The sequence below is a fragment of the Mercenaria mercenaria genome, chromosome 17, assembly GCF_021730395.1.
Source record: "Mercenaria mercenaria strain notata chromosome 17, MADL_Memer_1, whole genome shotgun sequence".
Classification (NCBI taxonomy): domain Eukaryota; kingdom Metazoa; phylum Mollusca; class Bivalvia; order Venerida; family Veneridae; genus Mercenaria; species Mercenaria mercenaria.
Genome location: NC_069377.1, coordinates 52,453,762 through 52,597,940, shown reverse-complemented (window position 1 = coordinate 52,597,940; position 144,179 = coordinate 52,453,762). Strand labels below are relative to the sequence as shown.

The window sequence follows — 144,179 nt, the reverse complement described above, 5'->3', positions numbered from 1 at the left end:
AAAGAATGGGTCACAACTATGGCCTCTAGAGTGTTCACAAGCTTTTCCTGTGATCTAGCCTAGTGACCTAGTTTTTTTACCCCACATGACCCAGTTTCGAACTTGACCTAGAGATCATCAAGACGAACATTCTGAACAAGTTTCATAAAGACTGAGTCATAACTGTAGACTCTAGAGTGTTCACAAGCTTTTCCTTTGATTTGACCAGGTGACCTAGTTTTTGATCCCACATGATCCAGTTTCAAAGCTGACCTAGAAATCACCAAGAAAAACATTCTCACAGTTTCATAAAGACTGGGTCATAACTGTGGCCTCTAGAATGTTCACAAGCTTTTCCTTTGATCTGACCTACTGACCTAGTTTTTGACCCCACATGATCCAGTTTCGAAGTTGACCTAGAAATCACCAAGAAAAACATTCTGACAGTTTCATAAAGACTGGGTCATAACTGTGGCCTCTAGAATGTTCTCAAGCTTTTCTTTTGATCTGACCTACTGACCTAGTTTTTGACCCAACATGACCCAGTTTCGAATTTGGCTTAGACATTATCAAGACAAACATTCTGACCAAGTTTCATTAAGATTGGGTCATAACTGTGGCCTCTAGAGTGTTCACAAGCTTTTCCTGAGATCTGGCTTAGTGCCCTAGTTTTTGACCCCACATGACCCAGTTCCAAACTTGATCTTGAGATCAACAAGACAAACATTCTGATCAAGTTTCATAAAGATTGGGTCATAACTCTAGTGTTCACAAGCTTTTCCTCTGATCTGACCTAATGACCTAGTTTTTGAACCCACATGACCCAGTTTCAAACATGACCTAGAAATCATCAAGACTAACATTCTGTCCAAGTTTCATTCAGATTGGGTAACAACTGTGGCCTCTAGAGTGTTCACAAGGCAAATGTTGACGGATGCCGGAGAATGGACACCGGACAATGACCGGTCACAATAACTCACCTTGAGCACTTTGTCCTCTGGTGAGCTAATAAAAAAGCAATTTAAGTTTGTTTCATAATTATGTAAGATCAAAATATCTTTCACTTGTGAAACCAGTTCTTACCCTATGCAACTCATGAAAAATATTGCTTCTGGTGTTCACCTGGTAAAACACATTTCAATCTTACTCAGAAACAAACATAACTGAGCCACACCATGAGAAAACCAACATTTGCGACCAGCATGGATCCAGACCAGCGGTTCGCTAACGTTTCCTCTTATTGCAATAGGCTTTGAAAGCGAACAGCATGGATCCTGACCAGACTGCGCAGATGCGCAGCCTTGTCTGGATCCATGCTGGTCGCAAATGCACTATGTTGGTTTTATTGTGCGGCTCATTATTATACCTTCCACATATTGTAACTGTAAGAGCATTGATAACATAACTGCAGAGTAATTCCAAATTAAACTATTGCTAACTTTAAAATTGTCTCAACTTCAGCATTATTTTTCATTTTTCTACTCCATCAACACAACAATAAAATTGATGTAAATTTCACTCTTAATTCTGGTGAACAATAAATACAACAACAACATAAATTGCATATTTACATACTGGAATATGCACCATACACTTCATATCCTTTGGACACCTGTAGCGTATGTACAAGTGTTAAACAATTTTGGCTTTTTCACGCTTCTGAAGAAAAAATTACTATTGCCCAGTTAACATTTGCAGTAATTGCATGGACAAGGCTTGACGTTACAAGCTTTGCACTCTGATTATATTACTGCAACTAATATAATGTCTTTCTGATCTGAGAACAAAACTGAGCTGCACCATGAGAAAACCAACACAATACACTTGTGACCAGCATGGATCCAGACCAGCCTGCCCATCTGCGCAGTCTGGTCAGGATCCATGCTGTTCGCTGACGGTTTCTCTAATTGCATTAGGCTTTGAAAGTGGACAGCATGGATCCTGACCAGACTGCATGGATGCACAAGCTGGTCTGGATCCATGCTGATCGCAAACGCACTATGTTGGTTTTTTCATGGTGTGGCTCAAGTGGAAATGGCTAAGGAATAAATTTTCCCTGTTAAAAAGAGGCGTTCTGCCACAGTTGGAATATTGAAACTTTTTAAAAAGTTTTGAAATTCCCGAATGGAAATCAACTCTTGACTGATGAAGTCTACAAATATATATATGTATATAAAGCAAAGTGTCTCACTAATGACGTTTAGAAAGTGCAACAATGAAATAAATGGACAAAGAAATTACTCTTTTGTAATTGTTTTTTTTCAGCACTTGCACAATGCCTCCATAGAAGCATGTGATGTATGGTGACATTTACACTATATGCAAGTATTAATTACTTCCTTTCTGGTATTTACAAGAAATCACGGGAATTAATTACTAGATAATATCATCCTGACTCATCCAACACTCCTTGTAAATTCAGCTTATTTTGAAAGCCAATGTCCAGAGGATATAAAGTAAAGTAAAGAAAACATACTGCCAGTTTTAAATAAAGAGTTTTCTGTAAAACACGAGTGACCCCCATAATGGCCTGTCAGAAGTAAATAAGTGTGGAATTTTCAGTATAAAGTATGCCGTTACATTGACTTTTGACTTATTGACCCTTAAAACAACAACAGTCCTTTACAAAATGCTAAGATGTCTGCAGAACCAAGCATTCCTTTTCTTTAAGTTTCACTTTGACCTTTTGACCTACTGACTACCAACACAGTATAGTGCTCTACAGACCACAGGACTATCAGTCATAGGCCAGTTTTCCCTAGTTATTGATCAGAAACTGTAAACGACTGTCCTGACTCTCAAAATAATACCGCTTATCAACTGACCATAGACAATAACCTTTTGATGTAACTGATTGGAAATCATTTAAAGCCTAGGTCCGTGTGACCTACCTGATCTCTGATCAACTGACCCTTAAAACAACAAGTGTCACCTTATGACCCTAGGCAATCATCTTATTGATCAAAGCTTTCTCTAGGTTTTTAGTGGAATTGATGGACAGAAAATCAACTTTAGCAAAACATCAAACACCTCTATTTTGTCTGTAACACTGAATGAAAAGTTCAACAAGAGCTGTCTGTTGACAGCACACTTAACTATTCAAAGAAATGATGGAAGTATGGGGTCAAAAGGTTCAAAGTTTCAAAACCACATGTCTATTTTTTAAATAGTTTTGACAAAATGTTGACTTGTACAAAAATTGAACCAATTTCCAAGTCCCAAAAGGGCCATAATTCAGCCAAAATAGTTGATAGAGTTATGTACTCTTGCCTACAGATGGAAATCATGATGATAAGCAAGTGTTCAAAGTTTCAAAGCCACATACCAAATAGTTTTTACAAAACATGGACTTGTACGAAATCTGACACAATTTCCAAGTCCAAAAAGGGCCATAATTCAGCCAAAATACTTGACATAGTTATGTACAGGTAGAGACTGTTATAATAAATAAGTGTTCCAAGTTTAAAGTAAATATCTTTGGTCGTATACAAGATATTACCATTCCATAAAAGCCTTAACCAATGCCAAAGCCGACACTGTGGTGAGTAGTATAGCTCTCCATATTCTATGAATAAGCGAGCTAAAAACCTTATTGACCCTTGACATCTAAGTGTGACCTTAATCTTTGACATAAAGGTGTCTAGGTGTTGCGCATGATAAATAATCTTTTTATGGGGAACATCTGTGCCAAGTATTATTAAAATCCCTCTTATGATTGCTGAGTTACCGATACTGCAGGTAGACGGACAGAAAAACACAATCCTATAGTCCCCGAAACTGGTTTTCAATCACTAGGGGACTAATAAAACTAAGAACATATCATACTTTTTCTGTTATCCGACTCTATTTTAAAACAATACTGAAATATTAAAAAATATCGCTGTTAAGTAATTAAACATTAAATGCATGTAGATTATGCAACAAGCTAGTATTCAGAGACAGTTTAAACTTTGTTCCATGGCATGTCACATCTAATCATTCTTAATTTTTCTGTATTTTCTTTCAAATCATAGATTTTTGAGTGAGTTTTTCACTTCATTTTCTTATTGTCCATATTAGCCAAAATAAATCCCCATGAAAGTGTTATTGCTGTAATAATATCATGTCACTTAATATCCAAAGAAATAAGCCCATTAAAAACTAGAGCTATCACTAAAGGTGATGAATGTACCCCCAGCATGCACTGACACAGTACATTGCAATTTGACGCACACAAGATTGCATAATTATGTGGACTGTATGTATATAGACTGTATGTATACAGTATAGTAACAAAAAACAAAGTCCCATAACTATGCAGAATATTTATCTAAAAGAATGTAGCATGCACCATGCACAACTAGGGTTGGTACTGATCACTTGTGTGAAGTTTCATTAAATTGTGTGCAAGGGTTTGGTAGATTAGGCACGCACAAGATTGCATATGCAGACTGTATGTACATAGTATGTTAACAAGAAACAAAGTCCCATAACTCTGCAATTTTTGTCGCTGAAAGAACCTAACATGCCCCATGCACAACTACTATTGTTACTGATCACTTGTGTGAAGTTTCATTAAATTGTGTCAAGGGGATGAGGAGAGATGGTGCGCACAAGATTGTGTCTATGTATATAGTATAGTAACAAAAAAACAAAGTCCCATAACTCTGCAAATTTTTTTTCTGAAAGAACCTAACATGCCCCATGCACAACTACTGTTGTTACTGATCACTTGTGTGAAGTTTCATTAAATTGTGTCAAGGGGATGAGGAGAGATGGTGCGCACAAGATTGTGTCTATGTATATAGTAAAAGTAACAAAAAAACAAAGTCCCATAACTCTGCAAAAAAATTTTTTAAAAGAACCTAACATGCCCCATGCACAACTACTGTTGGTACTGATCACTTGTGTGAAGTTTCATTAAATTGTGTCAAGGGGATGAGGAGAGATGGTGCCAAAAGATTGTGTCTATGTATATAGTATAGTAACAAAAAAAAAAGTCCCATAACTCTGCAAATTTTTTTTCTAAAAGAACCTAACATGCCCCATGCACAACTACTGTTGGTATTGATCACTTGTGTGAAGTTTCATTAAATTCTGTCAAGGGGATAAGGAGACATGGTGCGCACAAGATTGCGTCTACGGACAGACGGACAGACGGACAACCTGAAACCAGTATACCCCCCCTTACAACTTTGTTGTCGGGGGGGTACAAAAACAAGAGGACCATGATGGTCCTGAATCGCTCACCTCTTCCCACATGACCCAGTTTTGAGTATGACGTGGTTTTTTCTATTTTTTGACATAGTGACCTAGTTTTTGAGCTCATGTGACCCAGTTTTGAACTTGACCTAGATATTATCAAGATAAAAATTCTGACCAATTTTCATGAAGATCCATTGAAAAATATGGTCTCTAGAGAGGTCACAAGGTTTTTCTATTATCTGACCTATTGACCTAGTTTTTGAAGGTACGTGACCCTGTTTTGAACTTTACCTAGATATCATCAAGGTGAACATTCTCACTAATTTTCACGAAGATCTCATGAAAAATATGGCCTCTAGAGAGGTCACAAGGTTTTCTATTTTTATAACTACTGGCCTACTTTTTGACCGCATGTGACCCAGTTTCGAAACTGACCTAGATATCATCAAGGTGAACATGCAGATCAATTTTCATGAAGATCCATTGAAAAATATGGCCTCTAGAGAGGTCAAAAGATTTTAGTAATTTTAGACCTACTGACCTAGTTTTTGACCGCAGTTGACCTAGTTTCAAACTTGACCTAGATATCATCAAGATGAACATTCAGACCAACTTTCATACAGATTCCATGAAAAGTATGGCCTCTAGAGAGGTCACAAGGTTTTTTTATTATATTGACCTACTGACCTAGTTTTTTTATGGCACGTGACCCAGTTCAAACTTGACCTAGATATTCATCAAGTGAACATTCTGATCAATTTTCATGAAGATCCATTCAAGGGTATGGCCTCTAGAGAGGTCACAACGTTTTTTTCATAATTTCACCTACTGACCTACTTTTGAAGGCACGTGACCCACTTTCGAACTTGACCTAGATATCATCAAGATGAACATTCTGCCCAAATTTTTATGGAGATCCATTCACAAGTATGGCCTCTAGAGAGGTCAAAAGGGTTTTCTATTTTTAGACCTATTGACCTTGTTTTTGACCGCACATGACCCTGTTTCGAACTTGACCTAGATATCATCAAGATGAACATTCAGACCAACTTTCATACAGATCCCATGAAAAATATGGCCTTTAGAGAGGTCAAAAGGGTTTTTCTATTATCTGACCTACTGACCTAGTTTTTGATGGCACGTGACTCATTTCCGAACTTGACCTAGATATCATCAAGATGAACACCAACTTTCATACAGATCCCATGAAAAATATGGCCTCTAGTGAGGTCACAAGGTTTTTCTATTATTTGACCTACTGACCTAGTTTTTAAGGGCACGTGATCCACTTTCAAACTTGACCTATATATCATCAAGATGAACATTCTGACCAATTTTCATGAAGATCTCATGAAATATATGGCCTCTTAGAGAGGTCACAAGGTTTTTCTATTTTCAGAACTACTGACCTAGTTTTTGACCGCACGTGACCCAGTTTCGAACTTGACCTAGATATCATCAAGATGAACATTCAGACCAACTTTCATACAGATCCCATGAAAAATATGGCCTTTAGAGAGGTCACAAGGTTTTTCTATTATTTGACCTACTGACCTAGTTTTTGATGGCACGTGACCCAGTTTCGAACTTGACCTAGATATCATCAAGGTGAACGTTCTGACCAATTTCATGAAGATCTTATGAAATATATGGCCTCTAGAGAGGTCACAAGGTTTTTCTATTTTTAGACCTACTGACCTAGTTTTTGAAGGCAGGTGACCCAATTTCGAACTTGACCTAGATATCATCAAGGTGAACATTCTGACCAATTTTCATGAAGATCTTGTGAAATATATGGCCTCTAGAGAGGTCACAAGGTTTTTCTATTTTTAGACCTACTGACCTAGTTTTTGATGGCATGTGACCCAGTTTTGAACTTGACCTAGATATCATCAAGATGAACATTCTGACCAACTTTCATAAAGATCCGATAAAAAATGTGACCTCTAGAGTGGTCACAAGCAAAAGTTTACGGACGCACGCACTGACGACGGACAACGGACGCTGCGTGATCACAAAAGCTCACCTTGTCACTATGTGACAGGTGAGCTAAAAATAGTGAACAGGCTGATAGGAAAGTTTTTTTCGTTTGTTTTGGGTTTAATGCCGATTTTCAACAGTATTTCAGTTATGTAACAGGGGGAAGTTAACGGAACCAGTGTTCCTGGATTCTGCACTAATACAAACCTGTTCTCCACAAGTAACTGCCAACTTCCCCACATGAATCAGAGGCGGAGGACGAATGATTTCAGATACAATGTCTTTTATCAAATCGTCACGGAGAACATATGCTCTGCCCGGGGATGGAACTCACGACCCCCCGATCCATAGATTTGCACTCCCCCAATGAGCTAAGCGCAGGCTGCAATAGGAAAGTACAATATCTTTTTTTATGATTATGAGTCCAAATACATCCCAAATTGTGCAGGACAATGTAATATTATCCCTTTATATTAAGCATATTTTTCCCAGTAAAAAAGAAAAGCAATGCAGATGGAAACAATTTCATCTATATAAACATATCCTAAAAATTGCTTCAAACATTTACTCATGTTGAATTTCCTGCCGATACTTTTGTCTGTCATTTAATTAACATGGAGATTTGAAATTCAAATTTCCTGCCTTTACTTTTGTCTGTCATTTAATCAACATGGAGATTTGAAATTCAACATGCAACAAGTTCTATCTGATAAAGAACTATACTCTATGGTTGCAAAATACAAATATGAATCATTCAATGGAAGAATACAGGTTTAGAATAAACAGACATGTATGTCTGAAAAGTTGGCCCATATAGTGCGAATGTTATACCATATAAATAAATTCAAATTTTAACAAGAGCTGTAAATCACATATGCACACGTTGATGGCCTATTACTTTGAACATATTTATTCCACAATAAATGTACATATAGTTATATAAACATTTATTACATCTGTATGGATAGGATTAGAAGGAAAGACAATGACTGATGGCCTATTAGAAGCATGTTTGCAATTTCGATTGGTGTGTCCTTGATTTTTGACAAAATAACTTTTTGACCTTTGGCCTAGTGACCATCCAAACAATAGGGGTCAACTACTGACCACAAGCAATCATTGACTGTAGGCCAAAGCATTCTTCAATTATTAAGTGGAAACCGTTCTTGATCTAGCGGTCACTGTGGCCTTGACCTTTGACCTCCTGAGCCGAAAACAATAAGGGTTATCCACTGACCACAGACTATCATCCTATGAAGTTTGACCACTAATGGGAAAAACATTTTTAAGGTATTGAACTGAACCTGTTTTTCGATCTCAATTTCACTATGACCTTGACCTTTGACCAATTGACTATCAAAACAATTGGAGCCATCTATTAACCACAAGAAATCATCCCAAGTATGAAGTTTGATGACTGCTGGTCAAAGCATTCTTTTGTATCGAGCTAAAACTGCATTCAGTCTCAAGGTCACTGTGACCCTGTACATTGACTTAATGACCCCTAAAAAAAGGGGTCATCTATTGACCAAAGTCAATCTTTCCAAGAAGTTTGACAATTGGGAGACAAAGCATTCTCTACTTATTGATCAGAAACCAAATGGTCTATCAACCAGCTAACAGACAAAAGTTAGGGACACTGTGAAAAATAATATACCCCCTCTTCTTCAAAGGGCGGCATAAATAAAGTAAACTTTTAGTCTAGTGAATATATCTGATTTTACAATATAATAATTTCTCAACAGTTACTTTTAACAAGACATTTGTTTAAACAGCTATAGGTTCTACTGCAACTAATTTTCAACAATACCTGGATAAAATAAAGGCTAATTATCAGTATTTCAGCCACCTTACATATTAACTGAAATTAAAAAAAAAAAATGAAGAAAAAAGTTCCTCTAGGAAAATTTACAGCTTGTTATGTACTGACAAACCATGTATTTACAACTTCATCAGACAAAACATAGACAAAAAATAAACTAAGACACATTTCATATGTACAAACATGCACTAGAAACTACATTCCATGCAAGTTTATATATACAGAAGTGTAGTATTATACAATATTTGTCAAATAAAAAGCCTAAAAATCATCCATTTTCAGATCATAATGAAATAATACATGTAAGGTTTTTTGAAAGAGTACACAACTGTATGAAATGTTGTGATTTAAAGACTGACATTCTTTCGTACACAAATGGAAATTTAAAATTTATAAATGTTCATGCCAGAGTAAAAAATATTAAACTAGAGTTTGACACTACCAGTTAGACCTTGCTTGTGGTGAAATTTCAAGAAAAGATAGTTTGACTTTTCATACTTCTATAGGTATAGGAAAACATAATTTCGGACAATACATCAAGTGATGTCAACACTAAGAACATTGCAATTTTCACACAAAATAGCTAAAAATATTCAATATGGTAAACAAAATCCTGATGTCCTAGACGTGTATATATACACGAAGGGAACAACTCCCATCAAATTTTCAACGGACACTTATTAACATTTCCTTGAAATTCTGACATATGCAAGCACATATATATCTTGAAATCTCAATCTTCTGTCAAAAAAGATCTTTTTGTCTATCAAAAACTGAAAAAAAAATGCCAAGAATTTCACTAGAATGAAATTTTATGCTTTTCAATGGCTACTTAATGGAGACAACATGAATTCCTTTTTTTTGTTGGAAGTTTGAAAAAAAAACAAATACTGACGGATTTAAACAGAATAAAATAAAGTAGTACCCTAATGAGAAAGATTTTAACAGTATATCATTATGCAAACTGAATTTTTGAAACCTGTATATATCCATGCTAAGAGTACACTAGAACACCTCTAAACCAAGTTACATAGGACCAAAACATAAATTTAATTTTGAAGGTTTCTTGCTTGTTACATCATTATACAGACCAAGGCAATGTTTAATTTGGAGCATTTCCCCTAGTATAGAAAGGTTCCACTGAATAAGGTAAAGAAAATATAGTGAGATTCTTTGTAGTATGTAAATCATTCTGAAAGAAATACAACACTTTTCCTTTTGACTAGATACTCCACTAAAGCACTAATTTAAAACACACAAATATGAAACAATATCTGCAAGACTAAGGAAAACATTATGTGCTTCAGGCTAGTGTATCAACATACCTATTATGTAATTCAAATGCTTTAAGCAAGAAAACCAATTCACACTCAAAATACTTTCAGGGTCAATAGTATTTCTATTATTTAATGGCTGCCATTTATCAAACAGGTGTTTCTGTATTTTGCAAAGTACTAAACTGTTCCCCCGCAGGTGTTTCACTGACAATACAGAAATATAAATCAGGCAGGCCACCTGATGTGTTTGTACAAATTTTAATTGTATAAATTTCTTTTTTTTTTAACAATGTTTTCTATTCAATAAGCAAATGTACCATTTATATAAAAGCATTTTCTATTATGTGTTAACAATCTTTTCAACATTTTATATCTTTATTTAAAATTTTCACACAGCCTTCTGCTCCAATAACTAAACTAATCGGATGGAGATATACTACGAACCTAGCTTCCATTTCTCAATTGTTTCCCAGTAATGCAATTATATATATATTTTGACTATCTAACCTGAAGCTCGCATGTTCCCTCAGTCATAAAGATTGGACAATTGTAAAAAGTGGCTTTAAACAAACAGATATGTTCATAAAACATGAAGTTTACAACAGACATCACAATAACAAATAGCAATGTAATACATGTAGTAAATAATGAATGTACAATGTGTACAAATAGTAAATAATGATAGACTAATAACAAAATATGCAATAATAAATGCAACACTTCACAGTGTCTAAAAACAATAAAGATTTAAAACTTGATCGGGGCAAAGCACAAAAATCACTAACATTTTGTCCAATTTCAACAAGATTTCATTCTATATTCAGAAATACAACAGTACATATACTCAGAACTTCTGAAATTTTCATCTACAAGCATTTAAATAACATGACTGGATTAAGCCGCATCTGAATTCAAAACAGGTTGTATATAAATGAGAGACATGTTCTACTGGCTAAAAATTCTTGGATCTATTCACAAAGGACCTACTAAATGAACCAACAAAGTCCATTCTGGTACATCTAAAATTTGTTCAGAAAAATCAGGCTCCTCACCACTTATACCAGACAGAAGGCTTTCCTGTAAACCTGGTCAGTTATCTACATACATATCTGCGACTTAAATTAGCTTTCAACAAAGTAAAATTCCTATGATAGTTTAAGAAGTCATATGGATACAATATGGTCGTATGGCGATTTATTCAACTTCTGATGGTGACAGATGGTCCCAGATGCCCCTCCAGGCATTCTTTCAGGCAAGGGCAAGCACCTGGATAGAGTCACAGACCTTAAGCAATCAAGCTGGGTGGTTTCCTAACAATGTCACATGAAGAACTTTACACCCAAAGCAAAGTCTACAACCGAGATCAGTGATAGGCAAGTGATTCAGTCAGTGACATTATCCATTCAACTGTGGATGCCACCCACTAAACACTAGAAAAAAAAGCAAATTCGAAAGAAACTACAAACCAGCTTCATGATTGTTGCACAATGGTTTCAAAATTTAATATTTTTTACTTTTAGCAGCAAAGTTTGCCTGTGCAGTTGCAGTGGACTTATGTAAGTCATCAAAGCTAAAATTCAAGACAAAGACTGTTTTGTAAAATATTATAATACTGAGACTTTAGTTTAATAATGATCACTGTAAAATCAACATAAAACTTCACCAGAGGCTAAAGTCCTGAGTTTTCAACTTTATCTTAAGCTCTTTAACCTTATTACATGTTATTTTTTAAAATATGTAGAACTGTAAACAGATTCTACAACACAAAATCCGTAAAATTTAGATTTTCTACCAATATTATCATACTTAATATAAAATTGTAATGTCAAAACCCATTCACAGATCATGTATTTTGTAAAACATGGCAGATTTCATTTGAATATCTTGCACATTACTTTTTGTAGGTTTCTTTAAAGGAAATAACTTTAATAAGAAGATATCTTTAATGTATGTAATTACTGAAGAAACAAGTATATTAATTAAGTCAGACAATGCAACGATGTCTAATATACCACTTCTCTATTAATTTTCCAGCTATGTAAAAAGAGTCCTGCTGTTCAATGTTAAACCTGCGATAGTATTTAATAAAATATACCTGCTTTTAGTGCTTTGAATTATGAGGATTGACAAAGTAGTACATACAGTTTATAAGGTGCTTGGGTTCATCCATTAACAAATTCATTAAGGCTCTGGAGCACCCTAACACCTTATAAAAGAATATGAATGGGTCTTTTATCGGGCAAAAAAAAAAAAAAAAAAACAAGAACAGAAATACTATTTAAGATTATAACAACGTTATCATATTATATGTAAGCTAAGCAAACAATATGATATAAAATCTATTGCGATCAGGATAAAAAATATTCACTGAAATACATATGTGTTATCAACTTACACCTTTTTTACTATATACAACACAGAGCTGCCTTAAACAAAGTCTGTATCTGTAAGCTTATTCACCTGAACACTGTGGTTACTTTTAATGAACTCCTTCAATTCTTCAACATTACTACACTCCTTTAACATTTCCTCCCCTAGAACAGTGTCTTCAACTGTTACCTTGTGGCCTGGCAGTTCAAGCTGCATAGTTCCTTCATCTCCAAGCTCTTGTCGGATACAAACGGACCCTTTTATAAACATTTTGGACCTTTTACCTAGTTTTGGAGATGAGGTTTTCTCAATTGTGTCCCCTTTAACAGTCTGCTTTGAGATTTTATTCAAGCTTTCATTACAAAGAGAATTTCCACCTGATTCAGACACAGCTGGACTATCATCTTGCCATGGAGACATAAGAGATCTAGGTTCACTTATTAGTAATTTTTCAATAGGTTGAAAAAAGTTATTTTTCATAGGTGATGCAAAATCACTCATTCTAGAATTTGTTGACAAGTGTTTTCTCGGTGAGTCCTCGTTTGAACACAAGGAGCTGTTATCAAACTCTATCTCGATACTATTACAACCGTCAGATCTTATCAGCGCATTCATTTGATGATCATCTATACTTATTACTTCACATTCAAAATCAGAGGACAGTGTGCTTGTACTAGCACGACTTCGGACATCGTCCCTCCTTGGACTGTACCATGGTGGCATTTTCCATGGTTCCCATAAAGGTGACCTTAAATTCTGCGGTAAGACATTTTCATTTTTTCCTTGAGGCTTTGAACTGTGAGGAGGAAAGATGTCTGGCCTTCCAAATGTTTTATTCAGATAAAATTCACTCCATGCCCGTAAATGATCCATTCTTGGTGATAGATCACAAAGACTTGACCTTGACCTTTGATGAATGACATCAGAAAATGCCGGATGAATATCACTGCTCATTCTCCCTGAATTTCTCCTCTCTCGAATATTTTCCTCCACGCCTGATTTAGGACTACACAAATCTGACACTTTCGAGTTTGGGCTGCCCATTTCTGACACTTTTGACTTAGGAATATTTTCATTAATTTTATACCCTGCCTGTAACACCTTCACATCGTCAGTGCTGGGTGAAACAGGAGGGCGTGAGCCGTTTTTTGGACACCCGTGCTGAGAATTGTAATATTGTTGAGAAAAAGAGTTTCCCATGCCATATCCATGGCCTTGACCTGGATATTGAGGAAATGTCGCTGATGATGACATTCCTAACCTAGAAAAAGGCAATGATCCAAATCCATCCCTGTATCTGTCCGGAGGATACGAATATCCAGGTGGAAATGAGTTCAGAAAATTAGAACGGAACGGATTCATTTCAGCAGCACCTGGTATAAATGAATGCCCACTTGGTTGATAATGTCCAGGCACTGAATATGGCAATCCAGGATGATACATGCATGATGAGTCATTTGGTCCACGCGCCAATGAATCCATGTGATTTGATGTATTAAAGTTCATATGAGGTACCCTTGATGGGTCTCCAAATAAACCTGTATCCCTAGGTGGCATGTGTGGATGAGGATGAACTGGGGGATAATGAGGGTGTGGATGATGTGGAGTCAATTGGAACTGGTCAGGGGGCCTGAATTCATTTACTGTTCTTTCACCAATACCAGGCACACTGGGTAGTGTAGGAATAGTGGGAATATTAGTAAGAGAGCCACTTGACATTGATGGTGGTGAAAATACCGGAGGAACATGGGACCCCATATGAGGCATGGATGGGATATGAGGGGTAATACTAGAACAAGATGAAACGGGTGTAGGAATGCCAGGTATTGCTGCCATTGGACTATTTACAGGTTGAGGTGCAACAGGGGAAGTTGCATCCTGCATTTTCTGAACAGGTGGAGAAATGGCATTATTCGGAACATGAGGGCTAGCACTCATCTGCATATTCATAGAAGAACCAGCAGTATGATTTGGTAATGAAGGTGTTCTGTTATCCATCATAGGATTGGGCGGAGAGACATATCCATTATTTTGCTGTGCGGTCACTGTGGACTGCTGAGGTAGTTGTGCTGGGAAGAACGGGTGGTTTTCCGGACGCGGTTCTGGCATATGGATTCCAGTGTCTGGGAAAGGCATGCCTGGATGAGTCTGGGCATTTGGTGGCGATCTGACTCCTGGAGGAGATTGAACCATATCCCTTGGCGGCGATACTCGACCCTGTGGACTCTGATGAGGACGACTGTATGGTTTTGGTTTTGACCTCAAATATACACATTTCCGATAAATGCATGTCTGCTTGAGCACATCTTTGCGGATACAAAAATGACATTTCATACAGTTCTCTTTAACCTGACACGGACCACACTGACCACATCTTTTTCGACGCTTACATCTTGATCGATCATCCATGCCATAGCTATCATGAGAACCAGCCATGTGGTTTTCATCAAGCTCAATGACAAAGTCCTCATCTTCTGTGTGAACCTTCTGCGGGAATGACATCCCTGGAGGGGGCCCACCATCACTCATCTTTCCTGAAATGTATAAAACAAGTTTTCAAAAAACTGCATTAAGGCACTTATAGCATACATCTTCATATATGAAGCCCAATTTGGCCTAACTTGCTCACCTGAGGAGGATCTTGACCTTTTCAACTTCCTTCTGGCAAAGTTTCATGAACATTCATTAAGCAGTTCCTTAAACTTACTGTGCTAAAATATATTGCTCGTCCTGCAATTCTCAATGGAAAAACAATATTTATAGACAGTGTATTTTAAACTCTGTTGAAAATGGTACATACAGATCTATTGACAGTCTAGCTAATGCCATCCATCATTATGCAGCACAAAACAGAAGGCAACAGAAACATTATATCATCTTTCTTGTTTTATAATTCAGCTATATGGCTTCTGTATAGCTCCATTTTGGGTCAAAAATCACACATATCCTTCAGGACAAGTACTACTGCAAGTTTTACTTGCCCTGAGCTATTTTATACTTATATTTATGAGTGGATTTGTCAAGCCTTATTATAACCTGATGCTTAGAAAACACCTATAGCAAATACTAAGCATCCAGTTAACTTACCAGATTGCTAGAATGTACGCTAGAACTCCGGTTCCTTAACAACTAGACTTCCCATAAAATGGCATCTGTTAACATAGAGAAGTCAGACTAACATTTAATTTAACAATGTCCAAAATCTATACAACAAAGGAAGTGTCTATCGGGAGAACAGTCATGCCAATTATTTTTCTATTCACACAACAGTTGTGTTCATCAGTATCCTTATCTGCATAACGGATGTTTCGGCAGTGTTTCTATATTTGGCGTGTTCAAAGTCTATACCGGTATAAGCATCATGTTGGTAGTTGTAGATATTCTACCAACTGACATTCATAGATATTAAAACATAACCGCTACAAATGATAACAGTACAGACCTTTTTTTTTTTTCATTAAATTAATTCACTAATTGCAGAATTAATAAATCTTATACCTGCATATTTTCATAAGTAAACCATTATACCTTAAAAGTCATTAAATTAATTCATTAACTGCAGAATTAATAAAGCTTATACCTGCATATTTTCATACGTACCGCTAAATCATTATACAGTACAGACTGTCTACAGTGACCAACCTTCGGAGAACTTCAAAAGGTCATTGTATACAGGGAGTCTCTATACACAATCCGACTAGGAGAGGTCTTGGTTTAAGGCAAATAGCACATGTAGCATTTTATTAAGGACCTTTAAACACTCTGTTAAACCATGGAATATTTTAAATGACCTTTCAGTCTGCTTTACTTTATTTTCATTGATAAGACCAGTGGTCTAGTGGTAACATGCTTCACTGCCAATCCAGCAGTCAGGGGTTCGAATCCCGGTCCAGGAACTGGACATTTCTGAGATGCTCTTGAGTGTCTCCCACCTGACTAAGAGGCCTGTACTGGTTCTTCCCAGGAAAGATGGCTTCGCGTGTATTGGTGCTATACACCGGGCACGTTAAAGAACCAGACTGTCTTTTCGCAAAGAGCTAGGCTAAGTTAGCTGGACAAGCCTGTATCTCTCTATATTCTCTCTGTCTGTTCTTGGGGCTTTATCTCACTTTGTCCCTCTGGTCAGATCCCTCTGTGTCTGTACTAGTAGAGGATGAATTGCACGCCCTGCGTGGCTGCGTTTGCTATATGTAAAGCGCCTTTGAAAGTGTTTAACATGAAAAGGCCGCTATATAAATCTGGTACAATAATAATAAGACGGTGAAGCAGTTATTAAGATCGAGGACCACACTCCGTGATTTGTACTGGAGAAGTTTTCCTCTTCGAGAGAGTGGGTCAAAAAGTTGTTATAAAGGTTCGAAGTCAAAGGTTCGGGGCAAAGAAACCATTGTTGTACACATCGGACAAGGAGTCGCTTAAAACAAGCCATCTTTAATGTGAAATGCATCGGGGAAATAAAAAGGTTGTTGTAGACAGAAAGTCGCTGAAGGCAAGAGGTCGCTAAAGCAGTCTTTACTGTACCTTAAAAGTCCTGTTTCTTCCTTTTTATAATACCTTTTTAATTCAATAAATCAATAAATCATACAGGAATTATTTATCATAATAATAACAGGCATTGTAATCACATGCTGTCTTCTTAAAGGTTGTTAACTTACCAAAAGGTGGTCAAATGATCGGTACTATAATGGGGATCTGATAAGCTGGAAAAAACTTCAGAACAGCTAAACTAAACTTTACACATGTATTTTTAGTTGTATGGACAACAAAATAATTGGCCAAGGCTATCGCTACAATGGTCATGCTGAATAATTTTCTTTATCCACATGACTGTCCTGCTGATTATTTCCTTATCCGCTTGTCAGTCGTGCTGATGATTTTCGTTATTCACATGACCATCATGCCTGGACAGTCAAGCCGATTATTTTTGTTATCTGATTAAACATACTGTATACATATATGTAAAATTTAGTTAAGCTGTTCTGAACTTTCTTCCTGCTTACCAGATCCCCATAGTACCAGTTATTTGACAATTTTTAGCATGCACCTTTTGGTAAGTTAAAAACCTGCAACAGTATGTGATTACGATGCCTTTATGATTATTATGTTGAATAACTTATGTACAATTTATCACATTAAAAAAATAATATGAAAAGTAAGAAAGAGGACATTTAAGGTATAATAAGTAACTTATTAAGGTATGCAGGCATTCTTTTTGATTTATAATTTGTTTTGCAACTGATGAATTAATTAATCTATTAAAAAATATAACAAGTGCTCGTAGAACACGAAATGCCCCCCTTGATACATTCAGTAACTGCACAAGAAACAGAACCTATTTGCTCATTGTAAACAAAAGTTCCACTGTTCTGGTTCAATGTGACCTTGACCTTTGACCTATTGACCTCAAATTCAACAGGGGTCATCTGCTGGTTATAATCAACCTCCCTAAGGCTATTAAATTTCGTGATCCTAGGCCCAAGCATTCTGAAGTTATCGTCTGGAAAGTGTTTAACTGTTCCGGGTCAATGTGACCTTGACCTTTGGCCTACTGACCTCAAAATCTATAGGGGTCATCTACTGGTCATGAAAATCCTCATATCAAGTTTCATGATCCTAGGCCATAGTGTTCTCAAGCAATCGTCCGGAAATGTTTTAACTGTTCCGGGTCACTGTAATCTTGACTTTTGACCTATTGACCTCAAAATCAATAGGGGTCATCTGTTGGTCATGATTAACCTCTCAATCAACTTTCATGATCCTTGGCCCAAACATTCTTCAGTTATCGTCCTGAAACCGTTTAATTGTTCCTGGCCAATGTGACCTTGAACTTTGATTTAATGACCTCAAATTCAATAGGGATCATCTGCTGGTTATGACCAACCTCCCAATCAATTTTCCTGCTCCTAGGCACAAGCGTTCTTGAGTTATCGTCCAGAAACCGTTTTACTGTTCCTGGTCACTGTGACCTTTACCTTTGACCTACTGATCTCAAAATCAATAGGGGTCATTTGTTGGAGATGACCAACCTCCTTATCAACTTTCACAGGGTTCTCGGAAATGCCGAAATCGGCGTCTCTGTACACATAATTGTTCCCTGTATACACGTGTTTAATAAAGCTTGAGAGTCCCCGGATGCGTGTTTCTACAGTGAGACACAAGCTTTAAAATCATAATTTAATTGATTACTAGCACCTACGAATACACAAGGTTTGACTCGAGAGCAATATATGTGGGCGGAGTTACTTGCTTATCATCGGTAGAAACACGCATCCGGGGACTCTCAAGCTTCATTAAACACGCGTATACCAGGACCAATTATGCACAAAGAGCTATAAAAATAAATAGATTGGCAACTTGAAAGGCATATAGAGCAAATCTCGCCAACCTCCCGTGACAAAAAATCGAGATCTCGTTTAACGGAAGTGGCGCTTTCTCCACGCGCCATTTTGTATGCGAAAGCAATTATTCATCGGTAAAATAATTATCACTGTATGACCACGCTTCTTTCGATGGCAAAAAAAACATGTGTACTTCGTGTCTTAAGACCATTTCAAATTTAACTAATTTTGTTTTAGAAGCTAACATGTATTTTAAATGTAGTTTTAAAGGTACAAATTGTAACTCCATGCTCGCCGATGTTTGTTTTTAGTAAGATAACGCCGAATCATGCTCTGACACGAGCTCACGCGAGATTACAGCTAGCTGCTATTCTGTGTATTTTATACTTCTTTGTTATGCATAAAGGGACGCCGATTTCGGCGTTTCCGAAAACCCTGAATATATCAGTTGAATGACTCTAAACAGTACAATGTAATAAAAACTGCCTTTCGAATAGCCACCTGCGGGCTATTTTACTATTGATATGGGAGAGTCGTACGAATAGCCTCAGACCTGCAAGAATACACACTTCCGAAACAAATTGGCCTGACCGCTGTAACTTAGCCTTCAGCAGTTCAAAATGTATTAATTTCAATTCTTTCACCTATAAAAGTGAAAATTGATTTTATCTTCATATGCAGGACGTCAATTTGAATACGACAACTGTAGATTCGTTAGCTCTTTTCAGTAAAATTTCACACTTTCAGAAATATTGCAGAACAATATTTTCACAAAAAAAACGTAAATTTGTTTCGTACTTAGGCTATTTTATAGTTCCACTGCATCCTTTTTGAGTTCATGGAACAAGCTGGATTATATATCTTCAAGAATTTCAGACGAAGCAACGGGAAATCGGTCAAAAGTTAAAAATTATTTCAGATATGAAAATTTAGCCGCCATGCTTGTTTACAGATTCGCCTCACTTTCCTATTCATAAATATATCTAAGATTTTTTTTCGGAAAGTTGAAAAATGAATCAATACTTGTTCCTAGTATTATATCGCTCTCAATAATAGGCTAAATTTTATTCTTCTGGATATTTTTTATCACACTCTATTGATCTCAGTCAAGTTTATCTTTAATAAAGTTTATGGATTATAATTTACGTTATTCAAAACGAGTCTGTGACCTTTTGAACTGGAATGTGTCAACAAAATGGCGAACAACAACAGTGTCGAAGAGTACCTAGTTTATTTGAAAGAAAATGCGAACGAACTAAGACAGCTCGGCAAAAAATGGGGCATGACAGAAGAAGAGATAAATAGTTGTGTGACTGAAGCCCTGTCAATGACGGAGAACAAAGAAGAGTTGAAGAAATCGCCGAAAAATAAAGCCAGGAAATGCTGGTCCTACTTCCTGTTTGCTTTGAAGTTCCAGCTGGCTTTCTGTTTGCTGGTATTTGTACTGATTGCAGGAATCTATATCACAGCATCATATCATGAACCCACACAGCGGGCTGTCATCAAAGTTATCATGCCCTACAGCTATGAGATAATGAGGCTTGTAAGACTTGCTGCAGTGCCATTACATGGAATGTTCAATATCTCGAGTATGTTGTTCATGAATCATGCCCCAATATTCTCAGAATTTCAGGACACACCTGTTAGATCAAATTATAGTCCATCTAGTTGTAAGCGAGTGGAGATAATTTGATAATTTTTGCACAGGTCAATATCTCCTCCATATTACAAGTTAAATACAACATAGGAAGGATCTTTTCTGTGGTGAACCTTCCGCGATGATTCTACATGGCGATTTTTTATCACATTTTAACTATTGAAAAACAAAAATATTAGTGAAATTTTAAGATACCTCGAAAGAATATCCATTTCTAGCTCGACTATATGAAGTATAAGGAGAGCTATCCAGTATCCTGCTCGACCCGGCGTCGGCGTCTTTCCGCGTCCCCACCTTGGCTAAAGTTTTTTTAACACTTTCTCTTTTTTCTTCTTATCTCTGTAATTACTTGATGGATTTGATTTAAACCTAAAATAGTTATTCCTCATCATCACCCACATCATCTGACATAAGGGCCATAACTCTGGCACCAATATTTCATGATTTATCCCCCCTTTTCTCTTAGATTTTCAGGTTAAAGTTTTGATGCACTTTCACTCTATCTCTGTTATTATTGAATGGATTTGATTCAAACTTAAAATAATTGTTCAACATCATCACCCACATCATATGACACAGGGTGCGTAACTCTGGCTCAAATTTTTCATGAATTATTCCCCCTTTTTACTTAGAATTTCAGGTTAGTTTTGATGCACTTTCACTAGATGTCTTTGTTATTACCGAATGGATTTGATTCAAACTTTAAATAATTGTTCAACATCATCACTCACATCATATGACACAAGGTGCATAACTCTGGGGGTCACACATTAAACCGGAATCCACCTAAAAACCAGAATACACCGGAATACACTTTCTATAACCGGAATACACCTGTTTTTTTTTAATTAAAGGTATTTTTGAAGGTTTTTTGATATAATTCAATCATATATATCATAAATAATCAACATACCAAAGAAAAATACAATACGTTCATGCAAAACGATTTTATAGGAGATTGAAATTCGACGACCGCGCGGGAAATTACCATATTAAACCGTAATACACCTGTATTTCTTCTACAAATGCTATTTTTGAAGTGGTTTATGATTGAATTCAAAAATATATATCATAAATAATTAATTTTCAAAATGAAATTAAAATACTTTTGCGCATTACGTTTTGTACATGATTGAAAATCGACAAAGGTACTGGATATTTTCGTACTCGTAAATGAATTTCCATGCCCTAAAATTCTCTAATGTACACCCGTATTTCTTAAATAAATCGTATTTTTAGGGTTTATGATAGAAATCAATCATATCTAAAATAAATAATTAATTTACAAAAGGAAATTAAAATGCGCATAACGTTTTATAGGAGGTTGCAAATTTGTTGAGCGCACGGGAAATTTGCGCACTCGTGGATGAACCACAATCGCCATAATTTTGTTAGATTTTACTTAGGTAGGTAAATTTCTTTCAAGTTTCGATTTTTTGGTTCAAATTATTTCAAAATAGTCTTTTTATGCTATAATATAATATTCCTTTATGAAATATAGTGTAACCATATCAGCTCCTTCAATTTGTTATTAAAAGCGAATGTGCATAAACTGACAGGTAAATGTGTCAAACGATAATAGCGGATATCCTACCTCTATGACCTATTTGCCCTCAAGGAATTTAGATTATTGTTTAAGAAGAATATCTTAAAAGTAAAGTGTCGTGTCAAAAATATACATGTACAAAGATGCATTTAAAACCGCAACGACATCATATTGCTTCATTTAAAACCACATTTCTATTACGTTCACGAGGTCACGTAACCTATTATGCCACACTAACAGAAATCTGTTTCTGTTTGCCAAAAAATCGTTTTACTCCATTTATTTAAATTGCTGTCGCTTTTTCATTATTTAAGATTTTTTTTATTCTGTTCTTTGTACTTTCTGGTCAAAAGTCTGAATTTTATGGCCATAGTACGTATCATTTATTTACTTTTAGAAAGAAATAAGTAATTAAGATCGCGCTGTTTGAAGTTTTACAAATAATCATGTGAAAATTCGACCGTTTTTATAGAATTTTCCCTACATTACTGTCGATATCTTATTAAAATCGTTATAGAATTCAAATTGTATTACTTCTTAAGCGGTGCTGAAAACTTGAAGCGATAATATTGAAAAATAAATGCACTACGCGCGTTTTTTGTACGTGTTGATTAACAAAAGTAACGTCGAGCGATGTAAATTAGATATTAGAGAGTTTGAGATTTCAACCTTCGCCTTCCCCTTCAACGTCTCTTGCGAAGTTAACGTATGAAGATGAAGTTCGATTAAAATTCCTTGAGATTTCAAACATTAGAATGAACCTTACTTCTTTTAATCTGTCCATTCAATTTATCCGTAATTATGATCGTTTTTTTCGTGCATTTTGATACCAATTGTCCGAAAGGGCAGGAATTTTACAAGGGGTTTTAAAAATGAAAAAATGAAAATTAAATAAAAAAACATTTCAATTAATATAATCATCGCATGGATATTAGAGCGATTACCAAATAAAAAAAACAAAAAAAAACAAAAACAAAAAAACGATAAAACAATGTGAACAATGTAAAAACTCGTTAGTGTTGCTCCAAACATTTAGGTTTTATATAAAATTATGTCAGTGTAGTCAGTATACAATGCACGATTGTAAATCGTACATGAGAGGAAATAAAAATGATTATTACATACCTAAAATTATTTTCCACTGGGTTTCAGAGGACCACGATCGTGCAATATTTTTCGATATCATGACGTAAAACGCTTTCATTTCGGTCTAATCCCAATCCGTGACTCTAGTTACCTCCCCTGACGGTCCGTCCATTGCGGATCTCGTTTCTTTAGATTTTTGTTGCTATTGTGTGTTTGATTAATTTGTAATTTATGCAATATTTTGTTTATTTTTACAATTTGATTAATCTGACCTATTAGATACTGGCACGTAGTAATTTATCAGACTGAAATGAAATGGAAGTTATAATTACGTCATGAGTTGGACTAATATATGACATGGAATGTTTTCTTAACGTTGTAATGGAAAGAATCGCGTGACGTCCATGGCGTCCACGCGCACGTTGCGACAACAAGTTGACGTCATTTTCGCGGAAAATATTAAAGCGCGTCAGTTTGATTTGTTTATTGCGTTTTCGGAGATTTTTTTCCGTATTTTTTCCTGTCTTTCGTGACAGAACGATAATTTAGATATAAATTAATCATTTGATAGTGGATATTGTATGTGGATATTGTGCTGTCTGAGAGTTTGGCATTATACACAGTCATACAGAGTGTCATTATCACGTTGATTATCACTCATTCTTTCGCAGACAATATTGCGCTCCTAAAGTCGCGCAGTGTTACTGCTGCAGAACTCGTGCATATATCCACATACAAAGTTAATAACCTATAATGATCATATCAACGTGATAATGACACTCTGTATGACTGTGTAATGCCAAACTCTCAGACAGCACAATATGATTTTAATATACTATTTTATAAGTAAAACATCTGCGGATCCAGGAATTTCAGTGGGGGGGGGGGGGTAGGGTCACACCGAGTTTCAAGACCGACTTTCTTTGTAAAATGTAAAAATCAAAGGGGGAATTAACCCACAATGTCCCTCTGCCAGGCTCTGGTTCCATGCATTTAAAGAATGGAGTTATCCCATACGGCTAACAGGAAAAGTCTCTCATCATGATATCATAGGTCTGAAATTGTCTGATACTTCAGAAGAATTTTCCACCTTACTAGTACCATTTAATGTTTATAATTAAAACGCAATTGTCGTATTAAGTGTCCGACAGAAACAGATTGATTTTATTTGGATGTGAAAATAAAATGTTCCACCAAATGATATTCGCGCGTAATTATTTATTTTTCAAGTAAAATGACTGTCATGCCATGTGCCTCCATCCAGATTTCAGTCTTTGATGCCGAGTATGTGGACAGAGTAGATGTAAAAAGAATGAAGTTTCGACTTTCGTGATATCACATCTTCGGACGTTCAAAACTTCACTTCATACGACAAAAAGACCCATCTGGTATAATCGATACCGCCTGGGGACACAAATATGCCGTAGAAGTTAAAGTTTGAACAAAATCTCAAAGTTTCTCAAAATCAGTTGATAACTTCATACTTCCAGGTTCAATTCAATGTATTTAGTTAAAATCATTAGCCATACAAAACTTTATTATTCTTATATCTATTGATAGTGTTCCGCATCTAATTTAGTCTAATTATATATATGGATAATCAAATTACTTAATAAGCAGAAATCCTGAAACTAAGCTTTTTATTTCGCATAGTAATAAAGAGAAGTCTTAGGCTTACGTGATATTACATGGAAAACTTCAGTAGCAACGTGTGATATAGATAAAATACACGCATATCGGTGACGTTTTACCCAAAATATATATGAGAGACGTTGAAGGGGAAGGCGAAGTTTGAAATCTCAAACTCTCTATTACGATAGGTCACACGTGCTCGTGGAATGGAAAATTACCGGCATGATGTTTTGTATCTTTACGACTCCCGGGTAAATGTTTAAATCTACAATACATCGCTGTTTTAGCAAAACATTGAATTAGTATTGATACGTTAAAGTACATGAAAAATAAAAAAATATACTGAATGTACCTGTTTTTCTTCAATTTTTCAATTTGCAATTATAACGACAAGTATGAAATTAAATAAAAGCTTATCATATTTAACTGCACATACCTTGTCAGACATTTTTTGTCACATGTCGCATGTGTGTGCTTACAAATATACTGATTAATTGATATAATCAATAGGTGTGATAATCCAATCAAACTCTATCAGGACTAATCAGAGGCACGTGTTTGTTACGCTGCATATAATAATATTATTATTCAAATGATATTAACTGTGCTTTGGAAATAAGCGCAGTAAACTTTTTTATATTTATATATTAAACATAATATAATTCTTTTGAAAACTGATTTTTCGTAATTTATTTTCTTCTTAAATTATTAAATTAAACATGAAGAAATAATTCAATTAGTTCCAATAATAAACGTACGGCCGGTTCTTTCCGATCAGCGCGGTTTATGCACTGACATTTGTTTTGTGTATAATTCATTTAAAAATTGAATATTGATATTTTTTCTTAATTAATTTTCTTTTTTATTTGTTAAACGAAATATGAAGAAACAATTAAATAAGTTTCAATAATAAACATGTGACATGCCCTTTCCGATCATGTTAAGCCCTTTCCGATCCGCGCGGTTTATGTCGGGACCCGTATTTTGTTTATGATTCATTTAAAATCGAATATTGATATGTTTTCATCTTAAATTATTTTCTTATTATTTGAAGAAACAATTAAATAAATTTTAATAATCAACATTCCGGTATCTAGTCATAGCGACGTAAGCGTAAAAAATTTCCGTAAGATCGTAAAGTTATAATCTCGTATACAGAATTAACTTTTAATAAACTTCTCTCAAATATTCATTCATATTTTATCTGATTGAACATGGTTCTACAACTTACAAAAAATGATAAAAGTGTTTATTTAAGAGAATACTATTTATTTTTTAAAAAAGGACGAGTGCATTTATGTTATGGAAACTTACCGTGCGCTCGCTAAATTCAAATCTCGTATAAAATCGTTTTGCGTTAAAGTATTTTATTTTCCTTTTGTAAACTTATCATTTATATTATACACGAATGATTTCTGCAATAAACCCTACAAAAATACCATTTATTTATAAAATACAGGTGTATTTCGGTTATGGAAATTTCCCGCGCGGTCGCCGAACTTCATTCTCGTATAAAATCATTTTGCGTAAACGTATTTTATTTTCCTTTCGTATGTTAATTATTTATGATATATATGATTGAATTATATCAAAAACCCTTCAAAAATACCTTTAACTTAAAAAATACAGGTGTATTCCGGTTATGGAAAGTGTATTCCGGTGTATTCCGGTTTTTAGGTGGATTCCGGTTTAATGTGTGACCGTAACTCTGGCACCAATTTTTCATGAATAATTCCCTCTTTTACTTAGAATTATGTCTCCCACCACACAGTGGTGTGGGAGACATATTCATTTACTCCTGTCTGTCAGTCATCCGATCTTCACCAAACTTGAACAAAATATATATGCCAATAAGTCCTCAGCCAAGTTCCATAACTAGCCAAATCAGCCCAGGCACTTCGGAATTATGGCCCTTGAATTACCGAAAAACGCTCAGATTTTAGGTGCATTCCTGAATGTACATGCAATCTGAGTAGTATAGGAGTCCTTTTGGCTTGATGAATGTGCATGCGCTCTAGTAGGGCAAGTTCGATAATGAGCCAAATCAGTCCAGGCACTTCGGAGTTATGGCCCTTGAATTACCGAAAATCGGCCTTTTTACTTTTGTCGGTGCTCTAAGTCGAACATTTCTCATCCAGTCATCACCAAACTTGAACAAAATGTGTTTGACCATAAGTCCTCGGCCAAGTTTGGTAACTAGCCAAATCGGCCCAGGCACTTTGGAATTATTGCCATTGAATTACCGAAAATTGGCCTTTTTACTCTCATTCGCGCTCTAAGTCCAACATTTCTCATCCGATCTTCACCAAACTTGAACCAAATGTTTTTGACCATAACTCCTTGGCCAGGTTCATCAACTAGCCAAATCACCTGAGGCACTCCAGAATTATGGCCCTTGAATTACCCATAATCGGCCTTTTTACTCTTCAAAGGTATATTTGTAGTGAGTAAACAGTATATATTAAGTCTGACTTGCTATTTAGATGATTAGGCAGTTGTGGGAGACATGCGCAAAAGCAACTAGTTTAAGGTTAATTTTGATGCATTTTCAATATATCTCAGTTATTACGAAATGCATTTGATTCAGACTTGAAGTTTGTTGTTCCACATCATCACCCACATCATATGACACAAGGTGCATAACTCTTGCACCAATATTTTATGAATTATGCCCCCTTTTTGCTCAGAATTATACTTATATAGTGTTTTGATACACTTTTAATTTAGTTTATCTTTACCTCTCTGATTACTTAATATTTTTGACTCAGACTCAAGCTATTGTGCAATATCTTCATCCATCATTGGAGTCATTAAACACTCCAGTGACAGCTCCAGTTTCCTCAGATGTGCCCAGTTTCACTATCCAGCATAATGCCTGATCATGTTTTTACCTAAATCTGTTTTCACCACGGAAAAGGTCTTTACTGGTTTTGACATAAAGAGAGGAAATCTGTTCTATCACAAAAATATCTCAGAATCAGTTCTGACATCAAATTATTTGGACTAGATCAAATTAGTATGTCTGCACATCATTATGTATGCACGGGATTATGTTCAATGTTTTTCTGATTCAAACAGTCAGGGGTTCCATTTGACCCGGGAGATTTTCAAAAGACGCTCATAATACTTTGTAGATGCATTAAAAGTAATCGTGTACAGTACATACATCTTAACAGGAATACTACTGTTTGCAGATCAAATTGCCCTATCGCATTTTTTTTAATCAATACAATTTTACCTTTACATCACAAAAGCAGCAATGCTGAAGCTATTTTTGGACATGACGGGCCTGTCTGTAAATAACTGAAATGGTGTTTAAACGATGGACATAAACCCTTCAAATATATAGTAGATAAATTCACATACACAATCAGACTGAAGATTGCCCTGCACCCCACCACCCCAGTCTGGGTCATGCGGGGTCAAAAACTAGGTCACCCGGTGAAATCAAAGGAAAACTTGTTAACACTCTAGAGGCCACAGTTGTGACACAATCTTTATGAAACTTGGTCAGAATGTTTGTCTTGATGATCTCTAGGTCAAATTTGAAACTGGGTCATGTGGGGCCAAAAACAAAGTCAGTAGGCCAGATCAACTCTGGTGAGCGATATAATTTTTGGACAGGATTACTATGGGCCCTCGCGTCTTGTTAGGTTGACATTTCAAAGATAGAGTCAGAGCATGTGCTTTGTGTGAGGTCAAGATAAAGAAAAAAAAGATGCATTCAGCACAAGGTGAATATATAATTTATTGGAGAAAAAAGCTAGCGGATTGGGTGGGGTTAACCTGTCAGGATTACTCCAAAAATAGCTTCAGCTTCGCCGCTTTTGTGATGTTAACGTGCAACTCTATTGATTTCAAAAAAGGTGAAGGGGCAATTTAATCTGCAAACAGTAGTAAAGGCAGTTTTGCTTGGCCTCGTGCAAACTTCAACAGAGAAGTTTTCTGTATATACAGATAAGACAAAGTTGTTTTAAGTATAAATTAAACTATTAATATTACTATAAATAAACATTGAGATATAAAAAAATTATTCATATTATTTAACAAATAATCAAGGCCTTTGAGAGGTTTATCGTCTAATTTACCACGGTTCAAAGTTCAGGTGCGTAGGAATTGAACCACGAGGGCGTTAGTCATATCCATAAGCATCCAAAATGAAAAGATAAATAAAATAAATAAATAAATTTTGATGAACTGTGTTGTGGATGTTTACTACACTTGGTCAAAGACAAGGACTTAGGGTCTCAGTCCTCCTTAGTTGAACGCCTTAGACCCATTTGGGCCACTTGTTGCACTTTTTCTGTGTCAAAGAGAAAAAATCACATGTAATCATAAAATTCTGTCTTTAATTTTCAGGCTTGTACAACTCTGAATGCCTGATAGAAAATCCTTACTTCATTCAAGAAACACCCGACTGTAACATATGTCGAAGTTTCAAGCAGGCGAAAGGTCTCAATGCCTCTACATTCAATGCCACCAAGTTTACAGCATATGCCAATACATTGAAACCTGTCAAGCTCATGGTAAGATATATTCTAACTTTGTAGCTGAGCTAGTCTAAACATCCAATCAGAAACCAGAGAATTTCAAATTTGCAAGTATGTTCTCTGAGATAATTTGATGAAAGACATTGTGTCTGAAATCCTTCGTCCTCCACCTCTGATTCATGTGGGGAAGTTGGCAGTTACTTGCAGAGAACAGGTTTGTACTGGTAGAGAATCCAGGAACACTGGCTAGGTTAACTGTCTGCCATTACATACTTAAAATACTGTTGAAAAAGGGGGCAGTGGTCTAGTGGTTAAGGTGTCTGCCGCTCAACCCCGGGGTTGTGGGTTCGAGCCCCTGCGGGGTATGACCATGACCTCATATGACACCAGTACTGGTTATTCAAGGAAGCAGACTCGAGAGTGGTTCAAATAAGCTTTAAGCTTTCATCACAATCGAGCTTAAATAAATTAGTATAAACTAAAATAAATTAGTATTAACTAAATACTGTTGAATAATGGTGTTAAACCCTAAACAAACAAACAAATCAAATTTGTGACTGTTTTATTGGTTTATTATGCCAGGTGACACAATACCAGTTAAAGGGTATTGTACTAATGACAATTTGATCTGTTACATTTTCTTAGTTCATTAAGGAAGAACAGAGATTTTCAAAATCGGCTTAGAAATGAAAAATTTATGTAAGATATTGAATATTTGATTAAAAAATGCAGCCATTTTATTGCTATGGTAACACTTACTACCTTCTAATGAATTAAAGTTATTACTTTCACTTTGTTGCAAAACTTAATTTCTATAAATTATCTGTAATGAATAATTGTAGTAATCTTTGTGCCGCCCAGCCATGAAAAAAAGGGGAAAAATCAAATGGGAAGTGTGTAATAGCAAGTCTTGTTAATACTTGTTCTTACTTCTTAACAAAAAAATGGGCCATAATGACTCACAGAAACTGTAGACTTTATTTATTTTGCACTTCATAGTTCATGATTTGAGGCAGTTAATATTTATGTGACTCTGCTATAGACCCAAAAAGGTACAAAAAGAGCTTCAGAATAGATAAACCTGATAGTAACATAAAAAATTGTTGTCGTAGGTTTTGATTTATATTGCTTTCTATAGCAGATATTTGGCATATATCATTGGTACTTGGTGGAACTATGCAATAGTACTATTTACAGATGGAGCTAACAATAATTCAATGCATTGTATAAATTTTCAGAAATGGACTTTTCCACAGTTGTGAAAAAAAATTGTATCATTTAATATAAGCTGTCTCATTTGTGTTCAATAAAAACACAATTTAATGTTAATGGTTTTCTCTGAACAGAAAACAATAGAGAGGAACATAACATACAGCGATATAAGGAAAATGTATCTGGAAACCCAAGACAGACTTGTGGCCGAACCACACCAGTTTACATCGACTGTACCAAGCATACAGTCTCTATCCCAGTTGTTTGATGAAGATCACGGAGAAGAGATTGATGCACATGAAAACCAGCACATTGATTGGTAATCCCTTTTTATTAGCTCAGGTGAGTTTTTCTGATCGCTCGATGTCCGTCGTCTGTCGTCTGTCGTCCGTCGTCTGTCAACATTTAGCTTGTGTATGCGATAGAGGCTGTATTTTTCAATTAATCTTCATGAATATTGGTCAGAATGATAACCTTGATGAAATCTAGGCCGAGTTCGAAATTGGGTCATCTCGGGTCAAAAACTAGGTCACTAGGTCAAATCAAAGAAAAACCTTGTGTATGCGATAGAGGCTGTATTTTTCATTTAATCTTCATGAATATTGGTCAGAATGATAACTTTGATGAAATCTAGGCCGAGTTCGAAAATGGGTCATCTCGGGTCAAAAACTAGGTCACTAGGTCAAATCAAAGAAAAACCTTGTGTATGCGATAGAGGTGGTGTTTTTAGCTAACCTGTCACAAAGTAACAAGGTGAGCTTTTGTGATCGCGCGGTGTCCGTCGTCCGTGCGTGCGTGCGTCAGTCCGTAAACTTTTGCTTGTGACCGCTCTAGAGGTCACATTTTTCATGGGATCTTTATGAAAGTTGGTCAGAATGTTCACCTTGATGATATCTAGGTCAAGTTGGAAACTGGGTCACGTGCCATCAAAAACTAGGTCAGTAGGTCTAAAAATAGAAAAACCTTGTGACCTCTCTAGAGGCCATATATTTCACAAGATCTTCATGAAAATTGGTCAGAACGTTCACCTTGATGATATCTAGGTCAAGTTCGAAACTGGGTCACGTGCCGTCAAAAACTAGGTCAGTAGGTTAAATAATAGAAAAACCTTGTGACCTTTCTAAAGGCCATATTTTTCATGGGATCTATATGAAAATTGGTCTGAATGTTCACCTTGATGATATCTAGGTCAAGTTCGAAACTGGGTCACGTGCGGTCAAAAACTAGGTCAGTAGGTCTAAAAATAGAAAAACCTTGTGACCTCTCTAGAGGCCATATATTTCATGAGATCTTCATGAAAATTGGTCAGAATGTTCACCTTGATGATATCTAGGTCAAGTTCGAAAGTGGGTCACGTGCCTTCAAAAACTAGGTCAGTAGGTCAAATAATAGAAAACCCTTGTGACCTCTCTAGAGGCCATATTTTTCATGGGATCTGTATGAATGTTGGTCTGAATGTTCATCTTGATGATATCTAGGTCAAGTTCGAAAGTGGGTCACTGCCGTCAAAAACTAGGTCAGTAGGTCAAATAATAGAAAAACCTTGTGACCTCTCTAAAGGCCATATTTTTCATGGGATCTGTATGAAAGTTGGTCTGAATGTTCATCTTGATGATATCTAGGTCAAGTTCGAAACTGGGTCACGTGCCGTCAAAAACTAGGTCAGTAGGTCTAAAAATAGAAAAACCTTGTGACCTCTCTAGAGGCCATATATTTCATGAGATCTTCATGAAAATTGGTCAGAATGTTCACCTTGATGATATCTAGGTCAGGTTCGAAAGTGGTCACGTGCCATCAAAAACTAGGTCAGTAGGTCAAATAATAGAAAAACCTTGTGACCTCTCTAAAGGCCATATTTTTCATGGGATCTGTATGAAAGTTGGTCTGAATGTTCATCTTGATGATATCTAGGTCAAGTTCGAAAGTGGGTCACGTGCCGTCAAAAACTAGGTCAGTAGGTCAAATAATAGAAAAACCTTGTGACCTCTCTAAAGGCCATATTTTTCATGGGATCTATATGAAAGTTGGTCTGAATGTTCATCTTGATGATATCTAGGTCAAGTTCGAAACAGGGTCATGTGCGATCAAAAACTAGGTCAGTAGGTCTAAAAATAGAAAAACCTTGTGACCTCTCTAGAGGCCATACTTGTGAATGGATCTCCATAAAAATTGGTCAGAATGTTCATCTTGATGATATCTAGATCAAGTTCGAAAGTGGGTCACGTGCCATCAAAAAGAAGGTCAGTAGGTCAAATAATGAAAAAACGTTGTGACCTCTCTAGAGGCCATATTTTTCTTGGGATCTGTATGAAAGTTGGTCTGAATGTTTATCTTGATGATATATAGGTCAAGTTTGAAACTGGGTCAACTGCAATCAAAAACTAGGTCAGTAGGTCTTGAAATAGAAAAACCTTGTGACCTCTCTAGAGGCCATACCCTTGAATGGATCTTCATGAAAATTGGTCAGAATGTTTACCTTGATGATATCTAGGTCAAGTTTGAAACTGGGACACATGCCATAAAAAAACTAGGTCAGTAGGTCAAATAATAAAAAAACCTTGTGACCTCTCTAGAGGCCATACTTTTCATGGGATCTGTATGAAAGTTGGTCTGAATGTTCATCTTGATGATATCTAGGTCAGGTTTGAAACTGGGTCAACTGCGGTCAAAAACTAGGTCAGTAGGTCTAAAATTAGAAAAATCTTTTGACCTCTCTAGAGGCCATATTTTTCAATGGATCTTCATGAAAATTGATCTGAATGTTCACCTTGATGATATCTAGGTCAAGTTTCGAAACTGGGTCACGTGCGGTCAAAAACTAGGCCAGTAGGTATAAAAATAGAAAAACCTTGTGACCTCTCTAGAGGCCATATTTTTCATGAGATCTTCATGAAAATTAGTGAGAATGTTCACTTTGATGATATCTAGGTAAAGTTCAAAACAGGGTCACATATCTTTGAAAACTAGGTCAATAGGTCAAATAATAGAAAAACCTTGTGACCTCTCTAGAGACCATATTTTTCAATGGATCTTCAGGAAAATTGGTCAGAATGTTTATCTTGATAATATCTAGGTCAGGTTCAAAACTAGGTCACATGAGCTCAAAAACTAGGTCACTATGTCAAATAATAGAAAAAACGACGTCATACTCAAAACTGGGTCATGTGGGAAGAGGTGAGCGATTCAGGACCATCATGGTCCTCTTGTTCAATTAATCTTCATGAGTATTGGTCTGAATGATAACCTTGATGAAATCTAAGCCTAGTTCGAAAATGGGTCATCTCGGGTCAAAAACTAGGTCACTAGGTCAAATCAAAGAAAAACCTTGTGTATGCGATAGAGGCTGTATTTTTCAATTTTTCTTCATGAATATTGGTCAGAATGATAACCTTGATGAAATCTAGGCCGAGTTCAAAAATGGGTCATCTCGGGTCAAAAACTAGGTCACTAGGTCAAATCAAAGAAAAACCTTGTGTATGCGATAGAGGCTGTATTTTTCAATTGATCTTCATGAATTTTGGTCAAAATGATTGCCTTGATGAAATCTAGGCCGAGTTCGAAAATGGGTCATCTCGGGTCAAAAACTAGGTCACTAGGTCAAATCAAAGAAAAACCTTGTGTATGCGATAGAGGCGGTATTTTTCAATTGATTTTCATGAATTTTGGTCAGAATGATTACCTTGATGAAATCTAGGCCGAGTTCAAAAATGGGTCATCTGGGGTCAAAAACTAGGTCACTAGGTCATATCACGTAAAAACCTTGTGTATGCGATAGAGGCTGTATTTTTCAATTGATCTTCATGAATTTTGGTCAGAATGATTGCCTTGATGAAATTTAGACCAAGTTCGAAAATGGGTCATCTGGGGTCAAAAACTAGGTCACTAGGTCAAATCGAAGAAAAAACTTGTGTATGCAATAGAGGCTGTATTTTTCAACTGATCTTCATGAATTTTAGCCAGAATGATTACCTTGATAAAATCTAGGATGATTTCGAAAATGGGTCATCTGGGGTCAAAAACTAGGTCACTAGGTCAAATCGAAGAAAAACATTGTGTATGCAATAGAGGATGTATTTTTCAATTGATCTTCATGAAATTTGGTCAGAGTGATTGCCTTGATGAAAACTAGGTCGATTTTGAATATGGGTTATCTGAGGTCAAAAACTAGGTCACTAGGTCAAATTAAAGAAAAATCTTGTGTATGCGATAGAGACTGTTTTTTTCAGTTGATATTTATGAAATTTGGTCAGGTTGATTGCCTTAATGAAATCTAGGTCGAATTTGAATATGGGTCATCTGAGGTCAAAAACTAGGTCACTTGGTCAAATCAAAGAAAAAACTTCTGTATGTGATAGAGGCTGTATTTTTCAGTTGATCTTCATGAATTTTGGTCAGAATGATTGCCTTGATAAAATCTAGGTCGAGTTTGAACATGGGTCATCTAGGGTCAAAAACTAGGTCATATCTAAGAAAATGCTTGTTTTATCGCAAGAGACCAATTTTTTGGTCCAATCTTAATAAAAATTGGTCAGAATATTTGTTTCCATGAAATCACTAGGTCAAACATGTTTTACACTGTTATGGAGTGTTTCTTAGGTGAGCGACCTAGGGCCATCTTGACTCTCTTGTCATGTTTTTAGCTCACCTGTCACGAAGTGACAAGGTGAGCTTTTGTGATCGCGTGGCGTCCGTCGTCCGTCCGTCCGTCAGTAAACTTTTGCTTGTGACTACTCTAGAGGTCACATATTTCATGGGATCTTTATGAAAGTTGGTCAGAATGTTCATCTTGATGATATCTAGGTCAAGTTCGAAACTGGGTCAGGTGCGGTCAAAAACTAGGTCAGTAGATCTAAAAACAGAAAAACCTTGTGACCTCTCTAGAGGCCATATTTTTCATGAGATCTTCATGAAAATTGGTCAGAATGTTCACCTGATGATATCTAGGTCAAGTTCGAAACTGGGTCACGTGGGGTCAAAAACTAGGTCAGTAGGTCTAAAAATAGAAAAACCTTGTGACCTCTCTAGAGGTCATATTTTTCATGAGATCTTCATGAATATTGGTCAGAATGTTCACCTTGATGATACCTAGGTCAAGTTCGAAACTGGCTCACGTAGGGTCAAAAACTAGGTCAGTAAGTCTAAAAATAGAAAAACCTTGTGACCTCTCTGGAGGCCATATTTCTCAATGGATCTTCATGAAAAATGGTCAGAATGTTCACCTTGATGATATCTAGGTCAAATTTGAAACTGGGTCACGTACGGTCAAAAACTAGGTCAGTAGGTCTGAAAATAGAAAAACTTTGTGACCTCTCTAGAGGCCATATTTTTCATGGGATCTTTATGAAAATTGGTCAGAATGTTTATCTTGATGATATCTAGGTCAAGTTCGAAACTGGGTCACGTGCGGTCAATGACTAGGTCAGTAGATCTAAAAATAGAAAAACCTTGTGACCTCTTTAGATGCCATATTTTTCAAGAGATCTTCATGAAAATTGGTGAGAATGTTCAGTTTGATGATATCTAGGTCAAGTTCGAAACTGGGTTACGTGCGGTGAAAAACTAGGTCAGTAGGTCGAAAAATAGAAAAACCTTGTGACCTCTCTAGAGGCCATATTTTTCACGAGATCTTCATGAAAATTGGTGAGAATGTATCTGGAAACCCAAGACAGACTTGTGGCCGACAAGGTGAGCTTTTGTGATCGCGCGGTGTCCGTCGTCCGTCGTCCCTCCGTGCGTCCGTAAACTTTTGCTTGTGACCACTCTAGAGGTCACATTTTTCATGGGATCTTTATGAAAGTTGGTCAGAATGTTCATCTTGATGATATCTAGGTCAAGTTCGAAACTGGGTCACGTGCCATCAAAAACTAGGTCAGTAGGTCTAAAAATAGAAAAACCTTGTGACCTCTCTAGAGGCCACATATTTCATAAGATCTTCATGAAAATTGGTCAGAATGTTCACCTTGATGATATATAGGTCAAGTTCGAAACTGGGTCACGTGGGTTCAAAAACTAGGTCAGTAGGTCTAAAAATAGAAAAACCTTGTGACCTCTCTAGAGGCCATATTTTTCATGAGATCTTCATGAATATTGGTCAGAATGTTTACCTTGATGATATATAGGTCAAGTTTGAAACTGGGTCACGTAGGGTCAAAAACTAGGTCATTAGGTCTAAAAATAGAAAAACCTTGTTACCTCTCTAGAGGCCATATTTCTCAATGGATCTTCATGAAAATTGGTCAGAATGTTCACCTTGATGATATCTAGGTCAAGTTCGAAACTGGGTCACGTGGGGTTAAAAACTAGGTCAGTAGATCTAAAAATAGAAAAACCTTGTGACCTCTCTAGAGGCCATATTTTTCATGAGATCTTCATGAATATTGGTCTGAATGTTCCCCTTGATGATATCTATGTCAAGTTCGAAACTGGGTCATGTGGGGTCAAAAACTCGGTCAGTAGATCTAAAAATAGAAAAAGCTTGTGACCTTTCTAGAGGCCATATTTCTCAATGGATCTTCATGAAAATTGGTCAGAATGTTCACCTTGATGATATCTAGGTTAAGTTAGAAACTGGGTCACGTGCGCTCAAAAACTAGGTCAGTAGGTCTTAAAATAGGAAAACCTTGTGACCTCTCTAGAGGCGATATTTTTCAATGGATCTTCATGAAAATTGGTCAGAGTGTTTACCTTGAAGATATCTAGATCAAGTTCGAAACTGGGTCACGTGGGGTTAAAAACTAGGTCAGTAGATCTAAAAATAGAAAAACCTTGTGACCTCTCTAGAGGCCATATTTTGCATGAGATCTTCATGATTATTGGTCAGAATGTTCACCTTGATGATATCTAAGTCAAGTTCGAAACTGGGTCACGTGGGGTTAAAAACTAGGTCAGTAGGTCTAAAAATAGAAAAAACCTTGTGACCTCTCTAGAGGCCATATTTCTCAACGGATCTTCATGAAAATTGGTGAGAATGTTCAGCTTGATGATATCTAGGTCAGGTTTGTAACTGGGTCATGTGCGGTCAAAAACTAGGTCAGTAGGTCGAAAAATAGAAAAACCTTGTGACCTCTCTAGAGGCCATATTTTTCACGAGATCTTCATGAAAATTGGTGAGAATGTTCACCTTGATGATATCTAGGTCAAGTTTAAAAGTGGGTCACGTGCCTTCAAAAACTAGGCCATTAGGTCAAATAATAGGAAAACCTTGTGACCTCTCTAGAGGCCATATTTTTCAATGGATCTTCATGAAAATTGGTCAGAATTTTTTATCTTGATGATATCTAGGTCACATGTGCTCAAAAACTAGGTCACTGTGTCAAATAATAGAAATAATGACGTCATACTCAGTTCAACACTGGGTCATGTGGGGATAGGTGAGCGATTCAGGACCATCATGGTCCTCTGTTCTTTTGAACCAGCCATGTCAGCTAACTTGTAATTTGGTATTGCTTATATTTTTTATCAATTTCTGGAACTGATTCAATATTTTAGGCACAGTACAACAGTGAAAGCTAGTGCAGGTCTTAGAACACTATTTCCAAGACCACACTATCTGCCACCTGAGACAGAAGTCACACTGGAGAAACATGTCCTTATAGATGGCCCAAACACAACAGCGTATCATTTGGTAATCTACATTCTTTAGTTATACAATGGGAACTGGAAAAAGGAGCAGCTCTTTTTCATATTATCATATTGATTGGACAGTACCTCCATAAACTCTCTATACTGTAAAAATCTCTAAACCAGATTTTTATGCCCCCCTAAAAATTTTTGAGGGACACTGAGTTGCCCTTGTCTGTCCATCTGTCTGTATCTCATCTTTCCTATTGTCTGTCTGTCTGAATTTGTGTCATTTATATCTCAAAAGTATTTGACCCAGAGTCATCAAACCTCGCATGATTGTTATTCAGCATGGGAAGCAGTGCACCAGGGGTTTTAATTTTGATCTCACACAAGTCAGACGAGAGTTATGCCCTTGACTTAGTCAAAAATATGCATAAAAAGGGCGTAAGTTTGTGTCGCATGTATCTCAAAAAGTATTTGACCCAGTATTATGAAACATTGCAGGACAAGTTCATTATAAGAATTTAGCAGGGTTAGGGTTAAGAAATGTGAAACGTTATGATAATTTGCTTTTGTAAAAAAAGAGACATTGCGTTCATACAAATAATGAACAAGAAAGATTAACAAGAATTATATCATTGTTTGAAGAGTGCTGCAAGAAGATTGCAATAATGTACAAAAATTGTTATGTAACAAGATTTGTTTCATTCTTTCCAGCCTGTCATGAACAGCAGTCCGTTACATCTGTACACACAGGGGAGTGGGAAGAGACGTTTGCTTGTAAGACCTGTGGAAGGCTGTAAAGAATACTGTAACTCTATGCTAGTGTTCATGGACCCAGGAGATGCATGTATGTAATTGATTTAAGTTTTATTGATTTATTTATTTCAGTTTGATTTTTGAATAAAATCTTGAAGCTTTTATCTAACACTCAATCTGCATATTGAAGAAGAAAAAAGAATTGTTCTGTTGTCTAGTTGTGAAATGTGGTTTTGACTGAAGCAAGGACTCGGTCCTTGTCTCTAAGTGATATCCAGAGGGATACTGAAGGTCTTTATACACCAGAAAAGTAGGAAAGTCATTATACATGTATTAACCCTTATCATGCTGGACAAAACTGAGTGCCATTGCGACCAGTGTAGATCATGGTCAGCCTGCACATCTGTGCAGTCTGATCATGATCTGCACTGTTTGCTATTCAGTCAGTATCTTTTTGGTAAGCACCCCTTTAAACAGTTAATGGTTCTGCTCAGATTGAAAGATGGGCAAGTTCATTATAGAAATTTAGCAGGGTAAGGGTTAACATAACACTTAGATTTACTTCATATGAGCCTAGAGACAAAGCAGTCACTTGAATTTTCTCAGAGAAACTGATGTAAAGCATCAAGTGAGGAAGAGGATTGTTGTAATACCTGATACTTTCCTTCTTTTTCAGTGTTGTATAATCGAGATATGTGGCGAGTGTACCTGTCTACCAGTGGTGACACAACCAGTGTGGGATATGTTATTGCAATACAGATCTAGAATCCAATTAACAGAATTCTATATGTACTAGACAATGCGTCTCTTTAATTTTTTGACACAGAGATTTACCCATATAAGAATCTTTTATAAACACTAAACTTGCAACCTAGACAGGTCTCATAAATTTTCTTATGCTTTAAGTAAACTATACATACATGTTCCAAGACTGAAATTGTTGGCTTTATATTCGGAAGTATTTTCAAATTTGTTTTTGTATTGAAATGGAAAAATACCGCTAGATAAACAGAGATATGAAATAAGCTTCAATGGAATTTTTTTTTTTTTTTATAATAATCGTTAACATGTTTTATTTTGTAGCTGGATAACACAAAAACTGAAATTGAACTCTTGCAAAAATAATGATAATAATAATGAACTAATACAGTTGATGAGGAGGAAGTATTTCTTATCACATACAAAGAAAGAGATTGTCATCATCAATACATGTATACCAAGAACAAAGAGATTTTTAAGCATTATGACAGTGTTGTGTGTTGCTTTGAGTGACCTTTATGGAAGGGAATCTCCGCCAGGACATGCATGCTGCTAAATGACACTGCAATGTTATTTACTTACATATGCGTTCTGCAACATTGCAACTGCATTTTAGTTTCTTACATTTGCCTTACAAGAAATTCATCTTTAATGCTTCTTAATGCTAAGAAAACAGTCCTTTCATGAATATCGGTTATTCTTGCATGTAATTGACAAGTGCGTTCAACCTTTTTGTTTGCTTACTGCAATATTGAAATGTATACTCATGCTATTACTAACTGTATTCTGTGTTTTCTTACGCGTATTTGACGTTGTTGCTACTGAATGTAAGGAGCTATTTACAACGTTGTGACTTGTGAATATTTTGAAATTTTCATAACTTGATAGTTACTGCTTTTTGGATTTAACATTAGTGATGCTTGCAACCACTTGGTTCTTGTTTATATTACAGTTTCCCGGCAAAAATAATATACTAAAACACATGGCTTTAATAAATATTTAAACTTGCAGTATAACAAAAATTTAAGCACGGTAGTGCATTACAACCAACAAAAAGCCAGAATTTTAGCGCAAATTAGTATACACGGGAGACCACTCTCGACTGCAAATTCACGTGTTCGGTAGTTTCCGTAGGTTAAACGGTGAGATAGTCTGAACTTACCCGTGTATGCTTTTGTTGTTTTCGTTGGAAATTACGTCCATGGACAGCTGGAAATTATGAGTACCTTTTTACAAAACCACCGTTCATGGTTCACTGATGTTACGGAAACTGCCGGAAATTCTGGTTCTCAGCTTTCTACGAATTTCATATTACAAATGTTAAAGTCGCATTTGATTAACTTCGTGCTGCTTAGTGCTTACTTAGCACTGTTTTCGCCTTGCATAAATTTCAATCATTGCAATACTAAGAATCCATGAATTTAAAGTAGGGACCTACACAGAAAAGGTCTACAGCAGGGACCTATATATATCAAAAACAAAAAACAACGGGCAACAATTAAATGTTAACATGCATGTGTTAGTTTTATATAATGGAGGAACGATTTAATCAATGTCAGAAAGTAAAACGTACAAAACACTTAGAACTTGTTCACATAAACATTTTAATATGCCACACAATGGATGCATTTGCCATTTACAAGCAAGAATATGCGTTTTACATACATGCAGTGACGAAAGATGCAAGGTATGTGCCACTAACCGATGGAAGGTAACACAAAGACGCATGAATGTTGCATTTAGTTTAAAACGAATAACACAAGGCAACATGCATTTGTCATTTAGCAGCATGCATGTCCTGGCGGAAATTCCCTAAAATGCAGTTGCAATGTTGCAGAACGCATATGTAAGTAAATAACATAGCAATGTCATTTAGTAGCATGCATGTCCTGGCGGAGATTCCCTTCCATAGACCTTTGCTAGAATTGCTAGAACTGTTCTTTTAAAATTTCAGTAATTTCTGTCGGGAGAAGCATTCTAATGTGTTGAAAAGGCGTAGAACCAGCCTGTTTTCCGGGAGCTTCGCCCCCTGGTCCCCCACAATGGTTTCACCCCTGGACCCCAAATGGTGGCCTACACCCCTGACAATGATTTTCAGGGGTTTTTGATGAAAGCCATTCTCATCCCTGAGGTCAGAAAAAAGAACACTTTAAGGATTTTATTTTTCTTGAACCTATCGGACTATTTTTTTTTTAGCTCAGAGTGAGCTATTGTGATCGCTTACCATCTGTCCACACTTTCCTTTAAACAACATCTCCTAAATCATCAAGCCAATTTTGATGAAACTTCACAGGGAAAATCAATGGATGGTTTTCTTTAGAAATTGTTCAAAGAATTGAATTCCGTATAGAACTCTTGTTGCCATGGCAACCGAAAGGAAAAATCTTCTTGTCCAAAACCACAAGGCCTAGGGCTTTGATATTTTGTATGTAGCATCATCTAGTGGGTCTCTACCAAGATTGTTCAAATTATCCCCCTAGGGTCAAATATGGCCCCACCCAGGGGGTCACATGGTTTATATAGGCTTATATAGGGAAAACTTTGAAAATCTTCTTGTCCAAAACCAAAAGACTTAGGGCTTTGATACTTAGTATGTAGCATCATCTAGTGGGCCTCTACAAAGATTGTTCAAATGATCCCCCTAGGATATAATATGGCCCTGCCCTGGGGGTCACATTGTTTCTATAGACTTATATAGGGAAAAATTTTGAAAATATTCTTGTCAAAAACAAAAGGGCCTAGGGCTTTGATATTTGGTATGTAGCATCATATAGTGGGCCTCTACCTAGATTGTTCAAATGATCCCCCTAGGATGAAATATGGCCCCATCCAGGGGGGTCACATGGTTTATAGACTTGTATAGGAAAAAAACTTAAAAATCTTCTTGTCTAAAACCACAAGACCTAGGCTTTTGGTATTTGGTGTGTAGCATTGCCTTGTGGTCCTCTACCAAGATTGTTCAAATTATTCCCCTTGGGTGAAATGAGGTCCTGCCCTAGGGTCCCAAGTTTTACGTAGACTTATATGGGAAAAAACTTTAAAAATCTTCTTGTCTGAAAGTTCAAGGCCTATGCCTTTGATATTTTGTTGGTATCATTGCCTAGTTGATCTCTTAACAAGATTGATCAAATTATGCCCCTTGGGTGAAAAGAAGACCCGCCCCAGGGTTCACTTGATATATCAGTTATATAGAAAAAAATATTTCAAATGTTATCAGATCATATTTCCTGGACTGTTTAATTATATTTACCAGATGACTCCAAGTGATAAGGGGTCACCCGACTGTGACCTTGACCTACTTTCTTGTTTTTAGCTCACCTGTCACATAGTGACAAGGTGAGCTTTTGTGATCACGCAGCGTCCGTCCGTCCGTGCGTTAGTCCGTCCGTCCGTAAACTTTTGCTTGTGACCACTCTAGAGGTCACATTTTTCGTGGGATGTTTATGAAAGTTGGTAAGAATGTTCATCTTGATGATATCTAGGTCAAGTTCGAAACTGGGTCACGTGCCATCAAAAACTAGGTCAGTAGGTCTAAAAATAGAAAAACCTTGTGACCTCTCTAGAGGCCATATATTTTATGATGTCTTCATGAAAATTGGTCAGAATGTTCGCCTTGATGATATCTAGGTCAAGTTCGAAACTGGGTCAAGTGCCATCAAAAACTAGGTCAGTAGGTCTAAAAATAGAAAAACCTTGTGACCTCTCTAGAGGCCATATATTTCACAAGATCTTCATGAAAATTGGTCAGAGTGTTCACCTTGATGATATCTAGGTCAAGTTTGAAACTGGGTTACGTGCCATCAAAAACTAGGTCAGTAGGTCAAATAATAGAAAAACCTTGTGACCTCTCTAAAGGCCATATTTTTCATGGGATCTGTATGAAAGTTGGTCTGAATGTTCATCTTGATGATATCTAGGTCAGGTTCGAAACTGGGTCACGTGCGGTCAAAAACTAGGTCAGTAGGTCTAAAAATAGAAAAACCTTGTGACCTCTCTAGAGGCCATATATTTCATGAGATCTTCATGAAAATTGGTCAGAGTGTCCACCTTGATGATATCTAGGTCAAGTTCGAAAGTGGGTCACATGTCTAAAAAAACTAGGTCAGTAGGTCAAATAATAGAAAAACCTTGTGACCTCTCTAGAGGCCATATTTTTCATGGGATCTGTATGAAAGTTATTCTGAATGTTCATCTTGATGATATCTAGGTCAAGTTCGAAAGTGGGTCACGTGCCTTCAAAAACTAGGTCAGTAGGTTAAATAATATGAAAACCTTGTTACCTCTCTAAAGGCCATATTTTTCATGGGATCTGTATGAAAATTGGTCTGAATGTTCATCTTGATGATATCTAGGTCAAGTTTGAAACAGGGTCATGTGCAGTCAAAAACTTGGTCAGTAGGTCTAAAAATAGAAAAACCTTGTGACCTCTCTAGAGGCCATACTTGTGAATGGATCTTCATAAAAATTGGTCAGAATGTTCATCTTGATGATATCTAGGTCAAGTTCGAAAAGTGGGGCACGTGCCATCAAAAACTAGGTCAGTAGGTCAAATAATGAAAAAACGTTGTGACCTCTCTAGAGGCCATATTTTTCATGGAATCTGTATGAAAGTTGGTCTGAATGTTTATCTTGATGATATATAGGTCAAGTTTGAAACTGGGTCAACTGCGATCAAAAACTAGGTCAGTAGGTCTTGAAATAGAAAAACCTTGTGACCTCTCTAGAGGCCATACCCTTGAATGGATCTTCATGAAAATTGGTCAGAATGTTCACCTTGATGATATCTAGGTCAAGTTTGAAACTGGGTCACATGCCTTAAAAAACTAGGTCGATAGGTCAAATAATAAAAAAAACCTTGTGACCTCTCCAGAGGCCATACTTTTTCATGGGATCTGTATGAAAATTGGTCTGAATGTTCATCTTGATGATATCTAGGTCAGTTTTGAAACTGGGTCAACTGTGGTCAAAAACTAGGTCAGTAGGTCTAAAATTAGAAAAATCTTTTGACATCTCTAGAAGCCATATTTTCAATGGATCTTCATGAAAATTGATCTGAATGTTCACCTTGATGATATCTAGGTCATTTTCGAAACTGGGTCACGTGCGGTCAAAAACTAGGTCAGTAGGTAACGTGGGTCACGTGCTATCAAAAACTAGGTCAGTAGGTCAAATTGTAGGAAAACCTTGTGACCTCTCTAAAGGCCATATTTTCATGGGATCTGTATGAAAGTTGGTCTGAATGTTTATCTTGATGATATCTAGGTCATTTTTGAAACTGGGTCATGTGCGGTCAAAAACTAGGCCAGTAGGTTTAAAAATAGAAAAACCTTGTGACCTCTCTAGAGGCCATTTTTTTCATGAGATCTTCATGAAAATTGGTCAGAATGTTCACCTTGATGATATCTAGGTAAAGTTCAAAACAGGGTCACGTACCTTCGAAAACTAGGTCAATAGGTCAAATAATAGAAAAACCTTGTGACCTCTCTAGAGACCATATTTTTCAATGGATCTTCATGAAAATTGGTCAGAATTTTTATTTTGAAAATGTCTAGGTCAAGTTCAAAACTGGGTCACATGAGCTCAAAAACTAGGTCACTATGTCAAATAATAGAAAAAACGATGTCATACTCAAAACTGGGTCATGTGGGAAGAGGTGAGCGATTCAGGACCATCATGGTCCTCTTGTTTAAGATACAGCCTTGAAATTTGGATGACATGTACAGTTTTGCACCGATTTTAAAACTGACTCAGTGACCATGAATATGACCCACTGACCTACTTTCTTGTTTTTTAGCTCACCTGTCACAAAGTGACAAGGTGAGCTTTTGTGATCGCGCAGCGTCCGCCATCTGTGCGTCCGTCCGTCAGTCCGTCCGTAAACTTTTGCTTGTGACCACTCTAGAGGTCACATTTTTCATGGGGTCTTTATGAAAATTGGTCAGAATGTTCACCTTGATGATATCTAGGTCAAGTTCGAAACTGGGTCACGTGCAGTCAAAAACTAGGTCAGTAGGTCTAAAAATAGAAAAACCTTGTGACCTCTCTAGAGGCCATATTTTTCAGAAGATCTTCATGAAAATTGGTCAGAATCTTCAACTTGATGATATCTAGGTCAAGTTTGAAACTGGGTCACGTGCCGTCAAAAACTAGGTCAGTAGGTCAAATAATAGAAAAACCTTGTGACCTCTCTAGAGGCCATATTTTTCATGGTATCTGTATGAAAATTGGTCTGGATGTTCATCTTGATGATATCTAGGTCGAGTTTGAAACTGGGTCACGTGCGGTCAAAAACTAGGTCAGTAGGTCTAAAAATAGAAAAACCTTGTGACCTCTCTAGAGACCATACTTTTTAATGGATCTTCATGAAAATTGGTGAGAATGTTCAACTTGATGATATCTAGGTCAGGTTCGAAACTGGGACACGTGCAGTCAATAACTAGGTCAGTAGGTCAAATAATAAAAAAACCTTGTGACCTCTCTAGAGGCTGTATTTTTCATGGGATCTGTATGGAAAGTTGGTCTGAATGTTCATCTTGTTGATATCTAGATCAAGTTCAAAACTGGGTCAACTGTGGTCAAAATCTAGGTCAGTAGTTCTAAAAATAGAAAAACCTTGTGACCTCTCTAGAGGCCATTCTTTCAAATGGATCCTCATGAAAATTGGTCAGAATGTTCACCTTGATGATATCTAGGTCAAGTTTGAAATTGGGTCACGTGCGGTCAATAACTAGGTCAGTAGGTCAAATAATAAAAAAAATCTTGTGACCTCTCTAGAGGCAATATTTTTCATGGGATCTGTATGAAAGTTGGTCTGAGTGTTTAACTTGATGATATCTAGGTCAAGTTTGAAACTGGGTCAACTGCGGTCAAAAACTAGGTCAGTAGGTCTAAAAATAGAAAATCCTTGTAACCTCTCTAGAGGCCATACTTTCAAATGGATCTTCATGAAAATTGGTCAGAATGTTCACCTTGATGATATCTAGGTCAAATTCGAAACTGGGTCATGTGCAGTCAATAACTAGGTCAGTAGGTCAAATAATAAAAAAACCTTGTGACCTCTCTAGAGGCCATATTTTTCAATGGATCTTCATGAAAATTGGTCAGAATTTTTATCTTGATGACATCTAGGTCAGGTTCAAAACTGGGTCACATGAGCTCAAAAACTAGGTCACTATGTCAAATAATAAAAAAAACAACATCATACTCAGTTCAAAACTGGGTCATGTGGGAACAGGTGAGCGATTCAGGACCATCATGGTCCTCTTGTTAAGATATAGCCTTGAAATTTGGATGACATGTACAGTTTTGCACACCGATCTTAAAACTGACTTTTAGTGACCATGAATATGACCTACTGACCTACTTTCTTGTTTTTGAAGCTTTAGCAAAGAAATTTGTTCAAGCAAGCAACTTAACTCAGGTGAGCGATATAGGGCCATCATGGCCCTCGTTTGTAAATTAACGTAATCTTTTGTAATGCTGAGAGACTGGTGTTGAACTGACACCTTAATTCATCAGTCATGTGTGAAGTAATTGGATAATTGTAAGTCTACTCTGATCAACACACAAACTCTGGTTTTTTTCATTTGTCAAAAAAAAAATCTATGAGGTATTGTCATCACTAGATTGTCAGTGTTGGTTAAATTTTTTATGTTTACTTTTTCTCAAAAATTGTAGGAGCTACAGCTTTGAAACTTTGCACTCTTGTTTATCATCATATGTGTCTATGTAGGCCAAGAAACATAACTCTAACTTGCATTTTGTCAGAATAATGGCCCTTCTTGTACTTAAAATTCTGAACTGTAACGCCTTCCTTACATACTGTCCAGCACTTGCAGACGAGCGATGGCATCCATAGGCTGTGCTCTTATTATTTTTTATCATTATCATTACTTTAACTAATATATCATAATAAACAATTGTTAGTTTTCATAGCTGTATCAGCATAAAACCTTGAAAGCGATACTTTAGATGCATGTGTGCATGAGCTCATTTATATGGATTACAGGGTTGCGAGGCATTTGTCCTCCATGACAATTTGATAAAAGACATGTGTCCGAAGTCATTCATCCTCCACCTCTGATTCATGTGGTGAAGTTGGCACAGAACAGGTTAGTACTGGTACAGAATCCTGGAACACTGGCTAGGTTATATTCCCACTATTACATAACTTAAATACTGTTGAAAAGCAGCGCTAAACCCAAAATGAATAAACAGAACCTTAGATGTGTTTAATGAACATTTAACACTATTATAATCAAACTAATAAAAATACTTATATATCTATTACATCTTTTCCATCATTACATGTTCTAAGCTAAACTATAAAACAGAAAAAGCTATCCCACTGACTAAGGTGTTGTCACCCATATCAAGATTTTAAGTTTTAATGCACTTACTTCGTCAGTGGAAGATGGAGTTATATAGATGTGGCATAGTCCGTCAGGCGTTTCTTCTGTGCGTACATGCATCCGTCCATCCAAAACTGAAATTGCTTAAAACTCGAAAAAGTATTTTAGCTAGAATCGCCAAACCTCAATTATTAATTAGCATTATAGACCTTTTTTCACTTGTGGTATTATCCCCCTTGACCCTATAATGGCAGAGGTTTTCACCTTGATTTGGTAAAAAAACTGGCGTTTTTGACTGTATCTAAGTAACCTAATGATGGATCTTCATGAAACTTTATATAAATGTAAAACAGTATAGGGCTGTGATGTCTACGCAACTTGCGTATCACAAATATGGTACATTTTACCTTTCTCCAAACACATCTTGATGATTTGGCTGAATATTGCATACCAAGTTTACATTCATGTTTCCATCTAAATGAAGCAATATGAGGAGACATGTGCCTTCACTGAAAACAATTTATAGTTCTTACATAGTCTGATCCCAAAAGATGGTATGCAGATGCGAAGGTGCATGAAATTACACCTGCTTCACCTGTGTTTACCTTTTTTTACCCCAACTGTCAAAACCAAAAACATTAAAATCTTAATCATATAAACTAGTTTTGTGTAGTATGAATAAGTAACAAGGATTGATAATAAAACAGCAGTAATAAATTAGCATTTTATTTACAAGTAAAGCAAAGTGGAATAACAGTTATCACATTACAGCAAGTAAAGTGCATAAGTCACGGCTGTTATAACAGCTAGTAAATCAGCAGTGTAAAAAATATACAAGAAAACATACAGATAACTTTAGGAATGTTTTGAGTAAGTGACAAAAAATAACACTATAAAGTATATTTTATGGCAATAAATGGTTATACTGTATTAAAACATTAATATTTTGCTTTTCTGTTAAGGTCAGTTCTCTTCACCTTTGGTAACTAGTGTTATCAATCTAGAATATAATGTCTGAAGGATGCCTTTTACTTCTTAAGTTCAAACTAGGAGTTTCTTGCTTATTTTATTTTTACAGCACTGTTCATCCTAAATACATGTACTTGACCCATTTTATAAATAATAATAAAAAGAAATATAATGACAACAGACTTTCATTCATAACACAGTTCATTATATGCAATGATTCTATTTTTGAATGGTGTCACTTACAATTTTAAAACGGGCCTTATGTCCAAAAATATAATATGAAATAAAATCAATTTACTGTATGATTTAAGGTGATTATCAGCCTTATAGCTTACCATGTTTTACAGCCAAACAAGACTAACATAATATTTTAGCCCCTAAATGTTCTTTCTAGGGAATTCTATATTTCTAGATGGGATCTGCAAACATAATTACTACCAAACAAGAGGAACTGATATTACATTTTTCTAAAATATCCCCAGTATGCGCAAGAAAAGCAAATCTGTCTGTAATACTTCTATTTAGGTTGACATGGGTTTTTTGACATTCTAGTATTAAAGACAACATACTAACTGTACAACACAATACTGGTCTTTATTTATTTTAAGTAAAAAAAATTAAATATTACAACAACAAAAATCTTATTAAATTAACCCTCAACCTGTAATACCTGGACAGTAAAATTTATACATCAGCTGTGGAAATACTTGCATCAATATAAAATTCATTAACAGAAAATAATGTGCCAAACTTAACAGAATGCATAACAGTGATAATATGATAAAACATAAGGTAAAATTGGGTATTTCACAGAGAAATATATTAACTTAGTCGCTAAATCAAATGCAGTTATAATACTGGTAGTGTATAGTTATATAAATACAATGTATGCAATTGTCTTGAAACAAACCAAAAAAATAAATTTTTTTTAGCTTAGCTTTATTTGTGCACATATGTATTCAATTGCTCACATAATGGATAAACTAAAATCAAAATTCTCTCGCACACAGGATAAACCACACAGGATAAACTGTACCAATATTCAGGTTCCCACTTATGATAAACTACACTGAAATTCAGGGCAAAACATTTTACAAATCTACTGAATTGTGTCTACATCCCTGTAAGGGATCTGACATTATGGGAAGATAGATAGATATGAAAATGTACTTCATTTTTCACTGATGAGCAACAGGTTTTCATTTTAATAAGTCATTATCAGCATATTTCGTTGGAGAATAAGCACTAATGTCTTTTGTGCTACCAATATTATTTAAAGCAAAAGGTAGGCAAGTGATTTGCCTCAAATAAAATACGACTTCAAATTTAAATGGACGGTAGATCTGCCAGGGTCATTTCTGACTACCTCAAGTTTCTGCGGGGTTAAGTTATTGCTCAACAAAAGCACCGCCTTGTGGGTGCAGATGCTCATCTGATTTTTTTGTCTCTGTATAATAGAAATATTGTCCTACCCGTGTTTTTTATGATATTTTATAAGCCTAAAAGTGGCCATAATTCTTGCAAAAAGCAGGATGGAGTTATGTTTCTTACGGTACAGAGTCAGCTTTTGATGGTGAACAAGTGTTACAAGTTTTAAAGCAATAGCTTTGACCGTTAAGAAGAAAAGTTGACCTGAACGCAAAACTTATTCAAGAAATCTGATATTGTCCAAGTCCAAAAGGGGCCATAATTCTTGCAAAAAGCAGGATAGAGTTATATTTCTTGCTGTACAGAGTCATCTGTTGATGGTGAACAAGTGTTGCAAGTTTTAAAGCAATAGCTTTGATAGTTTAGGAGAAAAGCTGACCTGAACATGAAACTTAACCAGGCAACGCCGACGCCGATCAAGTGATGATAATAACTCCTCTTTTTTTTAAAAAAATATCAGATGAGCTAAAAAGGATGAGGTCTAGTCACTTGTTGGTTTAATAACCAGACGCTAAATATTCATTGACAATTAACTGTACAACTTCAATAAGATTTTAAAAAAAGAAAATTAAATGTACACATACAAAACGCATTTCAAACAGAATTTGTATCACAGACAAAAATTTGAATGAAAACACAGCCAAAAATCACCAGTGCATGAATGAAATTGATGTAAAAAAACAAGAGAAATATGGCAAATTTTTAAACAAAATATGGAATATTGATGACAGTAAATATTTTCTGCTCTAAACCAAGATTTTAGGCATTTATTTGTCTTATCCATTTTTGCTTTTGGTCTATCAAACATAGACATGAACTCACTTCCAACTAAGATTTTCCTTGACAACCTTATATTATTTGGGGAGATAGTACCATAGTAAAATAATCCTATTTTATAAATTTACACATGGTAAATGATCATCATGAAAGTCAACCAATTTCTGGACATGCAAACATGTACAGAGGGACTGACGAAGCATTTCTATAGGTTACACTTAGTTGGAGCACAAAAACACATTCAGTACAGAGAATTGAAGAAAACAAGAGCTGGCTGTAAGATAGCGTGCTCGACTTTTCTCAGTGCAGTGCAGTGAATTTGAGCTTTGCCAGTAAAAAAAAAAATCCAAATTAAAAAGGGGCAAAACTCTGTTAAAATTCAAATTATAGTTATGAGAATTGTGTCTCCTGGTGTACACTTTGATAGTTAATAACTATTTTGAGTTTCAAGTCAAAAGCTTTAATAGTAACAGAGATATTTGACTTTATCAAAAATTTTAACAAAAAAATCTAAGTTAAAATGGGCATAATTCTGTCAAAATTCAAATCAGTGTTATGGGGATTGTTTCTCCTGGTGTAGACTTTGATGGTAAATATGTATTTTAAGTTTCAAGTCAAAAGCTTTGATAGTACACAAGTATTTGACTTTATCAAAACTTAACTAAAAATTCTAAGTTAAAAAGGGGCAAATCTTTTAAAATTCAAACCAGAGTTATGGAATGTGTGTCTCCTGGTGTGGATTTGATAGTAAATAACTATTATGAGTTTCAAGTCAAAAGCTTTAATAGTAACAGAGATATTTGACTTTATCAAAAAATTTAACAAAAAAATCTAAGTTAAAATGGGCATAATTCTGTCAAAATTCAAATCAGTGTTATGGGGATTGTTTCTCCTGGTGTAGACTTTGATGGTAAATATGTATTTTAAGTTTCAAGTCAAAAGCTTTGATAGTAACAAAGATATTTGACTTTATCAAAAACTTTAACTAAAAATTCTAAGTTAAAAAGGGGCATAATTCTTTTAAAAATTCAAACCAGAGTTATAGGAATTGTGTCTCCTGGTGTGGATTTTGATAGTAAATAACTATTATGAGTTTCAAGTCAAAAGCTTTAATAGTAACAGAGATATTTGACTTTATCAAAAATTTTAACAAAATTTCTAAGTTAAAATGGGGCATAATTCTGTCAAAATTCAATTCAGTGTTATGGGGATTGTTTCTCCTGGTGTAGACTTTGATAGTAAATAAGTATTTTAGTTTCAAGTCAATAACTTTGATAGTAAGAAATATTTGACTTGATCAAAAACTTTAACCAAAAATTCTAAGTTAAAAAGGGGCATAATTCTGTCAAAATTCAAATCAGAGTTATGGGGATTGTTTCTCCTGGTGTAGACTTTGATAGTAAAAAATTATTTTAAGTTTCAAGTCAATAGCTTTGATAGTAACAGAGATATTTGACTTGATCAAAAACTTTAACCAAAAATTCTAAGTTAAAAAGGGGCATATTCTGTCAAAATTCAAACCAGAGTTATGGGGATTGTTTCTCCTGGTGTAGACTTTGATAGTAAATAACTTTTTTTAAGTTTCAAGTCAATAGCTTTGACAGTAACAGAGATATTTGACTTTATCAAAAACTTTAACCAACGCCGACGCCGGGGCGAGTGCAATAGCTCTATATTTTCTTCGAAAAGTCAAGCTAAAATGAAGCTGAAAAAAATGGCATATTGATGTCTCTACGGATATTAAAATTCCAGTCAATGTAAAAAAATTATTTAAAAAAAATAAAAATAGTGACCATAATTCAACAATTTTGACAATACATTGAGCACGCACAAAAAAATCGCAGCAGTCTGAATGGCTTTGTGAAATATGGTTTATTGTCTGTTTTGACAGCAGTAAAAATGTCCAAGTGAAATTTTTTCTCATGATTCTAGAGGTATAAATGAACACATAGCAAATCTAGTAATAAGATAGAAAACGAAATGCAAACACATTACAAACAATATAAAGAAGCATATCACAATGGGCAATAATTGGAGGCAAACTTGCGGCATGTAAAGCACTCGCATACATTGAAACCCTGCTTGCTCGAGTATTGACGACTCAAGTACCAGGGCCGACTCGAGCAATTATGCAGTCATTTTCCTTATATTGGCTGTTTTGATCACTAAAAACCCTTGATAACTTGATCTCCCTACAGCTTTTAGCAATCTGTGTTCTACTGTATTATACTAGTTCTGAAACAGTTTAGCACAGATCTGGCGGCTCCAACTTCTTTGCCCCATTTTATAGATGCCCTTTTCTTAACTTTTTAATTCTTTTAAGCCACCTGTATATCAGGAATACAGTTTTTCATTAAGAATGTTTTGTTCATAATGAATCTTCAGTTACCCAATGTTAAAAAATAGCACAAAGAGCCGAGAGTTCCAACAAGAAAGTCGGATAACCCTGTCTTCCTTATATCTCAAGCCTGACACAGAATAAGACTACCATTTTCTGATAAAGTCGTCACTTTGGTGGGGCTGTGGGTTTAGATGGTAAGCTAGGTACAGTAGGTAATGATCGACGCATTTTAGGTTGTGATGGTATGGCTAATGCAGCACGTGCCGTTGATGGTCGTAGAGATGACGGGGGTGCAGGTCCACTTCTGATCAAGGGACTTGCTGGGTCTTCCCTTAAATAAAAGAGACATATGAAATTAATACACTGAATAATGTCAAATTAATTTTACTGTACAGTAATATTAAAGATGTTTTTACTTTTGTACATAAAAAAGTAACTCGTGAATATAAAATGGGTATGCTTATTGCTTATTTAACAGCATTATGCACATAAATATAATCATGCCATGAACTGTGAATTTTCAGCAATAACAAGAGCTGTCGGATGACAGCGCGCTCGACTATTTGAAGAATTGATTGAAGAATGGGATCAAAATATTTCCATCGATTTTCAGACAAAAGAAAAAAATGGATTAAACAAAAAATGTTCCTGTATTTGTGGATTTCTATTAGTCTTGCACTAAATGGCAATGTGTGACCATGATGGCAAATATGTTAAGTTATATGTTAGGCAAAATATGGACTTGTAAGAAAAACTGAACAAATTTCAAAGTCCAAAAATGGCCACAATTCAGCCAAAATAGTTATCAGAGTTATGTACTCTTGCCTACAGATGGAAATAATATTGATAAACAAGTGTTTAAAGTTTAAAAGCCATATGTCAAATAGTCTTGACAAAACATGGACATATACAAAACAGAACCAATTTCCAAGTTCAAAAAGGGCCATAATTCAGCCAAAAAAGATGACAGAGTTATGTACTCTTGCCTATTGATAGAGACAATTATACTGAACAAGTTATAAAAGTTTCAAAGCCATATGTCAAACACTTTACACAAAATATAAACTGGTACGAAAAACTTAACAAAGATTTCTAAGTCAAAAGGGGCCATAATTCAGCCAAAATGCTTGATGGAGTAATGTACTCTTGCCTACAACTGGACATGGTGATGGTAAACAAGTGTTGAAAGTTTCAAAGCTTTATCTCAAAAGACTTTGTCAAAATGTAGACTGGTACGAAAAACTTAACCAAGATTTCTAAGTCAAAAAGGGGCAATAATTCAACCAAAATGCTTGATGGAGTTATGTACTCTTGCCTACAACTGGACATGGTGATGATAAACAAGTGTTGAAAGTTTCAAAGCTTTATCTCAAAAGACTGTGTCAAAATATGAACTGGTACGAAAAACTTAACCAAGATATCCAAGTCAAAAGGAGCCATAATTCAGTCAAAATGCTTGACCGAGTTATGTACTCTTGCCTATAACTGGACATGGTGTTGGTTAACAAATGTTGAAAGTTTCAAAGCTTTATCTCAAAAGACTTTGTCAAAATATGAACTGGTACGAAAAACTTAACCAAGATTTCTAAGTCAAAAGGGGCCATAATTCAGTCAAAATGCTTGACAGAGTTATGTACTCTTGCCTATAACTGGACATGGTGATGGTAAACAAGTGTTGAAAGTTTCAAAGCTTTATCTCAAAAGACTTTGTCAAAATGTGGACTGGTACGAAAAACTTAACCAGGGTGTGACGCCAACGCGGACGCCGTGGTGAGTAGGATAGCTCTACTTATTCTTCGGATAGTCGAGCTAAAAATCACAATGCTTTAAATACTTAACATGCAGTATTTTTGTTTCCTTTTAGCTTTAACGATTCCAACATTGAAGTTGGGCTTTCACAACTAAGTCATTTTTCAAAATGCTCCCACCCAAACTGATCAAATTTACAGTGGAAATTGAAGCGTTAATTACAAAACAAAGTACTGATTAATATAAGACATAGAACCTTACATCACAAAATATTATAACCATGTATTTAAGAAGTAAATTTATAGGAGGCTGAAATACAACACACAAAATTTTAATATCATTCACTGTGTTCATTAGAATGGCATCATTGTTATCATGAAATATTTAAAAATTAATCTATTTAAAATTACGTCACAAAACATGTTTTGAAAAAAAAAATTGGTTACCTCCTATTTCTTGCAATGACGGGAACTCCAGATGTCGGTGGTGGAGGTAAACCTGTAGAATTTATCCGCAGACCACTTGAACTTCGTACATCATTCCTTGTCCCTACTACAGGGTTTGGTCCGAGTAAACTGCCCAGTGGACTCTGGGCTCGCACCTGACTTTGAGTGTCTATATGTTTTCTTACAATATCTCTCTGATTTGGAGGTGGAATAGATGCTTTATGCCTTTCTTTCAAATCAGATAGTCTGAATTTATTTTCTGCAGAACTAGCTTGTAATAAAGAGTCACTATTGTTATCTTCAGAAAGACCTGATTGTCTGTTTGTATGGGGTGAAGTTACACGGTGGTCAATGTCATGGGATTTTGATTTAGATGTAAATGTATTTTTTGTTGAAATATTCTCAGGTGATGAAACTGGTACAAATGATGAAACTGAAAATAAAAATAAAATATTTGATGCAACAGTTTTGATTTTTCTCAAAGAGTGCTGGTGATCATCAAATTTTCTGAAAATAATTTGCTTGAAAGTGAATTTTGGGAATCACACAACATTCACAGTAATATAGTAGAGTTAAATCTGTATTAAGAAATCAGTCAGGGGAGTGACAAAATCTAGGTGCTTCAGCCAGGTGAATGCTTCAGACAAGTTGAAATTACAACAAAATTCAAAACGGGAAGTCAAATGACTGGCATCTTCAGGCAAGTGGCTGCTTAATTCAGGCGGCCACTAAGGCAAGTTCAACTGCACTTAAAATGTGGAAATGTTACATATACAGTTATGCTTTTGATTTATATGAATAATGAAGTTTGCCCTGGTATAAATATAAGATCATGATTTTCATGTTGGAACTTTTATCACATGAAAGTTTACAACATTATATTTGTAAAATTCTTGACAAGCACTTGAAGTAACAATATCAGAGAAGCTGTACTGAAAAAAATGTGATCACCAAACAGACTGATATCAATCACTAACAAACTGGCTATATGTTATCATAGTGTTAAACAAAAGCACCGCCTTGCGGGTGCAGGCGCTCATCTGATTTTTTCGTCCCTGTATAACAGAAATTTTGTCCTACCCATGATTTTCTAAGTCCAAAAGGGGCCATAATTCTTGCAAAAAGCAATGTAGAGTTACGGTACTTGCTGTGCAGAGTCAGCTTTTAATGACAAATAACTGCTCCAAGTTTTAAAGCAAAAGCTTTGACCGTTGAGGAGGAAAGTTGACCTAAACGCAAAAAATCAGATGAGCTAACAAGAGATCACAGAGTGATCTTGGCGCCCACCAATGAGCCATTTTTGAGTGTTCCAAATTTCTAGACTTACTGACTAGCTCAAGGTCAAATTTTATTTCTGTACACAACACTGTGCATGTGGTCCAAATTCAAAAGCTGTAGCTTGAGAAATGTGAAAGTAGGTCACTAGGTCAATGTCAAGGTCAAAGTTTGTTTCGGTACACAATCCTATGCATGTGGTCTAAATTTGAAGCCTGTAGCTACAGAAATGTGAAAGTAGGTCACTAGGTCAATCTTAAGGTCAAAGTTCATTTTGGTACACAAAACTATGCAAGTGGTCTAACTTTGAAGGCTGTAGCTTGAGAAATGTAAAAGTAGGTCACTAGGTCAAAATCAAGGTCAAATTTTATTTCGGAATACAAAACTATGCATGTGGTCCAAATTTGAAGCCTGTACCTTAAAAATGAGAAAGTAGGTCACTAGGTCAATGTAAAGGTCAAAGTTTGTTTCAGTACACAAAACTATGCAAGTGGTCCAAATTTGAAGGCTGTAGCTTGAGAAATGTAAAAGTAGGTCACTAGGTCAAAATCAAGATCAAATTTTATTTCGGAATACAAAACTATGCATGTGGTCCAAATTTGAAGCCTGTACCTTCAAAAATGTGAAATTAGGTCACTAGGTCAATGTGAAGGTCAAAGTTTTTTCAGTACACAAAACTATACATGTGGTCCAAATTTGAAGGCTGTAGCTTGAGGAATGTGTAAGTAGGTCACTAGGTCAAAATCAATGTCAAATTTAATTTAGAAACACGGAACTATGCATATGGTCCAAATTTGACGCCTGTACCTTCAAAAATGTGAAAGTAGGTCACTAGGCCAAAATCAAGGTCAAAGTTTTTTCCAGTGCACAAAACTATGTATGTGGTCCAAATCTGAAGGCTGTAGCTACAGAAATGTGAAAATAGGTCACTAGGTCAAAATCAAAGTCAACTCATGTCAAGGTTCATCTTGCCACTCAAAAATATACATGTGGTCCAAATTTGAAGGCTGTAGCTACAGAAATGTGAAAGTAGGTCACTAGGTCAAAATCAAGGTCAACTCATGTCAAGGTTCATCTTGCCACTTAAAAATATACATGTGGTCCAAATTTGAATGTTGTAGTTATTGACAAGAACATTTTAAAAGCTTTTCCCTATATAAGTCTATATGAACCATGTGACCCCCAGGGCGGGGCCATTTTTGACCCTAGGGGCATAATTTGAACAAACTTGGTAGAGAACCACTAGATGATGCTACATGACAAGTAGCAAAGCCCTAGGCTTTGTGGTTTGGACAAGAAGATTTTCAAAGTTTTTCCCTATATAAGTCTATGTAAACCATATGACCCCCAGGGCGGGGCCATATTTGACCCTAGGGGTATAATTTTAACAATCTTAGTTGAAGACCACTAGATGATGTCACATACAAAATATCAAAGCCCTAGACCCTGTGGTTTTGGACAAGAGGTTTTTCAAAGTTTTTCCCTATATAAGTCTATATAAACCATGTGACCCCCAGGGCGGGGCCATATTTGACCCTAGAGAAATAATTTGAATAATCTTGGTAGAAGACCACTAGATGATGCTTCAAACCAAATATCAAAGCCCTAGGCTCTGTGGTTTTGGACAAGAAGGTTTTCAAAGTTTTTCCCTATATAAATCTATGTAAAATATAGAAATAAACAAAGGGCCATAACTCACTCATAAATTGTTGAACCAGTCTGATTTTCAGGGGGACACAACTAGGGTACCAATACATCATTCTGACAAAGTTTGGTCAAAATCCCCCCAGTAGTTTCTGAGGAGATGCGATAACGAGAAATTGTTAACGGATGGACGGACGGAATGACGGACGGACGGACCACGGACGCAGAGTGATTTTAATAGCCCACCATCTGATGATGGTGAGCTAAAAATGGGTAAATTTCAAACTTGCAAGAAGATTTATGGCAAAAAATAGTATTTTTCCCCCCAGAAACAGTCTTAATACAGCTCAAAAGGGTAATCATTTAAATGAGGATTCCACTACCAGTCCAAAATTTCTTTAAGTGCATGCATGAGAAGAAATGTGCATTATAAATTACACAAAATTAGAACCAAAGAGTATGCAAAAATAATAAGACAAAGTACAAGTTATTATTCATATAACCATGACCAAAATGTAATGTTTAGGCTGAATTTTTATTAAACTTTACCCTGCTGGCAGCAAGTGATTCTGATAACTTTCATCAAAGTCTTGCAATACTTACACAAGACTACTACAATATTACAAATTAAAGTTTTAAAATGGCAATGCAAATAACTTGTTAGCAAAACTTTAACCTAAATTTTGGAAGTCAAACAAGGATCACAAATTTGAATCAACATCAACCAAGAGTTCTCTTTGTTGCTTATTTAAGTCGGTTCGATGGGTAGGTTGCCTGATTTAAAGATTCAATCCAATAAAAATGTTGTTACAGAAATACAGCTGGACTGTTAACTGCACACAAAACATAGGTAAAATTTTCTAAGACAAAAAATCCGGTAATTCCCGATAAATTCAACCAAGTGTTACTTAACTTTGTTATGTAAGTTTGTTTGATGGCTAGAAAGTTTTTGTGTTTCTATATGTAGGTGTTAACAGCTAGATAATTAAATGTACACATTTTAATCAAATTTTCTAGGTTGGAAAAATACCATAATATACATGAAATTAAAACAGGATGTAAACAAGAGCTGTCTCCATAGGATGACACATGCCCCCGATGGCACTTTGAATGAACAGTTATGGCCGATGTTAGAGTTTAGGACCTTTGACCTACGGACCTGGGTCTTGCGCGCGACACGTCGTCTTACTGTGGTACACATTCATGCCCAGTAATTTTAAAATCCATGCATGAATGACAAAGATATGGACCGGACACGCCCATCAATGCACTATCATGAAATATGACCTTGAATGTCTAAGTGTGACCTTGACCTTTGAGCTACGGACCTGGGTCTTGCGCGCGACACGTCGTCTTACTGTGGTACACATTCATGCCAAGTTATTTGAAAATCCATCCATGGATGACAAAGATATGGACCGGACACGAATGCACTATCATGAAAAATGACCTTAAACGTCTAAGTGTGACCTTGACCTTTGAGCTACGGACCTGGGTCTTGCGTGCGACACGTCATCTTACTGTGGTACACATTCATGCCAGGTTATTTGAAAATCCATCCATCGATGACAAAGATATGGACCGGACACGAATGCACTATCATGAAAAATGACCTTTAAAGTCTAAGTGTGACCTTGACCTTTGAGCTACCGACCTGGGTCTTGCGCGCGACATGTCATCTTACTGTGGTACACATTCATGCCAAGTTATTTGAAATTCCATCCATCCATGACAAAGATATGGACCGGACACGAAAATTGCTGACAGACCGACAGACTGACAGACTGACAGACGGTTCAAAAACTATATGCCTCCCTACGGGGGCATAAAAAAAGTAATAAAGGGCCATAATTCACAATAAAATATCTAATTTAAAATTAGATTCTTTCAGTAGGTTTGATGACTGGGAAGGTTTATGTGAAGTTTCAATCCAGTATAAACAATGACTGCTGAGATAAAGCCCTGAACACAGAACTATATCCATGGTGAGAAGAACAGCTCTCATTATTCCTGGACTAGTCAAGATAAAAAATCACTAGTGTATGATATGGAAAATGTGCATGCATAAACCAAAATACACTAAAACCTTAAACCATGCAACAGAAAAATAGCAAAATTTCAAATGTCTCAAACTGATGCTATACTGCTTTTAAAACAGTAAGGAAAGCTGAAGTGGGTGGGGATAAAGGAAGGGTGGGGGGGGGGGGGGGGGGGGGGAGTTATCAATTTTGCACGCAATATCAAAAGAGCGATTTCTTGCAGTATGTGGCTACTACATGTTATATTCTGTGAAAATTCCCTTTAATTTTGTATCTAAAATTTTGACTCCACAAATTCATGTTCCCAAGAAATAGCTGCTTTATGTGAAACCATGCAATGTTATACCAATTAAATTAAATGATTATACAGTAATTGGTAAACAAGAATGCCAAAGGCAGTGTTTCTGATCTATTTCACATTCTTTTCGGATACAAAATTTACAGGTACTTCCTTATGAAAAAGTTTATTTGACACTAACTGATGAAGTACTATTTTTATCAGTGAGATACAATCTGTATCACACACTACAGATCAATCAATGTGATATAGCTTTGCTGATCTACTTGTACACTGTATTAATTTCCGAGTTTTTGTGTAAAACTGGATGAAAATTTAGTTGCGATTATAGCAAAATGAAATGAAACAGAAATCTGACATCATTTTCACATATGCCCTCTGTTTCCCATTCATTCTTAGATAATTTTTTTTTCAAAAATGGGTACTTTAATGTTAATAAGCTTGAAATAACAAGAGCTGTCCGTAAGACAGCGCGCTCGACTTTACTCAGTGCTTGACTCTGAATTAGAGCTTTACCAGTAAAAAAAAAAATCCAAGTTAAAAAGGGACATAACTCTGCCAAAATTCAAATCAGAGTTATGGGAATTGTGTCTCCCAGTGTAGACTTTGATAGTAAATAAATATTTTGAGTTTCAAGTCAAAAGCTTTAATTGTAACAGAGATATCTGACTTTATCAAAAATTTTAACAAAAAATTCTAAGTTAAAAAGGGACATAATTCTGTCAAAATTCAAACCAGAGTTATGGGGATTGTTTCTCCTGGTGTAGACTTTGATGGTAAACAAGTATTTTAAGTTTCAAGTCAAAAGCTTTGATAGTAACAGAGATATTTGACTTTATCAAAAACTTTAACCAAAAATTCTAAGTTAAAAAGGGGCATAATTCTGTCAAAATTTAAATCAGAGTTATGGGGATTGTTTCTTCTGATGAAGACTTTGATAGTAAATAACTATTTTAAGTTTCAAGTCAATAGCTTTGATAGTAACAGAGATATTTGACTTTATCAAAAACTTAAACCAACGGCGACGACAATGCCGACGCGAGTACAATAGCTCTATTTCGAAAAGTCGAGCTAAAAAGAAAATTTCTTTGTTTTATTATGGATTTTTTTTTTTGTTGGGTTTAACGTCACCCCAACACAATTATAGGTCATATGGCGAATTTCAAGCTTTGATGGAGGAGGAAGACCCCAGACCCCCGTGCATTATTTCATCACAAGCGGGCACCTGGGTAGAACCACCAACCTTCCATAAGCCAGCTGGATGGCTTCCTCACATGAAGAATTCAACGCCCCAAGTGAGGCTCAAACCCACATCGATGACTGGCAAGAGATTTGAAGTCAGGGACCATAACCATTCGGCCACGGAGGCCCCTTTTAATATGGAACACATCTCATCTTGATATTAGACAATTTTAACCTTACCTCATTTCATGGCAAGATATATTCATTGAAAACTTACAAATACCCTCTATGGCGATTACTATGAAGATACAGCAAATAATGCACAATTTTGAGACATTTGAAGAAAATACTTTTAATGAAAGAAAGAAGACAGCGTGCAGAACCTGAGGGAAGTATTTTACAATTTTCGTCGTCTGTTTGTATCCTATTCTCGTCTCTAACTTTATGTATCAGCTCTTCATCTTTCACTGGTGATAATTCTTCATCTGAATCAACTTCTGAGTCACCTGAGAGGCTTACAGCATCATCTGCCTCATCATGATCAATTCGTAGCACCTGTGGAGCTTTACTATCACGAATTTTCACCATTCTCCTATGATAAGATAAAACAAGCATGAAACAAATGTCTACAAATATTTTCTTGAAAAAAGAGTTCTCCTTACGTTTTTTTTTTAAGTTTACTTATATACGTGTATTTAATAAGATTTTAAAAATATCAGGGGTAGTATCTGTTACAGTTTTAAAATACTTGCATGTTCTTCAAAAATTGTAACAAAATTTTGAATGCATGTGCCTTCTACAACTACAGACAACTCATCTATCAGCAGTTTATAAATATATCAATATCATATTAAAGCAAACCTGGGGTAAATTTTAGTATTTTCAGCAAATATGAATAGCAAAACTTAAGTTCAGTTACATGATTACCTACATAATTCATCTGGCAACTGGTTTTGCTATATACATGGTCAAAGTCAGGTAGATGATTGTTACATAATTTCAGTGTATGTCTGGTATAATAAATACTCAATAATAATGTGGATATTTATATGTTGAAAAATTAGAAAAGAAAACACTAGTGCTAACTTTTCATGTTCTTGTTTCCATGCCTTCAACTCCTCAACAATTTCACTTCTATCTCTCTCTTCCTCTGGTAAAACATCATAAGTATGCTCCACTTTATGCTGAAACTGAACATAATGCATCAATCATTTTATAGTCTATTTCACAATATGTAAAATATCACACAATATTATGGACACTATTTTACAAGTCAGTAGTAGAATATACAAGGACACAAAGAACACTTTTTTTAAAGCGTATAATAAAATAGAACCCTTACAGAAGCAAGCCTCTGTGGCGTACATGCTGCGTATTTGCTGTGTATATGCCGCGAACACAGTAGTACGCCAGAGGAGTACATTTTACATACACCGCATGCCGCGTACATGCTGATACTATTTCGACGAGTACACAGCATGTACGCAGGAGGTCAATAGTACACTTCAAGTACGCAGCACAGACTCTGAAAATTTAAGGAGTACATTGCATGTACGCAGGAGGGACTTGTACAAGAAAATAGTACACTGCATGTACACCGCAGATAGTTTGAAATTTGTGCAGTACACTTCATTAATGCGGGAAAGACTTGTACAATTTCTTCTGGCATTTATACTTAGTTTTTTTTTATAAGTTAAAGTCTGAAGTAAACTTCATATATGCGGGAGGGACTTGTTCATTTCCTTTTGGTGTTTATACTTTGAATTTTTTTAGGTAAAAGTCTGAAGTACACTTCATGCAGGAAGGATTTGTACTTTTTTTTTTTTTGGAAGCAAGAACTTGATTTCCGAGTAACTTTTATCTTAATAGCATAGAATAGTTCAGATTACCGGTATTCTGAACAATGAAAATTTGCCAAACTATTTGCAATGTTCATTTGTGAAGCTTGCATCTTAGTGATTTCTGAGCTGCACATTGCATGCAGTGTAAAAATATATTCTTTTTCATTTTGAATTAATCCTGGAGCTTTCTAACTTGGATAATTGAAAAGCCTTATTTGAACTTCGTTGCATTACATTTTGTAATACATGAAATAATTACCAAGATAATGCCTCAACAGCGCCCGAATGAGAAGAATTAATAGCTCTCACTGTTATTTGAATACTCTTAAGCAAAACACCATTCTATCATGTTTTATAAAGGCTTTAATGCTCATTATGTTAACTCATTAAGGCCTCACCAAATTAAAAAGTTGTTCATCGGATTTGCCGCTCGTATATTTTCAGAACGTTTTTGGCTAATTGCGCTCGCCCAATTTGAAAAAATCAATCCAAAATTTTTTGGTGCGCTACTTTTTACGGACGTAAAAGTGTATAAATGCTTATATAATTACAGTCCTAGATTGTTCTCAGATGGATTTTAATCAAAATAAATACATACTACGCACACATCGTCTATAATAAATCATAACACTTATATTTAGTTGCATTAAAGTTGTTTCCCCTTGATGCAGTAAATACGCCATTTTCTTCAAATGTTTACCAAATTACATGCTACAAAAATTGATTTATTTCATTGAAAAGTGGATGAAGAAAAGCATACTAATTTATTTGATAACATCAATCTACATTATTTTGGTAAGGGTAAATACTTATTGATGCATGCCATTTATCTTTTTTCTGTTTTTTTCTGTCCAAATGATCAGCATTTGCATACGAAAGTTGGTGGGGTAAGGAATTTACATTATCACAGCAGTTTCGCCACAAGAGTACACAGCATGTATGCAGCAGGAGTACACAGCATGTACGCCCCAGGACTCGGGCCAGGAGTACACAGCATGTACGCCGCAGGAGTACACAGCATGTACGCCGCAGGGGTAGTACACCGCAGGCTCATTTGCATGTGAAAAGTGTATGTGCCGCGTACATGCTGCGTACTATTTCCCGCATACTAAATTCCTCCAGCGTACATCCTGTGTACTATGTAGTCCACAGCATGTACGCAGCAAGTAGTACGCGGCAGAGCTCATTTGCATGTCAAAAGTGTACTACAAACGTACTATCAGTGTATGTGAGGTGTATATCCTGCGTACTATTTAAAGCCCTTGATTTCAGTACACATCATGTACGCATCATATACGCTGTATGTACACAGCAAGAGTACGCAGCAGGCCTTTTTCTTCTGTAAGGGAAATGCTGAACAAAAGAATACAATTTTTTCACTGGTTGTAGCTGCAGATGGTAATTTCTGTTTCAACAGTATATTTTAGGTGCTATATGGCGGTGACAAAATACAGCAAAAAAAAAAAAAAAAAAAAAAAAAAAAAAAAAAAAAAAACAAGGAGCTGCATTTAATAAATACTTGATGCCCCCGGTGGTATCCTTGTCGATAGATTTTGCTCCTAAGTCCAAAACGAGGTCAAGGTCAAACTGAGGTCAGGTGATGTCTGAAGATGAGGAATGGTCACAGTTTACATCTGTATTAGTATCAATTCATTCTTGTAAGGGGTATTGATGCTAGATGAAACGGTCCCATTTGGTTAACCAAGAGATGGCCCATATAAAGCAACCTAAATCCAAAATGAGGTCAAGGTCAAACTGAGGTCAGGTGATGTCTGAAGATGAGGCATGGACACAGGTTACATCTGCATTAGTATCAAGTCATTCTAGTAAGGGGTATTGATGCTAGACGAAACGGTCCCATTTGGTTAACCTCGTATGGACGGACAGGACAATCACTATATGCCTCCCGCATCAGTAGATGCTGGGGGCATAAAAACAACATATATTCTAATCCACACCTACAACTTAAGACATATATTCTCTTGTTTTGCAGACTGTATTCTACAAATGAAATAAGAAATATTATAAAACACCAGAAATGTGTCCATGGGGCACAGATGCCCCCACTACGTGACAAAGGACACAAATTTTTTCCTAGGTCAGGGGCCATAACTACTACAATACTAAATGAATCTGGACGCAAAACCCCAGGTGCACAACTGCAAATGCTGATCAACATTCCTTTAAACTTTGGTGACTCTAGGTCAAATACTTTTGGAGCTATGTAAAATGACCAATTTTTAACTAAGTCAGGGGCCATAACTACTAAACAACTGAATGAATCCGGACGCAAGACCCCAGGTGCACAGCTACACATGCTGACCAACATTCCTGTAAAGTTTTGTGACTCTAGGTCAAATACTTTTGGAGCTAGGCGCGACACAACATTAAAATGACCAATTTTTACAAAGTCAGGGGCCATAACTCCTACATGACTGAATGAATCCGGACACAAAACACCAGATGCACAACTACACATGCTGACCAACATTCCTGTAAAGTTTTGTGACTACGTCAAATACTTTTGGAGCAACGCGCAACACAACATTCTCGGAAGGACGGACGGACGGAGGACGGACAAGGGCAAATCTATATGTCCCCCCCCCCCCCCCCCCAAAAGTGGGGGCATAAAAAAAATCTCATAAATATAGTTTATCCCACATCGTGGTAAACAAGACAAGTTTTTACCAGCACAGGTGTAAAGTTACTGGAAACTTCTATCAAGCATATAGAAATGTAGTTTCTTTACTTTATATGTGCTGCTATACATAATACAAAATTTACATCAATTTTAAACACACATACAATCATGTGAACTGTGGCAATATCATGCTCTGTTCATAACCAGCATCTCTTGGGGAAATACTGAACACGTTTGGAATCTGATATAGCTGTCAATAAAAGTGATTAATATTCCCTGATGCCACTCTGATACAGGTAAGTAAAATGTTGTGATAACGACATTTGACCATCAAGTGTGACCTTGACCTTGAATCATGTGATCTGGGCTGTGTAATCTCAGTGGTATTTTTTGACCTGGGTTGTGGTCACTGCATGCTGTCTTGACGAGATTAACAACTGATTAAAATGTAAATCCTTCCAGTGGTTAAGAAGAAATATCTAGAGGTCACAAATTTGAGCTATTTGATTTTTGACCTCTGTGACCCTGACTTGGACCTACTGACCTGAATTGTGCACATTCCACATGTTGTCTTGAGTAGGTTAACAACTGATGATAATTTTATGAAAACCTTCCACACCATTATAAGATACAGAACATGAACAAATCTAAGCTGTTTGGCCATTGGCCTCCGAGAGGGGCTTGATCTTTGACCGAGTGACCTAGGTTGTGTGGTTTTCATGCTATGTTGATGAGGTATATATTTGTTGCTAGATTTATGAAAATCTTCCAAGCAGTAAAGAAGATATGGACCACACACAAAGTTAAGCTATTTGACCTTTGACTTCCAAGTGTAACCACGGACCAAGTGACTTGGGTTGTGCATGTTGTCTTAATGAAATTAGTAACTGATGCAAGCTTTACTAACATTTTCCCAAGCATTAAGAAACTATGGAGCAAACATGAATATAGACGTACAGACGAATGGACAGACCACAGGGTGAACATGCGCAATGCCAATATAGCCCCCAAATACTCTGCATCTGGGTGTATAATTATTCACCAGTATGATGAATGTCAATGCAGTCTGGCAATTTTCATGTTCAGTATTATATTTTGTTTGTTATCACATAATTTCATGGACTGACACAATCTGGGAATCACTGAAAATTAGTCCCCCGTGGAAATGAATGATTTCTCAGAAATGTAATAAGGCCATTGCAAACTAAACAGACATGTGAAGATTTGGTTAATTGATAACCTTTTCAATAAAATAACACAAATGTATTTTAGTGTCTTCAAATAAAGTTGCATGCATCTCTTCAAGAATATTTTATATTGGAAATATAAATAAGCAAACTTCATGCATATTGTTAGTATCAAAGAAGCAAATTTTGAACATCATATAATAATGTTTGTGACACAGGTGCAAAATTCATACACACAGATTTGCAACAGTGATATGACTGTGAGGTATGGGGGTATAAACAAACTTCATCAAACTTAAGTAATAATATTATGAGACTTTGAATCCTTAAATAAAAACATTACCTTCTTAAACTCTTCCCAAACCTACAGATGTATTTCATAAAATGTTTATCAATACATTTCATTTCTGGTGTAAAAAATTTTTTTCCAAAGTGAAGTTATTAAGAGTCTGGAAAACAATGGGGTATTTTTTGCAGATAACAACCATAACGGTTTTTTTGGGGGTAAAAATGCAATACATTGCTACAATTGCCTAAAAATCAATTTAAAAACCTCTTATCTGATTTTAATCCAAGTTCTGTAGGTTCAAAATTTAAAGATTGCCTTCGTACTGCAAATGGTGGACTGATAAAGCAGCAATAAAAGGTAGATAAATAAAATGGCACAAACACCAAAAAACTACATGTTGGTTAAAATTGAAATGGATAAAACAAAATTTACTAAACTTCATGGCACTGACAAGGTTAATATGCAGTTAATTTTTCATTGTTTCTTCCTAATCTAACTAAATAGCAGAACAAACTCACCTTTGGTTCAAATGTAAATTCAGGTGCTGGATTATCCAAATCTCCTGAAGCATCTGGATTGAGCCGTCTCCTTGACAACAAAGCTTTTGATGGGTTACCACAGATGACCTTGCCCATTGTAAGGTCACTTGCATCAGTCGTCTCTTGCACTTCTAAGAGAGGGAAGAAGATATTGTCTACGGTTGTAGTTAATTACATACATTGTCTGACAAAAGAGGCCAAATAATGTGAAGTCTGTTTCTGGGTTTTAGATCAAAATAAAGTTCAGACAATATCATGACTTTCCAGCTTTCTAATACAGGCATGCATACCCCTCCCAACCCGAAAAAATAAACAAGTATGCGCACAGGTAGAATGTCGAGCCCGCCAGCTGTCAAGTGTGACCTTGACCTTAGACCTAGGGACCTGGTTCTTGCACATGACACTCTGTCTCATAATGGTGAACATTCATGCCAAGTAACATCATGCATGAAGAAATGCTCCAGACAAACTTCAATTTGACCTTTGACCTCCAACTGTGACCTTGACCTTTAAGACAGGAACCTTCTCATTAAGGTTAACATTCATGCCAAATATAAACAAGATTGGTCCACGCATGTCAAAGTTATGGTCCGGACAAAATCAGACGGACGCACGCATGCACATACCCCGAACCGCCAAAAGTGGCAACTATATCAAGCTCATCGCATGCAGGCTCGACAAAAATCCTACAAGTAAATAAATTCTGTCAAGTATGAAGCCATAACCTCACTAAGAAAGAAAGTCAAAAGAATAGCAATCTGTTTTTTTTTTTTTTAGCTGGAGCCTCATGAATACAATTTAGGTCATATGGCAACATTTCCTAGGGACACCTCAGGGACCCAAGCTGGCACATGGTTAGAACCAACGACCATCTGTAAGCAAGCTGAATGGCCACCTCACATGAAGAATTCCACACCCCAAATTAGGTTTGGAACCAACATGAGTGAGGGAAAGAGATTATGGTCATCGACCTTAACCACTCAGCCATGGAGGTCCGAAAGATTGTAAGTGGTATTTACTATGATAAATTTACCTTTTCCTCCAGAAGACGGTCTACCTGACCCAGATGATGGACGCATCCCTATGGCTGTAGCTGGTCTTGCACCTGTGGATGCTGGCCTGACTCCTGCAGTCATAGGTCTGAACCCTGAGGAAGGCCGTAGGGCTGAGCCTGGTCTGTAACCTGCATTAGGTTTTAAAGCTGCAGTGCTGGGCCTTTTACCACTTGGTGGTCGACTAGAATCTGTTAAAGATACAAAAAAAGTGTCAAAATAAATATATAACCATAAATGTCAATTCACTTGCTACTATCAAATTCATTTGAGCCTTGTTATGTAATGAAACTGATGTTAAACACCTGTCATATACTGTAAAATCATCTGAACAAATATGTTTCATGTATGAACAAAAGCCTTGTTGACCTTTGACCTCCAATTGTGACCTTGACCTTTAAGCTAGAGGTCCAGGTTTTGTGCATGACACGTCGTCTTCTCATGGGGAACATTTGTGCCAAGTAATATTAAAATCTCTTCATGGATGGGAGAGTTATGGACCGGACAGGAAAAAAGCCCTGTTGACCTTTGACCTCCAATTGTGACCTTGACCTTTGAGCTAGGGGTCCGGGATTTGCGCATGACACATCATCTCATCATGGGGAACATTTGTGCCAAGTAATACTAAAATCCCTTCAAGGATGGGAGAGTTGTGGACCGGACAGGAAAAAAGCCCTGTTGACCTTTGACCTCCAACTGTGACCTTGACCTTTGAGGTAGGGGTCCGGGTTTTGCGCATGACACGTCGTCTCATCATGGGGAACATTTGTGCCAAGTAATATTAAAATCCCTTCATGGATGACAGAGTTATGGACCGGACACGAAATTGCGGACGGACGGACGGACGGACGGACAGACGGACGGACGGACGGACGGAATGATGGAAAAGTGCATTCCTATAGTCCCCGAAACTGGTTTTCAACCAGTAGGGGACTAATAAACAGAGTAAATTTGTCTATGATATACGGTAAATGCATATTTTCACTGGGTCAAAATTTCACAAATTTGAAATTTTGAGTACGTTTGAAAGGGTTAATATTCACAAAATTGTAGAAATGGTATCCTACTTTAATTTGAATTATAAAAATGGTGAATGTTTACGCATGGATCAATTTTTGCAAGATGTAGAGCCTCGCATAGTGAAAATTAAACCCTAATGAAAATTTTTGCTTTTACAGTAATGTCAACTCTGAAACAAAAGATTGTGTTTGGTTAAACTTTCCCCCTTTACTGTCAGATCCTAAACCAAGCTCCTAAATCTTAAAAGTACCTAAAACATTTACACTAGTTCAAGATCAAATATTATAGCTTTACTTGCAAACAAGTCTTGAAACTCCAAAATCTGCTTGTTGTTTCAAAGCACAATCTTCAAACTGAGCCATGCCAACAATGCATTCTGAGATCAGTCTCAGCTTTACAATTTTGAGGCCTGGACCTGTGTTCATTAAAAAAAAAAATAAAGTTCCACAGTCTAAAAATTACCAGATATTGCAGAATCAGAATCATCTTCCAGAGTCATCTCCTTTGTGAGTTCCTCGAGGTACGCCCAATCTGCATCAAATACATTATGTTTCTGGAATGAGCCAACTCCCTCGATCAGTAGTTCGTCATCCAAGTACTTCAAATGAGGTATCGCCTTCTTTACAGCTTGTCGGTAGTCATAATCAACCTAGAAAGTAATGTGATTACTTTGCTTAATACAGGAAAACCCGGATAGACTGTGTAGCAACCTTGTCAGAAAGATTTGCTGATAATAGGCGATGTCAAACCTGTATTAAGCAGCCACCCAAGGGAGTGACACAAACAACAAGCTGAAATTAGAACAGAGAATCGATTTGGGAAGTTAGCTGATTGGATGTTGAAGGCCAATGGCTGCTTAAATCAGGTAACCACTAATGCAGGTTCAACTGTATAGAGTCTATGTGTACAATATCAGTAGAAAAACCGATATAGTCTGATTCAGCAAAATTGTTACCATCCGATTCAGGTGCAAATCTGGACAACCGGGACCATTTACACTATACAATCAGACACCACTATTTCCATAATGGAGAAAAAGTAGAGATCTGTTGCGCCATATTGACATTGGGGTAAGTGCCTTGCTTTCATTCTTTTACTGAGATATTTAGGTTTCTTATCTGCATTTATCAACTAATAAACAGAAGGTTTGAGCTTTAATCTTACAGCCAAATGTGCTAGAGAGACCATGTCTATTAAGATTACACTTTCATTAAAACACCACTTTTTAAATTCCTTTTTGTGTTGTTAAGGTAGAACGCGACACTTTGCGAACTTTCGAGTAGCGTCTTGAAATTTTGCATGTGTAAAGTTGACCATATTTCAAGCAAGATGCAGTTTAATTTATACCAATAGAGCCGACCAGTTTTTGTACACGAGATGTCAAAGTTGACCACCAAAGCCCGTTTTTGAAACTGACGTTGCCGCGTATTCTTGGCAACTGTTACGGGTACTGCAACGGCACCAGCCAACACATTTTCTTAAATTATACATTATCCGACGGGAATTGGTTTTTCCTTTATGGTGATGTAAAAATCATTGTTTTACACGGACAAATATTTGAAAAATGGAAAGAAAATCGCCGTTTTTGACTAAAAATTGACGTTCAGTTTCGCAGCATTTTTCGGCTTTAAATCAGCATATTACAAAATCCCTGAATTAAATATTTGATTTTTTTTTATAAACGGTGTTTAAAATGTATACCAAGTCCAAATGACAAATAAAACTGGGGGGTCACCGACTTAGATTTTTCGGTGCATGTGATTTTATTTCCCCCACCCCCATGCGTAAATTTTGTACCATAATTCGACGTCTGCAGATACGTTCGAGACATCATAATTCAGTCATTTTGAAAATCGCTTTTAATATATTTTCTATATAATAATGATTTTTTAAAATCTTTTTCTTATTCAAAGTACCAAATGAACAAGTTTTCCGTTGTAATACACTGCTAAAATGAAGAATTCATACATTAGCAATTGTGTAGATAGTTCGGAGATTTCACATTTGAAACAAAAGTTAAAGCATAATTATTGTGAAATATCATAGATCAGAATTGTACAGCATTTTTATATAGTTTTAAGTTTGCCAAAAATGGACGTGTAGTTTGTAGTAAAGTTAGAATTCAAATGTAATACGCATTATATGATATGCCTGTTTTAACTAAACAAAGTCAAACGCTAACCCATACTTCTGAATTTAGAGCATTCCCTTATTATAGCAAATTGGTTCCACTTGACGCATTAAGATACCAACGCTTCGGATTTTTTTTTTTTATGCAATGCACGTTATATAACTATTAAATGTACTAAGATTTCACTTTTTAATACGTTTTCATCATTGTTAATATATAAACGTCTTGCCATGGAACAAAATGTTTGTTTTTGTTTTATATAAAGTTCTTTAAGAACCAGTAAAACACTAAATGGTGCAGCTGATAAGCTAAACACAATGGCCAAATCATGATGTCTCAAACGTATCTGCAGACGTCGAATTATGGTACAAAATTTACGCATGGGGGTGGGGGAAATAAAATCACATGTACCGAAAAAACTAAGTCGGTGACCTCCCAGTTTTATTTGTCATTTGGATTCGGTATACATTTTAAACACCGTTTATTGAAAAAAATCAAAAATTTAATTCAGGGATTTTGTAATATGCTGCTTTGAAGCCGAAAAATGCTGCGAAACTGAACGTCAATTTTTAGTCAAAAACGGCGATTTTCTTTCCATTTTTCAAATATTTGTCGGTGTAAAAAAATGATTTTTACATCAGCATAAAGAAAATGCTAATTCCCGTCCAATAATGTATAGTTTAAGAAATTTGTTTGCTGATGTCGTCACAGTACCCGTAATAGTGTTGACAAGGATATGCGGCGACGTCATTTTACGCATGTGGGTGGGGGAAATAAAATCATCTGTACCAAAAAAACTAAGTCGGTGACCCCCCAGTTTTGTATGTCTATTGGACTCGGTATACATTTTAAACACTGTTTATTGAAAAAAATCAAAAATTTAATTCAGGGATTTTGTAATATGCTGATTTAAAGCCGAAAAATGCTGCGAAACTGAACGTCAATTTTTAGTCAAAAACGGCGATTTTCTTTCCATTTTTCAAATATTTGTCGGTGTAAAACAATGCTTTTTACATCACCATAAAGGAAAAACCAATTCCCGTCGAATAATGTATAATTTAAGAAAATTTGTCGGCTGGTGCCGTTGCAGTACTCGTAACAGTTGCCAAGGATACGCGGCAACGTCAGTTTCAGAAACGGGCTTTGGTGGTCAACTTTGACGTCTCGTGTACAAAAACTGGTCGGCTCTATTGGTATAAAATAAACTGCATCTTGTTTGAAATATGGTCAATTTTACACATGCAAAATTTCAAGACGCTACTCGAAAGTTCGCAAAGTGTCGCGTTCTACCTTAAAGAACAAATTATTTTGAGACCAGTAAACATACCATTTTTTGTCCTTTTCTTAAATGGTCTCCTAATGCTAGCTGTACTGTATAAGCAAGGAATATTGCTAATAATTAAATATGAAGACTCGGTGGTCACCACAAATCAAAAGAACAAGGGAAACTTACAGATGCATCATCATCTGGTGAAGGTGTTATACATAATGGATTGCCGTCTAGTGTTAGATTTGTCAGCTTACTGCATATTGCCAGGTATTGTACTTGCATAATATCGTCTAAATTATTCCTGAAAAAATAAATAAAAACCATACAAAAAGCTTTCGTATTTCTTGCTTAAAAGGAGAATATTTGGGATCTCAATAGCCAACTGGTAAGACACTGACTTGAGGTAACTTAACTGACCCTCACTACTGAGTTTGGACCTTGGAGGGATCACAAAATTCTTTCACACGAGAAAACCATCATGTTGGCTTGAGGGTAGTTTAGGATTCAACCAAACAACAATTCAGACCATGAAATAAATTATTTGGGCACCTTGGTTCTTCTATAAAAGAAAAAAAACAAAGATGTGCATGTGGGACTTAAATTGACAAAGAATATGGCTAAATAAATATAAAATTTAAATTTTAGCTGTATTTATAGAAAACAGAAAAAAGATAAAAAGATAATTGTCCACCAATACACATGATGCTGATAAACATAGTTCATCCGATAATGTTACATCTCTACCATTTTCGAGAATAGAATCTTCAACAATTTATAAAACAAGAGGGTCATGATGACCCTGGATCGCTCACCTGAGTAATATGACCTACATGTTTCAAAGATCAAACTGATGATAAAATATTAAGAAAGTCAGTAGGTCACATTCATGGTCAATGATATTCAGTTTTACTATTGGTGTGCAAAACTGTGTATGTCATCAAAAGTTCAAGGCTGTATCTTAAAAAACAAGAAAGTAGGTCAGTAGGTCAAGGTCAAAGTCAAGTGACATCATATTACTTGGGTTTATCAGGCAATTATTATTAAACAGTCTTGGAAATAGGATCAAATGATTTTTTAAGTATTTTTTCCTATATAACTCACATAGTAACTAAGTTACCCCAGGGCGGGGCTTCTTTTAACCCCAGGGGCATAATTTGAATAATTTTCGTAGAGGACTACTAGACAATGCATCATACCAAATATCAAAAGCATAGGTTGTATGGTTTCAGACAAGAAGATTTTTAAAGTTTTTTTTTCCTATATAAGTCTATAAAAATTTTGGACCCCTAGGGCAGGGCCTCTTTTCACCCCAGGGGTACAATTTTTAACATTTTGGTTGAGGACCATAAGACAATGCTACAAACCAAATATCAAAGGTCTAAGTGTTGTGGTTTCAGACAAGAAGATTTTAAAACTTTTTCATATATAAGTCTATGTAAAACTTGAGACCCCCGGGGTGGGGCCATATTTGAACCGAGAGGGATAATTTGAAAAATCTTGGTAGAGGACCACTAGATGATGCTCTATACCAAATATCAAAGCCCTAGGCTGTATGGTTTTGTACAAGAAGATTTTCAAAGTTTTCCCTCTATAAGCCTATATTTGACCCTAGGGGGATAATTTGAATAATTTTGGTAGAGGACCACTAGATGATGCTACATACCAAATATCAAAGCCCTAGACCATGTGGTTTTGTATGTACAAGAAGATTTTCAAAGTTTTCCCTATATAAGTCTATATAAACCATGTGACCCCTGGGGCTGGACCATATTTGACCCTAGGGGAATAATTTGAATAATTTTGGTAGAGAACCACTAGATGATGCTACACACCAGATATCAAAGCCCTAAGCCCTGTGGTTTTGGACAAGAAGATTTTTAAAGTTTTTCCTTTTGGTTGCCATGGCAACCAGAGATCTGCATGGAATTCAATTCTTTGAAAAATTTTGAAAGGGGGCCACCCAAGGATCATTCCTGTGAAGTTTGGTGTAATTCTGCCCAGTGGTTTTCAAGAAGAAGATTTTTTTAGAAAATGTTGACGGACACACGACAGACGACGCACACCACACGACGGACATTGAGCGGTCACATCTCACCATGAGCCTTTGACTCAGGTGAGCTAAAAAACTGCAAACTTCAACTGTATGAGAGCTGAATGTGAGCAGGTCTTACTATAAAGATATGCGGTTTTCATCTAAGCTAAGGTAAATTCTTTGGCAAAAAAAACGTGAAATTATCTACTTTTTTATGCATATCATTATAATATTATGACTTTGACCAAATGAGATAAAATAAAGTAAGACATAAATTCATGAATTTCATATATTAAAGATGACAAAAAATTGAATTATGTTTGTTCAATGGGACCCCTATATCTATGAAAATTAGTCCCCCTTAAATGTCTTATTTTAAGCCTGAAGTACGTACCCTTCTAAATCTAAAATTTCAATTTGGTCGAGCATGCTCAGTGGACTAATATCGCTGATTTCATTGTATGATAAATAGACCTCACGTAGATTACACATTGAGGAAATACCATCAAGTTCACTCAGTGAACATCTTGATGCCCATAACACATGTAGACTTCGCAATGATGAACCTAAATCTCTGTAACATAAGAAAATACTTTAAGTGATTTATAAAAGCTGAGTTCATAGCACATCTGAAAAAAAAAAAAATCAAATAAAGCTTATACAAATAAAACAAAGATTCAGATGGTAATTGCAAATGTAGGACAAAATCCACTCTGCTCAATGACAAAATTTCCCCCATCCATCTGTTTAAAAAATTTAAAGCTTTAAGAAACATGAACAGAAATATAAAAACAAGTTTTAAGATGATAATCACTAAATTTTAAATGGAATGAAGTGAAAATTCGGATACAACTGAAAAACTTAAGGCAGATTTTGCAGGCCTTGGTTAAATTCTGTGAGTGGGGGAGGGTAGGTGTGAAGATTCTGTCAATATTCCATTTATTTCACATTAAACATTTCCAGTAGCTTCTTGAAATGAAAATGCAGTAACCACTACTTTATGAATTATTTCACAGTAGAAATGACACTTGCTCCCTTTTACTGAATACAACCCAACTACATATATGGCTACAGCATAAGGCTCAGAAAAACTCTTGACAGAAAAATCAGTGGTGTGTTACCTGATTCTAGGTATGGTACTATTTGAAACTTTGAGTTGACTAAGATTCTGCAGCAGCTGTCCAAAGTTGCCTAGACTTGTATCCGAGGTATTCACTTTCATTTCTAAATGCCGAATATCATCTAAGTTATCTACACCAGTCAGTAACCTCTGAAATGGAAACAAAAGAACCAATTAAGAGATCAAACAAAAGCGGTCAGAGGAGACAGCATGCTGGACTATTCTGATGCTTGATAGTGAAATATGGCAAACAAGAGCTGTCACTGGAGTGATTAATACCCCTGATGTGGTTGATGATATGGGACAACTGTTTTTTTTTGGGAGGTGGTGGTGGGGGGAAAGGGAGGACACAATTATAGGTCATATGGCTACTTTCCAGCTGTGATCATGGAGTTAGATGCCAGGCGTTTCTCCATGCATTATTTCTAAGTCCATAAAAAAATCCTTACCAAGTTCACAGATATGTCAAAATACATCGAAAACTTGGCGGTACCATCCATGTTGTACCACAGAACAATGGTCTCGGTTTTGACAGCGTGCTCGACTATTCTCAGTGCTTGATAGTATAATATAAGCTATGAGCAAAACTGTAACATTACAATAAGCATATTCTAAGTCAAAAAGGGGTCATAATTCAGTCAAAATGCTTGAAAGAGTTGCCTCCTCCTATTTACAGACTGGGGTCATGAAGGTTAACAAGTATGCAAACTATGAAAGCAACATCTCAATGAACTTTGAAAATATTTGGGGTGGTACGCAAACTTTAACATTTATTCCAAGTCGAAAAGGGGCCATAATTCAGTCAAAATGCTTGATAGAGTTGCATCCTCCTTTTTACAGACATTAACACTCACGCCGACGCCGGGGCGAGTAGGATAGCTCCCCTATTCTTCGAATAGTTGAGCTAAAAAGGGATCTGCCAAATAAAAACAAGAGCGTCACAATGCAGAGCAATGTACACATGAAACAAAGTAAAAAGACCTTTGACCCCTAAGTGTGACTTTGACCTTGAAGTGAACCATCCAAAACATGTGCTCTGCATATCGTCTTGATGTGGTGAATATAATTATGTGCCAGGTTTCTTTGAAATCCTTCAAGCAGTTCAGGAGTTACAGAGCAGACTCGAAACAAAGTCAAATGACCTTTGCATCCCTAAATGTGACCTTGTATAGTGACCTTCAATTTAAGCTATGGTGACCCAGTTGTGCAACTGCAATTAATTTTATGAACAGATGTTCTGACATGATAACCTAGTTTAAAGCTTGACCTAGCTGTCAAAGTTTCAAAAAGACAGACATTCTGACCACTGATCAGGTTTCATATTGATCAAAAAGTAACTATGGTCTCTTCAGTGACAACAAGGTTTTCTCTATGACTTGACCTAGTTAATTACTTTTTGACCCAAGATAATCCAGTTTTAAAATTCTGACCAGGATTCATATAGATTAATATATAATTATGGTTACTAGAGCATTTCAAAACAATTTCTTTCTATGATTTTACCTAGTCACCTAGGTTTTGTCTCTAGACGACTAACTTTCAAACTTGGCCAAATTTTTTATAAAGACAAACATTCTGACCAGGTTTAAAAATAGATCTGGTAGAAAATATGGCCTCTAGAGTGCCAACAAGGTTTTACTATGATTTTACTAAAGACCTCGTATTTGACCACAGATGAGTCAGTCTCAAACCTGGTATAGGTTTCATATTGAGAAATATTCTGACTAGGTTTCAAATAGAAAAAGGTGTTATGTGATTTGATCTTATGACCTTGTTTTTTACCTTAGAAGTCGATCTCGTCTGAGATTGTACTAGGACAAACATTCTGACCAAGCTTCGTGTGTTGAGCTAAAACTGTGACCTCTAGAGCATTTACAAACCATTTGTGGACAGCCAAACCATCTAATTATACTGACACCTCACCCTGAACCTTTGGTTCAGATGAGCTGGAAACTGCACATGAAATAGGCATAGGAAATAGAGATCAATAAAACTGCACCTTACTAATCCTACCAGGTGTTCTGTATTACAAAAGTGATTCTCATGTGACATTTTGATACAAGCAAAACTGTATTATCTGCACTATAAAATACTTACAAGGATTTCATTTTATTATCAGCTTGTTAAAAGTTATTTTTTCACCATAAGTAAGTTGACAAAATCATAGGAACCAGGTTTTGAGGGGTAAATCAAATACATATGAATAAATCCTAAATGTTTTTGTTGTGCAAAAAAAGTATCATATTGTGTCTTAAACCGTTTTCATTTTCCACTCATTTGTGTAATTGCAAGGGAAGTAAACTAATAGATATCTCTGCTTATAAGTACTAGCACAAGGCAAGAGTTGTCATTCGTTGTGGATCACAACTTTAAATTAAATATTTAAACTTCTGTAATTGATATTAACAAAACTATCATAAATTTCACATTTGTGAAACCATTTTTGGTTATGTCAAGGACTTGGAAATCAATATCTAGACTTAATTTAATGTGTTTCTATCACTGAAAATCTTAGGGTCTATCTCTACATGAAAGTCCTGACAGTATATGCATTGTTGCTTCAAGTTGACAATGAACAGCAAGTTTCAAATGAACTGGATGGAAACTATAGAAGCTGAGTACACAAGAAAGTGATGAACGAACAGTTAAAACACAGTGCAGGTATTCAACTTCAGGGCAAGAAAAACTACAGCTGTCTCAGGAGTGACAATTATACCCCCACAATAAGGCCTTGTCACAGAAGTTAGAAATGTCAAAGTCAAACCTCAAAATCCATCGGGGTCATCTGCTGGTCATGATCAAGCTCCTTATTAAATTTTGTGATAAAATGCCCAAACGTTCTCAAGTTATTGTCCGGAAATGGTTTAATTGTTCCGGGTCACTGTGACCTTGACCTTTGACCTACTGATATCAAAATCAATAGGGGTCATCTGATGGTCATAACAAACCTCCCTATCAACTTTCATGATCCTAGGCCCAAGCATTCTCAAGTTATCATCCGGAAACTGTTTAACTGTTCCGGGTCATTGTGACCTTGACCTACTGACCTCAAAGTCAAACTTGACCTGTATTTTATGATGTTACACCTGTGTACCAAAATTAATGATCCTAGGCCCAAGCATTCTCAAGTTATCATCTGGAAACTGTTTAACTGTTCCGGGTCACTGTGACCTTGATCTTTGACCTACTGATATCAAAGTCAAAACTGACCTGTATTTTATAATGTTACCCCTATGTACCAAAAATTATTTAAATCTGTCAAGCCTTTCTTGAGTTATTGTCCGGAAACCATGAAAACCAACAGACTGACCGACAAGCTCACTCCTATATACCCTCCCCCAAAAGTTCATTTTGTGGGGGTATAATTACTTCAGGTAAAAATGCACAAGTAACATAAAATGAACAGTTTTAACACACTGGTTTTTGTGTGTTTTTTTTAGGAGCACACAGTCTTAAAGAATTTCATGCAAAATGAAAGTTATTTCTCAGATATTTTATCTCCAAGTTAATATCAATGAATTTCAAGTACTTACCAGTTTACGAGGCGACAGAAACTGTTCTAATAACAGATCTGTCTCTTCAATCACAATGGGTTCTGGATTTATACATGCTTCCTTGAACTCTGTTATCTGTACACCCCGAGCAAGGGCACTCTGGGGTCTCTCTATAGCAGGCTCCATCTTCAAGCTATAACAGAAAGCCATGAAATATTTCATGACTAAGTAAATACACGACTTCATCATATTAATTTTAGTAACCTTTGCTCATGCAATCAAGGTCAGTTTTATGAATGTGACTTTGATAGAGTAATATGCTAGTCCACATGTAAAGCTTAATGAATGTTTCTCATTGCAGAGTTGGTGCAGCCATTCTGCGCATGCGCGGAATTATTATCAAATGGAACGCACGGCAAAAATACTCATTATTTTGCATGTCTGCACGCATTTAGTGTATAATGTGCATAATATACTGACTAAAGGTTAGGGTTAGAATCACCATGGTTACAAAATATATACATTTAAGGTATTTTTGTTCAAATTTAGTTAATCCGGTATAATTACCGGAGTCTGTAATATATCACGGGCGCACCAACTCTGTATTTAGTCACAGCCAAGCTTAATGCCCAGCTTAAACTTGGCTATAACATTACAAGGTTTACAGTATGTAACTACAAAGATACATTTTCATAGTTTTAATAATTATAAGTAAACATTACTTAATATACTTAAATCTACAGTGTACTTATAAATAAAACTTAGTCTATTAAATTTTAGTAATTCTAGAATCCACCACCTTGGGAGCTATTTAGTCACTCTACAATCCACTTCTTTTGGGAAAGAGTCTTAAATATCCCTTATTAAGACATAGCTTTATCCTAACCATGATGCTTAATCATCATGTATTTGAGCCGTGCCATGAGAAAACCAACATAGTGGCTTTGCGACCAGCATGGATCCAGACCAGCCTACGCATCTGCACAGTCTGGTCAGGATCCATGCTGTTCGCTAACAGTTTCTCCAATTCCAATAGGCTTTAAAAGCGAACAGCATGGATCCTGACCAGACTGCGCGGATGTGCAGGCTAGTCTGGATCCATGCTGGTCGCAAACCCACTTTGTTGGTTTTCTCATGGCACGGCTCATTTAATCTTGTGAATGAATAGCCTTTATTTTCCACAGAAGATTTATGTTTTATTAATAGTACTGTCTTGCTGTACATGTCCCTTTGAGTACTTACCCTATGTTCCCTTACAGAAGCAAGCCTCTGTGGTGTACATGCTGCGTATTTGCTGTGTATATGCCGCGAACAAAGTAGTACGCCAGAGGAGTACATTTTACATACACCGCATGCCGCGTACATGCCGCGTACTATTTCGACGAGTACACAGCATGTACGCAGGGTCACTAGTACACTTCAAGTACGCAGCACAGACTCTGAAAATTTAAGGAGTACACTGCATGTACGCAGAAGGGACTTGTACAAGAAAATAGTACACTGCATGTACACCGCAGATACTTCGAAATTTATAACACTTATATTTAGTTGCATTAAAGTTGTTTCCCCTTGATGCAGTTACGCCATTTTCTTCAGATGTTTACCAAATTACATGCTACAAAAATTGATTAATTTCATTGAAAAGTGGATGAAGAAAAGCATACTAATTTATTTGATAACATCAATCTACATTATTTTGGTAAGGGTAAATACTTATTGATGCATGTCACTTATCTTTTTTCTGTTTTTTTCTGTCCAAATGATCAGCATTTGCATAAGAAAGTTGGTGGGGTAAGGAATTTACATTATCACAGCAGTTTCGCCATAAGAGTACACAGCATGTATGCAGCAGGAGTACACAGCATGTACGCCGCAGGACTCGGGCCAGGAGTACACAGCATGTACGCGCAGGAGTACACAGCAGTACGCGCAGGGGTAGTACACTGCAGGCTCATTTGCATGTGAAAAGTGTATGTGCCGCGTACATGCTGCGTACTATTTCCCGCATATTAAATTCCTCCAGCGTACATCCTGTGTACTATGTAGTCCACAGCATGTACGCAGCAAGTAGTACGCGGCAGAGCTCATTTGCATGTCAAAAGTGTACTACAAACGTACTATCGGTGTATGTGTGGTGTATATCCTGCGTACTATTTAAAGCCCTTGATTTCAGTACACATCATGTACGCATCATATACGCTGTATGTACACAGCAAGAGTACGCAGCAGGCCTTTTTCTTCTGTAAGGGTTGTTACATTTAGTCAAAATGAAAAAAAAAAGCAACAAGAGCTGTCACAGGAGACAGCGCGCTCGACTATTTCGATGCTGGATAGTGAAACTGGGCACATCTGAGGAAACTGGAGCTGTCACTGGAGAGATTAATTACTCCAATGATGGATGAAAATAATGCACAGTAGCTTGAGTCTGTGTCAAAAATATCAAGTAATAAGACAGGTAAATATAAAGTGTATCAAAACATTATATAACTATAATTCTAAACAAAAAGGGGGCATAATTCATAAAATATTGGTGCAGGAGTTATGCACCTTGTGTCATATGATGAGGATGATGATGTGAAACAAGTACTTCAAGTATGAATCAAATCCATTCAAGTAATAACTGAGATATAGTGAAAATAAATCAAAATTAACCTTAAATTCTAAGTAAAAGGGGGAATAATTCATGAAACATTGGTGCTAGAGTTATGAACCTTGTGTCATATGATGTGGGTGACGACGTTGAACAACTAATTCAAGTATGCATCAAATCCGTTCAGTAATAACAGAGATAGAGTAAAAGTGCATCAAAACTTTAACCTGAAATTCTAAGTAAAAAGGGGTAATAATTCATGAAACATTGGTGCTAGAATTATGCACCATGTGTCATATGATGTGGGTGATCATGTTGAACAACTAATTCAAGTATGAATCAAATACATTCAGTAATAACAGAGATAGAGTGAAAGTGCATCAAAACTTTAACCTTAAATTCTAAGTAAAAAAGGGAAATAATTCATTAAAAATTTGTGCCAGAATTATGCACCTTGTGTTATATAATGTGGGTGATGATGTTGAACTATTATTTTAAGTTTGAATCAAATCCATTCAGTAATAACAGGGACAGGGTGAAAGTGCATCAAAACTTTAACCTGAAAATCTAAGTGAAAAGGGGGGGATAAATCATGAAATATTGGTGCAAGAGTTATGACCCTTATGTCAGATGATGTGGGTGATGATGAAGAATAACTATTTTAAGTTTGAATCAAATCCATCAAGTAATTACTGAGATATGATGAAAAAAGAGAAAGTGTAAAAAAACTTTAAGTTAACCAAGGTGGGGCAGGCCTCGACCTTAGCGGTGGACCGTTGGACCGACGCAACCAAAATATCGGCAGGTCCACTAACTATCAAAAGTTGGGTAGACCTACGGTCAACCAATTTTCAGTCACGGTCTGCAAATAAAATATAACCCTTTAAAGTGAAAAATAGGGGGAACAATCGTACCCATATCGGCGAATTCACAAAACGAAAGTTGATTTTGCCTTAAGTACGGCATTCTACAGTTATAAGCATTGGCGCAGGATAACACGAATGGACTACTCCATCGATCGGGCGAGTGGTTTTTACGTGGTAACTTAACCAAATTGAGAAATTACATCAGGCAAAATTACCTGGATTGACTGGAATTTACCCGCGAATCCTAAAAATATCAAAACGTCATGCTGGTAATTTTCCATTCCACAAGCAGGTGCGCCCTATCGTAATATCTAATTTACATCGCGGTTACTTTTGACACAAAAAACGCGCGTAGTGCATTCATTATTTAATATAATCGCTTCAGATTTTCAACACCGCTCGAGAACTAATACAGTTTGAATTCTATAACAATTTTATTAAGATATCGACAGGAATGTAGGCAAAATACTTTAAAAACGATCAAATTTTCATATATTTTTTTGTAAAATTTCCAACAGCGCAATCTTGATTATTTACTTCTTTCTTAAAGTAAATAAACGGTACATACTATAGTAATAAAATTCAGACTTTTGACCAGAAAGTACAAAAAACACAATTAAAAAACTTAAATAATGAAAAAGCGGCAGCAATTTAAATACATGGAGTAAAACGATTTTTGGCAAACAGATTTCTGTTAGCGCGGCAGAATAGCTAGTTACGTGACCTCATGAACGTAAATAGAAATGTGGTTTTGAAATAAAGCAGTATGATGTCGTTGCGGTTTTTAGTAAGTTTTAAATGATTCTTTTACATGTATTTTTGACACAACACTTTGTTAGATATTCTTCTCAAACAATAATGTAAATTTCTTGAGGGCAAAAAGGTCACAGAGGTAGGACATCCGCTATCATCGTTCACGGTTTGACACATTTACATATAAGTTTATTCGGGATATTGCACATTCGCTTTTAAAAAAAATAAAGAAAAAACTTTTTTACTGATTTCTTCTCAACAATTAAAGGAATCGAGAAAGTACGATCAGACAGTGATGTGTCACATGGCGCGAAAACATGACGTAATGCCATGACAATCTCGGGGAAACTATACCGCTTTGATCTCCACTTCAGATGCCACAATAACCGACACACTTCTTTTAGCCGTTTGAGGGGGTGTTAATTGATGATGAAAACAAGGCCAATTACTTAGTTTATCATCAGAATTATTACCGATAAATGTTGATTTTTTTTCACTTTCAACACGGGTCGGGAGGATGATGATTACTGTGTCCATATTTTGGGACACTTTTCAAAATAATTATTTTTCGGGATAACAGATTGCTACTGTCTTTCATTTTAAATTATTTTAGAAATAAGTCCTGTTTCTTTGAGTCATCTGAAGTTATGATGTCTACAACATCACAATTTATGTGACAGAATTGGAGGTCCACTAAAGTCTGAGCAGGTCTACTAGATTTTAGCAGTTGGTGGACCTGCTGGCAACTGCTGAAAAAAGTTAAGGTCGAGGCCTGCTGGGGTCCGCGGAAAGACGCCGACGCCGGGTCGAGTAGGATAGCTCTCCTTATACTTCGTATAGCTGAGCTAAAAAGGAATGAAAAACAAGATAAGTGCTACTTCAATTAGCAGATTTATTATATAGCTAAGTTCATTTTTAAAAATTAAATACAAAAAGTATAGTTATTAATCCGCAGAATTAAATGCATGTGCAAACATCATAATTTATACATTGTAATCTACATCAATGAAAATGTACAACATGTGTGTATTGTATGACGTGTACATCCTTTTTGTACATGTGTCACAGACTCAAAATATGCTTTCACTGTATTTTGAAAGACCCCGACCATTCAAAAAAAAAAAATTATAGAAGTGAGTTCATTTTACTGAACAAAATGATATTTATTACTGAAAAAAAGTTTGATTTTCTAAATGAAGAGAAAAATCACATATTTTTGACAAAAAATAATTATTAAGTTGTTTAATTACTTCTTAATTATCTTTTAAGTGATTTATACTGGTTACTCAGTTTCATTTACATAAGGCAGCAACCTCTGTTGGGCAAACACTACCGGGATAAAAATGTTATAAAGAGGTTGTTTCTCTGGCGAGATTGACATAAGAAAGTTCTACAAGTCCAAATCAATTTGTTTTCAGCAATGTAGAATTTAATTAAATCCTGGTATTTAAAAACGTCAGATTAAACTAGAAACAAGAGCACGCCTTGCGGGTGCTGACGCTCATCTGATTTTTTTTGTGTAATAGAAATCTTGTCCTACCCATGATTTTCTAAGTCTAAAAAGGGCCATCATTCTTGCAAAAAGCAGGATAGAGTTATGTTTCTTGATGTTTAGTGTCCACTTATGATGGTGAAAAACTGTTGCAAGTTTTAAAGCAATAGCTTTGATAGTTTATGAGAAAAGTTGACTTAAACATAATACTCAACCAAGAAAATGATTTTCTAAGTCCAAAAGGGGCAATAATTATTGCAAAAAGCAGGATGGAGTTATGTTGCTTGCTGTACAGGGTCAGCTTATGATGGTCAACAAGTGTTGCAAGTTTCAAAGCAATAGCTTTGATAGTTTAAGAGAAAAAGTTGACCTAAACATACAACTAAACCAAGAAATCTGATATTTTCTAAGTCCAAAAGGGGCCATAAATCTTGCAAAAAGCAGGATGGAGTTATGTTTCTTGCTGTACAGGGTCAACTTATGATGGTGAACAAGTGTTGCAAGTCTTAAAGCAATAGCTTTGATAGTTTAGGATAAAAGCTGACCTAAACATAAAACTTAACCAAGAAAACTGATTTTCTAAGTCCAAAAGGGGCAATTATTCTTGCAAAAAGCAGGACAGAGTTATGTTTCTTGATGTACAGGGTCAGCTTATGATGGTGAACAACTGTTGCAAGTTTCAAAGCAATAGCTTTGATAGTTTAGGAGAAACGTTGACCTAAACATAAAACTTAACCAAGAAATCTGATATTTTCTAAGTACAAAAGGGGCCATAAATCTTGCAAAAAGCAAGATGGAGTTATGTTTCTTGCTATACAGGGTCAGCTTATGATGGTGAACAAGTATTCCAAGTTTCAAAGCAATAGCTTTGATAGTTTAGGAGAAAGGCTGACATAAACATAAAACTTAACCAGGCAACGCCGACGCTGACACGACGCCGACAACCGCTCAAGTGATGACAATAACTCATCATTTTTTTTCAAAAAATCAGATGAGCTAAAAACCAAAGCTATCACTGAATGTGATGAATGTACCCCCTCCCCCGCAAGCACTGACACAGTACACTGCAATTTGATGCACACAACATTGCATTTATGTGGACTGTATACACATAGACTCTATGTATTGTATATAGTATAGTAACAAAAAACAAAGTCCCCTAACTCTGCAGAATATTTTTCTGAAAGAACCTTATATGCACCATGCACAAGTAAGATTGGTACTGATCACTTGTGTGAAGTTTCATTAAATTGTGTGTAAGGGTTCAGGAGATTAGGCCTGCACAAGCTTGCACATGCAGACTGTATGTATATGGTATGTTAACAAACAAGAGGGCCAAGATGGCCCTAGGTCGCTCACCATAACAGTGTAAACATGTTTGACCTAGTGATTTCATGGAAACAAATATTCTGGCCAATTTTCATAAGGATTGGACCAAAAATGTGGTCCCTTGGGTTTTTCTTCGATATGACCTAGTAACCTACTTTTTGAACCCAGATGAACCATATTCAAATCTGACCTAGATTTTATGAAGGCAATCATACTGAGCAAATTTCATGAAGATCAATTGAAAAATACAGCCTTTATCGCATACATAAGGTTTTTCTTTGATTTGACCTAGTAACCTAGTTTTTGACCCAAGATGACCCATATTCAAACTCAACCTAGATTTTCATCAAGGCAATCATTCTGACAAAATTCCATAAAAATCAATTGAAAAATACAGCCTCTATCACATACACAAGGTTTTTCTTTGATTTGACCTTGTGATCTAATTTTTGATCCCAGATTAACTATTTTCGAACTTGGCCTAGATTTTATCAAGATAATTATTCTGACCAAAATTCATGAAGATCAATTGAAAAGTACAGCCTCTATCACATACACAAGGTTTTTCTTTGATTTGACCTAGTGACCTAGTTTTTGATCCCAGATGACCCATTTTCGAACTTGGCCTAGATTTTATAAAGGTAATCATTCTGACTAAAATTCATGAAAATCAATTTAAAAGTACAGCCTCTATCACATACACAAGGTTTTTCTTTGATTTAACCTAGTGACCTAGTTTTTGACCCAAGATGACCCGTTTTCGATTTGGCCTAGATTTTATCAAGGTAATCATTCTGACCAAATTTCATGAAGATCAGTTGAAAAATACAGCCTCTATTGCATACACAAAGTTTTTCTTTGATTTGACCTAGTGACCTAATTTTGACCCCATATAATCCATTTTCAATCTTGGCCTAGATTTCATCAAGGTAATCATTCTGACCAAAATTCATGAAGATCAATTGAAAAATACAGCCTCTATCGCATACACAAGGTTTTTCTTTGATTTGACCTAGTGATCTAGGCTAGTTTTTGATCCCAGATGACCCATTTTCGAACTCTGCCTAGATTTCATCAAGGTAATCATTCTGACCAAATTTTATGAAGATCAGTTGAAAAATACAGCCTCTACAGCATACACAAGCTAAATATTGACAGACGACAGACAGACGCCGGACATCGAGCGATCACAAAAACTTACCTGAGCACTGCTCAGGTAAGCTAAAAAAACAAAGTCCCATAATTGTGCAGAATTTTCCTGAAAAGTAATGTATCCCTGCAACTGCTTTTTTCTGAAAGAACCTAATATGCACCATGCACAGCTACTGTTGTTACTGATCATTTGTGTGAAGTTTCATTCAATTGTGTCAGGGGATGAGGAGAGTTGGTGCACACAAGATTGCCTATGCAAACTCAATGTATATAGTATAATAATAAAAATAGAGTCCAATAACTCTGCAAATCATTTTCCTGAAAGAACATAACATGCACCATCATGCACAACTACTGTCATTACTGATCATTTGTGTGAAGTTTTATTAAATTCTGTCAAGGGGATGAGGAGAGCTGCTGCACACAAGATTGTGTCTACAGACAAACGGACAGACAGACAACCTGAAACCAGTATACACCCACCCCTTACAACTTTGTTGTCGGGTGTGTTGGAGGGGGGGTACAAAAATCTGGCAAATAAAATGCTTTTTGGCTAGACCAAGTTGAAAAATTTGGACCTAAAATGAAAGTTTCCACTGTGGTTAAGAAATTTTCTTTTATATGGTTAAACAAGAGCTATCACTAAAGGTGATGAATGTACCCCCCGCATGCACTGACACAGTACATTGCAATTTGACGCACACAAGATTGCATAATTATGAGGACTGTATGTATATAGACTGTATGTATACAGTATAGTAACAAAAAACAAAGTCCCATAACTATGCAGAATATTTATCTAAAAGAATGTAACATGCACCATGCACAACTAGGGTTGGTACTGATCACTTGTGTGAAGTTTCATTAAATTGTGTGCAAGGGTTTGGTAGATTAGGCATGCACAAGATTGCATATGCAGACTGTATGTACATAGTATGTTAACAAGAAACAAAGTCCCATAACTCTGCAATTTTTGTCACTGAAAGAACCTAACATGCCCCATGCACAACTACTGTTGTTACTGATCACTTGTGTGAAGTTTCATTAAATTGTGTCAAGGGGATGAGGAGAGATGGTGCGCACAAGATTGTGTCTATGTATACAGTATAGTAACAAAAAAACAAAGTCCCATAACTCTGCAATTTTTTTTTCTGAAAGAACCTAACATGCCCCATGCACAACTACTGTTGGTACTGATCACTTGTGTGAAGTTTCATTAAATTGTGTCAAGGGGATGAGGAGAGATGGTGCACACAAGATTGTGTCTATGTATATAGTATAGTAACAAAAAAACAAAGTCCCATAACTCTGCAAATTGTTTTTCTAAAAGAACCTAACATGCCCCATGCACAACTACTGTTGGTACTGATCACTTGTGTGAAGTTTCATTAAATTGTGTCAAGGGAATGAGGAGAGATGGTGCGCACAAGATTGTGTCTATGTATATAGTATAGTAACAAAAAAACAAAGTCCCATAACTCTGCAAAAAAATTTTCTAAAAGAACCTAACATGCCCCATGCACAACTACTGTTGGTACTGATCACTTGTGTGAAGTTTCATTAAATTCTGTCAAAGGGATAAGGAGAGATGGTACGCACAAGATTGCGTCTACGGACAGACGGACAGACAGACAGATGGACAGACAGACAGACAACCTGAAACAGTATACTCCCCCTTACAACTTTGTTGTCGGGGGGTACAATAAAACATATAGATGTGTGTGCTTATTTTTTTCCAGATATACGCCAATGACTAAAGAGAGATTTCAAGCAGATATGAAGGCAATATTTGAAATTATTTAATGTGTCAACATTTTTCTTACATTTTTATCTTTAGAAAGAAATGCAATGTACCGGGTAACTGTTTTTATAAATGTACAAAAGGGATGATATCCAATACTGAAGGTGAGTTTCTGTATGCCGAGGCCAGGGTTCATTCTATGCTATCAAAATAAATGATGTTACCATCTCTGCAGAACTACTCTTATAAGAAACTGGTCTATAAAGGATGTGCTTGCTTTTCAGGTGTTATAAAACAAAGGTTACTTTGTATAACCAAAGAGCTATAAAATAAATAGATTGGCAACTTGAAAGGCATATAGAGCAAATCTCGCCAACCTCCCGTGACAAAAAAACGAGATCTCGTTACCGGAAGTGGCACTTTCTCCACGCGCCATTTTGTATGCGAAAGCAATTATTCATCGGTAAAATAATTATCACCGTATGACCACGCTTCTTTCGATGGCAAAAAAAAACCCTGTACTTCGTGTCTTAAGACCACTTCTCATTAAACTAATTTTGTTTTAGCAGCTAACATGTATTTTAAATGTAGTTTTAAAGGTACAAATTGTAACTGCATGCTCGCCGATGTTTGTTTTTAGTAAGATAACGCCGAATCACGCTCTGACACGAGCTCACGCGAGATTACAGCCAGTTGCCATTCTGTGTATTTTATACTTCTTTGGTATAACATACTTGTGTTGAAGCCTGGTCTCCTGGGCTACAGCCATTGGAAATAGTTTTGTTTTTGTCCCACTCAAATTCAGCGTACTGTCTGAAAAACTGAAAAATAAAACTTAATATTAATCCTTATATAAATATATACATGTAACAGAACAAATAAAATACTATGTAAAAAGTGATAAAATGGGAACTTAGAGAAGGTCCAGTAAATCCTTCAGATCAAGAGCTCATAGTTAAAAAAATAGGAAAGTCAGAACAACTGATAAATTTTATGTCAGTTAGAAACAGTTATCAATAAAACTGAAACTGACTTAAAAAATCTGTGAATTTTACTACACTATATAAAACAAGAGCACCGCCTTGTGGGTGCAAACACTCATCTGATTTTTTTGTCTCTGTATAAGAGAAATATTGTCCTCCCCACGTGTTTTTATGATATTTTCAAAGTCCAAAAGTGGCCATAATTTTTGCAAGAATTATAGCCCCTTATGGGCTTGGAAAACATCAGATATCTTGGTTAAGTTTTGTGTTTAGGTCAACTTTTCTCCTTAACATTCTCCTTGTTTATATATAAAGTACCCACTGAAATTCGAGGACGAATTTCAAAAATGGTGGGGAAATATGTCACGGTATAAAGGTAAAGGTCTTGTTTATTATAGTGTCACCCCTACTGAAAGGGCCAGCCAATTTGGCTTATGAGAAACCTTTATTGTGCGTACCAATTACCTTCCAACTCCTACCACTATGCTAGGCACCAAGCGGATAAAAGTCAGTATCAATTCATTTAACTAGCTTGTGGCTCACGTTAAACCGGCCTTTTCGGAACAAGTCCCATGACAACATCCCCTGTACAAACGCTTCCCACGAGGCTCGAACCTCCGACCTCGCGATCCCAAGGCGGACACCTTAACCACTGGGTCACGGTAACCGGTTTAGGACTTGAATATTAAAATGGGGAGATAGTGTGTAGGTGTCCAGGTAGCTCAGCTGGTAGAGCATTGGAACGGTATTCCGAGGACCCTGGTATGAGTCCTGGTCTGGCTGCTCATTTTTCTAACCCTGTGACATAACACTGGTGGTAATTCAATTCATCTGGGCTTCTGCCCCCACACCCCTGCTTCCAGGCATGCACATTATGCATGAACAACTGCATGTGTATCGAAAGCCAAAGCAGCTAGACTGTCAGACAGCATTTTTAAATTGGCAGTGGCTAGAGAACTGGAATCGGTTCCCTAGACTGCAAACTTATTCGTCCGGAACCGGTTCTCTAAGCAAAATACCGTGCATAGGCTAGGGAACCGGAATTTTATTTCTATGCATAATACTGCCGAAATCCATTTTTCTTTTGGTAAGTATCATGTGCATGTTCTTATCTTAATAAGTTAATTAATCTACCATTTCAGCAAGCTATGCCCTTTTATTTATTTGTGTTTACTGTGTCACCAGAAGTGTACTCGCAGCATACTGTCCGCCACATTGGAATGATAAAATAAACTAGTACAAATGAATGCGAAATCGTCGACACTGGAGCTGAAATAAACTTGAAATTTAAACTTAAAAGGTATAAGACAATAAAAGAAACGATTAAAACAAAATAAGTAATTTCAGTATTGATTACATATCTTTGAACGTGAAATGCCGAGGTGTTACAAACCAGTATTTAAAGTGATCAAAGAATATGTATGAAGTTTTAAGGGCAATTAAATTAGTTTGCTTATCTGTAAACATGTAATGACGCAAATACAAACCAATATTATTTTAAATTTAAATAATTTAAACATAGTACAAGTTTAAAGCAAATAACATTTAAAAACTGCAAAGTAGTTTTCACGCATTCATTCGTACTAGTTTATATCATTTGAATACGGCAGACACGGTATATATGCGACGAGTACACTCTGGGAGACAGTAAACGCGGATTTCGGCAGTATTATGCATAGAAATAAAATTCCGGTTCCCTAGCCAATGCACGGTATTTTGCTTTGAGAACCGGTTCCGGACGAATAAGTTCGTAGTCTAGGGAACCGATTCCACCACTGCCTTTTAAATAGTGCCTATGGTACTTGACTTGCAGTTTTGTGTAGTAAACAAGAAGTGTGACTTGGCATTAAAACAAAAACATTTCATCAATATGTCAAAGACACAGTGTGAGCCGTTTATACCTGTCTGAACAGATGGATCTTAAACTAAATTTTCCATGACAACCTTCAAATCAGCTGATTTTGAAATAAAACTGTCTATCTTTTCATGTTATGGTCCATTCGATAGATACGAAAACTTCTCTAAATCGTCTTAACTAAATCTGTAGAAACTGGCGTTTAATCAATGAGCAAACAACTGTAATCGTTAAAAAATTATAATTTCAATTTCGTTGCAACGGACGCATTTTCGCCATATTGGAATTTCTACATCTAAGCGCATGCGCATGACAGGTTCCCGTTTCACCGGAAGTAGTTCGAAAAGTTGCAGAAAGTTTTGTACGTGGGATGCTGAGTTTTCAAACTTGAATTGTAGAGGAAATTTGAATCAGTAACTCTAGTTTCTGATCAGATTACATAACATATTTGTATTGTGTAAAAATGAACTAATATTTCGTCTTATATTATCGTAATATCGATCGAAAACTTTACTGGATAACTTTTATGATATGACTATAATTTAGTGTGGAACGAAAAAGAAAAATGAAGATTTTTGTAGCTTTATTTTCTTCATTGTTAATGACTTTCGTTGGCAGTAGCATACAAGTCCATTTAACTAATTATGGTAAATTATATGAATTAGGAATGGATGCATACAAACAAGAAAAATGGTCAAAATGTGCAGAGTTCTTTCAAAAAGCCATTGATGATTATCATTTTTATAAGAATACTGTAATTGACTGTAGACTAAAGTGCAAAGAAGATCAATCGGAACATACATTTGTTTCATTTCTGTCAACTCTTCATGTGATTCTTGAAAGCTCCAACTGTTTGCGAAGATGTAAGAAGAAAAAATTGGGAGAGCGTGCAGAAGAAGAAATTGAGTTTTCTGTAGACAAGAAGTTTGAAGGAAGAACACCATATAATTATATGCAATTTTGTTACTTCAAGGTACGAATATGTGTTTTTCGGTTCTTGTTAGAAGCTTGGTGTTTTAATGGGCACTGATTTTTTCCCTATTTTTTTACAACCAAATATAGGCAGTTTTCCCAAGAAAAAATAGCTCTATAACTAAATTATATTCTTTTAAATTATTATCTGACGGTGATGAAATGAAATTTAATGTGCATTATCATCGTCAAAGACCTTAGAATAATTTTTGCCTCAAGTAGGTAATATCTTCCCCTTCCGAGCAAACAAGACATTTTTAGCTCGACTATTTGAAGAAAAGGGGAGCTATCCTACCCGCCCCGGCGTCGGCATGAGCGTTAGCGTGAGCATCACACAAATGTTAAAGTTTGTGTACCACCCCAAATATTTTCAGAGTCCATTGAGATATTGCTTTCATATTTTGCATACTTGTTTACCATCATGACTCCAGTCTGTAATAAGGAGGAGGCAACTCTATCAAGCATTTTGACTGAATTATGGCCCCTTTCTGACTTTGAATGAATGTTATTTAAAGTTTGCATACCACCACAAATATTTTCAAAGTCCATTGAGATATTGCTTTCATATTTTGCATACTTGTTTACCATCATGACCCCAGTCTGTAAACAGGAGCAGACAACTCTATCAAGCATTTTGACTGAATTATGGCCCCTTTTCGACTTAGAATATGCTTATTGTAATGTTAAAGTTTGCGTACTACCCCAAATATTTTCAAAGTCCATTGAGATATTGCTTTGATAATTTGCATACTTGTTTACCATCATGACCTCAGGCTGTAAAAAGGAGGAGACAACTCTATCAAGCATTTTGACTGAATTATGGCCTCTTTTCGACTTAGAATATGCTTATCGTAATGTTAAAGTTTTACTCATAGCTTATATTATACTATCAAGCACTGAGAATAGTCGAGCGCGCTGTCCGCTGACAGCTCTTGTTGACTATTTCTTAATGAAATTTGGTCAGAAAATTAACCTTGATGATCTTTAGACCAAGTTCAAATCTGGGTCAGGTGGAGTCAAAAACTAGGTCACCAGGTCAAATCAAAGGAAAAGCTAGTGAACACACTAGAGGCCACATTTATGATGATACCGTATTGAAACTTGGTCAGAATGTTAATCTTGATGGTCTTCAGGTCAAGTTCGAATCTGGGTCATGTGGAATGTGACCTACTGACCTACGTTTTGCAGTCTTGAAATTTGGATGACATGTACAGTTTTGCACACTGATCTTAAAACTAACTTCATTGACCATGAATATGACCTACTGATCTACTTTCTTTAGGTGAGCGATACAGGGCCTTCAGGGCCGTCTTGTTTTAAAATTATTTCACAGATATTTTCTATGCTTGACCCTCTACCAAACTGTTCAAGCAATCTGAAACTCAGACGAGTGATTTAGGAGGGTCATCAAAGCCCTCTTATTGTAACTGTATGTGGCTTTAAAAACAATAAAATATATTATGGCGTCATCGTGATAAAGTTTTTATCATGACATGGTTGAAATTTAAGAGTATTTTAAAGTTCTTTCTTCAATATTCAGGATGGTAAGTTGACAAAGGCAGCTGCTGCAGCTTATACCTACTACATCACACACCAGGACGACACAAGAATTCTGGAAAACCTTCAGTACTATAGGACGCTTCAAGAAATACAGACAGAAGACTTTGTTGATTTGGAGAGAAAACCATACCAGGTAACACGCTGGACAATATGTGTATCCCTTCAAATGATCAATACTATAATATAGAGATGGTACCTAAAATTTCATATTGTATCTGGTATTATTTTCTGTTGAAAACTTAATCCCGAAGTACCTCAGTTATATAATGGTTTAACTTTCACACTTCATTTTTCATGCTGAAAGGCAATATTTAATCCGAAAAATTTGGTCCTACTTGGAAAAGTGTAGCCAGTGACAGATAACTCTTCTAGGACTATTTACTTTTGTGAACAAAGTACGCATAGATTCGGATGTGTTTCCCAAAAATATAGTTTACTTCAAGATCTATGAATAATCATTCAAACAAAAAAGTTGAGCACTAACTTTCATTTTCGAACGAAATGATTCAAAGACAATTATTTTTAGCTCATCTGATTTTTTGAAAAAAAAATGATGAGTTATTGTCATCACTTGGTCTGCGTTGGCGTTGCCTGGTTAAGTTTTATGTTTAGGTCAGCTTTTCTCCTAAACTATCAAAGGTATTGCTTTGAAACATGGAACACTTGTTCACCATCAATAGCTGACCCTGTACAGCAAGAAACATAACTCCATCCTGCTTTTTGCAAGAATTATGGCCCCTTTTGGATGTAGAAAATATCAGATTTCTTGGTTAAATTTTATGTTTAGGTCAACTTTTCTCCTAAACTATCAAAGCTATTGCTTTGAAACTTGCAACAGTTGTTCACCATCATAAGCTGACCATGTACATTAAGAAACATAACTCTGTCCTGCTTTTTGCAAGAATTATGTCCCTTTTGGACTTAGAAAATCAGATTTCTTGATTAAGTTTTATGTTTAGGTCACGGCATAGTCAAGATAATGGTACCCCTGATGTTGCACATATGGTGAATTTTAAACTCAATCAAAATTTCATATCTTATCATGTGATTTCAAGGTACATCCTTTGAGCACAAGAACCTATCAGGGTTTTCTTCAATTATGCAAAATAAAAAAGTTACGGATGCTTAAGGAACCACACCTCTTAGGGCCTACGGACTCTACATGCCAAAGCATAACATACATAGATAACACAGAAAAAGTTATTCATGGTGTTGAAAATAAGTTAAATAAGTGCATTAAGATGTTTTCAATATTGCCGTATGGAATATAAAGTTGATTTTATGCATTTCATAATATATCCAGAGCTGGATATCAAAGTACCATCAAATGAGACAATATGCACTGCCTTCCAATTTACATTCTGAACAGAAAACTAAGAAGAGTATGGCAAGCTTCCTTGAAACCTATTAAGAAATATGTATATAAATAGAACTAAAGGTTTCAGATAATAACTTTAAACACTTTTCTGATACAGAACCCAATACAAATTGATATCAAGGCCTACGGACTCTACATCCATGTATGGTTACTAGTAAAATAGTTGCTGCAGTATAATATTTCATAGTCACTTTCCAGAATTAGTGATATTTTCTGACAGTCTTATAATTCTTAGATCATTTAAAGGTCAAGGAAAGTGAACATTTTAATTTCTTTTAAAAAGCACAGAAACTATTTCATTTTATTGGAAAATGAAAGTTGGTATGTAGAAATTCGAAATAAATCGCAGTATATGTACAATTATTTTTCTATGAAGTATGAAGAAAGTTAAAAAGACCTGGGGGGGTCATTCTGTCGATTCATTGAAATTTCAACATAATACACATACATTTCTTTGAGTTCCGAAGACCTTCTGTAAATTTTGACCTTCCAATCTTCATTATTTAGTGTCTTGCAGGAGTCTATGCACTGGCTATGAAAAAAATTGCCAACTCACTTTCCCTTAGTAATGGACCTTTAAGAGCATTATATAACTAACAATTTTATTTTATTTTTATTTTTTGCATTTTGATTATTTAAACTTTGTAAAGACACAAGTGAACAAACTGTTTCATCATGAACATGAACATGAAGAACATGAACAGATCATTGAAATGTGTCAAGTGTACCTCACTTTTGGTTTTAACAGGAAGATTAATCACATTCTAATATGACTAACAATGCTTTAAGCATCACAACGATATTATGTTGACGTCTCGTCAATGTGATATTTAGCGCCATGTATCCATCAAGAAATAGCACTTTCAAATGTCATGAAATATTTAATTTAATAACAATGTTTTAAACAAAATGTCACATTGCACAAATTTGTTGATTAATTTACAAACATAGTTATTCGCTTTGCTGAATAATTCACAATAATAGACATCCGAATTGAACTCTACCACAAGACGTATTACCATTTCCGGTCCTGGCATGTATAAACAAAGACCTACTATTGGCGCCATGCTTGCGCGAAGAAACAGTTCCATTATAAATTTTACAATCAAGAAATTATTAGAATCAAAATAATTTATAGCAAAACAGTGCTTTATCAATCTCACTATTTATACACTCGGGTGGTTATACGTCGTCCGAAATAATTTCACTCGGCCTGTGCCCTCGTGAAATTAGTATGTCCGACGTATAACCAGGGCTTTCGGTAGCTTCTGAAACTCAAGAGTCATTGACTCTTCAGCCTAAATTTTCAAGAGTCAAAATCAGATTTTCATGGGTCAAGCTACATGTATACTGTTATTAATGCAACTCCCACAGACTTTATCCAAAACAAGTACATTAGTCATAACAGATTTTCTTAAGCAATTCATATTTTAGTTGTCTTATTTTGCACATTGCCTGAAAAGTGGGTGGGGTTTGGTGCTTTGCATGATTTTATTCTCAGCAAATTCTTCTAAATAAGAGCTGCTTTGGCAACAGTGATCATATTTTCTCTTAAATGCAGACGTTTTATTGGCTTTTTATTCAGATTATACTAGAAACATCTTGTAAGAAATGATAAAAATGTCCGAAAATGGCGGTCTCGAAAACGAGTGACAAATACGGAAAACGAAAGTAACATTTGAAATTCTTGAAAAAATAACTGTTTTAAATTTCATTTTCTCATCTTACCACGTATAATTTCTGCTTATTTAATTTGTTTTGGCCCAAACAAAGCCTCGGCAATGATAATAAATTTGCTATAGACCGTGACGGCCGACCGGCTCATGTAATCGTATTGAGCACACAAAATAATTAACAAGTGGTACAAACACGTTAATCTAAGGCTGCATTGTTTATCAATTAACTTTTACACATTGATCAATAAACACTTTTGATAATGACAAGGCATATTGTACTAAATACAAACCGCGAGATAATCACGTGTCATTTGGCGCGTGGCGTGACTGACATCTGTCGGTAGCTAATTAACATACGACGCTCCGCCTACTGCCATATTTCCGCTTGTGTTGGCGAACAATATTGAAATTCACTGGGATTTTGATTGACAGGGGGCAGAACTATCGGACTTGAGACGCATCAAAGTAAATTACCGCGAGTCAAGCCGACGCACGTGGCGTAATTTATGCGGGTCAAATACGAGTTTTTCTCGATTTTTGCGGGTCAAAACCCGGGACCTCGGGTCAACCGAACGCCCTGAATTAACCGCCCATTGTGTATAAATAGTGATAAAGCACTGTTTTGCTATAAATTATTTCTTAAATAAAACATGTTTAAACCTAGAAAAGAAGTTCCTGAGTTCAAATATAGAATGGTTGCATATTTATGATACAGACTAATAGAGGGCTACGGACTCTACACAATATGTTTCATCCCTGCTTCAGTCAACAGTACACAAAAGTATGCAAAAAAAAAAATGCTTTCTTTTGCTATTTGGTTCCTTGTTACAGGTCTCATGTTTGATATGTTTGTTTCTTTACATATTCTGGAAATAGATTGGTAAATGTAACAGAAACGGGACTAGTTATGGAAGTGTAGAGTCCGTAGGCCCCTTGTATAACATTTTAACTTGTATTTATTATCAATATATAAATACTTCATTAATACAATTTTTAGCTCGACTATTCGAAGAATAGTCTAGCTATTCTACTCACCCTGGCGTCGGCGTCGGCGTCACACCTTGGTTAAGTTTTTGCATGCAAGTACATACAGCTATCATTTAAAGGCATATAGCTTTGAAACTTATTTATTCTTTTTCTAGGTCAATTACCTACCTCTCTGGGTCAAGTCCCATAACTCTGACATGTATTTTGAGCAAATTATGCCCCCTTTTGGACTTAGAAAATTTTGGTTAAAGTTTTACATGCAAGTTACTATCTCCAAATCTAATGCAGATATTGAATTGAAACTTCACATGTGTCTTCGGGATTATAAAACTAGTTGATAGCAGCAAGTCCCATAACTCTGACCTTCATTTTGGCCAAATTATGCCCCCTTTTGGACTTAGAAAATTCTGGTTAAAGTTTTGGGTGCAAGTACATACAGCTATTACTAAAAGGCATATAGATTTGAAACTTAATTTTTCTTTTTCTAGATCAATTACCTACCTCACTGGGTCAAGTCCCATAACTCTGACATGTATTTTGAGCAAATTATGCCCCCTTTTGGACTTAGAAAATTCTGGTTAAAGTTTTACATGCAAGTTACTATCTCCAAAACTAATGCAGATATTGAATTGAAACTTCACATGTGTCTTCGGGGTTATATAACTAGTTGATAGCACCAAGTCCCATAACTCTGACCTTCATTTTGGCCAAATTATGCCCCCTTTTGGACTTAGAAAATTCTGGTTAAAGTTTTGCGTGCAAGTACATACAGCTATTACTAAAAGGCATATAGATTTGAAACTTATTTTTTCTTTTTCTAGATCAATTACCTACCTCACTGGGTCAAGCCCCATAACTCTGACATGTATTTTGGCCAAATTATGCCCCCTTTTGGACTTAGAAAATTCTGGTTAAAGTTTTGCGTGCAAGTACATACAGCTATTACTAAAAGGCATATAGATTTGAAACTTATTTTTTCTTTTTCTAGGTCAATTACCTACCTCACTGGGTCAAGTCCCATAACTCTTACACGTATTTTCAGGGATCAGCCTAGGTCAAAATTTTAGGGAGAAGTGACTTCTCCCTCCACAGAATTTAGGGAGAAGTTGAGAAATTTAAGGAGAAGCATCGGCATAGCATTCAGTTTCTTGCCTATATATATCCACTTTCTGTGGGTCTAGCTGTAACTTATAAACAGTAATTATTTAAAGAAATTGATTCTTGCATTATCATTTTCATGAATTTCTAAATAAAGTATAAACTTAGCTATGAAAAAGTCGCCTTTAAATTTTTATCCGAAATTTACATGTCCGAAATTCGTAAATTTAACAGATGCACGATCAAAACGGCGTGAAAATTTTCATTAATGTTTCGATTCTCGTACTTTTATAATGCCCGATTTTTGCACCAACTTGTTCAGGTTTATACATTTAATTTATTTATTTATTTTTTTTTTCGAAAATAATACCAAACTCGTAGTTAATGGCGATCTTTTTACAATATTTTGTACGGCAGTTCTGACGTCCGCGAAATCATTTTTTATCCACAGTACCCGAGCCGTTCATTTACAGAAATTGACCGTAATTATGGTAATTGAAATAATTTTTGAAGTAATCTTTAATAAAATGAAAGAATAATATACAATTGTTGCATAAAATCATGCTCTCGTTAAGTTTATCGGCTTTTTACACGCCGATTGAAAATTTTCAAAATGGCGGCGGCTTACAATATTATTGATTGACACTGTTAGATATTAACGCTACGATTGGCTGAAGTTTGACAGGCGAGTAGGCGGGGTTGACTATGGATTTATCGATAATTTAATCTAGAATATGCATCAAGTTTTGCAACTTTAAGTAAACAGATAATAACTCGCTGAAAAACTCGGCGATTTGGATTTCGCCCGGAGGCGATAATTAGGCGAAGTGGCCGACTTTAAAGCGACGATATCGCTCAAATCGCCTTGTAGGCTGATCCCTGATTTTGGGCAAATTATACCCCCTTTTGGACTTAGAAAATTCTGGTTAAAGTTTTACATGCAAGTAACTATCTCCAAAACTACTACAGATATTAAATTGAAACTTCACATGTGTCTTCGGGGTTATAAAACTAGTTGATAGCACCAAGTCCCATAACTCTGACATGTATTTTGGGCAAATTATGCCCCCTTTTGGACTTAGAAAATCCTGGTTAAAGTTTTGCGTGCAAGTACATACAGCTATTACCAAAAGGCATATAGCTTTGAAACTTATTTATTCTTTTTCAAGGTCAATTACCAACCTCACTGGGTCAAGTTCCATAACTCTTAACATGTATTTTGAGCAAATTATGCCCCCTTTTGGACTTAGAAAATTCTGGTTAAAGTTTAACATGCAAGTTACTATCCCCAAAACTAATGCAGATATTGAATTGAAACTTAACATGTTTCTTCGGGATTATAAAACTAGTTGATAACATCAAGTCCCATAACTCTGATATGTATTTTGGTCAAATTATGTCCCCTTTCGAACTTAAAACTCTTTTGATATTTAACATTTTGGGTAATAATTTCCTGCTTCTGTGACAATATTTCGAATAGTCGAGCTTGGCTGTCTTACGGACAGCTCTTGTTATTATAAGTCTGATACAGTGTGTCCTTAACCATACTTTATGATACTTAACAAACATCAATATGCATTAGATCTGTAAGACTAGTGTTGGAAATTGGCAAAAATATAATTATTTTATTACAATTATATCTTTTTTCCCATTATACTGTTTACTATCAACATCTTAGATGTTTGAAAGAATGAAGCTCTTTTGTTATATCATAAATGAGAAAAATTATTAGTATTAGATATGATTATTGCATAAAAAGTTCTGATTTAGTTGCATGAATATGGTGGGGCTACGGACTCTACAGGGCTACGGACAACCATTTTTTGTTCAAAACTTTTTTCTGCTTCTTCTCTGAAGAAATGTCTTTCTGTAGTTATATGTGGGATAAGCCAAAAATAATCAAAGGTTCATTTTTATATTGCTCTTGTTTTTGTGCAAGCGGTACACTGTTTTAAAATGGGGCTACGGACTCTACATAAAAATGTCAAGATTCAGCTATCATTTTTCAGAAAATAATGTAGTGCAAATCAATATCTTGCTTTTAGATGCTGGCAAATGTGTTTCTTTTTTCATGATTATATCTGCCAGTTTTTTAAAAAATAACTTTGGGATTCCCTTTGTAGAAACAGAGCAGGTAAAACCATCAACGCATAACGAAGTGAAGGATTTAGTTATTTATAAATATCTTGAATATTTTCGGACCAATTTCAAATCTGTAAAAAGTAGTCTTACCTGAATGTCATTTGAAGTTTGAAAACTTGAAATAAAAACTGTAACAAACTAAAATAGCAAATTTAAAAAAATGGTCAAAAGTAATGAATTTTCCGTGCAACAGCATAACGATTAAAAATGAGCCATTTTTCTACTCTCCAACCCTTGTAAATAAAAAAATACTGAACAAAGTAGATAAACCATCCATCACCAGAAAGCCCTTAAAATATCTTTTTAAAAAAAGAATAAGATGATATGTATTCCTTAAATATGTCAGAAATCAACATATAACACAGAGGAATATGAAAGTGCCCATTTATCTTGGCTTTGCCGTCACTTTTCCATAAACTATCAAGCTTTGCTTTAAAACTTGCAAAAATTATCACCATCATAACGCCCCTGAACAGCAAGAAAAACTCGTCCTGCTTTTTACAAGATTGTCCCCCTTTTGTACTTAGAAAATATCAGTTTTATGTTTAAAGTTTTATGTTTGGTAGTTTTCTCCTAAATATTAAAGTTTTGCTTTGAAATTTGCAGCACTTGTTCCCCATCAAAACAAACTCGTACATAAGAAAAACCCATCGTTTTTGCAAGAATTAGGCCCCTTTTTTGGACTTAAAAAATCATGGTAGGACAATTTTTCTTTTGTACAAAAAAAAAATTAGGGGCGTCAGCACCCCAAGGGGGTTTGTCTTGTTATTCTTTACTGCCGTAATTTACAGTACTGAGATCACAGGAAAAGAAAACAATATTCTTAAAAAAAAATATAAACAGTCTAAGAATTTTAGACATTTGAATCCCTCAACATTTTCCAAAAATTCGTTTCCCAAGAAAAACAGGCCCAAAATTATGAGATAAAAAAACAGAGCTATAAAATGATATTTATCTGTGGCAGCCAAAACCATCCCAAAAACGTGAAAAAAGAAGTTATTTACTTTTTATGGAGGATTGTGTTTCAAAGTCCAAATTTGCATATTACGGGATGGGGAATCTGCGGTTAAGAATCTTATGTTAAATAATACAGACTTCTTTGTATAAAATAAAAGGGTTTTGTGTTATTAAAAAAGAAATGACAATCCCCTTTCTTTAGCTAACCCATAAAAAATACGAAGTGGTTTCGCTGTCAAAATTTCCCCGTTTTTTCTGTAGGGTGCTATGTTAAAGATTGCAGGGGGAGATACGATATGCGCTTCAGTTTTGATTTGTTTTTGTTTTTGTTGTCGTTAATCGTAGCCTTGGTCCCTCTCTATAAATGGTATATTGAAGTATGAAAATATTTGATACACCTGTATCCTGTGGAAAATTTTTGGGGGTGCCCCCCGGTTCCCGATAGTATTAAAATACCAGTTTTCCGGGTTCGTCAATACTGGGATCGCCCTTTCTGTATTGATAAAAAGCAAAACTACGGGTAAAGGGCCCTCATTCCGTAGTCCCATGTATAATCTGCAGTTTTTTCCCCCGGGGACCACCACCACGGTCGATCCGATGTTTTTGTCCTTGTCTTTTAAAAGTTCTGTTAACGTGTTCAGAGAAAAGTTCGTCGGTATAGAGAAGTAAGGGCCTTTTTTTGTTTTTGAAGGTGTTGCACGTTCATTCCCTTCCAAAACAACCGCTAAAAGGGCTCGGGTATTTCCCATTTTTTGGGTTTGGTTTGATTCATGCCCCCCCAAAAAATCTTAAAATATAACTTTTAATTTTTTTTAAATAATATTTAAAAAAAATCACATTTGACTTAGAAAAAAAGTTTTTTCTTTAGTTATCAATGTATTATTTACACCTGAAAAGGATGTATTAGGTTAAGACCCTTTCCTAGTGTCTGTCCACCCCCTTAGCTTTTTCGCCGCTCTGTAACTCTTGCCCCTTTGGGATTTTAAAGAAACTTGACACATATGTCACCACATCAAAACGTGCAAGGGGATGTTTTGGATGGTTGCTTCAAGGGCAAGGTTACACTTAGGGGCAAAGGTCATATGATTTGTTTGTTTTTTGTCTGAACTCTGAATGCTTGAAGGATTTTTAAAAAACTTGGCACAAATGTTCACCACATTGAGAGAATGCAGATGCATGTTTGGTGGCTTGCTTCAATTTTACGGTCGATTAGGGTCAAAGTCATACCTTCGGGGTAATTTCTCCGCTTGCTGTGCTCTTTTTAGTCAAATTAGTGTTGCAATCAATGTATCTATTAATAAGACTTTTAATTGGGGACAGCCTACACCGTGCAATTTTTCATGAGAGCTAGGTAGAATTTTTAACTTCAAGGGGCATTCTCGTAAAAAATATCTATTTTCCCAATTTTTAATTCGGTACTGTACTTATTAAAGGGAAAATTTATCACAGTTTTGCCCCAAGCTGGGCATATTAAAAAACGTACTCTCCATCCGTGTGTGCGTCGTCCGTCCGTCCTTGTAAATTCTTGTCCCGGCTGTAACTCTGCCCCTCCCTGAAAAGGATTTGAAAAAACTTTTCATAAATGTTACCTAAGAGAAAGAAAAGTCATGCCAAAACTCTGACCCCCAGCTCCAGGTCAAGGTCACGAAGTCAAAGGGGTTAAAAGGGTCGTTTTTGGTTTGGTCCAAAAAATCTGCCATTCTGAAGGGGTTTTTAAATAACTTGGGATAAAGTTTAAACCCTTTAAAGAATGATTTGTCTTTGGGAAGACCCAAACCCCTAGTTCTAGGGCAAGTTCACCTTAAAAATCAAAGGGAAAAAGGGGCTGTTTTGTTGGTTATTTCTGCCTTCATCAAAGATTTTGAAACCTTTGGGTAAATGATCCACATAATGAAAGGGTGTTCTTGCGTAAGTCCAGACCCCCCAGCTTAAGGTCAAGGTCACTTTAGAGGTGAAGGTTAACATGGTCTGTTTTTGTTTGGGCCATAACTCGCCACCGATGAAGGGGTTTTAAAAAAATTTGGATAAATGTTTTCCCCATATTGCGTGACATATCATGTGCAAAACCCAGCCCCCAGCTCCCAAAATCGAGGTCACATTTGAATCAATTTTTAAAAGGGGTTTTTTCTTGTCTGGTCAATAACTCTGCCATTCATCAAGGGGTTTTTTAAAAATTTGGGAGAAAAACCCCCGTAATGAGTTGATGTGTCATGCCCGACCCAAAACCCTAGCTCAAGAAAAGGTTACCTTTGGGAAATTTTTTTTTTCTGTCCAAAATGATTCTACCTAAACATTCTGGTTTTTGCCAGACAACTGTCATTCTTGGGCACTTTCGGGGGGGGGGGGGGGGGCATTTGCATGATGGACAGTTTTTTTTTTTTTATCTTGAATTTTAATTTGAGAGCCTTTCTCTAACTTAAACTACAACGGCTCTCAGATAAACTCCTAAAAATATTAAGTCTTCAGCAGATGTTTCAAAGGTTTTAAATTTTTTCTCGATCATTGAAAATCTGATGACCAAAATTTTAAGAGGTTTTTTGTGGTGGTCCCTTTTTCCTCTCAGGAGTAAACGACTGTATATTTTTGTAACAGTTGCAGGGTTTTTTTTGCACACCCTTTTTTTTATTCAAAATTTACTCTGTTGCAGAAACGTTACATTAAAGGGCTAACAGCCTACAATGAGGGACAATGGAATGAAGCGGCCGCTTTATTTGAGGAATCATTGGGTTTATACTTCAGAGAGGAGGAGAGATGCAGAGCTGCTTGTGAGAAGGGCTTTGTTCATAATGGATTGCCAGATTTTATAAATGCCATAGCAGGTAAAAGTTAGAATAAATTTCACTAGAACTGGATGCCATAGATAAAATCTGTTAGTCATAAATGAAATATATACCAGTACTCAGTTTGAAACTTCTTCATAACACAGATACTTTGCTGAAAGATAACTTTTTGTATCAAAAATGATTTGACTTTCCAGATCACATGTATAATGTAACTTTTAGTTTTCCAAAGGTTGTAATGTAATTAAAAGAACCTTCATTACCGAAAAGTTTGTAAGAGCGGAGCGGAAGTTAGGTTATGGTAATATCCACATGTAGGGACTTTCTTCTGATCTATTCAGTTAAGTTAATGATCAAATAAAAAGTTTTAATTAAGACTATGAAAGTACTCAGTAAAACATGTGTGAACAAATAGCACTTTTCTCTTAGGTCCACTGGTTTCCTGTCTGATTAAACATCTCCAACATATTAAATACCTCCTTGAAATAGACGGTTTTTAGCTCACCTGAGCAATGCTCAGGTGAGTTTTTCTGATCGCTCAATGTCCGGCGTCCGTCGTCCGTCGTCTGTCGTCTGTCGTCCGTCGTCTGTCAACATTTAGCTTGTGTATGCGATAGAGGCTGTATTTTTCAATTAATCTTCATGAATATTGGTCAGAATGATAACCTTGATGAAATCTAGGCCGAGTTCGAAAATGGGTCATCTCGGGTCAAAAACTAGGTCACTAGGTCAAATCAAAGAAAAACCTTGTGTATGCGATAGAGGCTGTATTTTTCATTTAATCTTCATGAATATTGGTCAGAATGATAACCTTGATGAAATCTAAGCTGAGTTCGAAAATGGGTCATCTCGGGTCAAAAACTAGGTCACTAGGTCAAATCAAAGAAAACCTTGTGTATGCGATAGAGGTGGTATTTTTCAATTAATCTTCATGAATATTGGTCAGAATGATAACCTTGATGAAATCTAGGCCGAGTTCGAAAATGGGTCATCTCGGGTCAAAAACTAGGTCACTAGGTCAAATCAAAGAAAAACCTTGTGTATGCGATAGAGGCAGTATTTTTCAATTTTTCTTCATGAATATTAGTCAGAATGATAACCTTGATGAAATCTAGGCCGAGTTCGAAAATGGGTCATCTTGGATCAAAAACTAGGTCACTAGGTCATATCACGTAAAAACCTTGTGTATGCGATAGAGGCTGTATTTTTCAATTGATCTTCATGAATTTTGGTCAGAATGATTGCCTTGATGAAATTAAAACCCCCAAATTCGAAAATGGGTCATCTGGGGGCAAAAACTAGGTCACTAGGTCAAATCAAAGAAAAACCTTGTGTATGCAATAGAGGCTGTATTTTTCAACTGATCTTCATGAAATTTAGCCAGAATGATTACCTTGATAAAATCTAGGCTGATTTCGAAAATGGGTCATCTGGGATCAAAAACTAGGTCACTAGGTCAAATCGAAGAAAAACATTGTGTATGCAATAGAGGATGTATTTTTCAATTGATCTTCATGAAATTTGGTCAGAGTGCTTGCCTTGATGAAAACTAGGTCGGTTTCGAATATGGGTTATCTGAGGTCAAAAACTAGGTCACTAGGTCAAATTAAAAAAAAATCTTGTGTATGCGATAGAGACTGTTTTTTTCAGTTGATATTTATGAAATTTGGTCAGGTTGATTGCCTAAATGAAATCTAGGTCGAATTTGAATATGGGTCATCTGAGGTCAAAAACTAGGTCACTTGGTCAAATCAAAGAAAAAACTTCTTATGTGTAGGGCTGTATTTTTCAGTTGTTTTTCATGAATTTTGGTCAGAAGTTCCCTTTGATAAATTAGGTCGAGTTGAACTGGGTCATCTAGGGTCAAAAACTAGGTCAATATAAGAAAAGCTTTTTTATCGCAAGAGACAATTTTTTTGGCCCAATTTTAATAAAAATTGGTCAGAATATTTGTTTCCCCTAAATCACTAGGTCAAAATGTTTTACCTGTTAGGGATGTTTCTTAGGTAGGCCCTGGGGCCATTTGGCCTTTGTTTTAGTTTTCCTATTTTCAAATACACTCAGTAAAAACTGAGTAAAAATGATTCTGCTAAAAAAATTTGGTACATGATTCATATTCCAAAAATTCCTTAATATAAATTTATTTACAGTGAAACAGCCTATAATGTTCACTGATTTATTGGGGTAAAAATGTACAATACATTTAAGCATTAAAAAGGCTGAGAGAGCAAAACTATTACATATGCCTATCTATGGAAGGTGGTGCACCATGAAATTTTGCCAAATTTAATTTTTATGACAAGTATTTTGCTAAATCCCCAATTTTGTCAATTGCAGGGCCCCACCCCAGTTCCCATTTTTCCAGATCTGTAAACAATGTGTGTGAAATCTTTTACTCTTAAAGCACCAAACAAAAATCTTTTATTCATGATTTAAAACAAACTTTTAAGCCTTCCGTTTGGTAAATTTTTATATATTTATCAGTGTGAAAAGTGGTTTTTTGGTTATGGTTTTTTTGATTTATTTGATTATTTAAGATAAAACAATTCTTTGCTGAGCTAGCATGATTTGGGTTTTTTTCTTCCGTCATTATGTGTAAATTCTTGTTGCGCAGAAATGTCTGACGAAACTGGTATGTTGGAATGGAGGAGTGGAAATTTTTGTACAGGGAAAACTAAAACTCCTTTAGTAGCTTTCTATGAAGGATGTGTCTGTAAGTGGGCTTAAAAAAAAGTCTATGTACTTAATTTGAACATTGATATTTCTTGGATAATAGACTGTATTCTCCAGGGCTCTGGTTTGGGGACTAAGTAGACTTAAGAGTGGTCAATTTCAAGTGTGAGCTTTAATAAGATATTCTGGTGTTTGTGTTTTGAGACTGAACTCTAAAGCCCAGCGTTAAAACCTTTTGCACAAGGCTCTATAGTTTAGCCAGAAATTTATCCAATAAATATAATGGTAGATATTTGCCCCACACACAGAAGCAGAGACTTTTCTCTTCCAGTCAGTAGTTTTATCAACACATTTCACCTTGTGAAATTATGTGGGACTAAACATTTAAAAGAAAAGTAATATCTTTTTATTGATATAAGCATTTCAAGACAATAAATTGAGAAACCTTCTTTTTTCAGCCAATAACTTAGAGAAAGCCTTTGAGTCTATAGCCAGCTATCTTCTTTTCCGGCCAAATGATGAAGAGATGCTTGCAAATAAAAACTACTACATTAAAACTCTTCGGCATAAAGAAAAAGAGTTTGTTCCTTCAGAGGTAATTTCAGTATATATATGAGCCGCGCCATGAGGAAACCAACATAGTGCATTTGCGACCAGCATGGATCCAGACCAGCCTGTGCATCTGCGCAGTCTGGTCAGGATCTATGCTGTTTGCTAACGGTTTTTAGCTCGGCTATTCAAAGAATAGGGGAGCTATCCTACTCGCCCCGGCTCAGCGTGAGCGTCACACAAATGTTAAAGTTTGCGTACCACCCCAAATATTTTCAAAGTCCATTGAGATATTGCTTTCATATTTTGCATACTTGTTTACCATCATGACCCCAGTCAGTAAAAAGGAGGAGGCAACTCTATCAAGCATTTTGACTGAATTATGGCCCCTTTTCGACTTAGAATAAATGTTAAAGTTTGCGTACCACCCCAAATATTTTCAAAATCCATTGAGATATTGCTTTCATATTTTGCATACTTATTTACCATCATGACTGCAGTTTATAAAAAGGAGGAGGCAACTCTATCAAGCATTTTGACTGAATTATGGCCCCTTTTCGACTTAGAATAAATGTTAAAGTTTGCGTACACCCCAAATATTTTCAAAGTCCACTGAGATATTGCTTTCATATTTTGCATACTTGTTTACCATCATGACTGCAGTTTATAAACAGGAGGAGGCAACTCTATCAAGCATTTTGACTGAATTATGGCCCCTTTTCAACTTAGAATAAATGTTAAAGTTTACATACACCCCAAATATTTTCAAAGTCCACTGAGATATTGCTTTCATATTTTGCATACTTGTTTACCATCATGACCCAAATCTGTAAAAAGGAGGAGGCAACTCTGTCAAGCATTTTGGCTGAATTATGGCCCCTTTTCGACTTAGAATATGCTTATTGTAATGTTAAAGTTTTACTCATTGCTTATATTATACTATCAAGCGCTGAGAATAGTCAAGCGTGCTGTCCACTGACAGCTCTTGTACTAATTGCAATAGGCTTTGAAAGCGAACAGCATGGATCCTGACCAGACTGCGCGGATGCACAGACTGGTCTGGATCCTTGCTGGTCGCAAATGCACTATGTTGGTTTCGCATGGTGCAGCTCATATTAAACCTGCACATATGCACTAGAAGCATCTGATGCTTGAAGTCAGTTGAGAACTTCTGTTTTAGATTTCAGTTGATGAACTGGTATATTCTATTTCACAGATTTGAAGAATTTTTTAGCAAATTTTATAGACCTATAGTTAGTGTAAACGATATTTATTTTAAGACAACGTACACATAACATGTACAACAATATTTCACAGTTCAAATACATGGATTGGAAAACAAGCCAGTAGCTTATATAAACTCCTTTCCAATGGAAGACCAATAGTTACGTCGGAAGTACAGTTTCAGCACACATGTTTTTATATATGCAAAATTAAGAATGAAAAAAGGGAAGATGGGAAAAAAATCGGGTTTACATTCAGTTATATAACAGAAACCTTTCTATAAATGTTATATTCAAATGCTTGTAACAATTCTTACTTTATAATGTACTTAATAAAAAAATTGTTTTAATTTGCTGTGTAGGATGCAGTGAGATATGTTGAGTTATGGAAGCAGATTGATAAAAGTATTGGCTTTGTACGAGATAAATACACCCTTCCTACAGATCAGATAGATGATGAAGAGGGGGAGGAGGCAGGGAGTAATTCTGTAAATATTGAGTTAATTTATATTGTCTTATTTTGGCATAAGTTTGAAGCAAAGTTAGGACACATTTAAGCAGTCAGAGATGGAATAGCTTAAATTTATGTCTGCTCTGTGTCTTCTTTATCACGTGAAAGATTTTCATAATTAAGCAAGCCCAATTGTTAAACTCATCAAGACAACATGCAGAGTGCCTAACCCAGGGAACTTGGTCTAAGGTCAAGGTGACACTTGAAGGTCAAAGGTCATTATCTCAACATTTTACTTTCCCTGTACCAAAGAGGCGTATGGGGTATTAATCACCTGGTTTCCTTCAGACTTACATGACCTCCTGCTTTCAGCAACCGCATTATTTCACTCCCTTGACTGGCTCCTTACTACATGTTTGACTGTATACATTGTTTTCAAATATTTCAAATATTTTTGTGTGCAGAAAGATGTGGTTGATACAAATGAAGTAGAGGGGTCATTGAATCGTAGCCAGAATGTGAAGAAATTTGAAAAGTTAGGATTGCAGCTGCTCCAGGAGTCTAAACAACTTAAAGGCAAAAACAGATTTGTTGCAGATGGATTTATCCGTGAAGACCAATGTGAGGCACTGGCTGATCTTGCTCGGGTAAATGTTTGTCTTACACACATTTTGTTGTATGAATTTTGATCAATTTTATTATTATGCCTCAAGTATACACTCGGTTAAAAATTCCAGGGAATTCTACATTTCAATCATATTATTTTGATATGTGATAATTTTTAGCTTGACTATTCAAAAAATTTAGAGAGATCTATTGCACTTGCCCATTTTCCGGCATTGGCATCCAGAATTGCTTTAATTTTGCATGTAAGCTGGTGTCTCAGTAACTGCTATTGGGATTGATTTATAACTTCACATATTCAAGCTCACAGAGTATGAAAGAATTCGTCATTGTAGAAAAAATTTGATCCTACATTCTTAATAGATTTCTTTATTGTTTACTTTTTGGGTACCGTAAATGTATTCAGTCCTAAATGTAATTTTCAGAGTAAGGAATTTGACCAGTCAGGTAAAAGACAGATCACAGTTTCTGAAGTGACAGAGGTAAATAATTTTATTGCCATATATTATTTTTCACACTTGATAATTTTAAATTACATGATATTAAAGTACCTTAATGGTTAGTAGAACTCATTGTTCTCCTGTAAGTACATCCTAAAAAGTTTGACCACACTTTCTGCCTTGCATGTAGATGATAAGCTCATTAGTGTTGTGTACAAATCAAGTTTTACTTTGATTCCAGAAAGGTAATTTTTAGAGTTTTGTCTCCCTTACACATAGTTTTACTGCATATTTTTAGCCATGCATAAAAATAATTAGTTGATTTTGGTGCACTTGTGTGTTATGAGGATCTACGGATCCTATTTTCTCTTGTTTTGGTCACCTAAGCACAAAGTGCTCAAAATGAGCTTTTGGGATCACCTTGTGCCCATCATACAGTGTGGAGGCAATGTTTTGTCTTATATGTATGAAATAAGATCAGAATTTTTTTTTTCAATGTAGGCTTAGTTTGAATCTTGGTTTAGCGGAGTAAAAAACTAGGTTATGTTGTCAGGTTATAGAAAAAATTTAGCAAAACACGGAAGGCTCCATTTTGTACCTTATAAACATGAAGCCTGGTAGAACTAGAATGTTTTGATTAAATCAAAGTAAGTTTGAAACAATCATATGGGGTCAAAACTAGGTCACTGGGTCAAATCAAAGAAAAACATTAACACATTATTGGGCACATTTTGTACCTGATCTATATCTAACCATGCAAGAATACTTTCTGAATATAATAATTAGGCCAAGAATGAAATTTGGTCAAATGGGGTCCAGTATTTTGGTCAAATCAAAGAAAGCCTAACTCTGTTAAGGGCACTTTTTCTACCAGATAAAAAATGGAATCATGTCAGAATGATTGTCTTTATAAAATGTAGGTCAAGATTGAAACTGAGTCATTTGGAGGGAAAAATAGGTTACTAGGTCAAATCTTGTTAGCACAACAGAAGCTGACTTTTGTGTTTGAAGAACTTGAAATCTGATAAGAATATTTGTCTTTATAAGATCTAGTTGAATACAGAAACTTGACCATATGGGGCTAAAATAAGGTCACTGGATCAAATCATAGAAAGAAAATTTTTAATTCTAAAGAGGGCACATTTGTGTCTGATCTACATGAAACCAGATCAGAATGACTGTCTTGATGAAATATAAGTCTGATTTAAAACTTGGACAATTGAACTCAAAACTAGGTCATTAGGTCAAACCGCAGAAAACTCTATAACACAACAAAGGCCACCTTTTGTACCTTGCAAACATGCAACCTTGTCGCAATACTTTTCTTGATGAAATCTTGGTAAAGTTAGAAACTGGATCATATGGGACAAAAAACTGATACTTTATCCAGTCAAAGGGTAACTTTACCTACACTGTAGATTGTATATTCTCCTACTCGGTCAAAATGGTTTCTTTATTAAATCTAGGTCCAGTTCAAAACTTGATCATAAATAGTCAAAATCTTGGTTGCCAAAAAACTTGTTTATTCTCTAGCAGCTGATCTTCATGGTACATTGTCAGAATGTTTATTTTTGGGAAATTTAGGTCAGGATTGAAGTTAGGAGTTAAGATGCTGGAATTGCAGTTAATGTAACCTTATGGCTGTAGTCAAATCTTATTATCCCCCGACAAAAGTCGGGGGGATATAGTTTTGGCGTTGTCCATCCGTCCGTCCGGAGCGATATCTAGGAAATGGTTCGGAATATTTATTTAAAACTTCATATTCATGTTCACCACTATGAGTTCTTGCGGCCCGTCAAGTTTCAGTCAGATTGCCCAAGTAACACCAGAGTTATGGCCCTTAGAAGTTTCTAGTGTTAACTATATAGGGTACTATAAATATGGCAATTTCTGCATCATAACTTTTGATATATTTGACCTAGAACTATGAAACTTAAACAGAATTTAGATCACCATAATGTGGTTGTGTACACACAATTTCATTTGGATTTATTTGTAAATTAAGAGTTATTGCCCTTTAATTGTATAAAAATCCACATATTTGTACATAACAAACACCATTTGGTAGAATTTCATTAAATTTCTTTCATTCTTTTCCATGAACATTTATTGTAAACATGTGAAGTTGTGTACCCACACCTGGTCACCCCCTTACCTTGATCACCCTCCCCCCCCCCCCCCCCCCCCCCCCCCCCATCCCCCAACACCCTCTGCTCCCCCCCCCCCTTCCTTATTTTAGATTTTTTTCAAACAAACTTCATACACATGTTCACCACTATGAGGTTATGGTGCCCATCAAGTTTCAGACAGATTGCCCAAGTAACTCTAGAGTTATGGCCCTTAGAAGTTTCTAGTGTTAACTATATAGGGTACTATAGATCTATAGATATGGCAATTTCTGCATCATAACTTATATATTTGATCTAGAACTATGAAGCTCTAACAGAATTTAGAAATTTAGAGCACTATAATGTGGTTGTGCACAGCCAATTTTGTATGGATTTCTTTTGTAACTTCAGAGTTATTGCCCTTTAATTGTCTAAAAATCCACATATTTGTATACATAACAAACTTACCATTTGGCAGAATTTCATTAAATTTCTTTCATTCTTTTCTGTGAACATTTATTATAAACATGTGAAGTTGTACACCCACACCTGGTCACCCACTTGCCTTGGTCACACCCTCTCCCCCCCCCCAACCCCCCCCCCCCCCCCCCCCCCCCCCCCCACCAAATTTTTTTTTTTTTTTTTTTCATTTTTTTTTCATTTCTAAGTTTAGATTTTTTTCAAACCTTCCAAGTTGTACCATTCCCCCACCTCACTTCTCCACCCAGTCATGCCCACCACTGATCATGCATCCTCTGCCCCCCCCCCCCCCCCCCCCCTCCAACTTCACCCTTTTACCCTTCTTTTTTTTTTATGCCCCCGAAGGGAGGCATATAGTTTTTGAACTGTCTGTCGGTCTGTCGGTCTGTCCGCAATTTTCGTGTCCGGTCCATATCTTTGTCATCGATGGATGGATTTTCAAATAACTTGGCGTGAATGTGTACCACAGTAAGACGACGTGTCGCGCGAAAGACCCAGGTCCGTAGCTCAAAGGTCAAGGTCATACTTAGACATTAAAGGTCATTTTTCATGATAGTTGGGCGTGTCCGGTCCATATCTTTGTCATCCATGGATGGATTTTCAAATAACTTGGCATGAATGTGTACCACAGTAAGACGATGTGTCGCGTGGAAGACCCAGGTCCATAGCTCAAAGGTCAAGGTCACACTTAGACGTTAAAGGTCATTTTTCATGATAGTGCATTCGTGTCCGGTCCATATCTTTGTCATCCATGGATGGATTTTCAAATAACTTGGCATAAATGTGTACCACAGTAAGACGACGTGTCGTGCGCAAGACCCAGGTCCGTAGCTCAAAGGTCAAGGTCACACTTAGACGTTAAAGGTCATATTTCAACATAGTGCATTGATGGGCGTGTCCGGTCCATATCTTTGTCATTCATGCTTGGATTTTAAAAATATTGGGCATGGATGTGTACCACAGTAAGACGATGTGTCGCGCGCAAGACCCAGGTCCGTAGGTGAAAGGTCCTAAACTCTAACATTGGCCATAACTATTCATTCAAAGTGCCATCGGGGGCATGTGTCATCCTATGGAGACAGCTCTTGTTTTTTCATTTTTAATTTTCAATCAATATTTATAATCAACATGTGAAATTTTGTTTCCTTTCCCGTTCCCCTGCACCCCCACCCCCTAAAAAAATAAATATATACATATATCTTTATATATACATATATATAATTCCATTCCTTTCTTCTTTTTTTAAGTTGTTCAAACATTCAACATGTTAAGTTGTGACTGCACAAACCTTGCCAGCAGCCATGTTCAAGATACCTTACCTGTGTTCTCTTAAGGACATCTGTTCTTTTAAGTTCAAATGTACATGTTAAACAGCAACACCTGGTGCCAAACCACTCAAAGACAATATTTCGTTCCAATTAAACTTCAAGCTCACATTTCAATTAACTGCATTTAATTTTAAAAGCTAAGCTTATTACAGTAAGCATATCCCATTCAAAATAAATTCTTTAGCAGGGGTCACGCTGTCGATCGCCACTTGAGCCATTTGCGACAAAAAATTAAATGTGGCTCCGAAATTGGCGAAAATGGCCCGAAGCTAGGTCTGTCTGCAAAACTACGAATATTGCCAGTTTTACGAACCAAAAGGTGTGAAAAATCGATAATCTGTGTAGACACAACATCCGTTATTGAAAAGGAGGGAGCCAATTTGCAATTTTTTTTTATTTGATCAGGCAGTTAATTGGCAATAATTAGATTATTGAATAACAAACTGGATAATTATAATCTTCATTTAGTGCACTTATACGATTTTATGAGCAGTCAGCCGTTAGACAAATTTTCTATGATTGCCGAGGGTTAGTTTGGGCAAAAACAAATAAAAATGCTTTAGACAAGCAGAAATTGTAAGTATTGAACAGCTATGATGATAGAAAAGCAATAAAACATAGGTATTTTATCAAATATTTAATTCTAACTTACGTTTTCCGAATTTGTCACCAATTTTCGCGACCATGATTTTTGGATATTTCTGTCATTTCTGACCAGATTTTTTAGTGCAATCTTAATAAAAAGCCAATAAAAAGTCTACATTTAAGAAAAATATGACAAATGTTGCAAAAGGAGCTCTTATTTTGAAGTAATTTTCGAGAATAAAACATGAGAAGGCATTGAACCCCACCCACTTATAGGCAATGTGCAAAATAAGACACTGTTTTTTTTTTAAACAATTTTTTTTTTCTTTTTTGACATCTTTATTTTAAATGTGACTTTCAGAATTTTTTTTATTAAATGGCAGATGTTTTATAAAAATGATGATTTTAGAAAATAACAAATTGATTTTCTAAATAGCTTTTTAAAGGGTTACTAAGAAATATGTTATAACTACATTAATTTCCTGAGTAGTATGAGTACTTTGGTTCATATAATGTAGTCCTACAAGAACGTCAATGCTATGTGCTCCGCCGTTGTTGGCCTCATAATTTTATCTATGGAAAAAGCAGTGGCTCAGAGCAAAAAATTCCCAGTGTGACCCCTGCTTTAGTCAGGATCAAAGTATCATACATTTATTATGTACTCTTTTAATTAAACATTTGTTTTCTGTTAAATTGATTTTGACTAATGAAATTATTTGCTTCTTATTAACATCCTTAACTTTTTGCCAGATATATCTTTTTGCCATTCCTCACCACAAACCCTTTCGGCGGGGGATACCAATTCATCGAATTTGCTTGTTAAAACCTTATTTACACTTGATGTCCCATTGTTTACTTTAAGCTCATGGAAACTAGTCAGAATGTTTTTCTTAATGGTACTTCTGTCATGTCTGAAGCAAAGCTGTCTTGTATTCTGAGGTGAGCGATACAGGATCTTTATGATTGTCTTTTGTTTCAAGTTATAGCTCTCAATCTTAGTGAATTTGTCTTTTATCAAAACTTTCCAAACCAGTATATATTGAATATGAGTTAAACCATAACCCAGAATTAAATGATAGACATTGTAACTTAAGATTTCATACTTACAGCTTGTGAAAATGGATGATGGTTATGAGATATCGATGCGGTTATTGCTTAGAGCAGCTGATGTGATGAAGGCTTTTACTGCAGCATATTTCAGCCAATCAGGACTCGTGGTACATGAAGTCAAGGTTAACTGTTGGTCAGCAGGTGCAAAATTAGGTTTGTATAAAATTTAGAGGTTTGATTAATGGTTGGAATAGAATTGACAGTACAAAATAATATGTCTTTATCTATTGAACATAACTTTATGTATTTATTACATTGCTTGCTGAAAATCATCAAACTTTTAAACGATTGACACATCTTGGCTGGAGTTGCCTTCATGGCAGGGTGGTTTAGGTCACTGACCAGGTCACTTGTCCTTCACAGCTGTACGTTGAACTTTGCTGGCGGTGTAGAATTTGAAACCATCCATCTGCATTAAGGAAGATCAGTGATTGTACCCAGGTGCCTGCTGTTACCTTAAGTAATGCTCAGAGGGGCAACTTGGGGTCTTTCTCCACCATCAGAAGCTGAAAAGTTGCAGTATGGCCTGAAATTGCGTGCTGGTGATGGTAAACCAAACAAAAAATCTTGACTTCAGTTTGAAATAATGTACTTGTCTATCTTCCAATCTTGAGATGCTGGCTTATAAGCCTTTGTGCACTTGATATTGAAAACACTGGGTGAAAGTACATGGAAATTAAAGATCAACCAATTGAAGTTGTAAGTTTTCTGGATTTTTTCAGAATTTCAGGCATTTTTTTATTTTGTTTTACATCAATAAGAATTTTCCCAAGATGTAGTTGTCTTAGCTTGTAAAGCACTTCTAGAATTGTACTTTATGTAACTACCTTGAGATATTGATTCTGCAATTAGTTATGAGGTAAAACATGAATAAAATATAATCAGTTTGTAAGTTTCTTTATCAAAACTTTCAGTTCAGCTTCTTTCAACTCTTTATCTTAAAAGTGATTGATTTCCAATGTTATTGCTAACATGTAAAAAATGTTAAACCATTATATTAAGCTGACATATAAATACTGAAAAATAATTCGGACTACTTTCATACTTTCACCGTTCCTGTTGACTTTATTTTCCTGCAGATGATGCTCTGCCCTCCGGGTGTATCCTACAAGAAAATGGAGAATGTAAAAGTGGCCAAGATGTCATTGGTGATTATATGTAAGTTGAAATTTTTTCAGATGTGACCTGCAAGTAGTAGTCAAGTAGTTAATGGGTATTTAGTGTAAACAATACTTAGATAATAATGGAAGGACTGGTATGGTTCTTGGGTCTGTAGAGAAGTATGATAGTTTGGACTGTAGATAAGTATGGTAGTACTGGTGTGGTTCTATGGACTGTAGATAAGTATGATAGAACTGGTACAGTTCTTTGAACAGTCAGACAAAGACTTGTTGTGTTGGTACCTGGACTAGAGACCTACTAAGACTAAAATTCTTAGCTATACATCCATTGACAAATATGCATTTTTTTTAATGATTGACCTTGTTTTCATATTTTTGAAGCTACTGTAATGATATTTGAATCATATTTGCAGATCTGTAACAAAAACTTTTCTTCTAACAAGCTCTCGACGGGCATATTTTGTGAGTATGGCACCTTTGGGTTGGGTCGGTAGATAATCATGGTAGTATTGGTATGATTCTCGGACAGTAGATTAATATCATACTTATTTTATCAGAAGTTTTGTTAACCAACTAAAAGGAAAGATAGAAATCAAAAAGGTTTACTTATTATGTATAAAAAATTCAGTGAGATTTTCTTTAAAGCTCATATAACTTTAATGAAAGTTGTTTCGTTAGCTCACCAGTCACAAAGTGACAAGGTGAGCTTTTGTGATCGCGCGGCGTCCGTGGTCCATCGTCCGTGCGTGCGTCCGTAAACTTTTGCTTGTGACCACTCTAGAGGTCACATTTTTCATGGGATCTTTATGAAAGTTGGTCAGAATGTTCACCTTGATGATATCTAGGTCAGGTTCAAACTGGGTCACGTGCCTTCAAAAACTAGGTCAATAGGTCTAAAAATAGAAAAACCTTGTGACCTCTCTAGAGGCCATTTATTTCACAAGATCTTCATGAAAATTGGTCAGAATGTTCATCTTGATGATATCTAGGTCAAGTTCGAAACTGGGTCACGTGCCATCAAAAACTAGGTCAATAGGTCAAATAATAGAAAAACCTTGTGACCTCTCTAGAGGCCATACTTGTGAATGGATCTCCATAAAAATTGGTCAGAATGTTGACCTTGATGATATCTAGGTCAAGTTCGAAAGTGGGACACATGCCATCAAAAAGTAGGTCAGTAGGTCAAATAATAGAAAAACCTTGTGACCTCTCTAAAGGCCATATTTTTTATGGGATCTGTATGAAAGTTGGTCAGAATGTTTATCTTGATGATATCTAGGTCAAGTTCGAAACTGGGTCTTGTGCGGTCAAAAACTAGGTCAGTAGGTCTAAAAATAGAAAAACCTTGTGACCTCTCTAGAGGCCATATATTTCATGAGATCTTCATGAAAATTGGTCAGAATGTTCACCTTGATGATATCTAGGTCAAATTCGAAAGTGGGTCACGTGCCTTCAAAAACTAGGTCAGTAGGTCAAATAATAGAAAAACCTTGTGACCTCTGTAGAGGCCATATTTTTAATGGGATCTGCATGAAAATTGGTCAGAATATTCATCTTGATGATATCTAGGTCAGGTTCGAAACTGGGTCAACTGCGGTCCAAAACTAGGTCAGTAGGTCTAAAAATAGAAAATCCTTGTGACCTGCCTAGAGGCCATATTTTTCAATGGATCTTCATGAAAATTGGTCAGAGTGTTCACCTTGATGATATCTAAATCAAATTTGAAACTGGGTCACATGCGGTCCAAAACTAGGTCAATAGGTCAAATAATAGAAAAACCTTGTGATCTCTCTAGAGGCCATACTTGTGAATGGATCTCCATAAACATTGGTCAGAATGTTCATCTTGATGATATCTAGGTCAAGTTCGAAAGTGGGTCACATGCCATCAAAAAGTAGGTCAGTAGTCAAATAATGAAAAAACGGTGTGGCCTCTCTAGAGGCCATATTTTTCGTGGGATCTGTATGAAAGTTGGTCCGAATGTTTATCTTGATGATATATAGGTCAAGTTTGAAACTGGGTCAACTGCAGTCAAAAACTAGGTCAGTAGGTCTTGAAATAGAAAAACCTTGTGACCTCTCTAGAGGCCATACCCTTGAATGGATCTTAATGAAAATTGGTCTCTAGAGGCCATATTTTTTATGGGATCTGTATGAAAGTTGGTCTGAATGTTCACCTTGATGATATCTAGGTCAAGTTTGAAACTGCGTCACATGCCTTAAAAAACTAGGTCAGTAGGTCAAATAATTAAAAAACCTTGTGACCTCTCTAGAGGCCATACTTTTCATGGGATCTGTATGAAAGTTGGTCTGAATGTTCATCTTGATGATATCTAGGTCAAGTTTGAAACTGGGTCAACTGCGGTCAAAAACTAGGTCAGTAGATCTAAAAATAGAAAAATCTTTTGACCTCTCTAGGGGCCATATTTTTCAATGGATATTCATGAAAATCGATCTGAATGTTCACCTTGATGATATCTAGGTCAGTTTTGAAACTGGGTAACGTGCGGTCAAAAACTAGGCCAGTAGGTATAAAAATAGTAAAACCTTGTGACCTCTCTAGAGGCCATATTTTTCATGAGATCTTCATGAAAATTAGTGAGAATGTTCACCTTGATGAGATCTAGATAAAATTCAAAACGGGGTCAGGTACCTTCGAAAACTAGGTCAATAGGTCAAATAATAGAAAAACCTTGTGACCTCTCTAGAGACCATATTTTTCAATGGATCTTCATGAAAATTGGTCAGAATTTTAATCTTGATAATATCTAGGTCAAGTTCAAAACTGGGTCACATGAGCTCAAAAACTAGGTCACTATGTCAAATTATAGAAAAATCGACGTCACACTCAAAACTGGGTCATGTGGGAAGAGGTGAGCGATTCAGGACCATCATGGTCCTCTTGTTTTTTTCAAGGGCTGTAGCCTACCTCACAGACATGGTGGATAGCACTGGACAATTCTACTTTACAGATGAAAATGATCAAGTTCAGGTAATGCATTATTTCAGTTAACATTGAGCATTTTAACAATTAGGAAATCTGGTTGTCATTTTGATAATCTTGATCACATGTACAGTATATTTTCTGTTTGTGTTTGCAACAGTATTTCCTCTGGCTGGTGAATATGTACTGTGTTTAGGTTGATGTTTTTAAAGAATGAAAGTGTATGGGTGTTTTGTTGTGTTTTGCGGACAAACAGCTAAGCCCTTTGATTTTTACTTTGATTGGTTTTATTTATTCTTTATTTCAGTCCAGTATACAACCTTTATGTGGACTGATGTTGGGGTTCTCGTCTAATGATAAACACCAAGTTAACCTCCCCTGGAAACATGAGAGATGTGCTATAGTTATCTCCCTTACAACAGATAAACAGTTACAGAATATAGGTATAAAAGACATACGCTTTTCTTTTGTTAAGTTTTTTTCTGTTAGTTGGAAATTAATGAAACTTTGCTTGGCTGTTTTTTCCTGTCTTAGGTGGTCCTCTTCCAGTCATGTGTGAATGGTTCTGCTTGGTTGCGTGTAAGGGCTATCACACATAAAATAGAAAAACGTTCAAACAGCATCTCTTAGAACACTGCTTTGATTTTGGAATAATTTCATAGTGACCAGCTATCAAGGTTACTAAAATTATTATGATTAGCCAGAAACATGGCTGCCAGGAAGCTCCCTACATGCATATTGTGGAAACTTAAAAGCATTGTCTCATGAGAGATTGTTTTCCAGAATTCAAAATAACTTTCTAATTTGACTCTCTGCCAGAATTGTTAAAATTATTCTGATTCCTGCCCCCCCCCCCCACCCCCAAAACACACACACACACACACACACACACACAACACACACACACACACACACACACACAAAATGGATGCCAGAGAGCATGGCAACTTTTTCCTCACAGAAATGCTTCTAGGATGACCAATCTGTGCAAATTATTGATGATATTCAGATTTGTCAAAAAGCATGGCAGTCAAAGCTAAAAATAGAAGAGTCTTCATTTTTTCATCACATCATTAACACCACTGCCTTGTTATGTAAAGCCTGTATTTTAGGAACATGTCTTTATGCATCTGTACACATGTAGTTCATGTTTTGTTACAGAAATAGATAAAGCAAAGGATACACTGTCTGACTTGGAAAAGCAACGTGTGGAAGAGTTCATGAATGCTGACAATGCAGATATACTGCAGGAATTTCACAGTCAAGGTATAGTCAATCTACTACACTAACTTTATCGCAGCCAAAATTCTGCTTCAAGATTTCAATAAAGCTAGACATGTTGGTGGGAGGATAAACATGTTTTGCAGAAGTGAAATATACTGCTAAAAATAACAAGTGTTTTGAAAAAGTTACACATACATTTTTAATTCTTCAATCATAAGAAATTTTGTGCCCCCACCACTTGGTGCAGGGGGCATACAGATTTGGTCTTGTCCGTCATTCCGAAAAAGTTTGTGACGCGCCTAGGTCAAAAAGTATTTGACATAAATTGATGAAACATTGAGTCTTTATCATGAAAAGAAATTGCGCACATATTTTTCGTCCTGCTCTGTCCCATATTTTCAGAGTTATGGCTCCTGAAAAATGCACATTTTCACCTTGTGACATGCCTAGCTCAAAAAAGTTTTTCTTATAAATTGATGAAACCTTGCCTGAGTCTTTATCATGATATGAACTTGTGCACCTCCTATTTTTCACCTGCCTTTTCACTTGAAATAGTAAAAAATGCACATTTTCACCTTGTGACGCGCCTTGCTAAAAAAATATTTGATATAAATTGACGAAAGCTTGCATGAGTCTTTATTATGATATAAACTTGCACGCCTTCTATTTTTCATCTGGCTCCACCTCCTATTTCAAAAGTTATCATCCCTGAAATAGTCAAAAATGCACAATTTCACCTAATGATGTGCCTAGCTCAAAAAGTATTTGATGTAAATTCGTGAAACCTTGCATGAGTCTTTATGATGTGGCGTTGCACACGTGGCATTCTTCTTGAGATTTTAGCACTAATTACAGAGTGAAGGCCCTTGAAATAGCCAAAATAGTGGATTTTTTGTTTGTGATGCTCATAGCTCAAAAAGTATATGGCCTAGAATAATGAATCCTTTATGTAAAATGTTTGTTTAGGCTATACACACTTAAGACTGCAAACATTTGAATTATTGTCCCTTATTTTTGACAAATGTACCAGTGGGGGCACACCCTGTGTCCTACAGACACATTCTAGTTCATTTTTAGCTCGACTATTTATAGAATAGTAGAGCTATTGGACTCGCCCATGCGTTGGCGTCCGCGTCCCGATTTGGTTAAGTTTTTATATGTAAGCTGGTATCTCAACAACCACTTGTGGGAATGGATTGAAACTAAGCAGAAAATTATGCCTCTTTTTTAACTTAGAAATTTTTGCTTAAGGTTTTGTATGTAGGCTGGTATCTCAGTACTCACTAATTGGAATGGATTGAAACTTCACACACTTGTACACTGTCATGATCTGACATGCACAAAGCAGGTCCCATAACTTTATTTTGCTTTTTTACAAAATTATACCCCTTTTTCAACATAGAAATTTTTGGTTAAGTTTTTGTATGTAAGCTGGTATCTCAGTATCCACTAATGGGAAAGGATTGAAACTTCACACTTGTTCACTGTCATGATATGACATGCAGTGCAAAGAGTCAATAACTCAACTTTGCATTTTACAAAGTTATGGCCTTTTTAAACTTAGGAGTTTTGGGTTAAATTCTTATATGTAAGCTGGTATCTCAGTACCTACTAATGGGAATGGATTGAAACTTCACACACTTGTCCACTGTCATGAGCTGATAAGCACTATGCAGGTTCCATAACCCTATTTTGCTTTTTTTAGATTATGCCCCTTTTTCGACTTTCGTATTTATTCAATCAACAAGGCTGTTGAATAGTCCAGCATTGCTGTCCTCCGACAGCTCTTGTTTATATGCCTGTTTGAAAAACAGTGTGACTTATGTTTTAACCATTTATAGGCGGGCGGGGCTGGGTGTGGAAGGCAGAAAAAATCAGTGTCTGCTCTAACTGGAGTATGTTGAATTGCTGAAAAAAGTTGTTCTTTTTTGCTTGGTAACTCAACTAATTTCTTAGCTCACCTGAGCACGAAGTGCTCAAGGTGAGCTTTTGTGATCTCCCTGTGTCCGTCATCGTCCGTCGTCAACAATTTGACTGTTAACACAGTGGAGGTCACAATTTTGACATAATCTTAATGAAACTTGGTCAGAGTGTTACCCTCAATAAAATCTAGAACGAGTTCAATATTGGGTCATCTGGGGTCAAAAACTAGGTCACCAGGTCTAATCAACATTTGAAACATGTAGCACATATTACTCAGGTGAGCGTTCCAGGGTCATCATGTTTTTGATATCTACCAAACTTACATGGACTACATGCAATTTTCATTTACCACTGGCAATTTACAAGTTTTAAAATTTAGCACTGATCTTTTCATAGGCACCTCTAGCAGGTTAAAATGCTGGTTTGATAAGTTTAAGTATGTTTTCTCATATAGGTGTGAAAATAACACAGAAGGGAGATGACCTACAGGGAAAGGAAAGATTTGTTGCTGATGGGTTAGTTACACAGGAAGAATGTGAAACTCTTATACAGCTTGCTAAAGTGAGTATTACTGTCACTGTCGTCTCCTGTTTAACATATTTTGAAACATTATAATCCCTTGTTTAATATATTTTGAAACACAATAATTTGAAGGTATTGTCATTTTGCTTGATTGTGTTAGGTCATATCTTGTAGGCAATGATGTAACAGCCTGATAAAGATCAACAGGTACCACTTCTTGATACTGGAGGTTTTTTTTACTGCTTGATACATATGTTAATCTTGTATTATTCCTACAAATACAGGACAATTCAAAATCCAGTAATGCCTGAAAAAGATTATCTGCAAGGCAAAATGCATTTCTGAATTTAAAGAGTCTTGGTCTGTGTCATATATAAGAAATATTGGTGAAGTCATAAAGAGTTCAAATGATTGTTTAACTCATATAATGCATTTGAGCCGTGCCATGGGAAAATCAACATAGTGGCTTTGCGACCAGCATGGATCCAGACCAGCCTGCACATCCGCGCAGTCTGGTCAGGATCCATGCTGTTCGCTAACCGTTTCTCTAATTGCAGTAGGCTTTAAAAGCGAACAGCATGGATCCTGGCCAGACTGCGCGGATGCGCAGGCTGGTCTGGATCCATGCTGGTCGCAACGCCACTATGTTGGTTTTATGTTGGGTAATATTTTTGGGAGAGGGGGTGTCAGAAAGGTGAATGTGTAGTACTGGTTTATTTAGAAAACTGGAAGATAAGTACATACAAAAAAAGAAAAAAGTCAGCGAAATAATTGTAGGTTTATAAACACAATATAATGATTTGCATGCATAGTTTTGGTATGTTTACAGCGTGAAGGTGTATCAGGGGATGGTTATAGGGGCCGTGTGTCCCCTCATACTGACCATGAGATATTCACAGGTCTTGACATAGCTCATGGGGAACAGGTATTCCTTAGTTGGGGAACTTATACCTGTGTATTACTTATCCAAGCTATTTCTGTATTTTCTATCTTAAGAAATGTGTGGTTCCTAAAATATGTTCAGACATTCCTAGTCAAACGCTCCTAAAATCTGTTCTTTTTTATTAATGGACGGGTTTTTAGCTCACCTGTCACAAAGTGACAAGGTGAGCTTTTGTGATCGCGCGGTGTCCGTCGTCCGTCCGTGCGTCCGTCCGTCCGTAAACTTTTGCTTGTGACCACTCTAGAGGTCACATTTTTCATGGGATCTTTATGAAGTTGGTCAGAATGTTCATCTGATGATATCTAGGTCAAGTTCGAAACTGGGTCACGTGCCATCAAAACTAGGTCAGTAGGTCTAAAAATAGAAAAACCTTGTGACCTCTCTAGAGGCCATATATTTCACAAGATCTTCCTGAAAATTGGTCAGAATGTTCACCTTGATGATATCTAGGTCAAGTTCGAAACTGGGTCACGTGCCTTCAAAAACTAGGTCAGTAGGTCTAAAAATAGAAAAACCTTGTGACCTCTCTAGAGGCCATATAGTTTACAAGATCTTCATGAAAATTGGTCAGAATGTTCACCTTGATGATATCTAGGTCAAGTTCGAAACTGGGTCACGTGCCTTCAAAAACTAGGTCAGTAGGTCAAATAATAGAAAAACCTTGTGACCTCTCTAAAGGCCATATTTTTCATGGGATCTGTATGAAAGTTGGTCTGAATGTTCATCTTGATGATATCTAGGTCAAGTTTGAAACTGGGTCACGTGCGGTCAAAAACACGGTCAGTAGGTCTAAAAATAGAAAAACCTTGTGACCTCTCTAGAGGCCATATTTTTCATGGGATCTGTATGAAAGTTGATCTGAATGTTCATCTTGATGATATCTAGGTTAAGTTCGAAAATGGGTCACGTGCCGTCAAAAACTAGGTCTGTAGGTCAAATAATAGAAAAACCTTGTGACCTCTCTAAAGGCCATATTTTTCATGGGATCTGTATGAAAGTTGATCTGAATGTTCATCTTGATGATATCTAGGTCAAGTTCGAAACAGGGTCATGTGCGGTCAAAAACTAGGTCAGTAGGTCTAAAAATAGAAAAACCTTGTGACCTCTCTAGAGGCCATACTTGTGAATGGATCTCCATGAGAATTGGTCAGAATGTTCACTTGATGATATCTAGGTCAAGTTTGAAAACTGGGTCACGTGCCGTAAAAAACTAGGTCAGTAGGTCAATAATAAAAAAACCTTGTGACCTCTCTAGAGGCCATACTTTTCATGGGATCTGTATGAAAGTTGGTCTGAATGTTCATCTTGATGATATCTAGGTCAAGTTTGAAACTGGGTCAACTGCGGTCAAAAACTAGGTCAGTAGGTCTAAAATTATTAAAATCTTTTGACCTCTCTCGAGGCCATATTTTTCAATGGATCTTCATGAAAATTGATCTGAATGTTCACCTTGATGATATCTGGTTCAATTTCGAAACTGGGTCACGTGCGGTCAAAAACTAGGCCAGTAGGTATAAAAATAGAAAAACCTTGTGACCTCTCTAGAGGCCATATTTTTCATGAGATCTTCATGAAAGTTAGTGAGAATGTTCACCTTGATGATATCTAGGTAAAGTTCAAAACAGGGTCACATACCTTCGAAAACTAGGTCAATAGGTCAAATAATAGAAAAACCTTGTGACCTCTCTAGAGACCATATTTTTCAATGGATCTTCATGAAAATTGGTCAGAATTTTTATCTTGATAATATCTAGGTCAAGTTCAAAACTGGGTCACATGAGCTCAAAAACTAGGTCACTATGTCAGATAATAGAAAAAACGACGTCATACTCAAAACTGGGTCATGTGGGAAGAGGTGAGCGATTCAGGACCATCATGGTCCTCTTGTTGAATCATACCGTACTGTGTCATTTGTTTTTAATCCCCCGCCATATGTAGTTGGTGGGGGGGGTTATAGGAAAGGTTTCTGTTCGTCCATCCATAACAATTGTGTCTGCGTGGCAGGGGATGTAGCTGTCTTTCAGACTGCCTAATGTGTGTTATTATTGATAATATATTTGATTTAAATTATTTCATTGCAAAAAGCACTAGAAAAGTTCTTGTATGTATCATAGTTTTGGATGCTAAATTCAGTTTAATGAGAGAAAATGTAGGTTGATCGGCAACTCATTTGGGTATCGGAATAGTATTCTGAGGCCTAGAGATGAGATTGAATCAAAGTCTGGTTCTAAATATTTCTCTTTCTGCATCATTAAGCACTCAATAGAGGCCCATAATTGCAGTACATGGTTATTTTAACAGCACATTTATCTATATTATAGTATACTCTGAAATTCTAGAACAGATTTGTCCTATTGGGAAAAATGTCACTATTTCAGATTTCGGTCATAATTGGGGACTTAACATGGGAGGCCCGAGATCCCTGGTCTGAGAGTCCCTGGCTTACTCTGTGACACATGCAGAAAAGGACTTTAATTATGTCTCCCCCAGGAGACATATTGTTTTTGCCCTGTCCGTCCGTCCATACGTCACACTTCATTTCCGAGCAATAACTGGAGAACCACTTGACCTAGAACCTTCAAACTTCATAGGGTTGTAGGGCTGCTGGAGTAGATGACCCCTATTGTTTTTGGGTCACTCCGTCAAAGGTCAAGGTCACAGGGGCCTGAACATTGAAAACCATTTCCGATCAATAACTAGAGAACCACTTGACCCAGAATGTTGAAACTTCATAGGATAATTGGCCATGAAGAGTAAATGACCCCTATTGATTTTGGGGTCACTCCGTCAAAGGTCAAGGTCACAGGGGCCTGAACATTGAAAACCATTTCCGATCAATAACTAGAGAACCACTTGACCCAGAATGTTGAAACTTCATAGGATGATTGGTCATGAAGAGTAGATGACCCCTATTGATTTTGGGGTCACTCCGTCAAAGGTCAAAGTCACAGGGGCCTGAACATTGAAAACCATTTCCGATCAATAACTAGAGAACCACTTGACCCAGAATGTTGAAACTTCATAGGATGATTGGTCATGAAGAGTAGATGACCCTTATTGATTTTGGGGTCACTCCATCAAAGGTCAAGGTCACAGGGGCCTGAACATGGAAAACCATTTCCGATCAATAACTAGAGAACCACTTGACCCAGAATGTTGAAACTTCATAGGATGATTGTACATGCAAAGTAGATGACCCCTATCGATTTTGGGGTCACTCCATTAAAGGTCAAGGTCACGGGCCTGAACATTGAAAACCATTTCCAGTCAGTAACTTGAGAACCACTTGACCCAGAATGTTGAAACTTAATAGGATGATTGGTCATGCAGAGTAGATGACCCCTAACGATTTTGGGGTCACTCTGTGAAAGGTCAAGGTCACAGGGGCCTGAACATTGAAAACCATTTCTGGTCAGTAACTTGAGAATCACTTGACCCAGAATGATGAAACATCATAGGATGATTGGTCATGCAGAGTAGATGACCCCTCTAACGATTTTAGGGTCACTCTGTTAAAGGTCAAGGCCACAGGGGCCTGAACATGGAAAACCATTTCCAGTCAATAACTTGAGAACCTCTCGACCCAGAATGTTGAAACTTAATAGGATGATTGTTCATGCAGAGTAAATGACCCCTATTGTTTTTGGGGTCACTCCGTTAAAGGTCAAGGTCACAGAGGCCTGAACATTGATAACCAGTTCCGATCAATAACTTGAGAACCACTTGACCCAGAATGTTGAAACTTAATAGGATGATTGAACATGCAGAGTAGATGACCCCTATTGATTTTGGGGTCAGTCTATTAAAGGTCAAGGTCACAGTGGCCTGTTCATGTAAAATCATTTTTTGGAAATAACTTGAGAACCACTTGACCTACAATGTTGAAACTTAATAGGATGATTGGACATGCAGAGTAGATGACCCCTATTTATTTTGAGGTCACTTGATCAAAGGTCAAGGTCACAGGAGCCTGAACAGTGACTTGAGAACCACTAGGCCAAGAGTGTTGAAATTTAGCGTAATGACTGGACATGCCAAGTAGATGATCCCTATTGCAGCCAACCATCAGTGTCTCTTTGACTTTCGCTCCTGACCCCTATTGACTTCTTGCCTATAGGACTTTGCATTGGGGGAGACATGCGCTTTTTTACAAAAGCATTTTCTAGTTTTTGTCATGAAATTTAATGATGTTGTTGGATCTAGTTTTATTGTTAGAAACAAAATTATCTGAAAGTTACTGTTATTACTTATTGTTAACTGATACTTAACTGATATCTGTTTGAATAATAAAATCTCGGATTATACTGTTATGATATGGTACTTTCGCAATAGATTCACATGCCTGTTCATTTGTTTTTCAGATTACTAAATTTTTTGCTATGTTTTCTTTCATGTTTTCCGTAATTCAAAGAACAATGCAGTTATACATAAAAGTTTCAGTCTAGGTCAGAGATTCAGTGTATAACACCATGATAACCTGTCTGTTCAATACATATAGGAACCACACATTTTGCTTTATCCAGATATTCTGTGAACTCATTCTTTTTGTGATGTAAAGTGACATATTTAAAACAAAAAGCTAAGATGTGGTAAAATGGATAAATGAATTCTTACAAGTCTTATTGCATCTTATGTAGTTTTAATCATTATTTTCTGTTTTAAAAGGGACGTGTTTCCAGATTAATTTCAGAATATCATGATTTCAAAAAAAAAAAAAAAAAAGAAAAATGTGAAAAGGTCTGGGATATATTTTGAACTATAAATCATATTTTATCGCTTTGACATCAGATGCATTTAAATTTCCAAAATTTTACCTCATATAAAAAATACTTATGTATTCTAGGTACAATTTCTACTCTAGGAAAGTTTTGTATTCTCAGATCCAGGTTATTAATATCTATGTGTATGAATTTTGATATTCTACATCATGTTTTTGTACCATTTGATGTTAAGTTACCAGTTTAACATCACATACATTTTTCGTATTAGTATGTGTAATATCCTGATGAAAGAGTTAGCCAATATGTTAATGTGATGAAATCAGTCAAATAAAATTTACATATACATGTATCTTGGTTTTGAAGTACCTGCCACACAATATTACATCAAATGTATGCTGCGTAAATAACTATATTGAAAGCTTATATATTACAGACTACACACATATATATTTCCTGGAACTCTCTGAATCACACACTGTAAATATTTTATTTGCAATTATGATTTAAAGAATTTTGAAAAAAAAAGACTAATATCTGAAGGCATGTCCCTTTTACATAAAAAAATTGAGATTGAGAAACAAAAACAGAATGATTTTACAGAATGTAGTCAGTTTTCTAAGTGGTCAGTTCTTAAGGCCATGATAAACTTTGGATAAGGAGATGGGCCTCTGCAGTTACAAATCTGTTTGCTCTAATTTTCATAATTGCCTCAGACCACAAAGTTAAATCCAAACAAAAATAAATTTCCAGTTTTTGAAATGTATAAATTTTGGAATCCATGTAGGTCAAAACCTCAACATTTTATGCCTACAAAATTAAAAGATTTCATAGTGACCAAAAAATTTTAGATGAAACAAAAAAGTAGATTTTGAACAGGAAATTTGAAAATTATAAACAACTTTATTGTGGCCTTAATTATTGTACATTTTCCTAATATTCGCCAGAAATGGGTGTTTGATGTATTTTCAGATAAAGTTATTTGGCTTTTTGCTTTTTAGCTCACCTGAGCACAAAGTGCTTAGGGTGAGCTAATGTGATTGCTCACAGTCTAGCTTCTGCCCGGCATCCGTCCGTCCGTCCATTCTTTCCTTTAAACAACATCTCCTCCTTAACCACCTGTCCAATTTTGATGAAACTTCACAGGGATGTTCCTTAGATGGTCTTCTTTAAAAATCATTCAAAGAATTGAATTCCATACAGAACTCTGGTTGTCTTGGCAACCGAAAGAAAAAACTTTAAAAATCTTCTTGTCCAAAACAACAGGTCCTAGGGCTTTGATATTTGGTATGTAGCATCATCTAGTGGTCCTCTACCAAGATTATTTAAATTATCCCCCTAGGGTCAAATATGGCTCCGCCCTGGAAGTCGCATGGTTTATATAGACTTGTATAGGTAAAACCATTGCCAATCAATAACTTGAGAACCACTTGACTCAGAATGTTGAAACTTCATAGGATGATTGGACATGCAGAGTAGATGACACCGATTCATTTTGGGTTCACTCCATCAAAGGTCAAGGTCACAGGGACCAGAACATGGAAATCCATTTCCAGTCAGTAACTTGAGAACCATTTGACCCAGAACCTTCAAACTTAATAGGATGATAGAACTTAACAGAGTAGATTACCCTTATCGTTTTTTGGGTCACTTAAGCAAAGGTCAAGGTCACAGGGGCCTGAACATGGAAAACTCTTTCTCATCAATAACTGGAGAACCACTTGACCCAAAACGTTGAAACTTCATAGGATGATTTGAGATGCAGAGTAGATGACCCCTAATTCTTTTGGGATGACTAAACCAAAAGTCAAGGTCACAGGGACCAGAACATGGAAAACTGTTTCCAATCCATTACATGCTGAGTAGGTGATCCTTATTGCAGTCGCCAACCATCAGTGTCTCTTTGACTTTCGCTCCTGTCCCCTATTGACTTCTTGCCTATTACTACCATGCATTGGGGGAGACATGCGCTTTTCTACAAAAGTGTCTAGTTGGTATGTAGTATTGTGTAGTAGTCCTTTACAAAGATTGTTCAAATTATCCACTGGGGTTAAAACTGGCCAGCCCAACAACTGAACTCAGGTGAGCGATATAGGGCCATCATGGCCCTCTTGTTCGCTTTTAGCACATACTGTGGAACAGGACATACTGGCTACAGTTTTCGTTTGACAGTTTTTTACGTAGTGACTTGATTAATTCATGTAATTAATGAAAAACAATTACTGGTATTGAAATATCTTCATACATGTTATATATCCAGTTTCACAGTATCTTCCATGTTTATGCTCCAAAATTCTTTCACTTGTGGAATTTTCAGCTCATTTGAGCTTGGGTTACCATTTCACTTAGTGCTTGCCATGTTGGATGTTTGATACCAGTTTTAAAGACGTTTTGTAAAATTTTATAACTACATTTTGTACAGATTTTCTGTTTTGAATATTCCTTTCAGAATACGACATAATTATGGCAACTTTATGGCCTGTTTACAGATGTGACATTTTACTCTGCTGTGATTTTCATCCTTCTCCATTTTAGCTCTTAGTTCATCTTTATATTATGTGATAAATTATTACTCTCCTTTTTCATGTTTCTTTATTGTAAGTTCATTTATCATTTCTAATGTAGATAGTGATTTATAGATAATTTATATATCATCTGCAATCATTTCTCAATCTGTATATCTTTTCTGCCTTGTCTACCATTTAGAAAGGTGTAACCAAGGGAGACGGCTACCAAAGTGACCAGTCTAGTAACCCGGCAACCACTAAATTTGTCTCCCCTTACACCAAATCGGAAAATTTTGAAGGGCTTAATATAAGTAAAAGTATCAAGGTTTGTACAATACTGCATTACCCCTCCCACCTCAATACCTTTGCCTGGGAATGCAAAACTACACAACACACCAGATGGTATTTTGTACATAATAGCTTACACACACTTAATAGTAACAGAATGTGTAAAGGCATGCAAACTGTCAAGAACTTCCTGCTTAAATATATTTTTAATTTTTTAAAAAATTTCTTTGATAAGTGAAAAACATGAGAAAAATACTTATTTAGTGTGTAACACGAGTATGATGACTTATTGAAAAGAACAGACTCTTATGGTATAGTTAAGTACTAGTAACAGATCTGAGTATATACAGATGTAGTATGAAAGTCAGAAACAGTGTTTTGTCAGGCTTTATTTGAAACCAAAACACTTACACAAAATAGTTAATGCTCAGTTATAAGTTGAAAGAGAAGCATTATAATATTTCTGCAATATTTTCATATTTAAAATTTTCACTGCCACAAAGTCTCAAGTTATTCAAGGAATATTACAGCTATGTATATAAATCATTACTTCGGCACTTTCCATTTCTGCTTGCTCATTTTTTTTTTCATTTTTTTTTTTTTTTTTTTTTTTTTTTTTGCTGTTTTAATTTCTCTTTTGTTTTCAGATTCTTTCATTATTCTGTTGTTGTTTTTTTAAACTAATGCAAATTTTTACTGAATGTTTAATTGTCAATATACATGGATGTGGGAAGTTGTGTTTTACTAACAGTTACCTACAGTAACTTTAAACATTGTTGCTTTGCTTTCAAGAGAGAAACCACTGTTAACAGCTGCATGTGAAGCAAAGTCTGCTTGTATCGTCAATAATAATTGTAACGTTTCCTTACTAATTACACGTTTCTTCTTTCTGCCTGTACAGCTGATTTTGAATCGAGACTGTGGCATAAGGGTTTTACAAGATTGTAGTTTGATATCTTGTATTTCTATAATAACTGTAACTCAGTCTTTAACTGTTTGGTTAGACTTATCATAAAAAAAAGATTTTTTAATTTTATGGACAGCTGTTATGCATCTTTCTACATACATTCAAAGTATGTTTACAGTTGACACTGTTAATGAAAAATCTAGTTATGTATTAGAGAAAGTAATGTTTGTACACTGCATCATGCTTTAATAGGTAATATAAAACACATTCGAGAGATGTACCGGTATATAAGTATTACCAGTAGTAAGTTTTAATGTAATGTAAAGGAATTCTTAAAAAGGCATTTTTACAGTCTTAAAGTTAAGATCATGATAGGATTGTTAGTCTTTATTTTGGAAATTGTTATTTCTTACGACAGGTCTACTTACAATCTGAACAAAAAAAAAAAAATCCAGTGGAATCCATATATACCAGAAAGCTTGAAAATTGAGACTACTCTAAACCAAAACCCCAGACATCAGAGACCACTCTAAATCAGGCCCTTGAAATCAGAAACCACCCAAAACTGAAACCCTTTAAATCAGAAACCAGTCTAAGCCCAGAAATCAGAAAGCACTGTAAGCCAGAACCCCATAAATCAGAAACCTCTGTAGATTGGAACCATCAATTAAGACACAGCTAAACTGAAAGCCCAAAAATGCCAGTCTAAGCCAGAACCCCCAAAATCAGAGACTACTCTAAACTGGAGCCCCTGGAATCAGAAATCACTCTAAACTAACACACCTGAAATAAGAAACCACATACTGTAAACCAGAACCACTGAATTCAGAAATGACCCTTAAGTCCAAAATCCCTAAATATATCAGAAACCATTCTAATCCGGAATACCTAAAAATCAGAAACCCCTCTAAATCAGAAATCATTCTAAACTGGGATCTGAATGAACAATGTCTTAATTCAGGAATAAGTTGCTTCTATTGGAACAAAAAAAAAACCCTTTAATCCTGATTGTAAAGACTGAACTTTGGTCTAATGGCTCTTTGGTATAGAAGGGTTCCACTGAACTTTAAATTTCGTTTCCAGTAAACTTATATAGATAAAACGATTCAAATGATTTGGAGTAGAACACATTTTGTTTGTTTGTTTATTACATTACAAATTTCTAATCTTTCAGCTGGTGAAGGAGAACTCTGTGCTACCAGGAACGCTACAGTTATTTCTAGATTCCAGTGAGCATGCTCGACTTTTGGTAGAAAAATATTTAAATTTGACACGACCACTGTACTTCGATTATACACACCTTGTATGTAGAACAGCAATAGATGGTAACTATTTTCATTTCATGTACATTTATTACCTTAACTATTGAAAATTATCTGAAATCCAAGCTATTGTTTTCACTTTTAATGTCCAAGTTCATTTTACACAAGTTTTGCATGTAAGCATGATTTTATGAAACTACTCCATATAAGTCTTTGGCATCATTTGTTGAGCTCACATTATCAGATTCCATTACTCTGACATATCTTTAACAAAATGATGTTTTTTATCCCCCGACGAAAGTCGGAGGGATATAGTTTTGGCGTTGTCCGTCCGTCTTTCCGTCCGTCCGTCCGGAGCCATATCTAGGAAATGGTTGGGAATATTTATATATTACTTCATACACATGTTCACCACTATGAGTTTTTGCGGCCCGCCAAGTTTCAGTCAGATTGCCCTAGTAACACCAGAGTTATGGCCCTTAGAAGTTTCTAGTGTTAACTATATAGGGTACTATAAATATGGCAATTTCTGCATCATAACTTTTGATATATTTGACCTAGAACTATGAAACTTAAACAGACTTTAGATCACCATAATGTGGTTGCGTACACACAATTTCGTTCAGATTTATTTTGTAAATTAAGAGTTATTGCCCTTTAATTGTATAAAAATCCACATATTTGTACATAACTAACTTACCATTTGGTAGAATTTCATTAAATTTCTTTCATTCATTTCCATGAACATTTATTGTAAACATGTGAAGTTGTGTACCCACACCTGGTCACCCCCTTACCTTCATCACACCCCCCCCCCCCTCCCCCCCCCCCCCCCCCCCAAAAAAATAATAATAATAATAATAATTATTCCTTATTTTAGATTCTTTTCAAACAAACTTCATATACATGTTCACCACTATGAGGTTATGGGGCCCATCAAGTTTCAGTCAGATTGCCCAAGTAACACCAGATTTATGGCCCTTAGAAGTTTCTAGTGTTAACTATATAGGGTACTATAAATATGGCAATTTCTGCATCATAACTTCTGATATATTTGACCTAGAACTATGAAACTTAAACAGAATTTAGAGCACTATAATGTGGTTGTGCACAAGTTCCGTAGGGATTTCTTTTATAATGTCAGAGTTATTGCCCTTTAATTGTCTAAAAATCCACATATTTGTACATAACAAACTTACCGTTTGGCAGAATTTCATTAGATTTCTTTCATTTCTTTTCCCTGAACATTTATTATTAACATGTGAGGTTGTTCACCCACACCTGGTCACCAACTTGCCTTGGTCACACACCCTCCCCCCTCTAAAAAAAAATTATTTTTTTCATGCCTTATTTTAGATTTTTTTCAAACCTTCCTTGATACATGCAAGTTGTACCATTCCCCCACCTCGCATTTCAATTAACTGCATTTAGTTTTAAAAGCTAAGCTTATTACAGTAAGCATATCCCATTCAAAATAAATTCTTTAGTCAGGATCAAAGTATCATACATTTATTATGTACTCTTTAATTAAACATTTGTTTTCTGTTAAATTGATTTTGACGGATGAAATTATTTGCTTCTTATTAACATCCTTAACTTTTTGCCGGAAATATTTTTTTGCCATTCCTCACCACAGACCCTTTCGGCGGGGGATACCAATTCATCGAATTTGCTTGTTGTACTAAGAAGACTTTGGTAAAGTTTTTGTGTGTAAATTCATATCTTCATAAATCTAGAAAGGTGGACGGATAGCTCAGTGGTTTGCACACTGGCCTTCCAATCCTGAGGTCGGGGGTTCGATCCCCGGCAGCTACTCGGGAATTTTCAGAAACGCTTTTCAGTGTTTCCCACCCAACTAGAGGTGTACTGGTCAGGAACCCAGGCAATCCTTGCGTGTATCAGTGCTATATACTGGGCACGTTAAAGAACCAGGCTGTCTATTCGCAACGAGCTAGGCTAAGTTAGCCGGACAAGCCTGTATCTGATTTCTGATCTCTCTGTCGTGGGGGCTTTGTCTCACTCTGGTCAGATCGCTCTGTGTCTGTACTAGTAGAGGATGAATAGTCCTGTGTGGCTGCATTTGAACTATGTAAAGTGCCTTTGAAAGTGAAATTGATCATGAAAAGTGCGCTATATAAATCTGGTATAATAATAATAATAATAATAATAATATTTCAGATTTGCTAATAGCAGTGTTATAATGTAGTCCTAACATTTATATCAATATGGGTTTCATCCTGCTTATACATGTAATTGAAATTTTATTTTTGTACCCCCCCCCCGACAACAAAGTTGTAAGGGGGGTATACTGGTTTCAGGTTGTCTGTCTGTCCGTAGACACAATCTTGTGCACACCATCTCTCCTCATCCCCTTGACACAATTTAATGAAACTTCACACAAGTGATCAGTAACAACAGTAGTTGTGCATGGGCGTGTTAGTTTCTTTCAGAAAAAAAAATTGCAGTAGTTACAGGACTTTTGTTTTTTGTGTTACTATACTATATAACATAGACACTAATCTGTGCGCACCATCTCTCCTCCTTACAATTACCTTGACACAATTTAATGAAACTTCACACAAGTGATCAGTAACAACAGTAGTTGTGCATGGTGCATGTTAGGTTCTTTCATAAAGTTTTTTGCAGAGTTACGGGACTTTGTTTTTTGTTACTATACTATATACATAGACACAGTCTTGTGCGCACCATCTCTCCTCATCCCCTTGACACAATTTAATGAAACTTCACACAAGTGATCAGTAACAACAGTAGTTGTGCATGAGGCATGTAAGGTTCTTTCAGGAAAAACATTTGCAGAGTTATGGGACTTTGTTTTTTGTTACTATACTATATACATAGACACAATCTTGTGCGCACCATCTCTCCTCTTGCATCCCTTGAAGACATACAAGTTTTCAATTGAAACTTCACTACAAGTGATCTAGTGACAACAGTAGTTTGTGCATGGGGCATGTTAGGTTCTTTCAACAACAAAAATTGCAGAGTTATGGGACTTTGTTTCTTGTAAACATACTATGTATATACAGTGTGCATATGCAATCTTGTGTGCGCCTAATCTTCCGAACCCTTGCACACAGTTTAATGAAACTTCACACAAGTGATCAGTACCAACCCTAGTTGTGCATGGTGCATGTTACGTTCTTTTAGATAAATATTCTGCATAGTTATGGGACTTTGTTTTTTGTTACTATACTGTATACATACAGTCTATATACATACAATCCACATAATTATGCAGTCTTGTGTGCGTCAAATTGCAATGTACTGTGTCAGTGCATGCAGGGGGTACATTTATCACCTTTAGTGATAGCTCTAGTTATCATTGGAAGCATTTCTTTGACTTAAAACACTAATTAACATCTAAATCTTTATCTTTTAGCATTTTGCACAGGTCAGACCACACTATATGCTAGTTATTTTGTACATTATGCTTCCATTTAGTAGAGGAAACTGTTGATTGGTTGATATATATCTACACTCTTAAAGCTTGAATGCTTGAACCTAGTCAAATTGTTGAAAACATTCCTTCAGGTGACACAGAAGATAGGGAAGCTGATCTGAGTCATCCAGTGCACTCTGACAACTGTATGATACAGCCGGATGGATCGTGTATACCAGATGCACTGGCATATGTACAAAGACATTACAGGTACTGGTATACTATCATGTCATTTTTCTTGTGTTAATTGATAGGTTCTGTTGTGATATTTTCACTTGTGTGTGAAGTACCCTGTATGGACAGATTCACTAATCACCTGTTTTACTTGGAATTAGTCTCATCCTGGTCAAACTTTTTCACTTGTGGTCCGAACCTGGTACCTGCCTTAGCCAGAAATATTCAATACCAGACAGGCACTTAGGATCTCTTCTTTCCAGTGAAATAAGAAGTCTTATATCCATGATAACCCACATACAGAAGAGTAAATAGATTTTAAGGTTATTAGAAATACACAAACTTTATCTTTTTAATATTCATATCATTTACACATCTGATATTAAAGATTCAAAGGAATATATTAGGAGAGCACAAAACAAGTGACATAGTAATAATTTCCTGGTATGTGGTATTAGAATGCAAAACTATGCTTCGAACAAGTTCTCTATTGCCTGAACATGTAAGCAGTGTTGTTTTGATTATCATATGTTGTTGTTTCAGTGCTGTGTTGTATTTAAATGACAATTTTGATGGTGGGCAGTTCTTCTTTGCTCACAGAAACCAGTCAGAACAGGTAAGAAACATAGGTTAAAATATGTTTCTGTTGTGTAATTATTTACCTTTCTTAAAAACTGAAAAGTTTAGCAAGGGTAGAGAATGATGATTCAGTGTGAATTTTGTTAACTAAACCACCAAGGAACAAACACCTTCTCCTAAGGCAGGTATTTTCTTTTCTCTAATACAATTCTTAGTAAATTAACCTGTCTAGGTAAAAAAATCTGTACAAAAAATATGTTAGTCTTTCTGAGAGAGGTTGCACTGACCGAGTTAGCATGATAGAAAGTGCACAAGACAAAAGGCAGAAATCCAGAGTGCTATTCAGACTGGCTCTTCTTTATCACAATCTGACATACATGAAGGAAATGAGCATTCCTTGGGATAAACATCAAAATTTCTAATTTTAGCTTGACAATTAGTAGATTCTGTGAGAGCTGTTCTACTGAAACAGGCATCTGCACCACATCTTGCTTAAAGCTTAGCCTGTCATCAACCCTACTGAATAATCAGATACCTTTTGGCTGAACTTTATGGAAATGACCAGGCAACTCCTCTTTCTACTGTTGTTATGAATAACTTCTTACCAATGAAAGGTTTTTAGAAGTAACATAAGTTAAACACAGATATAAAGGTGTTGCCCTTTATATTGAAAATCAGTTATCATCCGACTCAGTTTCATCTGCAAATGTTTCAAATGACATCTACTTAAAGGTAACATAACTTTGGAGATATGCCCCCTTCATGTCAGTTGTCATCTCCACCTCGGCTTCATGTGGGAGTGTTGTAAATATTAACATAAGGATTATTTGTATGAAATCTAAGGTTAGCTAGTAGGGTTTTTGGAACCCTGATGAAATAGGAATACCCTTCAGTAAGTTGTTAGACCCAGCAAGTTTTGAAACAAAGCAGAATTTGAATATATCCTCCACAGTATGTTTTTAAAAAAATTCTTCTACTGCCCATAGGCAGAATTAAATGAATAGTTTATGAACTTCTGCATTATGTTTCAGATTTCTGTGAAACCTCAATGTGGGAGACTTGTTGCCTTTAATGCAGGGGACTATCATGGTGTTAAAGCTGTGGTCAGTGGGCAGCGCTGTGCAATAGCCATGTGGTTTACACATGATCCAAACTTTGTTGAAGTTTCTAGGTTACATGCCCAGAGAATATTACAAAGTCATTCTAAACAAGAAGATAAAAAAGATGAATTGACAGAGACAGATGTAAATGTTAGTATGGAAAGTGGATATATAGACGTCACTGCTGATTTAGATACCTCTGTTGAAGAGAACCATGACGAATTATGATAATAAAATGAATCCTTGAGTACAGGACAAATCTCCCCTCTACAAAATTCTGCTCTATCATTTTTACATAGACATAAGATTTATTTTCTGAAGTTCAAAGAAATTCACGAAAAAAGAAGTGTAAACTCGTTTTATAATATTATTTCAGTTTGAATTGAGTATAGTATTTTTCACATTTTTTATTAGCTCAACTGTCACAAAGTGACAAGGTGAGCTTTTGTGATCGCGCAGTGTCCGTCGTCCGTCCGTGCATGCGTCCGTAAACTTTTGCTTGTGACCACTCTAGAGGTCACATTTTTCATGGGATCTTTATGAAAGTTGGTCAGAATGTTCATCTTGATGATATCTAGGTCAAGTTCGAAACTGGGTCACATGCCGTCAAAAACTAGGTCAGTAGGTCTAAAAATAGAAAAACCTTGTCACCTCTCTAGAGGCCATATATTTCACAAGATCTTCATGAAAATTGGTCAGATTGTTTATCTTGATGATATCTAGGTCAAGTTCGAAACTGGGTCACATGCCTTCAAAAACTAGGTCAGTAGGTCTAAAAATAGAAAAACCTTGTGACCTCTCTAGAGGCCATATATTTCACAAGATCTTCATGAAAATTGGTCAGAACGCTCACCTTGATGATATCTAGGTCAAGTTCAAACTGGGTCACGTGCTGTCTAAAACTAGGTCAGTAGGTCAAATAATAGAAAAACCTTGTGACCTCTCTAAAGGCCATATTTTTCATGGGATCTGTATGAAAGTTAGTCTGAATGTTCGTCTTGATGATATCTAGGTCAAGTTCGAAACTGGGTCACGTGCCGTCAAAAACTAGGTCAGTAGGTCTAAAAATAGAAAAACCTTGTGACCTCTTTAGAGGCCATATATTTCATGAGATCTTCATGAAAATTGGTCAGAATGTTCACCTTGATGATATCTAGGCCAAGTTTGAAAGTGGGTCACGTGCCATCAAAAACTATGTCAGTAGGTCAAATAATAGAAAAACCTTGTGACCTATCTAGAGCCCATATTTTTTATGGGATATGTATGAAAGTTGGTCTGAATGTTCATCTTGATGATATCTAGGTCAAGTTCGAAAGTGACAAGGTGAGCTTTTGTGATCGCGCAGCGTCCGTCGTCCGTGCATGCGTGCGTAAACTTTTCCTTGTGACATCTCTAGAGGTCACAGTTTTCATGGGATCTTTATGAAAATGGGTCAGAATGTTAATCTTGGTAAATTCTAGGTCAAGTTCGAAACTGGGTCACGTGCGTCCAAAAACTAGGTCAGTAGGTCTAAAAATAGAAAAACCTTGTGACCACTCTAGAGGCCATAATTTTCAATGGATCTTCATGAAAGTTGGTCAGAATGTTCACCTTGATGATTCTAGGTCAGTTCGAAACTGGGTCACGTGCGGCCAATACTAGGTCAGTAGGTCTAAAAATAGAAAAACCTGTGACCACTCTTGAGGCCATAATTTTCAATGGATCTTCATGAAAGTTGGTCAGAATGTTCACATTGATGATATCTAGGTCACGTTCGAATCTGGGTCACGTGCGGCCAATTACTAGGTCAGTAGGTCTAAAAATAGAAAAACCTTGTGACCACTCTAGAGGTCATAATTTTCAATGGATCTTCATGAA

The 144,179-nt window shown here is 36.1% G+C and overlaps 4 protein-coding genes across 5 annotated transcripts; 2 read left to right on the top strand and 2 right to left on the bottom strand.

Annotated features, from left to right (window-relative positions):
• Positions 1-6,103: 6,103 nt before the first annotated feature.
• Positions 6,104-19,936, bottom strand: LOC123536031 (cuticle collagen bli-1-like). The gene is made up of 2 exons (XM_045318808.2): positions 19,749-19,936; positions 6,104-15,146 (listed from the first exon to the last, which is right to left on the bottom strand). The coding sequence occupies exon 2, from the start codon at positions 15,139-15,141 to the stop codon at positions 12,670-12,672; it is 2,472 nt and encodes an 823-aa protein (XP_045174743.2). The 5' UTR covers positions 15,142-15,146; positions 19,749-19,936; the 3' UTR covers positions 6,104-12,669.
• Positions 19,937-20,120: 184 nt separating this feature from the next.
• On the top strand, positions 20,121-40,139 carry LOC123536402 (uncharacterized). Its single transcript, XM_045319570.2, has 6 exons — positions 20,121-20,539; positions 29,231-29,397; positions 30,708-30,892; positions 38,062-38,197; positions 38,854-38,986; positions 39,572-40,139. Exons 1-6 carry the CDS (start codon positions 20,146-20,148, stop codon positions 39,658-39,660), a joined length of 1,104 nt encoding a protein of 367 aa, XP_045175505.2. The 5' UTR covers positions 20,121-20,145; the 3' UTR covers positions 39,661-40,139.
• Positions 40,140-51,908: 11,769 nt separating this feature from the next.
• On the bottom strand, positions 51,909-93,812 carry LOC123536172 (uncharacterized). Of its 2 annotated transcripts, none has more exons than XM_045319114.2 (13): positions 93,577-93,812; positions 91,427-91,513; positions 80,809-80,962; positions 77,277-77,425; positions 76,550-76,729; positions 74,307-74,424; positions 71,185-71,371; positions 69,684-69,893; positions 68,630-68,781; positions 63,240-63,343; positions 62,537-62,745; positions 55,716-56,148; positions 51,909-53,851 (listed from the first exon to the last, which is right to left on the bottom strand). In XM_045319114.2, exons 2-13 carry the CDS (start codon positions 91,459-91,461, stop codon positions 53,686-53,688), a joined length of 2,097 nt encoding a protein of 698 aa, XP_045175049.1. In that variant the 5' UTR covers positions 91,462-91,513; positions 93,577-93,812; the 3' UTR covers positions 51,909-53,685. The 2 variants fall into 2 exon arrangements, with proteins under 2 accessions (XP_045175049.1, XP_053384147.1); XM_053528172.1 differs by having other exon boundaries at positions 62,555-62,745.
• Positions 93,813-93,876: 64 nt separating this feature from the next.
• LOC123536171 (prolyl 3-hydroxylase 1-like) lies at positions 93,877-143,916 on the top strand. The gene is made up of 19 exons (XM_053527844.1): positions 93,877-94,503; positions 96,043-96,195; positions 106,948-107,119; positions 109,695-109,793; positions 110,212-110,348; positions 111,888-112,013; positions 112,441-112,623; positions 113,026-113,082; positions 118,651-118,804; positions 119,731-119,809; positions 122,688-122,763; positions 123,023-123,158; positions 123,877-123,981; positions 126,317-126,423; positions 127,214-127,309; positions 136,922-137,072; positions 140,562-140,679; positions 141,187-141,259; positions 142,254-143,916. Exons 1-19 carry the CDS (start codon positions 94,096-94,098, stop codon positions 142,548-142,550), a joined length of 2,727 nt encoding a protein of 908 aa, XP_053383819.1. The 5' UTR covers positions 93,877-94,095; the 3' UTR covers positions 142,551-143,916.
• Positions 143,917-144,179: the final 263 nt, after the last annotated feature.

Bases quoted from the DNA above. Each gene is read 5' to 3' on its own strand.
- LOC123536031 (XM_045318808.2), bottom strand. From the start codon at position 15,141: ATGAGTGATGGTGGGCCCCCTCCAGGGATGTCATTCCCGCAGAAGGTT.
- LOC123536171 (XM_053527844.1), top strand. From the start codon at position 94,096: ATGAAGATTTTTGTAGCTTTATTTTCTTCATTGTTAATGACTTTCGTT. The intron at 94,504-96,042 runs GTACGAATATGT...TTCAATATTCAG, and splicing joins TGCAATTTTGTTACTTCAAG to GATGGTAAGTTGACAAAGGC. The intron at 119,810-122,687 runs GTAAGTTGAAAT...GTTTTTTTCAAG, and splicing joins GATGTCATTGGTGATTATAT to GGCTGTAGCCTACCTCACAG.
- LOC123536402 (XM_045319570.2), top strand. From the start codon at position 20,146: ATGGCGAACAACAACAGTGTCGAAGAGTACCTAGTTTATTTGAAAGAA. The intron at 20,540-29,230 runs GTATGTTGTTCA...TTTAATTTTCAG, and splicing joins TGGAATGTTCAATATCTCGA to GCTTGTACAACTCTGAATGC. The intron at 30,893-38,061 runs GTAATCCCTTTT...TCAATATTTTAG, and splicing joins GAAAACCAGCACATTGATTG to GCACAGTACAACAGTGAAAG.
- LOC123536172 (XM_045319114.2), bottom strand. From the start codon at position 91,461: ATGGCTGTAGCCCAGGAGACCAGGCTTCAACACAA. The intron at 77,426-80,808 runs GTAAGTACTTGA...TTTCCATTTCAG, and splicing joins TTCTGTCGCCTCGTAAACTG to AGGTTACTGACTGGTGTAGA. The intron at 62,746-63,239 runs GTTAGCACTAGT...ATCTTATCATAG, and splicing joins TGGAAACAAGAACATGAAAA to GAGAATGGTGAAAATTCGTG.